Raw genomic sequence first — 144,179 nt, 5'->3', positions numbered from 1 at the left:
TTTATTCATATTATAATATAATACATATTATAATTGATCCGCAGATATACATTTAGAATTCATAATTATTTAAATCACATCTTGAGATGACCATTTATTGCATTTAAAAATGTCGCAGGTTACCCGAAATAGATGTCACTTTGACATAAACTTCCCGACTTTCTAAATCTTGCTTCCATAACGCTTGAGGCGAAAAATTTCATCTAAATATTATTGAATTCCAGCACGACATTAGCATGCAGAGATATTTACAATAACAGAGCCATTACAACTCAATCAAAAGCTGATTTCAGCCAGAATTATGCAGAATTAAATCTTGCAGGATTCGAATTATTAAAAATCAGAGACTCAATAAAGTGTGGTCTGGAAGTCCCATTTATCAAGGGAGCCGGAGTGCCTCAACAGCTACAGTGACTTTTTCATATCTCGTCTGCAGGAATTTGCATGCATTTTAAAAGATCAGAGTTTCATTCTTATGGAATTCAAGTAACGCTGCTATATTTACGAGGCGATGGAAGCCAGCCCGGAAACCTTTCTCTGCGTTTGCCTTCCACGTCTCACATGCGAAAGCCATTGGTTTTTATTCCTGATTCCCACTCACTAGAAAGACCCACAGTGAGACCACAGCAGAGAGAGTAGCTGGCTCCCATAAAGGCCAGATCTGGGCAGCAACAGAGATAGAGAGGGGAAGTCCAAAGCCATTAGAAAGCTCCTTGTGCAACTAATGTGCTAGAAACGCCCCTCCTTGGTTCATTTGATCATCCCAATATTTTTTTAAATTATTCTTTATTGTTGAAAGTATTACATATGTCCCCTTTTTTCCCCCATTGACTCCCTCCAGCCTGCCCCCACCCCCTACCCCAGGCCTTCACCACACCACTGTCTGTGTCCATGGGCCATGCATATGTGCATACAAGGTCTTTGGTTGATTACCTCCCACCAACCCTCCCCCATTTTTTCTCTCTGAGATTCCACACTCCGTTCCATGCGTCCATGTCTCTGGATTCACTCCGTTTCTCAGTTTAATTTGTTACTTAGATTCCACCTATGAGTGCGATCATGTGATATTTGTCTTTCTCTGACTGACTTATTTCACTTAGCATGATGCTCTCCAGGCCCCTCCATGCTGTTTCAAAGGGTAAGAGATTCTTCTCTCTTTTTTACTGCTGCATAGTATTCCATTGTGTAAATGTCCCACAGCTTTTTTATCCACTCATCTACTGATGGGCACTTGGGCTGTTTCCAGATCTTAGCTATTGTAAATAACACTGCTATGAACATAGGGGTGCACACATCCTTTCTGATTGGTGCTTCGGGTTTCTTAGATATATTCCTAGAAGTGGGACCACTGGGTCAAATGGCAGCTCCATATTTAATTTTTTGAGGAGACTTCATATTGTTTTCCATAATGGCTGCACCAGCCTGCACCCCCACCAGCAGTGAACTAGGGTTCCCTTTTTCCCACATCCTGCCATTTGTTGATTTGTTGATGGTAGCCATTCCAACAGGTGTGAGGTGATAATTTGCTTTTGTTTTAATTTGCATCTCTCTGATGATCAGTGACTTGGAGCATTTTTTTTCATAAGTCTCCTGACGATATTTTTAAAATGTACATTCCCTACCAGGACCCTTTCCAGAACACTTTAGCTAAAAAGAAAACTAACTGATTTCAAGAAGAGAGAGGTAGAGAGAGACACAGAATAGAAGTGGGAGATAAAGGGAAAGAAAAAGAGAGAGAGAAACCACAATGTAGAAATATGGAACTTTTCCACAAGTGTGAGTTTTGCTGTCCAGGAGTCCAGTCCTCTTGACAAATGGCATTTACTTAACATCTATTCTATACCAAAGTAAAAAATGATGGGTGCATATCTATTGCCCTCCAGGCCCCTCCCAACCTGGTTGGGGTGACTGAGGAATCAATAGACCTTGGCAACTCTGCGATTAAGAGTGACCATAAAGATATGGATAAACATTCACATAAGTCAGGAATGCAATTCACTGCAGTATAAACGCACGTGAACATAGGCTGTCTCAGGCTGTGCAGGACGAAGCTAGGGACTCAGTACTGCCATCAAGAACCCAGCTGCCTTCCCTCCATCTACTAAGCCATGCTTAGCGTGTGGATTTCTATTCTCATGCATATTGTCTCTTGGCTACAAGAGGGCTGCCACTTTCCAGAACATGCCCTGGGTCACTGGTCCAAGGAGGCTGATGGACCTGTGGCTCAGACCTGAACACTGGAAGCCTGCAGCCAGACCCAGCCACCCCACGGCCCCCCAACCTTGAAATCTACAGACAGATGATTAACAAAACAAATGCTTGAAGCTGTCAGCATCGGCTTTGTGGGGTGGTTTGTGATGGAGCCGTACAGTGGCAACAGGTAATACAATTATTGCCCTTGCCTTTATTATTGAACCCCCCCCCCCCAGCCCCAATCAGAGCTCTCTAAAGAATCCCTTTTCTTTCATTTATTTGTTCATTCCTCCACTAATTCAACAAACACTACACTGGGCGCTGTCCTGGGTGCTGAAGAGACGATGGGAGGAAGAAGATAAGCAGGGCCCGCTGTCTCCCCACGTTCCCTCCAGTGGGTTTGCATGTGCCTGACACTGATCATCACAAATGCCTTCACCTCCCCATCTCAGAGAACCTACTTAATGGAAAAACAAACAAACGAACAAGCAAGGAGGCTGGTGCTCCAAACAGCCGTGGAAGAGACTCGGCAACTCACAAAGAATAACCATGAAAACCTCCTTCATTTCACAAAGTAACAGACACTGAGCTCTGGCCGGCTTCTCTAAACCCCGCAGCACAGCCATGGCTATATTTTAGGCTCAAAATAATTCCAAGCTGCTTCGTGTGAATGGAGGACTCACAGAGCTCCACGAAGAAAAGACGGTGCGGGCTTCTTTCACGTTATAAAGCCTGACATCCACATGAGGATTTCACTTGCTGTTGGTTCAAACACAGAGTGATTAAACACGGTTCACTGTGCATCTAAACCCACACCGTCGCGGCTCCAGACTCTGGGCTGCCCATGCTACCCACCTTGTAACCTGAACTTCCTAAGTGCAGGTACTCGGAGGATGCACGGTAAGCAACTCAAAGAAAAATGGCTGACAATTTGTAAACCACCTGGTTGGAAGTCAGCACACCTGATACCCTTGGGCCAGCAACCTGAGGTGTGCTTGCCAGAAGCCTTGCTCTGCAAGGTGATAAAACAGGTTCCTTGAGAGACAGTGAGTAGAAGGAAGCTAAATGGGAGTCTTTGCTGCAGGACTTATCAGAGCCTTTACTACACTAACATGCACAGGAGCCTTAACAGGGAGGTTCTGTGAAGAGGTGTCCAAACTCCCCTGGCCTGGCTTGGCCAGTCCACGGCTCCTGGGGAAGCTCGCAGGAACAGCAGCCCAGAAACGCCTGCGGGAACTCCCGACAGAGCACCCATGCCAAGGCACACATCTCAGACCGCTCGGCACCACCAGAGGCCTTCCAAATGCCTAGAGTTCCAGGAAATGACAGCTGGCAGCCCATCAATTAGCATTTCTATAAGTGCACCTGCAATTCCCTCTTTCTTTAAAAAAAAAAAAAGCAGCACTGAGGAGACCAAGATGGCGGCGTAGGCAAACGCCTATACTCACCACCTCCCACAACCACACCAAAATTACAACTAAAATACAGAACATTCATCATCCAGAACCTCGGAAAGCTGGCTGAATGGAAGTCCCACAACTAGAGAAGAAGAAAGCACACAGAGACTGGAAGGAGGTGCGGAGGCACGGAACGGGCTGGCCCAGCAACCACGTGGGCTGCTTATTTAATCGGGAGGGAGATCGTCTTGGCAGAGGCCACTTGGAAGAGCAAGGGGTCCCAGCCCCACACCAGGCCCCCAGCCCAGGGTCCCAGAGCTGGGAAAGGAAGTCCCTACGGGCAGTAAGAATTAAAGGCTATAAAAGCCAGTGCGGATTGGGGCTCAGCGGCACAGAGGCTGCTGGAGACCCAGCTGCTCCTCTTAAAAGGCCGGCACACAAACTGAACTCACCAGGTCCCACTTCCTTTGAGCTCCAGTGCCAGGGTGAGGCTCTTGGAGATCCAGGCATGTACGAGGAGGAACTGGATTGTCTGGCATCGGAGCAGGAACTTGGGGGCAGCTTTCTCCCAGACGGAGGTGCTCGCAGGGGTCATTGTTCCTGTCCTGGGACCTCCCGGGTCACAGGGATGACTGGCAGCCATTTCTGTTTGCTCCTTTCTGGTGATTCCCTGAGACCCCACCTCATCCAATTTATAACCCCGCCCAAGCTGCCTGCAGCAGCTTTTGCATATGAATGGCCTTTCTCAGGGTAAAACCTTTCAAACAACCTGCAGCTGGGTGAGGGAACTGAAAACCTATCAATAAAAGGCCCAAGACCAGGCCCCAGCACCAGCCTGCCTTGCTTCACAGCTGGGCTTCATCTGGGCACTTCCAAACCCGACACAAAGAGGAGGATCTGGCAGATCTCTCTGTAGCTCCTGCCAGGTGGCCCCAGGCAGTGCCTAACTTTGCACCTCCCTGGAAATCCAAGAGCCAGTGTACCTAGTGGTCAGTGTCAGACCATATCAGATTACAACTCTCCATATCCATAAGCCAGAAGAAGAGAGCAAGATATTAAAAATCTATTTGAAGAAATCATAACAGAAAACTTTGACAAAGCACTCATGCCAAGGCACACATCTCAGACCACTCGGCACCACCAGAGGCTTTCCAAATGCCCAGAGTCTTAGAAATAGACTTAAAAGTTTAAACAACCCCCTAAGTTGGTTTAGGGCAGTGATGGCGAACCTTTTGAGCTCGGCATGTCAGCATTTTGAAAAACCCTAACTTAACTCTGGTGCCATGTCACATATAGAAATTTTTTAATATTTGCAACCATAGTAAAACAAAGACTTATATTTTTGATATTTATTTTATATATTTAAATGCCATTTAACAAAGAAAAATCAACCAAAAGAATGAGTTCGAGTGTCACCTCTGACACGCGTGTCATAGGTTCGCCATCACTGGCCTAAACCAACACAAAAAGGCCTTGGTTATTTGAAAATCACACTAAGATCTTGAGACTATTCGTGCTTGCGACTCAAGGCATGTTGTTTATGTCTTGATAGAGCAGATCTGGTTAAGGTGCACCTATGTTTGCTTTGAGAGGGTCTGAGCTTTCTATTTTCAAAACCAGCAGCTCGGTGGGAGCAAGAACTGTTAATTTTGCCCTGACTCGCCTTCTGCGGGTGTGACAGTCCCAAGTTGATGGGTCTTAAATACAGCCCTTCGGGTGACTTCTGTCACAGCGAAGCCGATTAAATTATGAGCTGTGCCGTGCCGGTGTATTTTGCTGTGTTATAATTCTTTGAAAACCGTTAATTCGTGCGTGGCATATATGAGAACTCTCCATTAACCAGAGTCTCTGATTAATGAGCCCAGCGTGGGCCTCTCCCACCTGGATGCATGCAATGCCCTGGCTCTCCCATGTTCTTGTTTGTTTTAAAGGATTATAACAGCATCGCACCAAACAGTAATAGCACAGGAACTGGAGTCAGAAAACATGGGTCTGAGCCCCGACTCTGTGCCTGTGTTGCTAGGAGAATGCCCCGTGTCCAGCAGGTGTTTAGTGAGTGATTATTGGATGAATGAGTGGGCCAGCGGGTAAGTAAACAAGTGAACACATGAAGGACTGGGTGGAAGAAGGCTTCCTGACTCCTGTTCTGTCTGAGTCCGAGGCCTCTCTGGGCTCCTTCCCCCGCCTCCTGTGCAGACCTCTGACACCACCCATGACAGCGCATTGTAGATGTCCTTCCTGGGGTCTTTCCATTCACTGGGGCTGTTTGAGGGCTGTGGCTGTGTCTTCCTCCTCCTATTGCCAGGACTCAGCTGCCCCTGGCCTTTCGGTGAGCACTCAGTAAGTGCTTAAAGTCTCTGTTACTCAGTGAACACACATGGCTTTACTTCTACAGAGGAAATGGGTTAAAGTGTGTATAACAGTCACAAGAAAGAAGCCATGATGGTGGGGCTATGGGCGGGGGGGCAGGGCGGGGGAGAGGCTGGTCTCATCACAGGGTGTCCAGGAAAGGGCAGGTAAGTCCAGGTGGTGGAAAGGAAGGACAGGGGGCACGGAGGAAGGGGGAAGAACCAGCTCCCATGAGGGCTTCTCAAAGAGGGACCAGGTGCATGGAGGCTGGAGGTGGGCTGGGAGGCAGCCCTTTCACTGCCTGGGTGCATGGTTCTTTGCTAAGAAGTGGAGATTAGATCAGAAAATCGCCTCCTTGCCCACAGGAAAGAACAGACAGAGGAGAAGCAGGAGGACCCAGCGATGCCAGGAATCTGTTCAGAAGCCACACCTTTGGGACCAAAGACTAGAGGGTACATCTCTCAAACATTAGCGAAGTCAGACGCAGTGGAAATCGCTGGAACCTCGCAGTCTCAGCCCAAGTCCCAGGCTGTTCAGTGAGGACGGCCGGACACAGCGAGGGCAGCAGCCTCGAGGCCTGCCTCTTGACACTTACCCATTTTGGTTTTTTATTTTAATTTTTGTTTTTTGTTAATCCTTAACCAAGGATATTTTTCCATTGATTTTTTTTAGAGAGAGTAGAAGGGAGGGGGAGAGACAGAGAGCGAGAAACATCAGTGTGAGAGAGACACATCAATTGGTTGCCTCCTGCACAAGTCCCGACCGGGGCCTGGAATCAAGCCTGCAACCGAGGTACATGCCCTTGACGGGAATCGAACCTGGGAAACTTCAATCCTTAGGCCGACACTCTAGCCACTGAGCCAAACAGGCGAGGGCTCTTGCCATGTTCCCATTTTAACTCTCCTGGCCACTGGAGGAAGTGGGAATTTGTGCCTAGAACAATGACAGGATGATGGGGGGAGCTCAGCCCATCTGTGTTTGATGAAACAAAGTCTTGGTCCTTCTACACAAAGAGACAAAGGAGGGGTAGAAAGACCAGGTGACAGAAGAGCAAAGGGATTGTTGGGAAGAACATCCGATAGGAAGCAACTAGACTTCGAGTGGGACCGTGGGCAAGTCACTTTCTCACAGATGGGCCTAGGAGACCTGGGAGATTTCTTTCAGACCCAGGGTTCTATGAGCTCATGTTTCCGGATAGTCTAACTATGGCACATTGGTAAAAAGATGCATCTACGCAATTCATAATTGCATGCTTTGGAATCCTTCCCAAGGAAATGATCCTTTACACAGACAATGATACACAGATACAGACGGGGTCTTCCCAGCATTGTTACTAATTAGTGACAAAATGGGCATAACCCAGATATCCACCAACAAGGATTGGCCCAGAAATGAGGGTGCACACTGATGGTAGACTACCGGGCTGACCTTAAGATTAATGTGTAAGCCCAGCCGGCGTGGCTCAGTGGTTGGGCATTGACCCAGGCACCAACCAGGAGGTCCGACAGTTCAATTCCAGGTCAGGGCACATGCCTGGGGTTGTGCGCTGGATCCCCAGCAGGGGACGTGCAGGAGGCAGCCGATGGATGATGTTTCTTTCTCACTGATGTTTCTATCTCTCTTTCCCTCTCCCTTCCTCTCTCTTCTAAAAAAAACAAATCAATAAAAACATATACACTTTTTAAAAAAAATTATGTTTAAAAGAAGAAATGCCAGGTGCAGTGTTGGGGGATTAATAAAGGCTAGTACTCGGCGGGCGGATTCAGAAGTGCCTGCCTTGGCTTCCTGACTCTTGCCATTTACCTGCTGTGTGAACCCAAGCCAGGTCCTTGCCCTCTCTGTGCCTATGTGTCCTTATTAGAAAAGGAGCCCAATAATAGAATCAACCTCACGGAGTAATTGCGAGAAACATGTGAAATCATGCTCATAGAGCCCATGGACTAGTATTGGGCAGAGAGTACATCGTTCGTGCTGGCAACGACTCCGTGCAATACGGTTGCAAGAACAGCTGGCCTGGAAGAACTACTTACTGTAGGATTCCAAGGTTACGTGCACTGGACCAGAAAAAGGAAGGTGATATCAGTGACTAACCTTAGGTGGTGGGATATCTATCATAGCTCATTTAATTTGTGTTCTTCATACTGTTGCATATTTTTCAAAACTTCTGCAATGAGCATGTGACAATTACAACCAGAAAAACAAAAACAAAACACAGCAGGACACTTTTCAAAAGCCAGTCTGGCCATAGCCACGCGCTGCGCGGGCATTTGGGGGATGGTGTGCGCTCGGATGCGGACCAGCCTGGGGTAGGATGCTACTTTGCCACTTGGGAGAGGTGTGACTTTGGCCAAACAGAAATCTCTAGAAGCCTCAGTTTTCTTAACTGGATATTGGGGGCACATATATCACATATATACCAGCTGTGTCTCTCACCACAGAAACATTCCTGGCCCCTCAGCATTCCTGGGCGCCATGGGTGATACAAGACATTGTCAGAGAGGACTTCTGTCCTTGAAGGGCTTGAAACTTCACTGCGGCCTCACAATGAGGAGCTTAAGGGATGAGAAAGAGGACAGTGATGGACTGAATCCTGGTGTTTAAGAATTCAGCGGTGGAGGACACAGGGGCGACTGGAGTTACCTGGGAGGACTTCCTGGAGAGGGAAGGACTGCAAATGAGTTTGTAAACATGTGTAGAAATTTGCATATGTAGTGAATACTGATTAGGGACATACTCAGCTACTAGACACAAATTCCTGACTGTAGTGACTTAAGCAGGTAGAGGCACATTCTCTCATGTAAAAGAAGCCGGGCTGTAATAAAGCCACTACATCTTCAGGGAAGCTGTCTTCTGTCTATATTTCCGTCTGCAACAGAATGTCACTTCGTGGCCCACAGTGGCTGCTGGAACTCCAGTCATCGCAGCAAAGTTCCAGTCCGGCCAAGAGGAAAACCAGAGGAGTGCATCCCCTCTGAGCCGAGTCAGCGGCTTCTCCGTAGCTGTTCTTGGGGTCCCCCACACATCACGGGCCAAATGCATTGTAAGGAAAGCCAGGAGAGGCTGCTGTGCATTCTGGGGCGAGAGGGGGGGGGGGGGGCATCCAGCTAACAGTGGAGATGGTGCTACTAAAGACGGAAAGGCAACCTGGGGAAATGCCAGTGCAGGAGGGAGCAAGCATTTGGAGGACAATTAGATGCCAGGCCCGTGCCCTTAGGGACTGTTGGGAAAGTATAGCAAACACTGCGGGCTCAATCCCTGCCCGTCTCATTCACGCTGACCCTGCCCAGCACAGGTTCTCTCTACATATGCCCTCTCTCCACAGTCCTTCCAGAGGGCTACTACGTCCACTTTGAGGATGAGGAAAGGGAAACTGAGGTTCAGGCAGGCTTCAGCTATGGCCAGGGCTCTGGCGGGTTCGAGCCTGCTGCCTCCTGTGCTGAGGGGCTTGTCCCCAGGGTTGCTCCCTTCTCCTCTGCCAGTGACACCTCTGAATCTCCAGCCTCCTCGGCACACAGCCAACAGCTCAAACACGACGGGCAAAGAGGGACCATAACACTCCTCTGGATTTGCACGTGAGGGAGGCCTATTTGCTGGAGGGTCCCCGGGATCCGAGATGCATTCAGATCCCAGCGCCGACACCTTGATTCATCTTCCCGTAATCGGACCACCTGCAGGGCCCAAACCACCAGCAGGCACTTGCGATTACTTACCCAGACATCAAATTGAAAGAGGGGGGAAATGAATTGAGGCCGCGAGTCCCCAGGCATCCGGGGTCTTTGCATGGATGCAAATGGACTCATGATTGAGTTATCACAGCAAATTCCAGCCACCTCCCTGTTCCTTCCCCATGCGGGGGTTTCCAGCACGCCTTCCAAGGATGAAATTATTCATTTCCCCACTCGGCGTGCGTGTGCGTGTGTGTGCGCGTGTGCATATGTGTGTGTGTGTGTGTGTGTGTGTGTGTGTGTAAGGAAACAAGCACCTGGGAGATAATTTTGCAAAAAAATAAAAACAAAATGGATATAACATCCACTTGCTTTTTCTTAAAGATGAACGGTGCAAAGGAGGGATCAATTGCACTTGCTGCGGAAAGAAACCTGAGTTTCCAGAAGTACATCATGTTCTCTATGAAAAGAAAATGATTTCTTTCTGGGGAGCGCGCTCTCATGGCCTCTTAACCTGGACTGCATTTCTGATGTGGGATGACGAGGCCTCGCCACTGAAGAGGACACGTGTGCGTGTCCTTGTAAATTACTCTGCCGGCCAGGGGGTGGGGGGAGGGGGGGAACGTCTCCGAATGTGGGGGGCGGGGGGGTTCCTGGCAAGAAAAGTTTCCTTCCCCGTTTCTGGAAGGCGGTTGCTGATGAAGATGTGTATCCGGGGAATGCATTGCACCCGATCACTAATCCCCTGAGCATAAGCTAAAAGGGGTACCCGTCTTTCCTACGGACGGAAACCATCCCTCCTTCTAAAAAAAAAAAAAATGAACAAAGACACATTCTACCAGGTGCAATTAAATATAATTGTAAGGCTCTATTGAGAACCACGTCGGATCTCGCCCTGGCGTGACAAGCCCCAAGACACCCGGGCGCCCAAATGGATCGTTTAAACCTTTGGAGGAAATTCGGGTTCCGTCTTCCCTGAGCATGAAACAATGCCGGGCGAGGGAAACGCGAAGCAAGGATGTTTATTTAGAATTAGAATCGATTTTCATTTTACATAACACCTTTCATTTCCAAGGCTCCCAGAGTACTTTACAAAGCAATAAGCGAGACAGTAATATTGCTACAGACAAGTGTAGCCGTCATTATGCTTCTGTAATAGCTCGCAGGCTTGGAAATTAGAAATCGAGGGAGAGAGATGGAGAGACAGATGAAGAGGGAGTACGGGAGAAGGGGGCTGGGGGCGGGGGGGGTGGGGAGGCGAGGGACTGAGATGAGAGACCTGGAGGAACCACGGGAGGCAGAGAAGGAGACGAAGCCGGCACAGAGCCCAGGGCGGCTTCTTCTGGTGCCTGGCTGTTTTGAAACGTTTCCCAGAAATGCTTTCTTCCCATCTCTGATGACAGGCAGCGACGTCCTCAGCCTCCCAGGACAGAGGGGTTCGGAGTCAGAGAGCCCCAGACTCACGCTCTTATCGGCTGCGTGGCCCCGGGAGACTCACTCAGCCTCTCTGAGCCTCATCTCCCTCATCTGTACAATGGGGTCATGCGGCCTCCGCCACAGAGCAGGGGAAAGGGGCCCATGCCCGTGGGGATGGGAGGCAGGGACGTTCATTAACGCTCTCCACACCCCTCCTCCTAGCCTGCATCTGCGAGTGGGAGGTGAGCAGGTCCTATTGGATTTCCAGGGCACGGGAATTTAATAAGCGGCATGATGCCTGTGGTCGCTAAGCCCATGATGTCACTGATGACAGGAAGCCCACCGGCCGGAGCAAGGGTTTCACAAAGCACCGCTGACCTTGAGAGTCTAGTGTCTTCCTCACCATTTCGCAGAAAAAGAGACCGAGGGTCCGAGAAGCTGAAGGCCCCCAGGACCAGCAGAGCCAGGGCTCAGCCAGCCGGGCTCTCTGAGCTGAAGCCCAGCATTCTTTCCACCAGGCCAGGCACCGCCTCCAGGAGGGACGGGGTCCAGGGGACCCCCCCACTTCTCTGCGATGCCCAGCCAGACCCCAACACAGTGGAGAGCCATTGCAGGTATCCATTAACCCTTTGAAAACTGATTTTGCTCATTCTTTCTTTGTAAAAAAAATATATTTTCATTGATTTCAGAGAGGAAGGGAGAGGGAGAGGGGGAGAGGGATAGAAACATCAATGATGAGAGAAACATCACCTAGCAGCTGCCTCCTGCACGCCCCTCACTGGGGACCAAGCCCACAACCCGGACATGTGCCCTGCCCGGGAATAGACCCGTGACATCCTGGTTCATAGGTCGATGTTCAACCACTGAGCCACGCCGGCCGGGCATGATTTTGCTCATTCTTTAGCTGCCACCCCAACGGGCTGCTTCTACACAGAGAAAATGTTTTGACTTTGCATCTTGGTGTCAGCGTAAAGGGGCACAGACTCTCATTACCACGGACCCTACAGCACAAGGATGGGCAGTAAACACGTGCGGTGAGTCTTGCATTGATGCGGCCGCTTACTCACAGAGACATGCGAGCCGAGAGCCGCCGTGTGGGCACGGAGCTGGGCGCGAGGCCCCGAGGATGACACAGAGACCAGGCTGACCGTTACTAGGTCTGACAGGCTGGAGGAAGACGGGGCCCTGGGACCCGGAGCCGGAGCCGGAGCCGTCTGGGGCACACGTCCTACCTATCCCGGGAGCGGGCAGGGCAGTTAGGTGAGGCACCCCAGTCTGGGCCAGGAGCACTAGGAGGCACTGCGGGATATTCTATAACAAATGATGGTCAGGACCAGGGGAGGTGAGAAGAGGAGGAATGTGAGAGCTGTTGGCCACTCCTGGAGGGAGGAGAACAGTCCCTTTTCTTACAAAGGCCTTGCTCTTCCTATCAACTGAGAATGAAAGAAAGTGCGGGTGACTCGCATCCCGTGGCAGCCCCACCTCTCACCTCCCTCCCTCGCTGACCTCTGGCTCCCTCTCGCCAGGGGAACCCAGGCCAGGGCCCCTGGCTGCTGGGGGAGGGACTTTCTCGGTGTGATCTATTCCTTATTTTAATCAAGTGCCATTTTTTGCCTAATTGTCACGGTGCCGGCAGCCTCGAGGGGGCTGGTCTGACTTGTGTTCGCCGTGACAGGGGAGCGGTCCCAGCAGCTGCTGCGCGCCAGCCCGCCGTGCGCGGCACCTCGCACATCTTGTCACTCACATCTCCCCTAATTACGGAACATCTGCTCGCTGCGGCCATTAACACCGCGCTACCAGCTTGTCTCGTTTAATACCAGTGACTCCTGACCTCCCCCACGGAAGGCGCTTTCTGTCAAAATGTTCCCCCAAAGAAGCCAGTTCTCCACGCAGAACTGCCACTTCCTTCCTTCCTCTTCTTTCTTCTCCTTTTGGCTTAAACGCTGCCTCACCGCAGACTTCTGAGCGGGAGTGGGTGGCAGGAGGCACGGTGGGGAGAGTGGGGAGGGGGCAGTCGGAGCTGCGGGAAATCCTCTCCCTGCGCGGGTTTGTTTGGTTTGGGATTTTAGAAAAATAGGACTGGAATCCTTGTCAGGGCGAGAAAAGCAGATGCCTTTCCGGTCCCCTGCATCCCTGCCCACAGGCCCCCAAGGCCAGCTTCTCTCTGTAAGGACCTAAAGGTGGACCTTGAGGACAATTCCAACCGCCCTTATTCTTCTTCTAATAATAATAATAGGTTTGGTAGTGGCGCTGTGCACCCGGGCACACTCAGCACCCTGAAAGCTGGGCAGTGACAGCCCCCTCTCTCCAGGGGTGACCCGGAGGCAGCATCTTGCCCTGTGGACATCAGGCGGTATTTACAATAGTTCACAGCTTCCCTCTCTTTCCCATGATGAAAGTATAATAGAAATGCGAGGAGGAAAGTGCAGAAACAGTATTCTGTTCAAAGCATGATGGATCGCGTCACCAACAGCTCCCAGCCAGGGCTGAGGCTCCTTAAACCTGCTGTCAGCCTGGCCGTCCACCTATGAACCAGGAGGTCAAGGAGTCAGGGCACATGCACCAGTTGGGGCTCTGTCTCCCGTGGGGGGCGTGCAGGGGGCAGCCGATGGGTGATTTCTCTCATCACTGATGTTTCTGTCTCCCTCTACCTCTCCCTCTCCCTCTCCCTTCCTCTCTGAAATCAATAAAATATATACATACTTTTTTTTTTCCAAAAAAAATGCCATCAGAGGGCATATGACAGCTTAGCATGGTCTCGGGCATAGCATGGAAGGGAAGGAGCTGCAAGCTTACTCCCATGAAAGCAGGGCAAGGGAAGGAGCTCCGTGTAAAAGCATCCCATTGTGGGGTGTGAATCATGTATTGTTTAAACTGTTTGGGGCGTTCGATTCTTGCTTGTGCTCCCTGTTCTGACACACGGCAGACCCTCTCCCTCGCAGGAAGGCGAGAGCGCGGATGGCTTCCAGGGCCCTGCGAGCCAGCAGGGGTTGGTGGCCCGGATCTTATCCTGCAGGTGGACTTTGCTCCCCTAATGGAAAAGCCTGTCTCCAGGGACAGCCTGCAAGCCGGCCCAGTGCCCGGGGGAGGGAGGGCGGCTGGAGCTGATTTTAATTTTATTTTTCTTTCAAAGAGTCCGAAGCTATCACTGACCCACGCACACGTAAATTCCGACCAGAGTGATGTCGTTAGGAGAGAATAAGCCGAGTGCCGCTCTGTCGCCCGCTCGCTGGCGGCATCTAAACCCACTCCCAGTCCTTGGCTGCAGGGAATTTTCTGCCGCAGTCACCCCGCTGCCTGCGAAGGCTTCCCTGGGGACAGGGACTGCCGAGGAGGCATAAAAGAGGGAGAAAGGTGGAGGGTAAGAGGGTTAAAAGATGCTGTGGGGGCAGCGGGTGGGTGTACCTGTAACTACATTTCTTAACCGTGCGCTCCCAGCACACAGCCCCGTCTTAATTGCCGACCTCTCTGGAGCGCCTCTCCGCAAACGTTTTAACAAGGGGGTGGCGGGCGGGGGGGGGGGGGGGGGGGGGGGGGGGGGAGATCTTGTAATCGCAACAATAAAAGCGCCTCCCTCCTTTGTATATGCTGACTTAAAAAAAAAAGTGCTTTCCTCCCACAAAAGAGGGAGCGGTAATTACATAAATCTCTCCATTCTTGATGAAGACACAGCGGAGTATGAGCAAATCAATACTGTGGCTGCAGTAATGCTTGTTTTTATTATGAGCCGCGCACAAACTTGTTAAAATGGAATTCTGCTCCTTGGGTGTATATAAAAGAAAAATTCGAATTTGCACAAATCCGGAGGAAACGAACACATGTTCTGGAAGGGTTTGATTTTTTTTTTTTTTTTTTTTTTTTTTTTTTTGGTCTGTGCTACTTAGGAGATTTATGATGAAGAAGAATCAGATTCAGACACGAATGTGACACCAATAATATAACGTCGCCGCCTGTGTCCCCGAAAACGGGACCTGCCACCCACCTCCCAACATCTCAGTTTAGCTGTCGTACTATATACCTGCTCAGGAGGCCCAGAAGTTACCTCCTCAATTTTTAACCCCACTATTAAATAAACTAAATGCACCCTAAAGTCGAATATCTCCGGCTGACTGCCAATAAACTGGCTGTAATGATTTTTCCCACAACCTACATTTGTAACATTTCCCATCGAAGACTAAGTAATAGTGTTGATTTTCCAAAGAAAAGGTGAAAATCATTGCATTTAAAAATAATTAATAGATGGGCCTGCCTAGCTTTGAATTAAACTAAAGGAAAAATATTTTCTTTTTTTTTTTTTTGTGGAGATGATTGCATTCATATCCTGTTTGGTGTGAAAAGTAGATTCCAAAAAGCTTTTAACTAATTTGTTCAATTTGTTTCAAAGCCAACATGAATAGGCTTGGTGCAAATTCAGATTCATTAAAACTTAATTAATATGCATCATTATGCAAATGAGGTTGCAGTTAATGAGTTCTTAAAAGAAGCTTTCTTTAATTAGTTCAGTTTTAATGGCATCATCATTTATCTGACTTGTTTTTAAAGCCACATGACATGCAAAAAGTGACCATCCCCGACAATGGGCTGCCTCCTCGCTGCGTTTCATCCTAATCGTTTAATGTTGAAAACTTTGAAAAAGTTACAATGTTTTGAAATTCGGTTCTATTAAATGGCTTTCACAAACTTTTCCATTCTGGTGGCGGAGACACACTTCCAGTCCTTGGCTTTTTTTTGCTTCTGTTGCTTCTGATTTTTTTTTTCTTTCAACCTAGCCATTTTGATCACCTACTAGCACTTTTGACCATCAGACTGTTCTTCCCGTGCGTGTGTATCTGCACCCTGATGGTTCCTCCAGGGGCACAGGTGAAGCTGACTAGCCCTGCTCCGCCGCACGCCGCACTGCGCCGCACACACATCCGTGCGGGTGATTATACTTAGGCACTTGAAAAATTAAAGCGCGCTTTCTGCAGGCCATCTGCTCACTTGGGGAAGCTCGGTAACATGTTTTTAACGCAAGCCTGTAAAATGTAGTAATTCATAAGAATTACAGCCCCTGCTATCGGCAGCGTCTGCATCAGAGATGCCAGCCTGGGAGATAAGAACGCTTAATAATTATTGGGGAATATGGAAATTAGAAAGGGAAAAAGGAAAAAAAAAAAAAAAAAAAAAAAGACAGGCTTCTTGGAGAAAAAAAAAAAATGCTAACCCAGGAAATGACTTTGGAAGCTTCGAAATACAATGGGTTTTTAAAAACATTTCCAGATTTACGAAATAGGGTGCTACACAATTACAATCGTGTTTTGACCTGTGGTGCCGAATGTAATCCTTTGGGGGAAAGAAAAGGGAGTTTTTTTTGTTTGTTGGTTGGTTTTTTTCCCCGGGTCCTAGAGAGGGGTGCAGCATGCCGGGTTACAGGCTTCTCACCACGGGCAGTTTTAAAACCGAGACAAACTGCTTGCACTGGGAGCTGACGATGACTGCGGGGCTTTGCGCTGGGTGACGTGAAGTTCAATGTTTTGTTCCAGCCAGGATCGAGCCGTGCGCGCTCTCCCCTAATTAACAAAAACGGCAAAAATTGCCACGTAAGCCTTGCATTTATGCAGACACGGGCCAACGCCACAGACATTGTCACGTAGAAAAGAAAAAGGAAAGAAAGAAATATTCCAACCTTTTTGTGTTTTTTTTTTTTTTTTTTTTTGACACTTCGTCTTTTGAGTAGTGCCCAGAATATCCTGATTAAATAATTGGGAAAAAGAAGCCTCCGGGAGAAGGGGCCCCAGACACCGTGATCTAGGGGAGCTTTCTAATGAGGGTGCCGTCCCGGCTGAGAGAGGGCCTCCTTTCTCCCGACTCGGCTGGCTGCAGACTGTCACCGGCACCACCGCCATATGGTGGTGGAGATCATATTAATAGAACGACACGAAGAACTACGGGGGGCATTCTGCTCGCAAACAGGACGCCGTGCACCAGCGTGGCGCGGAGCCATGGCCCGATGGGTGTCCGGAGCACGGAGGCGGCAACGGACGCTGCCGTTCGCAGACATTGCAAGGACGTGGCCCTGGCGGTCAGCTCCACATAATAAAAACAGGAAGCAGCGCCATCGAATGTGCAGGAACTGGAACCAAGCAACAGAGATGTTTAAAACATTTTTATTTGGCTTTGTTTTTAAATACATCTTGATTGATTTCAGAGAGAAAGGGAGAGGGAAAGAGAGATAGAAATATCAATGACGAGAGAGAATCATCGATTGGCTGCCTCCTACACGTCCCCTACTGGGGATGTGCCCGCAACCAAGGTACATGCCCTTGACCGGAATCAAACCTGGGACCCTTCAGTCCGCAGGCTGACACTCTATCTACTGAGCCAAACCAGTTAATGCAGCGGTTCTCAACCTGTGGGTCGAGACCTCTTTGGCGGTCGAACGACCCTTTCACAGGGGTCGCCTAAGACCATCCTGCATATCAAATATTTACATTATGATTCATAACAGTAGCAACATTACAGTTATGAAGTAGCAACGAAAATAATTTTATGGTTGGGTCACAACATGAGGAACTGTATTTAAAGGGCCAGAAGGTTGAGAACCACTGAGTAAGGGCTTTATTTGGCTTTTTGTAACGTCACAGTGTCTTCTTACAGGCGGGGGGTGGGGGGGGGGTGGGGGGTGGGACTTGTCTTACGTGTCTGTCCCAGCAGCACTGCGCGTGGCACCTGGAACAGCTCGCTGCTCCCTCCGTGTTTGCTCAGTACATGGCTGAGTTCATGAAACCAGGTACGCCGTGGCTAATAAACCCGCTCTCTAACGTGTCCCCACTAAGACGGTGCCCTCGCAGGACCCTCGTGTGGGAGAGGGGTAAACACACCTCGTCTCCCACCGGCTGCAAGAAAATACAGTATTTGCCTCTGTGTGGAGTGGAAGCACGCTTCTGTTGGCTCAGTGCTTTCAGTTTACAGAGCCATTTCCTGTACTGATCTCCTTGTCGTTTCCATATATCCCTTTGAAATTGGCAATGGTATCTTTTTTATTTTTTTGAACAGGAGTAAATATCCCATCCCAGAGACCGGCTGCGGCTCACTGAAGGTCACAGGACTAGACTCCTGGGTGCGGAGCCAGGAGGCCCATACACGACCCAGGGCCCCTCTCCCCGACGCCCACCCCTGCCCCCAGCGGCCTTCCCACGGCCTGCTTAGGACCCCTAGGGGGAACCTGGGGACTCCGAACCCCTCACCGGGAAGACAGAGGGGCAGCAGCCCTGCCTCTGCCCCGCCAGGAGCTTTAATAGAAAGGATAAATGATCCGGGTCCTCCGTGCCAAGAAGTGTTGGAGTTTAGGGCTTTCGGAGACAATATGCAGAGCGGTAACGCCGGTGGCCATCAATCACAATTATTTTAAAACTCAATAAACATTTAGCGAGCGCTCTCTCTGTGTCGGGGCACCGTGCCAGGTGCGGAAAAGCCTTCCTCCATTGAACCCTCTCAAGGCGGCTGTGCGTTGGCGGGGGAGGCAGGCGGGGGCGCGTTTGGGGGGAAACGGGTGTGAGGAGAGGGTGAACGATGCGGGCTGGGCCCCCGGGGTCAGGGTGGGGGAGCAGCCCCACGGGGTGTGGGAAGGCTGTGCTGCTCTTTCTTTCGTCACCTGGTCTGGAATGCCGAGTGCAGTCGCTAAACATTGATTAAGGGGGGGAGGGGGCAGACCACACGGTGGCATAACAGTGGCATTTAAAGCGTGAGGTCAGGTCCTCCTGCAGAAAGGGCTCTGAGTGAGTGTGCTCGGAGCAGGCTTGGTGGACAAAGGGGAAGTGCCTGGGCTGAGGGTAACGTAGACCATGCTATGGTAAGGAGCACAGCAAGAAGCTGTGTTTGTGGGTCCGTGAAACACACGGGGGAGCTTTGAGTCTCTTACAGGTGCCGACGCATTTCGTCGTCACGACACTTAGGAGGCGAGGCAGCCCTGGAGTCCCATTCTATCGGCCAGAAAACTGAGTCCCAGAATGGCTAAGCCAGCGGTGCCCCAGCGGAGATGGCTTTCTTCCTAGAGCTGGATTGATCCTCTCTCTCTCTCTCTCTCTCTCTCTTTCTTTTTAATTTTAGAGAGAGAGGAGGAGACAGGAAGAGAGAGATAGAAACATCAATGAGAGAGGAAGTCACTGATTGGCTGCCTCCTGCACGGCCCCCACTGGCGACTGAGCCTGAGGCCTGAGCATGTGCCCTGACCGGGACCTGACCCAGCGACCTCTTCATTCCTGGGTTGATGCTCAACTGGGAGCCACACCAGCCGGGCTGATCCTCTCCCTTCAAACATGAGCACTTTCTCCATTTCCATCACGGAGTGAAACGTGTTGCATTGTTCGCAAAAGCCTCCAGCTGAAAAGAAAGTGGTTTTTTGTCTCTTTTCCAAATGCACAAACCCCACATCCCAACAACGTGAGTCATACCCGCGGTTGGACAAACACGCAGAGCATGGGCAGAGCTCTCACAGCCACCGAGAGCTCGTAACAGATTTGCAGACTTGGTAGCCACGGGGACATTTCTGGAAGATTCCGCAATGGCCATCTCGGAAAGCTAAACTGGAACTGGAAATTGAGGATCAACATAGGTTTTATCTCCGTGGTCACAGGGGAAGGTGGTCCATACCAAAGAGAGGCCTGGAGATGCCATCTGAGCCCAGGGCGGCTTCCTCCTGGGCCCCTCGTTCACCCTGCGGGAGCCCCTGGAGCATCCTGGCTCGGCTCTGATTCCCTCATGTGATGACCTCCGGTAGACACCATCTGTCAATGCCACCTGCAGGGCCTCTGCTCTCTCTCCCATCACGACACCAAGACCTTCCTCTCCTTGTCTGGTCTCCTTGCCTCCTGTCCTCTTGTCTCCAAACTGAGGGCATTCTCAGTGCTGTCACCAGAGAACATTTGACTGCTAAGCTTGTCACTACCTTTCTCACCAACAGTCAATGGCTCCCCATCGTCTCCTCACTGCCTTCTGGATCTGGCTCCCTGGGCCTCCCGTGGCTTCCCCCAAACCCTGTCTTCAATCTTATTTCTCACTTCCTCTTATGGGATCCCTCAAATCAAACCAAATAACTCTCCCCTTCCCTTTCACCTAATCAATATCGAAATATTATACTTATTATGTATACACTAGAGGCCCGGTGCATGAAATTCGTGCACTCGCAGGGGTCCCTCAGCCCAGCCTGTGCCCTTTTGCAGTCCAGGAGCCCTGTGGGGAGCAGGCCTAAGCCAGCGGTCAGACATTCTTAGCGCTGCTGTGGAGGCGGGAGAGGCTCCCGCCACTGTTGTTGTACTTGCCAGCCATGAGCCCAGCTCAGGGCTTCTGGCTGAGTGGCACTCCCCCTGTGGGAGCACACTGACCACCAGGGGGCAGCTCTTGCATTGAGCATCTGCCCCCTGGTGGTCAGTGTGCATCATAGTGACTGGTTGTTTCACCGTTTGGTCGATTTGCATATTAGCCTTTTATTATATAGGATTGTCATGGTAGACAATTTATAGCACAGGGAAGAATAGATAAAAAATAAAATGCCCTGCAATCTAAGCGCCCAGATATAACCCCTCCACTATAGTAACTATGTGGGTTTAGTTTTCTATATATATAATATGTAATAGATGGAATCATGATATATGTCAAACCTGAGATCGCTGTGTGAAAACCATTCTGTATTCTACCTTTTCCCCCACTGAGCAGTACAGTGTGAGCATCTTGTGACATCCTAAATAGTCTTAAAACTCCTAAATGGAAGGAGTTATTTTAGAGCCGGGCCTGAGACATAGCGAGGATGCAATGAATGTTAGGATGGCAGCTCTCGTCGCTCATATTAGCTGTTATCCTCCTCTGAAAATGTGATGAATGAATAACTGCCTATTTGACTGTATAGATATTCAGCAATTGATTTGAAATAGCCATTGACGTCAAACATTTAGCTGGTTCCTAATGTCACACTCTCATAGCCAACCCTGCAATGACCATCCACATGCATGCGTGGATGTCTTCGTATGTGTGTGTGGGTTTGTATGTGTGTATGTGTGTGTGTGTGTGTGTGTGTGTGTGTGTACATATTAGCATGTACCTCTGTCTGTGGTCTGTCTGTCTCATGTCAGCTGACCACTTTGGAATCGCTTCCAATGGCCAATAAAGGTTCTCTTTCTTCCTTCTTGAGCTGCTGAGTTTACTTTCTGTCACTTGCAACTTGTTGTGAAGGGCAGAGCTGTTCTTACGAAGGCTCTCCTGGCGCATGGGTACCAGCCCCTTAGAAGCCAGGGTCCCGGAGCTGTGGCCTGGGGCTGGGTCCCACGTGATGAGGCTGACTGAAGTGAGGGGGGGGCACAGGAGAGGGCAGGGTGCCTCTCAGCTGCTCTTGTATGCACTTGAACATACACTGGCATTAACCGGGTTGCCTGTGATTCAATAAAGGAAGAGAAGGTTCAAACATCTCTGATACCCCCTCTCAACATAAAATGAGGAAGAAATAAAGAGTGAAATGTCATATCACCCTCTTTTAATTGATATCTCGTCCTTCGCTTAAATTACATGTCAGAAACAACTGCCTATTTAAGGAGAACATTGATATTTTATTCCCATCCCCTTTTTACCCCTGTGGAAAGAATATAACATCAAGAGGGTGATTATATAGGAATCACATTTTATACAGTGGAGGTACAGTGTAATTACAAAAATAAAGTTTACCACTCAGAACACAGGCCTATGAAACAGATCCCTTCTTACTCCGGAAGCTGTGCTTGAGCCAATGACTCGGCGAGAGTGCCCATGGCAGAGATGCAGAAAGAAATCACCTCCGTGCACCTCGTCTCCTGTGCTCCCTGCAAGGCAGGCACCACCTCGAACCCGTGCCTGTCTCCATCTCCATGCACGCTCACCAAGAAGGGAAAGCATTCACTGGGCAGTTGGAATGAGATGCCCACAAGCCACTGACATGGAGGCAAGGGCTGAAAAGAATGGAACAAAGAGAGGCTCAACCGAGCTGCAGATTGGGAAGTTGTTAGGACGTGGACACGTGGGAGGAAAAGGAAGCCTGAGAAAGAAAAACAGCTCTGGCTCCTCACCCCGTGGGCGATGCGTCTCACTCCCATCCATCCACCCCCATCCACCCACCCATCCACCCATCCACCCATCCATCCATCCACCCATCCACCCATCCATCCATCCATCCATCCATCCATCCATCCATGCATCCATCCATCCTCCCATCCACCCACCCATCCATCCATCCACCCACCCATCCATCCATCCATCCATCCACCCATCCACCCAGCCACCCACCCATCCATCCACCCATCCACCCACCCATCCATCCACCCACCCATCTATCCACCCATCCATCCACCCATCCATTCACCCATCCATCTATCCACCCATCCATCCAACCATCCACCCCTCATTCCCACAGGCAGCACCTCATAGCCGTCCATTTCTTTTCCATATCCTTGACGTTTTCCAATGCGTAGTCTTCATTCTTACAGAAATAACAAGCTATTTTTGTCCCTTAGTGACAGTAGAGAGAGATTAGCAATAAAATGACACTGAACAAAGGCCAATGGGAACTATGGCCTCTGGTGAGAAGAGGGCGTGAACTGATTGGGAGGAGGAGAGGAAACAGCGAATCCTGGCCCTGGGCACCCCACTCCCAGCCACGCCCTGTGCCCTCTCATCACTGCTGCACCCACAAGGCCCGACGCAGATGCTCATTCCAGAGGTGACGGGCCCAGCAGCGTGAGTAGAGCCCAGGTGGGCCCTGTGACAGTCTATCTTGCACTATGATTAGCAATGCCAACTGTACCCCATCCCCCACCTCCCTCTTGCTCCCAGCAAGTTCCCTGACCTCCGTGGAGGCCAGGTCTCAGAGTCTGAGCAATCAAGTTTGAGTCCACACTTCTCTTTCGAGGGGTGTCTTTGGCCAACTCCTGCCCTGACCTCCCTGAGCTCCATCCCTGCCCCCTCCCTCCCCCCCCCCACCCCGTGCACGTGGGATCACAGTTACCTGTAACCTGCCCTGGAGGGTCATTGCGTGTAAAACGCAGCGTGGCAGCAGGCGCATCATCGCGTGTTTACTGTGCGTCTACTTCCGCCCTCCGTTTCCAAATCCCCCATACCCAGCACGATACCCCCAGCAGTGAAGGTTAAACAACACGTTTGTTGAATTTACTTGACTAGAGAGTGGATTCCACTGCAGAATCCTTGAAAAAATGATGCCCATCTTTTTTAAAATTCAGACTTTATACCGTCTGTCAAAAGACAGGCTTCCTACATTTACCCATTAAACACATATTGAGCTCCTACTATGTGTCCCATGGGGTGCTGGGGACACAGACAAAGGAGTCCTCAGTCTGATTCCCCTGAGGGTCACAACTGAGTGGGGAAAGCAGACGTCCAAATAAATAGATGGCCTCGTGTCTTGGAAGTTTCGAGAAGAGGTTTGAAGAGGGCAGGCAGGGCATAAAGAAGGCCGGGGTCAAGTCTTTCTGGAATCGAAAATCCTTCCCACGGCTCCAAGGACTTGACCTTCCCCTCCCCCACCACCTCTTAGACCTCATCTCCCACCACCCTGCGTTTTGAGGGTGATGCTCCCCCACCGGCCTCCCTACGGGCCCTCAAGCACACCTGCCTCAAGGCCTCGGCACCTGCTGTGTTCTCCGCCCTCAGCGCTCTCTCCCTCAGACCTGCGTGCCTCCCCCCTGCAATGGTGAATTTTATGTCAACTTGACCGGGTGTCCAGATATTTGGTCAGACATTATCCCGAGTGTGCCTGTGTGTGTCCAGGTGAAGTTAACGTGTGAACCTGTAAACTGAGAATAGCAGACCGCCCTTCCTCATGGGGTGGGCCTCCTCCAATCAGTCGCAGGCCTGCACGGAACAAAAGGCTGCATGAGAGGAAACGCCTTCTGCCCGTCCCGACGCCTGAGCTGGGACACGGGCCTCTCTCCTTCCTTCAGACTTGACCCTGAGCATCAGCTCTCCCCGAGTGTCCAGCTGCTGGTGTTTGGACTGGAACTGCCACCTAGTTCTCAGGCCTTCAGACTCCAACAGGGACCACGCCTGTGGCGCCTCTGACTCTCCAGCTTGCCAACTGCAAGTTGAGACTTCTCCGTCTCCACAATTCTGGGAGCCAATCCCTGACAATATATATCTGTCCACACACGTCGTGTTGGTCCTGTTTCTCTGTGATACACCCACCGTCTTCATCCAGGTCCTGTCTGGTCTCCCCTGCTAAATCCATCTGAAATAGCAACCCCACCCCATTCCCCTCCTCACCCTGCTCTTTCCCTTTAAACTAGACACAACTTAACATCATATAACACATGTATTTGCTCATCTGCGATGATCTGGTGCCCTGCTTGCAATGTCAGCTCTGTGGGAGCAAGGGCTCTGCCTGTTAGGTTTGTTGATATGACCCAAGTGCACACTGTAGACATTCTTAAATGTGTGACGAATGAAAAATGAATGAATGAATGAATGAATGGTGTCGGGGGAGCTGGGCTCTGATACGTCCGTCCTCCCGGTGCTTCCAAAGGGGATCCAGAGAGAAAGGCATGCGGTGGTTTTCATCCTGGTCCCACGTCTCAGGAAGAAACGGAAGTTTGCCAAACAGAACAGATTCCTCAGCCATGAAACGGGGGCTGTGGAGTTTGAGGCTATTTCTCCTTCTTCTTTCAGAAGCTATAAGGAGAGCGCTGCCTTGCTCCCCAGCGCTGCGAGGGGTAGGCTGTAAACAGGGAAGAGGACATAAAGTTGATGAGTGCCCACCCTCCCTTCCCCGCCGAGGCTTCTGCTCAGGACTACTTAGCATTTCAATCTATATAAACCCAATGGGCCATGGCACCCTCTTTTATATTCACTCGGCAATTAACATGATTCTTTAATAGGAAGAAGTTTAGGGGATTGTTTTTAAAAGGTGGATTCAAGGGAACACGCTTACACGAAAGCCTGATGCTAATGAGTGCAGCGGGATCGGAGGCGGTTCGGGAAGTCGCATTCAGCACTTTTATGTTGGCTGTTCAGCAACCTTTCAGAGGCCTGTAACAGAGCCTCCTTTGACGGCATGCAAGGCCTTCTGCGATCTGACGCTGCACCATCGCTTCCACCTTCCCCTGCTCCATCTCTCTGGGCTTCCTGGGCATAAATCCTACAGAAATCCTCAGGCCCTTCAACGTCAGGTCTCTGTCATTCCTTCTGTCAGTGGGCACTTCCTCCCTCTCTCGGCCGCCCACACCAGGTTTACTCCTTCAAGATCCATGCTCCATGCAGGTGTCAGATGCCACAGTCGGTCCTGCTAGCTGCCCCAGACCGACTCCTGGCCTTTATTACACCTCTCCCTTTTCACAGTAATTCTTTATTCCCTGGCCTGCCTCCTGGATACAGTGGAGATGTACCCTTCTGGGAACTGCTTTCAGCCAACAAGAGCCCTCACCCTCCCAGCCTTCAGTTCAAGTGGTCTGGGTGGGCTGCCCAGGCATAAACCAATCAGTGCTCAGCAGTACCCCGGTCTCCGTGATTGGCTCAGGGGTGGACATGTGACCTAGGCTGGTCCAATCATAGAGAGCCTCCGAACTGCTGCAGAAGCCACCAGAACAGGTTGGTATCTTTACTTGAAACTGAAACTGGGGATGGGGAGAGCTGCTGGAGCCGTTGTGTCGCCCCTGGGGCCAAAGAAGGACCCGAAGAAAAGCCGCAGAGCCCGGAAACTAAGCAAACATCCAGGCCCTGCCTGCCACAGTCAGAGCCCGAACCCAGCCATGCCTGATGCCAGACCTGCCCCTGAACTTCGCAGCTAAGTCCCAATATGTGTTGCCCTTTGCCACAGGAAGCATACCACTGAGATGCCCACCGCCTCAGCCATAAGATCGGAAGCGTCTAGAAGGCAGGCTCCACATCCAGGCGACTGCTGCATCTTCCCAGCCATTTAGCACAGCACCTGGCACAGAGTAAGTGCTCACTTAACGCTTGCTGAATGTGCTCCATGAAATGAAAATATTACTTTTTAATCACTTGGCTGTGCTCACCGGACTAAATTGCCCACGTTTTTATTTGATGCAATTATGAAACAGCACCTTCAACCCATTTAGTGCATAAAAAAATTCCGGGCCAGGCATTTGTCTTCATTTACCTATTTCTTGATATTACTGGTCCTGCTTGTGGGAGGAAAACATTCAACTGCATTAACATGTTTGTGTTGAATATGAGATAAAACTCCTAAAGACTAATTTTCCAGATTACTTATTTTATGTTTAGTGCCATTAATTCCACACGTGTGAAAAACACATAATTATACCCACACTATTAGGGCTGAATAAAATTCTGTATTATTCAAGTGTAGTAATAGATAAATTGGCACCAGACTCGTGTACACAAATGAGGCTTTTGAACTCTGGTGTAATTTCCGTTCTCTCACTGCAACATCAAAAGTGTGGAGCAAAACGCCCAGCTTCTGGCTTTGCTAAATAGTTCTCCCCCTCTACCCTGACTCCAGGGGAACACCCCGCACGACACACTTCTGTGGACACAGGGCTCCCGAAAGGTGTGCGTTCTTCCCAGGAAAAGGGTGGCCGTGGAAGCGTGGTTCCCAAACACTGTTCCAGGGAACCCCAGTCCGTTGAGATGCTTCTGGAAAAAAAAGAACTGCAGGATCAAATGGGTTTTGGTGGGGGTATATCTGACACGCCTCCTGGAGCCCTCACGAGGCACGTTAGTACGTGAAAGGCTCTGAGAAGTCCTGCAGCAAGGGATCCCCTAGAATGTTGCTCTAGGCAGCATTTGGCATGTGTTGCCGAGCACGGGGTTCCTTTTTGCCTCGCAGGCCAAGGAATGTCTCCCCACTAAGCGTTAGCTGGACATCGCCTGCACCGCTGCAGCTCCGAGGAGCCGAGCTGCGCTTATCCTTTCTGCTCTGATTCCTCAGGTGAACAGGAGCATGAGTTGGTTTGTTTTTTTCCTCTTTAAGGAGCAAAGGAGGAATCTGTCCAGCCCGCTCCATTGAATAAAGTTTCTCATTTATTTTCTTTTTTTTAGAAAAACCATTTCTAGGTCACTCCCAGTGCACCAGCGAATGCACTGGCCCCCATGTCAGCGGGCCGTCCCAGCCCCCACAGCTCAGGTCCATGCGTCTGAGCCCCTCACTGTGACGTCCGCAAACCCCCGCAGTCCCCCCATCCTTGTCCTGTGTCCATGCGCTGTGTCTTTTTCACTCTGATGCCAATCTCAGCTCTTTCACTGCTTTCCATTTGAAAAAGCCTGCCCACAGCAGGCACCCGGGAGGGCGGGGCCGGGCTGGGCTGGCGTGGGCCTGGGGCGCGTGTCCTTCGTCAGTGTGAGCACTCGCAGGCAGCACACCACGCAGGACGGCTGTGAGCATCATGGGACACACAGGGTTCTGGGGACTCTGGGAGGGGAGCCCCCTCTTACCTGAGGGGCAGCCAGGGGGCTCTGCTCAGACCATGACCTTCTCTCCATCGGAGCCTCCGTGGACATGCAGGAGTTCGTGCTCCTTCCGGAAGGGGTAGGAAGAGCCTAGATGGAAGGGCAGGCCCAGGCCAGGGGGTGAATGGCTTCCCCTCGCTGCATCGTGGCTTCCTGCCCTGTCAAATGCCCAGGCCTGTGAGAGAATCCAGTGGGATCAAACCCGCAAAATGCCTAACACCGCGCTGGGCACGAGGGAAGGCTCCAGCAGATGCCACTGCTACTGCGCCATCGTCGCTCTCGTCTGTGCCATTGCGGTGTGGCTTCCTTCGGCGAGAATGTACGTCGAGTTTCCGAAGCGGAAGGGAAGGAACAAGTCGGAAACACGAATGTCGCTCGGGAAGAGGACACCTTGAGAAGCTCTGCGGGATTGGAAAGGGTGTCCCAAAATTCACGCAAGAAGTAATTTTGATAGAAAACACAGGTTTATAATTTAAAATTGTAAATTTTTTGTTGCTTCATAGATTATACAGTATAGGGTTATATATGGAATAGCATATTGGGTAAATGGCCTCCACGGCTTTGCTGGCACATATGCACTCTTTTGTTATTGCCTGAGCAGCTGCATTTTCGAAGAAGAATCGTCCGATGATGCCTCCAGCCCCAAATCCGCACCAAACAGTGACACGTTGTGGATGCATTTGTTTCTCAACAATCACTCGTGGATTTTCTGAACCCCAAATGCGACAATTTTGTCGATTAACCAAACCATCAAGATGAAAACGAGCCTCATCAAAATTCAGCCACATTTATGCAAAACGGTCATGGAAAATTTCAACAGAAGAGTGCGCATGTGCCAGCAAAGCCGTGGAGGCCATTTACCTGATATGCTATTCCATACATAACCCTATACTGTATACTTTATGAATCGATAAAAAATTTACAATTTTAAATTATAAACCTGTGTTTTTTATCAAAATTACTTCTTTCGTGAATTTTGGGACACCCTTTAAGTACACGGGAGCCTCCTGCGATGGGAGGGAGAGTCTGTCTCCTGGGTCCTGGGAGGGCTCAGTCTCTCTGGAATGAATGGATGAGCTCCCGTGGGCTCATCGGCACCCACCCTCGGAGTCAGGAAGCGATGTCCCGGCACAGACACTGGCGTTAGGTGTGATTCACAGCCCAACCAGGAGGATCAGGGAAGAGAAGAGGGTGAACATTGGGCAGGTGGTTCTAGCTGGAAGGGGTCAGGAGACCGGGTTCCTTGGGAAGCTCGTTCCTGGCATGTGTCTGGGGTGGGGAGATATTCTCTCCTTGAGCCTGAAGACTATGCCCTCACCTGCTGGGTTTTCCTCCCGAGAGAAACCCCACTGATGTTTGGGCAGACTATGAGTCAGCACCTTTTCCAGCTCAGAGGCCTGAGGGCGAATCCTTCGCTTGCCACCTGCCCCTTTTCTGGCTTCCTCTGCCCGCCCGCCCCCCTGCAGGTGCCACCTCACGCTCACCGGGCACTCTCGGAGGAAATTCCCGGAGGAGATTCCCAGAGCTCGCTGTGGATGGGGCCTCTATGACAGAACCAGGTCAACACCCCATCCCATCCCTCTCACAGCTCCCAAACCTCTGCCCTGCGCTGCCTGTGTGTTTGGCTCTGAGCAATTTCATGGTGTTCTGGATGAAAAAAAACAAAACAGCAACAAAAAACAGGACTCATCTCAAACTAAGAATTTGAAGCCACAGGGCGTCAGAGGTCAAGAGGTGGCGTGACAATGGCAAGCTTCGCATTGACCTGGTCGAAAGCCTGGACAGTAGAATTGGCCTCTCTAGACTTTCACCCAAGCCCAGCTGCGCCTATAACGCCGGGCAGGGCGGCTCCTCTTCGCAATAATGGGAAATGAAATATAGCAGTGCTGCTCCATCTCCCATTGGCAGAACATTTACATGCATAAAAGCTCAACTGGGATATAAAAGTTTATGAAAATCATTCAAAAGCTTTTCATGCATTCACTTACTTACGACGCCTGTACACCATGCCAAATATTTGTTCCAAGCACCGCCACCCCCTGGATGCTCGTAGGCATCATTGTGTCGCTCTGGATAAGGGAGGGGTGGGAGGACTGCAGGAGAAGGTGGCTCACACAGCAATCACCAGGGAGGAATCCCCACCTCAAATGTGACGTCTGTGGAACTGGCTCTCCTCTGGACACAGCTCTATGGAAGGATGCGCTATTGCTCCTTTAACACAAATCTCAACATCGAGGACAACGGTGGTGGGTCAAGAGGCCCCATGTATTGTGCGTCTCCTTTTCTTCCTTCGATGGTGTTATTGCTCTAAGCCATCCCTGCCACCCCGGTGACCCCACAGCACACTAACACATCAGTGTCTATTTCTTTCTTTTTTAAAATATATTTCTATTGATTTCAGAGAGGAAGGGAGAGGGGGAGAGAGATAGAAACATCAATGATGAAAGAGAATCATTGATCCTGCACGCCCCCTGCTGGGGATCGAGTCTGCAACCCGGGCATATGCCCTGACCGGGAATCAAACCATGACCTCCTGGTTCATAGGCCGACACTCAACCACTGAGCCTCGCCGGGCAGGCCTCGGTGTCTACTTCCACTATCGAGTCTCCTGCTCTCACCCTGAGCCTCCGCTTCCCTCTCCAAGGACCTTTGTGATCACATTGGGCCTCCTGCATAACTAGGGATGATGTGATTACCATCCTTAGCTTAATCACATCTGCAAAGTCCCTTTTGTCATGTGATGTAACATAACCACAGGTTTAGGGAATTGGGACAGACACTTTTGGGTAGGGGGTGGCATTTTTCTACGGACCACATTGAACAAAATAAACAAGGAGAATCCATGTTTTATGGACGGAATGTGTCCCTCCTCCCCAGCCCCACATTCTTAGTTAAAACCCTACCCTCCACTGTGAAGGTATTCAGAAGTGGGGGTCTTTGGGATGTGATTAGAATTAGATGAGATCATGAGGGTGGGGCCCCCATAAGGAGATTAGTGCCCTTCTAGGAGTCGTCATGGAGCTTGCCTCTCTGCTCTGCTCTCCACTCTTGAGAAGTTGGCAATATGGAACTGGAAGGAAGGTTCTCCCTAGAATTCAGCCAGGCTGGCACCCTGATCTCAAATGTCCAGCCTCCAGAACTATGAGAAATAAATGTCTGTTGTTTATAATAAACAAACAAACAAACAAACATCTGTTGTTCATGGTACTTTTCATAGCAGCCTGAACAGATGACACACCGTTTGTGTGACTGGAGGGCCCTCTCCTTCCTCCCTGCTCTCAGCCAGGAGGTGGGCCTTGCCTTGAATGAGCTTCTCCCCTTCCCAGCACATCTCAGGACTGCACTTCTTGACCCCTTGACCTTGAGTGGAATCATGTGACTAGTGCTGGCCTATGAGTTGCAAGTGAAATAACAGGCATCACTTCTTGGCTGGAGCATTAAGGTACCAGCACAAGACCTTCCACACGTCTCCTCTCCCTCCTGCTTGGTGCCCCATTGAGTAGGGGCCCCTGCAGAACACGGGGAGGATGCAGCGGGAGCCGCCCTGCTGGTGAAATGCAGGACGCCCAGTTACATTTGTGTTTCACATAGACAGGTCTTCGTAAATGTTACAAGCGTATTCTCATACTAAAAAGGTATTTGCATATTCAACTGAGCGCCCTGTGCTCTTCCTGGGTAAGTCCGTACTCCCAGGCGGGAGTGAGGAACCAGCCTTTGTTTAGGCACCGAGATTTGGCGGTTATTCATCCCCACCGTGGACGGCGACTATCAGGACTGTGATGACCCAAGCAAGTCACATCCCCTTCGGAGAGCATCTTACCAGTGGCGTACAGGCCAAGAGAGCATCTTACTCCTCAGCACCATGGCGGCCCTGAGTAGCAACACAGGAGGCAGGTGGGACGCCTCCGGAGCACTTGCCTGCATTTCTGTCCACCCACGAAGGCCACATGGCGATGCTCTTTCCTCGATTTGCAGAAAAAGGAGGCTTTCTCTACGTGCAACCTCCTCCCGTGATTCTTACCTAAACCCTCGGGGTCCACTTCTGCTTGGCAATGCTACGGCCACTTAGCAGGTGAAACGGGAGTTAGCACAACAAGATAGATTTTGTCGGCTTCCATTTAACCCATCCCGCATCTTGCGATGTGAGTGAAGGAGCCCGGGTACAGTGCTTGGCATCAGAAAGCCCTTTTACAGTCACCCTCTCCCCTTTCCATGAGCCCTCTCGGTGACACTGATGATGGCCAGACTGGATGCTTTTGAAAGACCCTAGAATTGCATGTGACAGTCAACCCACTTAAGTGGATTTGCAGCGACTGTGGTCAAAACAACGGCGGCCAAGGCATGGGTTCCCCCAGTGAACCCTGAAGACAGGCTGCGGGCTGTCTGGACGCTCATTTCCCTGGAACCCAGAGAGGCTGGCGGAGGAGGATGGGTATAGAAAAGGCCAGTGCCTTCCTGCCCGCACTGTGGTCCAGCTGCCTTAGCCTCCCCGGGGCCTTATTGGAAATGCAAAGTGTTCCTGGCCCACCCACCCTCTCCCCTCTTCCCACCCGCTCCCCACCCCGCTCCCCACCCAGACCTCCTGATACAGAATCTTTGGTTTAAGACTATTCCCGGGAGGTGTTTACACACATTATAGACCGCGAAGCACTGAACTGGAGCCGCAGTTTGCAGACTTGGCTGCACTTTAGCTTTAACGGGGGAATTTCCAAAAACGTCCCTGGCCCCGCCCCTCTCCCTAGACGATGCGATGTAACCTATCTGGAGTGGAGCCCAGGAGCGAGCACTTTCTAAAAGTGCTCACAGTGAGTCTACTGTGCCACCAGGTGGAGACTCACCAGGCTAGAGCTCCCCATTCCCCTGGGCTGGGCCCTGCACCCCAGGACCACGCTGGGCCTGCAGTGGGAAGGCAAAGGGCCGCAGCTGTGGCTAGAGGAGAGCCCCAGGAACGAGGGACCCTGAGCGGCTTGATAAATACATCCTCGCAAGCAGGCGGAAGTGTACACAGTCTTATTACAGTGCAGTCGCATGCTGTGTGTATAACGACAGAGTTGCCAAAAAAGGGGCGTCAGTAAAACAAACCGGATTGTCACTGCGGTTATTATTATTGTAAGGAAACTTTAACATTCCGTCCCCCTCTCCAGCGCAATCACAATGCATAATGCATTCGCGGTGGCTTCCAGCTGTCTCCCACTCCATGAATGGGGACACTTCCGTGCGCACAGCCTGCAGACACTGCGCGCATTTGCATGAGGCGCAGCCATCTCCTCATTCATGAAGAGACGCTCGTCGCTGGGGATGGCCCTTCAGCGGCCGCACGATGGCTTAGACTTGGACGGAGGCCCTCTTCCTGAGCCTGGCCGGTCTGCGCTCGGTGGTAGATAAATCTGAAGGCCTCATTTCAAGTTCCCGCTGTGCCACCCAGGTTCTGGTAAGCACAGTACACGGCATGTTCTTATGGAAAAGCGCAGGTGGATGGACCTGTCTTGCCTACCTGAAGTGCTATTGTCAGGCTCAAATAAAATAGTGCTTAGACATGAGCTGTGTGACAGAGGAAGACTATGCTAACCAAGGGAGTGGCTCCCGAGTGCTGGGTTAGCAGCAGGAGGAGCAGGAGGAGTGACAACAGCAGTGACACCACCACAAAGGGAGACTGGGTCTCTCTGAAAAACCTGCAGAGTTTCCTGTTTTGTTTTGGTTTTGTTTTTTAAGAGAGAACGGATGGATGAATAGATGGAAAAAATAGATGAATAAATGATGGATGAATGGGTGAATGGATGAGTGGATGATGGGTGGGTGGACGGATGATGGATGAATGAGTGGATGGATGGATGGGTGGATGGATGGATAAGTAGGTGGGTGGGTGGGTGGGTAGATGGATGGATGAGTAGGTGGATGAATGGATAGGCGATGAGTAGAGATATGGATGGATGCAATGCACACTCGACATGCAGCCCACTTCCCATTCTTACTACCCTGCCTCTCATAGCTCCAGGTCAAATGTCTGGATGCCTTCTGGGTCAAGTTCTATCACATTGGTGAAGCCTGAAAGGCCTTTGTTATCTGTCCAAAAAATGTCCTTTTCACTCACTTCGTTCTATTCTCTATTTTCTCCCACCACCCTATAGCCTATGCTCTCTCATCTCCAGTCCTTGGCCCTCACTGACTCTACATACAAAGCTAGGTGCCAGCCCCAGCTCCTGTGACTTCTCTGCGGAAGCCTTCCCTAGCTCAGTCAGTCCCACGGAGCCGCTCTCTTCTCCCCCGTCATAGCGATAGCCTTATTTCTTTCTATCGTATAGACTGCATACCTTTCAACACACCTGAATTACCTCCCCTACTAAAGGGAAAGGGACAGAACTAGCATTTGCTGAGCATCGACCTCATGCAGTCCTAATAACAACGCTGCACGGAGCTTATCATTGTTCTCATCTCACCAAAGCAGTGGCACAGGCTCTACGAGATCGGCAGACTTGCCTGAGCTGTATCAGTGGTGAAACTGGAATTTGAACCCAGGTCTTCGGACTCTGTACGTCTACCATTCTCTCCAGGGCAGTCCTCCAGAGTGGCCTGCACCCCTGGCGGACACTGTCTGCATCATAGCTGAGTCATCTGTCAGGGGGAGGTGATGGCAGCAGGGGGGCTGCAAACCATGAGAAGAGTCATTGGTCGGTAAACGTTGCTTATCATATTAGCACCGCTCTTCCTCACCGGGGACTCCCACCTGCCGATGCCTGCACAGGGCAAGCCGCCAGTGGACGCCCACCCAACACGGTCATTTCTGAAACTGAAGTCGAAGCCCTGTGATCTGGCTCTATGGGGACCACTAGCTGGTCGTGTTGGCGGCAAAACAGCACCAGGTGTTGGACAGGTGGAGTCAGACAGGACCTGGGTTCAGCAGCCTGGATACTTGAGTTCTGGCTGAGAAAGAATTCGGGGCTGTGACCCAAACTATAAGAGTGAGTTTACTTATAAAGTCACAGAGGAAAGGTCAGGGGTCTAAACCGCATGGCCAGCTGTGTGCCAGGGGAGGAAAAGTCACCCTGAGAGTGAGGCCCTCGTTTTCCCAGCTTTGCCCCTTGCTGGACACGCGGGACTTTGCCCCCTGGTGACCTCCTATGCTGGCCTACTGTCCCGCTCCGCACAGGGCTGCCTGGCTGCCTACCATTGCCAGTTATCAGAGAAGTCCATTAAAGAAGAAAATCATATTAAAATCTTCATTTTCACTTTAAACACTTAACGCGCTTGAATTTACCGAACACGTGCTTTAGACCCGGGCCTTGTCCGTGAGGTTGGATCGCCTGTGACCTGGTTTCCAGAAGCCGCATCCTTAATGCGATGCCTCCCATTCCGTTTGGGTTTCTTTCCAGCGTAGCCAGAACATGGACACACCCCAAGCCACCAGCGCTAGTATCCTTCCAAATTGTGATCCTTTCCCCCGCAAACCTCTGGCCTTACCTGACGGCAGTTTCCGCAGTGACCTCCCTTTATAACATCTTTCAAAGCTTTCATCTCGCGTTTCATAGCCACAGGAACTCTCTTTTCACATTATTTCACGGGCTCCCATGAAATATGTGGTATTTCACTCAATGAGCTCATTATAAGAACAGGAACCTAAGGCAAGGCGGACTGGGAACTAACCAAGTGGGTCTCGGGAAGCAAGCAGAGGGCCCGGTGTGGATAGCGCAGTGGGCCAGAGTGGCCAGTAGGCTGTGGCAACCTCTGGGGGTGAGGGGGGCGGGGGAGGGGGGAGGGAAGGGGGAGGGTACCCAGAACTGAGAAGCGCAGTAGATTCAAAAGAGAGCATCACCTGTCATTTCCTGGGATGCAGTAGAAATCGCAGGGGCTACAGATTTCTTCAATTCCCTGGGGGCGAGCTGCCAGTGGGCATGCCAGGCTTAGAAAGAGCCCTGGCCTGCGTCTGTTAACTCCACCTCATCTCTCCTTAGCTGGGTGACCTTGAACATGCCACACCCTCCTCCCCCTGATTAAAATGGGGAGGTTGTCAGTCTCCCTGGGAATCCAGTGAGATGTTCCAGAGAAAGCACATAGTAGGTGCTCCCCAAACAAGCTGACACTTCGATGTTAATCCTTGGGGGTTCTGAGCTCTCCGCTGTCATTAAGTAGGTTGAAAGGAATGCCTTAGCTCTCTCCCTCCCCAGGGAGCACAGGGAACCCTTTCCAAATGAGCATTTACAAACCCCTCCGACCCTCCCTCCCCAACGACACTGAGACTCACCACTTACCCTGTTTGCACTTGCAAATTGTTTTCCTTTGCATTGGAAACAAATCACACCCACACACGAAGGTCAAACCCCACCGCCCGCCCGCCCCCTCTCTGGTTTCAGGCAACCTGCCATTTTAATTGCAAATCCACAAGCCTTTTCTGTGAATTGCATTTGGCTTTTAAAGGAAGAGGGGTGCATAAGTCACAGGATCCTCTGCAGAAGCCAGGCCGAAGCCGGCACACGTCCTAATGCACATAACCGGATAGCGCGGTAATGCGGCCAAATTGGTGGCTTTGGAACCCTAAGCAAGATCGAAATCACAATTTTTCTAACATTCATAGCTGATAGACTCCGGTAGCCTACGCTGCACTGAAATGTATTCTCTTTGTTTTTCGTGTTGGCAGAGACAGGGAGGGACTTGCCAGCAATCTTTTAAAAGATGTCCTATTGGAGCAGGTTGTAATAAAATATGGGTAAATACGGACTTAATAAAATGCAACGCCTCTGCGATCAATTGCTTCGTTGAGATACAGAAATTTATTGTAACCCATAAAACGCACACAAGAAATGGCATGAAGCCGAAGTTGCCTTTATTGTCAGTTATTTCTGAACGGGACTAAAATGGAAGACAATGATTACTCATGGAAAAGAAGAAAAAAAACCTTCATCAGATGCGATGTCAACATTGTTGGCGGCATTTTCCAAGGCATGGGTGGGATTCGTGGTCCTGGAGAGGTGCCTACGCATTGTAATTCACAAGAATTATAATTAACAAGGATAAATTACTCATTTATTTACATTCCCACTTGAACACTAAATAATTTGCTAAAAGTCCCTTAATGATCCCAAAGTACATCATTATCTAGTACACTGGTCCGTTTTTTCAAAAGATAAAAACTATAGAAAAAAACTTTTCCCCTCCAAAACTATTTCTTGACAACTCCTGCTAGACATTTCTTTTATGGTTTTTAAAAGTTATATTGGTTTTTTTAAAATATCAAAATATTTTATGCAAAATATTTCATTTTTAAAAAATTCCCTCTCGCTCTCGGGAGAATGTATGTGCAATTGTTAAAGATATACTGCAGATTGCAATAAATCCTGAAATTAACACTGAATATATTTTCATATTCTGTTTACATATGGGTAGGTTTTTTTTAGACTCCCTATCTTTTTTAGATTTATGAGAGTCTCTACAATAAGATTTTGTGTGAGTATATTTAAATTTCATATGTGTATATATTTATACACACACCAGAGCAAGATTACATACTTGCTTTAATTTCTCCCAATCTGAAAAACCCATAAAATATTTAAGCCGTTTCAGGACCAGAATAGAAATGCCTCAAACTGTTGTTTAAAATTACATCCAACCTTCACCTCCCCATGCTAATGAAGGGGCAGTGTGGCCAGGAGGACTATCCATCAAAGGGATCCACGCACCACGGCTCAGTGGTTAGCCCTGTCCTCAGCCCACTCCTGCCCTCCTTCAACCTTAACCACGGCTGCTCCGAAAACGACTCATTGGTCTCTTTCCTGCTCGCCTGTCATCCAGTTGATGAAACTTCCAGTCGGGAATACGATGATCGAAGGGTGAGTAGAATGAATCATGTGGACACTCTGGCAAACAGCCAGGGGTCAGTTGATTTAAGGCTTCCGTGGCTTCATTCATCCACTCAACAAATACGTATTGAGAACTTAGTATGTGTGACGCCTTGGCTAGCGGTTGGGGCCACGAGGAGGAATGCGTGGAACAGTTTCCCTGCTTTGGTGGTGTCTGCAGTAGAGGAGAGGGGGCGGCTCTGAACATAAAGCTACAGAATGAATCACAGTTTGGAAAAGCAGAATAAGAAAACACACACTATGCAGTGAAAGCATAGACCGGGGGTCCTAACCTAGACCATTGTGGAAGTGGTCAGGGAATATCATCCCATGAGAAGTGACCCTCCTGCTGATTAGAACAAGTAGAGGGCAGGAGCAGAGGGAGTCCAGGCAAGAGACACAGCATGTGCAAAGGCCCTGTGGGAAGAAGAGGTTCGTGGCATCACAGGAGGGACAGTGTGTTATGAGATGGCACATATTCACTATGATTGACCATGACGGGGACTGGTCAGTGTTAACTGGATGATTTAATGTGGATTTGAAGAGAGAGGTGGGAAGAGAAAGAGAAAACACAGAGCCAGCCAGGCCAGCCACTCCATCCGCCCTGAAGGAGAGATGAAATCGTACAGGAATCGCCACGGTTGGAGTGAGCAATCATGTGACATGGGACCGTAGGCTGGGCGTGGACCAGAAATCAGGGCCAGCTTTTCAGACTCCGGAGAGCATCCGGATGCTTGAACAACGGGAATTCAAAGCTGCCATCACCAAGCTGGACTTTGGTGCAGATCTTAAACCCCGGTTTTGTGCAGAGCCGAGATGTCACAGTAATCAAGTGCAACTCGCCCTCGCAGTGGGCCTCTCTGCTCCTCCCGTGGCCTGTCTGTTCCGTTCGGTGCCTTTATGGGGTCCCCTGCAAGCCTTGCTTTGAATTTTTATGCATTAGTCTCGGCTTAGCCCCTGGGAACCTGTGGTTGTTAGTACATCACCACGGAAACTCCTCTCCTAGAGTGGGAGCCACCTCTGTCGGCTATAAATACCAGGCAATTAGCCTACCTCGCGCCTTATTATGAAACAGAAGAGCGACACCTACTTGGACCCGCAGATTAGCAGATGGAGCGTCTGTAGACAGGCCTTTTCTTTCAGGTTGACTTTTTATAGAATGCAGCGGGCGGAAAAGAACAAGCCTATAAATAAGAAAACCAGTTTTTTTTATGTTTTTTTTATTGATTTCAGAGAAAAAAAGGAGAGGGAGAGATGAAACATCAATGATGATGAGAGAGAATCATTGATTGGCTGCCTCCTGCACACCCCCTACTGAAGATCGAGCCCACAACCCAGTCATGTTCCCTGACCGGGAATCAAACCTGGACCTCCTGGCTCATAGGTTCGAAGCTCACACGCTGAGCCACACCAGCCGGGCAATGAAACTCATTTTAATCAGCAAATTTGGGCATCACTTGTGTTATCTGATTCTCCGTTCTCCAGATCCCGGCTTTACCACACATTCCTTTCGAGAGCCGGGCCTGCAGGAGTTACCCAAATCCGAGTACAGAGGTGTTTTGGTAAAGAGAGATTTGTTGAAACAGGTGGTTCAAGGGAGCCCCGATACTGCAGCCTTTGGGGAAAGTAATCTGGGGACATTGGTTACATTTTAAAATACACGGACTTTCTGGTCCAGAAATCCCACCTTTGGGAATCCATCCTACAAAAACGAAAGAAGGAATTTACAAGGATACAGGTGCCTATGTGACTGGTTAATGCAGAACTGAGTGTTGTGGCAAAAACAAACAAAAAACAAACAAACAAAATAAAAAAACTCAGTAAGCTCTCGAATATCCACCATTAGTGAGGTGGGTGCATGTCCTCAGGTAGGTCCACAAGGGAAACAGTGTGCTGCTGTTTTAAAAAGGAGTTAAACTGTGTGAATTAGAGTTGCTTGTACTGACTTCAGAGGCAGGGTCATCAAAAGGCCATTCGGCATCTTCTCTGTTCACTGGAATGGTCACTTTTCGAGCCACAGGCTGCTCTGTAAGAAGTCTGACTAGTCTGCAGCCGCCATGCTGTGAGGAAGCCCAAGCTGCATTAAGAGGCCAAGCATCCGTTGCTTAGGCCTGACAACCCCAACCCAGGCCCCAGACATGGGAGGGAACAACCTCCAGGTGTTTTGACCTCCCTGCTGGCCGATTCTTCCCGGCTGAGCCCCAACGCTGTGTGGCAGAGAGAGAGGTGTCTTCTCCAGTAAGTTCTGCTGACATTGCAGACTCGTGAGCAATGAATGACTGGTTTGGAGCACGGCGTATCTATTTATGATCAGAGCCAGCACTGCTTGCACCCTGGGCTCAGCAGGGTGTAACCCGAATACTAGGTGGCTTTGGGCAAGCCCTGAAATGTAGAGGCTCTCAGTAACTTTTCTATCGAGTAAACACATAAGAAATAGAAATTTTGGTCCTGTCTGTCCATAATGCGGAGATTTCTGGATAATGAGGAGAATGTGCCTCGGAAACTCCCTTCTGCCGTCTCTCGGGATCCCTGAGTGGAGACGAGCGCCTGGAAGAGAAGGCCCTTTAAGAGCACAGGGCCGTGGAGATCCCGGCCAAGTCTACCCCCACTGCACACAGTCAGCTGGTGTCTGGCAAAGGGAGGGCTCCTTGTAGAGCAAATGCACAGATTCATTCCGCTGGGTAACCAGAATCATAACTAGAAGTTGATAAGCGTTCACCCTGCTGGGCAAACCTGTGCTCTGTGGACTGACTGGCACAGGTCAGCTGGACAGGGCCCACGGTATCCACCACGCTCCCTGGGCAGCCAAGAAGCCCAGGACGAGACCCGAGGGGCCTCTGTCACCCAGCGGCTCGGGACACCCGCTGCTTGACTCTAGCACGCCGTGCTGATGAGAACCATTTATGGAGGGTCGGCTGTGCCGGGCCCCGCGCTGGTGTGTCACAAACAGGTGTCATCACCCCCTTTAGAAGAATGAGGCCCACGGGGAATGTTCTCGGCAGCAGCAGGGCCAGCATGGGAGCCCACCTCGCCTGCGGGCCCTTCGCCGGGACATCGCCCCTCTGCTTGCTCTCGAGGAGGGTGGCGGTACGTTTCCACACAGACACCGGTCGAGCCCAGGGTATAAGCAGCATCACTCCGGGCTGGCTCTGATCATAAAGAGGCTGTTTGGGGACAAAACGGACACTTAGCCCCTCCTCTCAGTGTCTCCTTCTGGACCTGGCGACCAGCAAGGGTGGCCGTACAGATAGGAGACCAGAGGAAGCCAGACGCAGCAGGTGGCCGGGAGTGGGAAGGACAGAATGTCAACGACTCTTTCTCGGGCTGTGGCCAGAAAAGGACGAGAAGCGTCTGCTGTAGCTGCAGGGCACGTGGAGCCAAGAGGGAGAGCCTGGGGTTAATTTCCCCGAGAACGTGGGAGGGCAGGAAACACCAACTTTGGACCGAGCTGGGCAGCTCAGGGGTAAGATATGGCCATTTCACGGGACAGAAACATGTTCATGGAGAACCGTGGGCTGATCCAGTCCCACTGCTTCCTTCCCTTTGGGCATCTCAGGTCCACTGGATTCTTACATTTAAAAATGTAAGTGTCGAGGTTGGAGAATACATTGAGTATGACCGCATTTGACCTGTAAATAACTTCCTTTTTATTCCCCGGGAAGCCATTCTTAGAGTCCCATGACCTATCAGTGTAAGTTCTCAAAATAGCCTTGAGATCTATCCAGGCTGCCGTGAAAGGCTGTTTTCCTTGTAAACAGGCATTTTTTCATGGACACCGCGTGCGGGTAGTGCAGCCAGACAGGTGAGCTGCCACACCCAGCTGCCAGGCCCTCACATCGCACCGTCATCATTTACCAGGGAGACGGCCCATCCCACCCCCAGTGCAGAACCTGGGGGAATGGCAAATGGGAGGTTCTGTCCCACCACTGCTCTCTGCTGATCAAAGCTCTGGAAGGATCCAGAACTCTTCCCGGTATGTCAGACCCTGATCTGAAGGCAACTCCAGCGGCAGAAAGCGCACAAAGGAAGGAGACCTTGACTCTAGACCCACCTTGGCCACTGAGAGCATTTCCTCGAGCTGTCACTTCCTCCTCCGAGTCTCCATTGTACCAGCTGCAAAGTGGGGGGAGACAACAGCAATGCCCTCCTCCCCAGCTGGCCTTACAGATCAAACGAGAGAACAACATCAGAGCCGGCAGCCCAGTGCCAGGGGCGGAGTGAACACTCACAAAGGATAATGGTAGTGACTTCAGTTCACCTTGACCCAACACCCACCCTACCCTCGGTACGAGTTCCATAAGGAGTCTCAGGGAATGAATGAGTGAACAAAGGCATTGGAAGCTACACTTCAACCTGCTGCTCCCACTGGCCACAGCAAGCAGACCTGGCAGAAGGCTGAGTCACGTGGGCGCTTAGTGGCGGCGAAACACGTCATGGAAGAAATGTTCCTTCCCAGTGCCATCTTCTGGAATTCCAGAATATTCTCCAGTGTCCTTGCACCCCTCCACTTTCCCTGTTCCTAATACTCTCCGAAATGGGCATCATCATTTCAAATTAGATTACCCGACAGGTGGGGTGTGTGTGTGTGTGTGTGTGTGTGTGTGTGTGTGTGGTAACCAAATAAAATAATAGTTGTGAATCTATGTTATAAATGTATTAAAAAGCTGAGGGTGAAATCTGCTAAGCTAAACAGGAATTAATGCTTAAAGGTAGGGTAATGCATCACTGTTACCTTTTATGGGTTTTGGTGTGCGTGTGTGTGTTTTACAAATTTACCATCAAGGGTACATATTACTTTTATAATGAAAAGCAAAGATTCACTTAAAAACACCTGCCAACAGTAACATCCTACAAATATATAAACCCGATGTTTACACAGAAAAGAAGGTAGTGTTGGTCCTACCGCCTCACAGATGCTAAACTCCCCTTTGCGTTGGGCACCACTGTGCACAGGTGACCAGGTGAGCCCTGTGAAGCCTGTGGGACCAGTGGGGCAGGGGCCCCCGGGTGCTCTGCGTGTGACTGAGACCCCAGCCTGCGCCGGGTCTGCCTGAAGGACCCCTGTCTCCACAGAGGTCCCAGCTGCCCGTGACTCCCATCCAGGTCAGCACACCCCTTGTCCATTCTCCACTCAGGGCACAGGGACACCGCTACCTGGGTGGGTGAAGGTATTGGCACCCAATGTCAGAAAAAGGACAGGAAACGCATTATCAGACGAACATCATGGCCCAGACTGATCTTCCCCTGTGAGCAGGCTGCTGCCAGGAGGGGAAGCAGGTGACAGAACCCCCAGTGCATGTACAAAGCAAGGCAGGCCAGGGGCAGCAGGACAGCGAGGCCAAGCCATGCCGGGGGAGCTGCCGGTCAGTCGCCGGGCTAGCCAGAGCGGGGCCATGAGGCGCTATGAGCAGGAGGCTGGAAGCGAGAGCTGGGGCCAGGCCGGGGATTTGGGGGGGGGTGCAATAACATGACTCAAACTTTGGGGACCAGGACAGGGGGAAGGCGAGGAGAGGGGTGAGTCGCTTTCCTGCAGGAAGGACAGAGGGAGGAGGTTGTCCAGCTGGCCAGCATCTTGCCTGCACACAGACAGAGCAGGGGAAGGGTTTAACTATGGCTGATGGGATGGAGATACCATTAAAAACATAATAGATCATAAGTCATAAAAACTGTAAGACACAGCAAAAGAATGTCACGGCGTCCCCCTATTGGACACATTGTTTAGTCTGTGTACTAGCCGTCAGGGTTTAGACAGAGGGATGATGCCGCCCTGAGTCTTGTCAGAGAGCCGAGACATAACCTGGGGACACTATCTCACCAGCAACGGACCGGAGGACCGAGGTGGGGACCAAGCCGTTTTCTGCAGCCCCCACCCCTTCCGCCCAGGTCGCTGTCCCTGCAGCCTCTGTGCACGGGTTCTGCCTCGTGGTGGGTGGGCACACAGTTTTTTCTATGCAGACGCCCGGTTCCAAGGGGAGGCAGGTGGAGAGGGTCACAGCAAAGGGGTCAGCAGGAGACGTTGCCCAGCCCTGTGCCCTCTAACTCGGACCCCAGGAAAATGTGTTGGAGGCAACTCCTCGGGGCACGTCTGTTAGGGTTCTTTGGTGACGGGCACCAAAGGGCCCCAGGTGTACCCCACAGAGGAGGCGTGGGGACCTGAGGGGCTGTCACCGGGGAAGGGTCAGACTCAGAGGAGAAAGGAAGCAGGGTGTGTGCGAGGACCAGGTGGCAGGGGCCAGGAACCTGGTCATTAGGATGAATCCCCGTCAGCCACGCTGTCCCTGCCTCAGTTCACCAAGAAAAGATTCAAAGGAGAGAGAGAGAGAGAGAGAGAGAGAGAGAGAGAGAGAGAGAGAGAGAATCTGACTGGCTGACTGGCTTGGTTCACACATTCACACATTGGGGGGCGGGGAGGGACGTGAAGGTGTGGCCAGACCTCCTGTGGGCAGGGGGGAGCAGTTCTCCAAAAGGAAACAGGGGTGCTGCTCCCCGAGAAGCAGAAGGCAGCTCCCTGCCCTCACACTGAAGGATGACGCCCGGGTGCACCGGCCTCAAAGGCTTTGGAGCCTGCGTCTCAAAGACGGGTTTCCGTGACATCCGTTTCCCCACGCAGCGCTAGATCTCACTGTCAATCCCCTGCCAACATGCGTGGAGCAGCAACTCCATTCCTCGCACAAAACCCCAAGGTCAGAGAAGGTACCAGAATCCTGGGCCCCAGAGATTCTCCAGAGGGAGAAGCCATGAAAGTCGGGAAATCCCCCAGGAGCGAAGGGCAGGGCACGGGCTCCCTGGAGCCGGGGAGCCGGGCGCACTTTCTGAAAGGCGGCTGTCAGCGTATCCAGGGCACTCGCGCCCCTCAGGGCAAGACATCAACCCCGATTTCCTCTGCATCTCTGTGACTCTGTGCCTCTCTACCTTCATGCTGCAAAATCTATATTTGGATGTTAAAAAAAAAACTAGGTTGGATGGGGGAAATAGGCACGCTATAAAATAGTTCCTAATTTTAACACATTTTTTATAATGAAGGCGCTGCTTTGAAAGTCTGCTGCTTCCACATATGCGGATGATTTCACTTGACTTATTAACTTCAGTGGAACCGAAGGATGTTTGTACTTCTGGCAGCTCCCGTGCTCCCGCCGCACCACAGCGTGGCCCACAGCTGCGACTGCGTGGCCACGGGACGGGCCACCTTGAACCAATTTACTTCTGAACCCCAGGAGGTGTGTGAGGGCTCCCCGATCCTCTCCCGGGGGCGGGCTGCTTGCCGGTCCCCTGGCGACAGACCAGGCCCTGGGACCCACAGCCTCTGACACCCGAATATGAAAAGGAAAAGCAGAGCCTGGCAGCGCCCGGTTGTGTCGCAGATTTCCGAAAGGATCCGCAGGGGCCTCGCAAACCTCCTGGGGTCTGGCCTCGCCTGCGGGGCTGCAACCGAGGTACGGGGGCTCCGTGGCAGGAGTGAGAGAGAGGAGAAGAATCCGTTCCTAAAAATGAACTTTGCGCCATCATTTGGATTTCTGTCCCCGAAAACTCCCTGGGAAGAGGGACCAAAGGAAACACTGCCATCACCTGTCTCGCCGAAAGTCCACGAAAGTCCACGGACACGGCACCACGCGTGTCTCCCCATCACAAGAGTTCTCACAGGTTGGGAAGGACATGTTTGAGTGACACCCATGTCCTCAGGAGCGAGACCCTGGCTCCTGGGACGTCCTTCTGCCGGAGCCCAGAGGTTCCGCCCTGACTCCCTGACCATGAGGCAGCCTGCGTGATCCTAACGCCAAGCAGTGGCCTCGCTGTCCTTCAGCTAGACCCCCCAGATCAGCACGAGCACCCCTGTTTCTGCTTGCTGGGAGGCAGGCTACCCAGACCCTGGGGGACCACAGCAGGGTCCTGCTCAGCAGGCTTCCTGCCAAGGACCCCCCACAGGTCCTGGAAATTAGAGAGGGACACGCCCTGCCAGGGACCCACCGACAGTCCACAGTCCTCAAGCCCAGGGGATGGCAATGCTTGCACGACCAGAGGGGCAACTTGGGGTACCCGGGGCGGGAACTCTCTCTCTTCAGGCCCAGCAACCTCTCTGGTCCAGATGGATGAGTTCCAGAGCGAGGGAGTGAACAGGAAAGTGAAGGAAGGGCAAGGCCTCGGATTCTCTCCGGACAGTGCCTCTGACTCCTGCGGACACAGAGTTCCCCGGCGCCCCTCTCTGGTGCTTCGTTCCAGCCCCGAGCCTGCCGCCCAGGCCACACTGCTCCCCTGGGAAGCCCGCCCGCCCTCTGCACCCTCAGGCTTCAAAGGCATCTCCTGTTGTCAGGGGAGAATTTAGGATCTCGAGATCAAACGCGAGAATCCAAAGCAGTTTGCAAAATTGCACACACTTGGCTACGTCCCTAGAGTTACTATTTCCGTCCCCCCACCCCCTCCCCGAGATGATTACCCATGAATCCCAGGGAAAGGGAAGGGGTGTGCGGGCCTGGTGCCTCTGCGGCGAGGAAGAAAGAGCCAGCCGAGGGAGGTCTGGGGATGTCACACGGGGGAAGAGAGGGCTGGGGATACACTGACCTGCTCTCAGTGAGTGAAGATGGGTCGGAGATCCCGGGCCACCGTCTCAGACGCACGCGCCTTCGTGATGGGGTGCTGGGGTTCACCCCTCCAAACCGGCTTGCAGTATCCATCGTAGTCCCTGCAAGAGTTTGGATAAAATAAAATTACTGGTTCCTGGAATATTTGACAGGAACCCCCCCCACCCCCTGCCCCCAATCATCTGGTTCTCCCGCCTTCTTTATGAAAAGATTTTTAACCACGGATTCAATTTCTTTAATGGTTATAGAACTATTTCCTCTCAAGTCAGTTATGATATTATATTTTTTCCTCGTATTTTATTCATTTAATTGAGGACTTCAAATTTATTGGCATGCATGTTTTATTCATAATATCCTCATCAATTTAATCTCCGCATCATCCTTTTATTCCTTAAATCATTCATTTGTATGTCCTTTCTCCATTTTTCTCAATTAACTTTGAAAAACGTTTGTCTGTTTTATTCATCTTCTCAGAGAACCGGCTCTCGGCTCTGTCTGTTCTCTCGTGTCGTATCGTTATTTTCTGTCCCGAGCATTTCTTCTCTGACTTGTGGTCTCCCTGCCAGTTTCCCTGGGGTTTAATCTGCTCTCCTTTTTCTCTGCTCTTAAATCAACTTCTCGTTCATGCTCAGTCCTTCTCTTTTCTATTTAGATTCCCTCTTTGGTCTTTTTTTTTTTTTTCTTGGTTAATCCTCACCCAGGATATTTTCCCATTGATTTTCAGGGAGAGTGGGAGAGGGAAAGATAAAGAGAAACATTGATGTGGGAGAAATACATCTACTGATTGCCTCCTGTACATGGGCCCCGGCCTGGGACGAGCCTGCAACCAAAGTACCTCCCCTTGACCGGAATCGAACTCAGGACTCATTGGTCCACAGGCCGACACTCTATCCACTGAGCCAAACCGGCTAGGGCTAGATGGCCCTCTTTTTACTATTTCCACTTCCTCCCACACACTTTGATATACACGTTTGCTGTCAAACAGTTGTACAAAGTGTATTATTTTCTTTTTATTTAGTTTGTGTCTCAAACACTGCTTAGAGGGGTTATGTTAACATCCTATATAATAAAAGCCCAGAAACCATAACGGCGTAACAACTGGAACAACCGCTCAACCAGTCGCTATGAGGTGCATTGACCACCTCTCAGTCCCTCCCCCCGCCCCCCCCTCCCCCAGCCTGCAGGTTCCGATCGCAGCATGGCGAATGGGGAGCCACGGGTAACTGGGGTGGGTGTCGGAGAGGCGGGACTGGGGACTGATGAGTGGGCAAAAGATGGCCCTGATCGCAGGCTAGGCCTAGGGACCCTACGCATGCACGATTTCGTGCGCTGGGCCTCTAGTTTTAAATAAATGACTTTTTCAGGTTATATTTTTGTAATTGCTTCCTCAAGGAATCACAGCCTGGCCAGCACCCCTCTGGTGCTCCCCTGGGAATCTGTTGAGGGAACTTTTGGCTGGAACAGGTCAATCTCACCCTATATGACAGCCACGGTGGCACACGGGGACAGCCTGGGGCCCCAGTACCCATTCCAATCACATCACCATGCCCGACATTCCTTGCTTTACCATATCCCAGGTGGTTCCACCGGTCGCTGCACTCGAGAATCAGAGACGCACACGTGGTAGGTTTGAGAACTCGTTTATATGCTTCAAAGCAATGTGTCCTTCTGTGTGGGTACAGAGTGGTACCCAGCTCTGCATCTGTCCCTTAGATCCACGTGGGACTTGCTCACATCCTCTCTTTTATTCTTAGTCAATTGTTAGGGGTGAGAAGTGTCTATGGGTTTGTCCACTGCGCCTTGCAGTGCCATCAAGTTCTTCACATGCCCTCGTCTGTATCTCGGAAGACACCTACAAATATTCTGTCCTGCACGAGGCTTTTCTTTGGTCACTGGAATGACCTTCTTTGACCTCTGCCCAGCCCTCTGTTACAGTATCCCAGCTCCATAAAATGAGCTCTTGCACGAAATAGCTGATTTTAGCCCTTTTGTCCATGTTGTCTGACATTAATACAGCATATCGACTTGTTTTGGGGGTGAGTTAATTTTTTTTTTTTTTTTACATTTCTAATCTGTGTCCTTATGTCTATTTTAAACCTATAACTGTCTAACCTTTCCCACGCCTGTACTAAGCCGGAATGTCAGTTTGGTATGTTTCTATCTGGTCACTAGAATAATAGCACTAATCTGCCTTTTAAAAACCATCCTGGACGTCAGATTCTTCCCTAATTTGAGCTAAATTATTCCAAATAGTCAAAATAAGGAAGAGATATTCAGGTTAAGACCTCCAGAACACATGGTTGCAGCAAGCCATGTCCCCCAGGGAGAGAACGTGCAAATAATCACTCCGTTATGAAATAATACAAGTTTGGCTGTCTGTCTCCAATCTGGACCATCGCTCGGTCCTTCCCCAACTGCAGACAGACAGATTTTAGTAAACAGTGCAAACACGACTGTGCCTCTAACCCTCAGAGACAAAGCATAGGATGGACCTTTGTCGGGGTCCCCTCTCTGCATCAGGGTTGGCCACCTCTGGGGGTCCCAGTCCTGGTCGGTCCACCTGCCCAGCCCGCAGGCTCCGAGGGGTGTGCCTGAGCTTCCCACCAGCTGCCCAGCCAGTCCCCGAGGGCCTTATCTTCAAGGATCCCATTCGTGGACAGGACCGTGTTCACAAAGTCAGAGTTCAGACAACCCCCAACTTGAAAATGCTTTTACATGCCGCCATTCAAATGCCTTTTTTTTTTTTTTACGATTAATAAATTGTTTGCAAGGCACCTGTTGCCAACACCTAATTTTCATTGAGCAGTTTTGCAGAGAACGCGGCCGAGTGTCAGCGTATAGTTCCTGCTTGATGTTGCGTATAATTTTTAGGATATTCTGAATGGCATGTGCTAATTATTTAGTACAATAGCTAATTTTATGGAGCTGAAAGACTGTAACAGAAGGGCTGTAATTACATAGAACAGGAATGTCTCGTTTCTTGTGAACACCCAAGTGTGGGAGGCAAGGAAGAAAATGAGGGGTAATTTTGCACTATCCTCAGAAGAATGAAATAGTTAATGTTTCCAGGACTTTGTGACTAGTAACACTGGAAGACTAACCATATGTCCTAGACTTCTAAGGAAAACACTGTAGCTTAGCAAAACTTAGAGCAGTTTCTAAGATACGTGTTTAGATCTTATTTTCCAAAGGCAGATGAAAATTCTTTCAAATTGTGGCTTATATCACAGTCTCCAGCAGGCTGTAGGTCTCCTTAAGAAAGGGGGAAGCTCGCCCGGCCAGTGTGGCTCAGTGGTTGAGTGTTGACCTCTGAACCAGGAGGTCACGGTTCCATTCCAGGTCAGGGCATATGCCTGGGTTGCATGCGGGCTGGATCCCCAGTGGGGGGTGTGCAGGAGGCAGCCGATCAATGATTCCCTCTCATCGTTGATGCTTCTCTCTCTCTCTCCCTCTCCCTTCCTCTCTGAAATCAATAAATATATATTTTAAAAATGAAAAGGGGAGGAAAGTATTCCAGATTTTCGTGAGCTAATGGTGATGATGTCCCCTCTGAAGGTTGCCCAGCGCAGCAATGTTGACAGGATGGAGAACTCCCGTGTAGGGTCTCCTTCAACCCTGGTGGGAAGGGCAGAGAGGGAAACTGAGGTTCCGAACCCTTTGACAGTAGCACCGAGAGCTTTAGATGATCCCCACCTTTTGACCGGGAAGTCCACAGAACCTACACCTGGAAATGAACCACAGACGCGGTGTATGCTTCGTGTATCACCCAAGAGCGTTTCCCTCCACATCCGTGTAATCATGAAAAATGGGAAACCGTCTAAAGACTGAGGGATGGTTTATTAAATGATGACCTGCCCAACCCGTGGATCTCACGCTAATCATTAAAATTCCATTTGAACAAACATGTACTGAGCCAGAAGAGGGGCATATCCATACATGAGGATTATATCATCTGTGAACACAGCAAAGAAAACTACTTGGAAGGAACACATCAGCAGGTGCACCATGATGTCTGGGTGGTGAGTTGACAAAAATATTGACTTTTTCTCTATATTTTATTGCATGTTTTTTATTCTACAATAAACCTCTTCTAGTTTATAATAAGAAAAAATGGAAAGTGTTTTAAAATATAAGCACTAACGGGTCATCTTGGAGTTAAAGGCAAAGAACTGAGCCCGACTCCAGAACCTCCCAGCAGCCTTTTCTTCCAGAGGCACGAGGGCCCATTCCTACTGAGCGCACCCTGAGGGCGCCCTTTCTGTTTCTCGCCATTTCTCTCTCTCTCCTGGCTCCTTCCTCACTCCCTGCACTGCTTCCCCTGAATCCAGCTCTTTCCTTCTGTATCTGCTGCTCCTTTCCTTGTTCACTCTCCTCTCTCCACTCCGGTCTGTTCCCAGGCCTCCGCCTCCCCCACTGCCCTCCGGCATCTAGAGTTCCTTTTCCGTATCTTCCCCACAAATCGCAATCCGTTTGCTTACAAAAATGACTCTGAAAACTTCCATTTTTCTCCCTTGTTGATTCCTCCCCGGGCCCCACAGTTGCATGACTGTTTGTTAATAAAATTGGTTAAACCATTCTGTTCACTGTTTTATCATCCACTGCTATTCACTGCGAGCAAGCCTCCGTTATTACAGTATCTGCAGAGCATTCGGTAATGCGCTTCTGAACAGCGGCTCCACAGAATAGTTTATTAGTGGATTAATTATATGACTTTTGAACCCCACACAAACGCGACGATCCGATGAAATATGTCAGCCGGCTTTGCCAAATGCAGGAGACTGTGTTGCTGCCTGGTCCGACGTGCCAATAATATAAATAAGTTTGTTTTGTTAGGCGGGCCTCTGCACCAGCATCCTCACTTCCAAATAGCCTTAATATTTATCGTAATGCCAAAGTAATGTCAGCATTATTTACAGATTATGAGAAATAATTTAAGGCTTGAGCAAACTTGCTGTTGGACTGTAACAAGTTTCCTAATCACAGAAATATTTATTGCGCGGCAGTCGGCACACACACCCCGCCTTCCAATAACGAGCAAATACCAGGAAGTTTTAACTGTTTTACGTCTTGTCAAAATATTTTCCGGCAGGACTGGAATCTTCCCGATGCGCTGAGTAACACTATTGATTATATTGTATAGTCGGTATAACCTCACCTTTTGTATCCAAAAATCTTACGGTAAATTGTTAGCTTTCCGGAGCGGCAAATAAATCATTATCCTAAATATAGGCTGTCAGGTGAGTTCAGTACGCAGCACAACCTTAGCAATTAGCCGTCTTATCTGTGCTTTTTGTGGAACCACTACTTTATTTAGCAGCGCATTAAAATAAAGACTGTTTGATGGGCTCAGTAGGAAACAAAGAGAGTGAAGCCCAGAGAGAAGAGGCATTAAAATCTTTTTTTTTTTTTTAATTACACAGTTCCGTGTGTTCAAAATGAGTCCTAGCCAGTTTGGCTCAGTGGATGGAGCGTCAGCCTGCAGACTGAAGGGTCCCAGGTTCGATTCCAGTCAAGGGCACATCTCCAGATTGCAGGCTCCATCCCCAGTAAGGGACAGGCAGGAGGCAGCCGATCAATGATTCTCTCTCGTCATTGATGTTTCTATCTCTCTCTCCCGCTCCTTTCCTCTCTGAAATCAATAAAAAAATATATTTTTAAAAATGAGCTCTGTTTAAATACTGTGGTCTTTCATGTCCTGGAGCAAGTGAGAGGAATGTGTTCCCTAAACAAAACCTACGATAACCTGTCAAAGAAACGAGCTGACTTCCAAGGTGGTCCCCATGGCATCTCTGCCCCAACAACTAAACCAGCTGGCGCAGGTCAGGGCCCTGCTAGCATCTGCCCTTTCCGGGGGGTGAGTCTGACTTGCTCAGGGCCATGGAGCCGGCCCTTTGGCTTTCCCATCATGCCCTGCATGTGTGTTTGTTTTGCTTCTTCCAACCTCCAGAGTCACATTCCTCGGCATCTCGTTTTCATTTGGTTCGGTTCTTCTTTAAGAGCGTCCAACCTGCTGCATTTTAAAGATGTCTTGCCCTAACTGGTTTGGCTCAGTGGATAGAGCGTCGGCCTGTGGACTGAAGGGTCCCAGGTTCGATTCCTGTCAAGGGCATGTACCTTGGTTGCAGGCACATCCCCAGTAGGGAGTGTGCAGGAGGCAGCTGATGGATGTTTCTCTCTCATCGATGTTTCTAACTCTCTATCCCTTTCCCTTCCTCTCTGTAAAAAAATCAATAACATATATTTTTAAAAAATAAAAATAAAGATGTCTTAATTAGTCTAATCCTGACTGGGCTCTCTCCAGCTCCTGTTGGCAGAGGCAGATTTCAATTAGCATCCCACTCCCCCGCTGCAAATGCCCTTGCTCGGGCTCTCTCTCCCGATGTGTGATGGTGGGTGCCACCTCTCCTCAGCTTGCTTTCGCCTCCGAAATGAAACGGCTCCTGAAACGTGTCAAGGCAGCAGGCACACGGGAGAGTGCTGGCAACGAGTCGGCAAGGAGCATTTCAAGGAACGCGATTCTGTTCGGCAGCCTCTGCTCCCAGGACTGGAAGCTCCAAGAGGAGGAGGTGCGCACATCCTCCCGTCCTTTGATTCAGGCCTCGGGCCTTCTCCTCCATGGACAAGGGAGAGTTTAAACCAAGGACGTGGTGATGCAATCCAGGCTTAGATTTACCAGCAGCCAGCGAGTAGGTGTTAAAGGCTTTCAGATACACGAACGCACTCAGCCTCCCCATGAGCCCTGTGAAGTGGGCATCGCTGATGCCCATTTTATAGATGGCATCAGAATAGTTCAATAGGGAGGCCCACCTGGCATGGCGTAATGGTTGAGCATCAACCTATGAACCAGGAGGTCACGGTTCGATTCCCAGTCAGGGCACATGCCCGGGTTGTGGGCTCGATCCCCCATGTGGGGTGTGCAGGAGGCAGCCCATCCATGATACTCTCTCCTCATTGATGCTTCTATCTCTCTCTCCCTCTTTCTTCCTCTCTGAAATCAATTTTTAAAAATTTAAAATATTTTAATAGGTAAAATATTTTACTTAGTCCTTTAACTTAGTAACCAGGCTGCTAGAGATCCAAAAATCACACATGCGGCTTGCATGAGGCTCTGTGGGACCCGCTGTGCTAAACGCTCCCATCTCACCTCCAGGAATGATTCCAGATGGCTGTCTCAGCCGGGACCCTTGTCTCTGCTTGGCCACCGGGCACCTCCACTTGTCTGTCAGCCTACTGTCAGAGTGACCAGGCTCACCCCCAAACTCTCAGTCATTGCTCTGTCCCACCCCAGTCCGTGGAGCATCCTCGTCCTCCCAGGTAACCTTCCCCTCCCCTCCCCCCTGTCCTCTCGCCCCAGGCTCTTTCCCAGGCTGCTCCGGAGTTTCTAAATGTGAACAGGGATCATCAAAGCAACGGACACAGAGACAAACTGGAAACAGCCTAACGGCCAACAACAGGGGCCAGGTTCCTCTCCGTGACGCAGCGCCACGGTGACGGTGACGGGTAAGGAAGAGAACCCCCTCCTGGGCTGAGAGGCGGAGTGGGGGCCGCCCGGACGGGCGGGAGGCCACACCATCTGCGGAGCCTGCCCTGCTGGACTGACGCGCCGCGTGCCTGCAGTTCTGAATGTGATGTGTCTGGCGCCCTTCACAGGCACTACATTAACCGGAGTTCATTTGAAATTCATCATTTCCACAGAGATCCCAGACACGGGGTTCGCATCCAGGATGCCAAGTGTCAGGCATCCAAAATGCGCCGTGGAGACGCAGCCTCTGGAAGTCGACGCTTTTGAAATTTATCTACAAACAGGAGCAGCTCCCCACCCGGGCTTCCTCCAGAAAAAGCAAGCATCCCTCCCAACACGCCTGGCCAGCGCCTCGACGGGCCTCCCCCCTGGACCAGCAGGACAGTTAGCACTAACACTGAAGTATTCGCCCGGCCCGCGTGGCTCAGTGGTTGAGCATCGACCTATGAGCCAGGATCACGGTTCGATTCCCAGTCAGAGCACATGCCCGGATTGCAGGCTCGATCCCCCGTGTGGGCGGTGCAGGAGGCAGCCGATCCATGATTCTCTCTCCTCATTGATGTTTCCGTCTCTCTCTCTCCCTCGTTCTTTGTGTGCATACATGTACTAGTATGTATGTAGATTTGCACGTATATATGCATGTGTATATAACATCCATGTATACACACATCACCATGTATTATATATAGCTAACATGTACCATGTTTATATATAATATATATATATTTAACTTTCAAAAGGTTTTGAAGCTCTTAATAAGAAAAACATACACATGGAATAGGACAAAATACGTTCAATGAGAATGTACACAGATTCTTTTAGGATGTGCCAGGAAGTTGCCTTCTTGAGGGACAGCATGCGCTTCTGAGCTTCCCACTGGCCACGGCGGTCAAGGAGACCACTGCCTTACTAATTCTCACTGCCCCCCCCCCCCCCACGAGCCTACGAGTTAATCTAGAGCAGTGATGGCGAACCTATGACACGCGTGTCAGAGGTGACACGCGAACTCATTTTTTTGGTTGATTTTTCTTTGTTAAATGGCATTTAAATATATAAAATAAATATCAAAAATCTAAGTCTTTGTTTTACTATGGTTGCAAAGATCAAAAATTTTCTATATGTGACACGGCACCAGAGTGAAGTTAGGGTTTTTCAAAGTGCTGACGCGCCGAGCTCAAGAGGTTCGCCATCACTGTCCTAGAAGAACAAACGCTACCCTGAGAACATCTAGGGACGCAGAACCCCAGCTCTTCACAAGAGGCCTCTTAGGGCAAAATGAGCAACAGCTTCAAAAAATAGGAGACATCCTGTAAATGGATTTCTTAGATATCAGAATCTTCGATAAAACTCAAGAGCATGACATGAAATGAAAGCTCAGCATAGACACCTTCCCCCCGCCCCACCCCCTTGCCCGATCATAACAGTTTTGAAAATCATTCACCGGCTGCACTTTTTCCTGCCAGTGGTGTGATGGAGCTTCCGCTCAGGCCAACGTTGCCTGGATGCCCACCGACAACACCACTGGAGAAGAATGTAGGAGCCTCCATTTTTCATTTGCCTGGACTCAACTCTTCATTCCTAGAGTTAGCACTTCTCATTGTGCAAACAGGCGGTTCAGCACACAGCAGCGTGTCCGTGTGTCCGGCTGCGGAAGTGAACAGATAAGATCCCCCTCCGACCTTCTGTGACTGTGGATTCTCCCTTGTTCTGCCAGCGGATGAACCGCTGATGCCTGGTGAGATGGGGCTGGTGCTCGGGGGACCTCCCTGCCCTCAGCTCGCTCCCAGTCTAGACCGGGCTGAGCAGAATGTACGGGAATAATGGTCACAGCCCAGGGGCAGCCAGTCCCCGAGGGCGCTTGGAAGAGCAGCCCGATGCCCTCCCACGTGAGCCACCCATCACCTGGGGATGTGATCCACCATAAAAGGCACTGCCCCCAGCCAGCTCACCTCCCCCACCCCCCACAGAGACAGCATCTCAGGGGAGGAAACTCCACTTTGTGGAGTACAGTGAAAAGAAACAACTAAACAGGCCTGCCCTGCCCCCTGAAAATCAGAAATCAGACAGCATCAATAACGACAGGAGTGTCTCTCAGGCCCGTGACAGACGAGGAGGGAAGGTGCGCTCCCCACAAAGGCGGCACACAAAGGCGGGCGCTCGCATGAATAGGCCCGCGTCTGCCTCGCTCCGCGCAGCGTGCCACACACGCCAAGTACCTGTGGGCGCTTAATACGTGCCTTTGACGGGTGATGAATACCGTCATTATTACATCTGCCATTATGTGTTTTAGTGAATGAACCTTCCTTATCAATCTTTATACCCTCGACTTCAACGGTATTAATTCAACCATCTCTGGGCCCAAGTGCTTTGCTAAATACCGGTCCTCAACTCTTGTCAAAAAACAATGCGTTTGATTTTTTTTGCAATGTCACATGCCAGTAGCAAAGAAAACTTAAGCTCGCACGCCATCTTCTCACACGGTTCCGGCGGAAGGTGGCTCCTCGGGAAAAGAAAAGAACCCTTTCCCAGTTCCCGATCCGCGCACCGCGGCGCTTTAATTTCCGCGTGATAATTGAAGACTGCTTTCAAAATGCCACTTGGTATTAGCAATCTGTGATTTCTGAAAACAAAGAGCCTTTGTTTCTGGAAGTAGTTGCTTAAAAAGTAAATACTTGGGTATGGCTGCGGCGCCACAAGCATTTCCATCTTATTTATTTCATGGGAACAATCGCTGCTTAAAGCAGGGTGGGCACAAGCCCGATCAACACGCGATGCCTTTTCATAAAAACAAGACGGCGACTTCCCCGGCTCCACTGGCCGTTTCTAACGGGCTCAGCCTCTCTCCCCCTCAGCACCCTCTCTGCCCGGCCCCAGTCTCGCCTTCCTCTAAGACTGTCCTCTCTATCATTTTATCACGCACTGGACAAACTATGAATACTCCTCTCTCTCCCTCCCATCACCCCCCCCTCCCTCCTTTCCTCTCCAAATCAGCAGGCTTCCCTGCTGTGTAAACAGGCATCAGGCTAAGGGTTCAGCCATGTGACCAGGAGTAAGACTGAGTCCTATGGGCAAAGGGCTCACAGTCAAGGCGGACAGAGCATCAGCTACAAAGTAAAACCCATCCGGTGACAGGCATTGCAGCTGCTGAGCACAGTGCAAGGGGACTTGAAAGGGGGGGTCACTAGTTCAGCGGGGAGGGAGGGGCTGGGAATACACTCCCCACTACACGTCAAGAAAACAGGAATAAATACAAAAGCCTTTCTCGCTGCCCTTGACAATGTCTTGGCAACCCTGACTAGGCACCCACTGCCTCCTGCCAGCGAAGGCTTCTCGAGTAGCAGATCTCACTCAGCCTGCCACTTCAGGAGTCCCGGCGATAGCCTTACACACACGAGGTCACGCGGCTCAGGGAGTGTCGGAAACGGAGCCCAGGGAGTCCGGCTGCAGATGCCATACTTACAACCACACCCCCCAGGCGACCAGCATGAAGCAGCCTACAAACAGGTGGCAGCGCGAGGGGGCAGGGGCTGTGGGTGCCAGGACAGAGAGAAAACGAGGGGACGCACAGGTGGGGGCAGCCAATTCCGGGGTCAGGGATGGCTGCAAAGAGCAAGGCTTGAACCGAGTCTTAAAGATTCAACAGGAGTTCAGGAGCCCATGAAGAGGAGGACAAGCATCCTTGGCAGAGGGAAGGTCAGATGCAAGCAGAGAGCGCAGCAGACCCCACACGCCCTCACTCCCTCCCTCACCTGTGCAGGAAGGAAGGCTCGCAGCAGGGGGGACGGGGAGGGTAGGGGGGCTGGGGGGATGGCGGCTTTCTGCAGCAAACCCTCCAGGCTGCAATCCATGGCCCCAACAGGTAACTGTGGCAAGAAGTGAAAGGGCTGGGCGCTTCCCTTAAGTTGAATCCCCGAATCCCTGGGGAGCCCAAATGAGGCTAACAAAAGAGAAATTAAACACAACGCGGGTCACGCCCTTTGACATAAGTGTCGACTCAGACTTTCAAATAGAATTAGAAGCCTCTTCTAATAATGATATAGATTGGCAAACAAGGTCCAGGGGCAGGCGCCTGCGGCAAGAAGTGACTAATCGTATTTCGCAAAAAAGCAGCGGGGCTGACCCTCCCCGGGATAATGGTGCAGGGAAAGCAGGCAGGGGGAAAGGTGGCAGCCGTTAATGTTAAGTGGCGATCCATCCGCCCCGCACCCCCACCCGCTCCTCCATATTCATAGGAAGCGACCGCCCATCCATATTCATGCCGTCCGGAGAGTTTTAAAGTAGCAAGCGCTTGCCTGGAAGATTTCAGCCCCGATAAAGTGCCTCTGGTGACGGACGCCATCGGCTTGGCCCACCGACCTCAGGATTTCAGTGAAGTCATAGAGGAAAACGCCAGTGAGGGGCTGGGACACGCCTGGTCTTCCTTCAAACGGAAAATGCACCTCTGATGGGCATTGGCTGGGTGCCAGGCACGGCGCCAAACAGGGGCCAGGTGCAGGCTCTGGCTCTTGTGGCCTGAGTGGGATCCCAGCTACAGCACTGCTCTCTGCCTCAGTTTCTCCTCTGTCAATGGGCCAGAATAACAGCGCCCACCTGTGTGTCCCGCCGGCATGACCAAGGGTGACCCTGAGTGGGGGCGGCTGAAAGGCTTAGAAAAGACAGACAAGAGAAGAAAGCTGGGTCTCGGTGGGATACTGCTCCCTGATGGACAGCAACAGCGACCACCAGCCATGTCTTTAGTTTATAGCAGATTCCTCGAGGCACAGTAAGGGCGTGGTCAAGATGTTTACAACATACTCGTGGGTTTCAATCCTACTCAACTACATGCACCTGAACTCTATCAAGCCCACATCACTCAGGCACGTGGGGCCATGTGTTCAGACCATAGGTTCAAGCTCACAACTACAGCTGTTGGCTATAATTGTGTTGGGAGGGCCCTGCCCTCCAAGCTGGGACTTGCACGTGGCAATGAGAGGACTGTGCCCTCCCCTCTGTCCAAAACACTGTAGTGGCTCCCCACACACCTCCAATGGCAGCTCCAGAAGCATTCCCTGCGACTCTCAGGTGTGATGCTTCCAACACAGGATAGAGGTGCCATCAAGCCCAGAAGAGGGGCGGGCCCCCGGGCAAGGCGGCTCAGCTGGCCAATGGCTGCAGGTGAGCCTGCCACACACACCGCTCCAGGGCGCTCAGCTTGGGGAACCGAGGTCTTGGGGTGCACCCTGCTCCACTAACGGGCTCAGCAGAGCTCCCCAGGCCTCGGATTTCCTCGAAGAAAGTAGCTTCTGCAAAGAGCGGAGCGGAGAAGTAACAGCCGCCACCCCTCTGCCAGGCACCGCAGGCTCAGCTTTTCATGTTCCATCTGATTTAGACGCATCAGGGAGATGCCTCATCCTTGCACGGCTATTGGGCCCCGTCCGCAGAGCAGCAGGCCCTCTATCACCAAACACAGGTGCCTGCAGTCTTTTTAAAGTGTTTACCGACGCAGGACAGCCTTCCACCCTCCCGACCACAACCCCATTCGCCAGGGCAAATGTCACATATTACTGGTGGGTTGTTGTTTTTTTTTAATTTCGTAGAAAAGGAAGGTGAAACAAGGAAAGCTAACATGGCTCAGGGCAGTGAGACACTGTCAAGCCAGGAGTTCTGACAGGGAGGGTCATCTTCTGCCCAGTGCAGGGGCGGGGACGGTGTGTGTGTGTGTGTGTATGAATGTGTGTGTATGTGTGTGTGTGTGTGTGTGTATGTGTGTGTGTAAGAACCTAGGGAGAGATTATTCGTGGTGGTAGTGGAAGCTGCCTGCCCTACAGTCAAAACCTTTAAAACTCTGCCTACCCCACATTCCATTAAGATCCCAAGGGCCTTGTTGGCTTGGCTGTGATGCCTGGTCTAGTCCTTGGACCCACAGGAAGCAGCCGGGGCCCTGAGGTGCCTCAGACACATAGGGCTGGGTATCTGTGTCTCTATATGTCCCATGTGCAGATGACACAAGCCAAACATCCAACACATGTCAATGTGTGTGTGGGGGGGGGGGTGTGTCTTGGGGACCCAAGTCACTGACGTTCCTCTCCAGGAGAGGTTTTCCAGGCAAGGTAGGCCCGGGGCAAGAATTGGCCCCATCCCCACCCACACCCCCCAGATTTAGAGGAAGGAAGGAAGGAAGGAAGGAAGGAAGGAAGGGAAGAAGGAAGGAAGGAAGGAAGGAAGGAAGGAAGGAAGGAAGGAAGGAAGGAAGGAAGGAAGGAAAGGAGGGAGGGAGGGAAGGAGGGAAGGAAGGAAAAGGAGCTTAAATCACTTCACCCTGAGGTGAAACCCACCAGTGCGCAGAGACTGCGTGGACAGGTAGGAAGCGGAGACCACCCACAGCTCCTGAGATCAGCAGAGGCAGTGGCCCTGCCGACCTTGATCTGGAGTCCTGGCACCTGTGGGTCCCTAAGGGCGCCCAGACCAACCACCCTCTCCCCAAACCCCTCCCCGTGCCTGGCCCGGCACCCCAGGTTCTGGGAAGATTAGGGGCAAGCAAGGCAGAAGGGCAGATTCAGAAAGGAAGCGCAAGGAGAGTGTGTGTGTGGGGGGGGGGGGGGGGGGAAGAGATAGATTGAATTCAGCTAAACAAACGGGAGCACAAAAAACTGCTCAGGCCTGGACCCTGGCGCAGACCCGCGCCTCTGGCAACCCTGGGCCTGGAGGCGAGGGTCTGTCTGGGGAAAGGGAGCCAGATCTTCTCAAATTAGAGGCTCTTCAGAAAGAGCGAAATGGATGAAATGGATGGCAGTTGGGGTTACACGATCTGGGTGGATTTCGGAAGGAGCGCAGAGGCGCTTCCCAGGCAGGGCCCCCCCACCCTCCACCCCCACGCCCCCTGGACGCCGCCCCACCCGCAGTGCACCTTGGTGCCTGTTCTCGGTTGCACCCCTGGGGAGGGATGAGGGGGACTCCCGTCCGTCTCGGGGTCGAGGTCTCTCTGGGGGTCACGAGACAGAGCCTCATAAAGGCTCCCCTAAACCGAGACAGTTCAGGGTGGCTGTGGCGCTGGGACACAGGCCATTGTAGCTTTTTAGCTCCGGGGAGGGCGCGCCACCCCAGGCCAAAGGCAGGCAGGCAATGCGAACAATGCAGGGTTGCCCCATCTGGCCTGGCCTCCTGGCTTTTCAAAAAAAAATACTGTAGTTGTTATTCTGGGGGTTCAGTGCTGCACCGCCACGAAGTGAGACTAAAACTCTGAGCCAGATGTTTCACCGGGACCCTTGTCGCCGCGCCAGTCTTCAGCCACCTGCTTTGGAGACCAAGAAACCGGGCGGCCTCTGTCCCCCGTCCCTCCGCTCCCCCAGGCTTCCTTCCTGCCTGGCTTCCGAGTTGCCAGGGTGGGGACTTCCTCAGCAGGCACAGCCACAGGCGGCTACTGAAGCGGGTCCCCAGGGTCCCCTCTGCCTTTTGGGGGGGCGGCGAGGGCACAGGGGCGCTGGTGCATCCTCCCTGCTGGCTCCTGCAAGGGGCGGGGCTGCCTGGGCTCTGGGCTCTGCAGACCTGGGCAGCCGCTGTCCCTGGGCGTTCTAATTCACAGCAGGAGTGACACCAAGCTGACATGAAACTCCACTTTGATTCGCAGATACATCCCTAACTCGGTAAGTGCTTGAAGTTTTTGGAGGGTTTAGTATTTATGTTTTTTCAGGAGGGAATGCCAAACTGGTAAATCAAGTGAGACAGTGCAATGGGACAGTCTCTTCCCGCTGACGACGCAATGAAAAGATTTACACCAAGTAAATGGTCACGGTGTGTTCCAGGCGGACAACTGCATGTGGAGCACCATGCACCTGCGACGGCAGGGCCTTCTCGCCATGGCAGTGACGGTAGGGCCGCATCTGGAGAGATGACCAAAAGTCTAAGTCAGTGGTTCTCAACCTTGGCTGCACATTAGAATCACCTGGGAATCTTTTTAAAATTCCGGAGGATGAGGCCCAGAAATCAGGATTTTAAAAAGATTCCCAGGTGATTCTAATGTGCAGCCAAGGTTGAGAACCACTGGACTAAATGCAGACCTTCGGTGAATATGAGGCCCGGCCAGCTGGCCCTCCTCATCCCCCAGGTTCCCCTCCTCCGGCCCTGGGAAAAAACATTAGAGGCCAGAATTCAACCCCTTCACTTATAAAATGGGTAAACCGAGGCACCGACAGGTGAACAGTGCTGCCCAGGCAGTTGAGGTGGTGACTAACCCAGGCTTGACCCACTTCTGCAGACTGTTATGCTAAAGGGCACAGCGCATAAAGCACAACAAGCCCTTTCCGTGAGGACCTTATTCTCGGTTCCATTCTACAGATGAGAAAACCGAGGCCAAGAGCAAGTGGCCACATCTAGCACTCCTGCTGGGAAGGGGCAGAACTGGGACCCCCCCGCCCCCCACAGTGCTGCACTCCTTTCCCCCTCATTTTAGGTCCGAGAAACTTCCTCTTTGTCTCCTCATTAGACCTGGGTTCCATCCAGTTTGCTGTGCCTCCGCCCAGACAGCTAACCTCCACCCCTTGTGGAATTGAAAAGTGAATTTTCTGAACTACTTGCCCCAGAACTCTTCTATTCTTATGGCTCCAGAGCAGGGCTCCAGCTAGGGGCAACTTAGACTGATGGGGGTTAAGCAGGGAGGTGTGTTGGTCCTGGCGCCCAAAGCAAAGGGATGCATTGTTTTAAGAGGTTCAAGTTCACAGCTTCCTGTATGGAAGCCTCTTCATTTTCCTGGAGCCAAGCTGAAACGCCTCTAAAAACTTGGCCTGCCATTATCCTGTAGCTGTTAATTACGCTTCCCAACTTTACATGATGTTTACAGTGCGCCCCGTGAATTGCAAAATAAATTAGAACCCGCAGCAAAGAAACTGAGGTTTTCCATACAATACGTGATGCAAAACTAGGGACCGTCTCCTCTTCGGGAATGCCCTCGCCCTGACATTTCTTTCTAAGGGGGAACAGGGGCTTTGGGGGAAAAGCCAACTTTTACTTTTTGAAAACAAAACGGGATGCCCAGGGTTCATCATTCTCCCCGGGAACTGCAGTCTGGGCTGGTACTTCTGCAAAGACCAGGCAGCGAAAGAGAAACAAGAAGAAAATAAGTGGAATGTGTGAGCCAGGCGTTCCTTTGTCCTGTCAGAAACCGAAACAGAAAGGATTCAGGCCGTGAACAGCAAGGACAGAAAACAGAATGAGATGACTTACTGCGCGTTCAAAAGCAGAGTCCAGGTAAAATGTACAATTGCTTTTTTATTCTTTAAGCAACCTGCACAAAATCCGGAAACAAAAAAATATATATTTAAGAGAAGAGCATTAAAAAAAAAAAAAAAAAGAAAGAAAAAGGAAGAAACCCGCACACGGAGAAACAGCTGATATGTTTCAAAACGCCAGCCTACAGGGTGTTCTTCAGATAAAGTCTTTAGAACATTATTTCTCAATTTTAACATTTACATATGTGCCTTCTTCCCTCCGTAAATGTCAGGCCTGGGAAGAAAGGGTTGAGGGTGCCTGGAAACCTGAGCCCCAAATTGCTGTTGTAAAAGGCGGCAGATCTGCAAGCTTTGATGAACAGAGGAAGGAAACCTGGTGCTTCGCTCAGATAAATCCCTTACAAGGAAAGAAATCCTGCCCGCTACTCACAGCAACTCGGTGCTTAAAATGTTGGGAGAAGAAAGAGCCCAAGCTATTGAATGATTTGATCATTTGTCTTACAATTAGGGTTTTGCCGTCTGCCTCTCAAACAAATGCAAACATGAAACGCGTTCCAATCATCCCGGCTCTTTATAGTTTTATCCTACGTTTTAATGTCCTGTTATAAAAAGCTTGGCGTGAAGAAGACACTGAAGATGTCCTTGCTGGTGAGTGGGAGGAGGTACACCTCTCCGTCCCGGGCGCTCAGCCGCACCCTCACCCACCTGCGCGTCCCTGGGTCCCCTTGCGGTCTGGGCATCGCGGCCCCTGGGTGTCTGTGTCCCGTGCTAGCTGCGAGCTGCCTGCAGTTCTCTTGTGTTCACGGTACTGTCCCGCAGCGCAAATGATCACGGACCAACTCCAGTGGCTCTTTGTCTAGTTTTGTTTCCCACACTGGCCACAAAATTGTGCGTGAATGACCTTGTGACTTGGGGCTTTTGATGTTTGGCATAGGCAGCCTTGAACTTTTAGAGAGATCAAGAAATATTCCTCACCCTAGCCGGTTTGCTCAGTGGATAGGGTGTCAGCCTGCAGACTGAAGGGTCCCAGGTTCAATCTCGGTTGCAGGCTCCTCCCCGGCCCGGGCCCTGGTTGGGGTGCCTGCAGGCAGGTGTGTTGCAGGCAACCAATCAATGTGTTTCTCTTATATCTATATTTCTCTTTGTCTTTCCCTCTCTCTTCCACACTCTGTAAGAAAATCAATGAAAAAATATCCTCAGATGAGGATTAAAATAAATATATATATATATATATATATTCCTAATTCTCCATGAACAGGAAGCGGCCAAGTGAAAATGAAATGCTGTTATTATCACCGGCTTTCTTTCTTCCCACACTCCAGACTGTTCGGACACCCCGCCATTGACGCTCAAGGTCAATGTTTGTTTCAGGGAAAGAGTGAGCTTTGGATTCGACGTGAAGAAACGAGATCGAGCCCAGCCCCTCGCTCTGAGTCCCTGCGAGTAGGACACTGACCCCCCTCTCCTCGCCTGTGAAGCCGGCTGTGAGAATCTGCCTCTACTCACAGAGGGGTGACGATGGTGGAGACGGAGCCGATGCCTGGCATCCACTGGGCACTTAAGTTGCGTCAATTCCGTCTTTACACATTTGCATCTAATTCTCACCATGACCCTCAGAGCTGGAGTGTTTGAGAATCCCCAGCTCATCGAGGAGGAAACGAAGGCACAGAGAGGTCGGGCGACTGACCCATGTCACAGAGCAAAAGGCAAAGCCCTTGGGGTCAGTTTCACTCTGAGCCTTTGTAGGTCGATTTCGAAAGTGCGTCCAAAAAATGCTTTGACGCGGGTTTAAAAAAAAAAATGCGTCCAGCTAGAGGTTATACGCACATTGCACACTTTTGTGGTCGCGTTGATTTATGATGCTTTCGTGGGGGTCCTGAGAGCTGAGCCCGGTTTTGCCTCAAGTGCCGGCCCTGGCTTGTGAACTAGAAATCTTTGCGATTCTTTCCACTTCCGGAATTCTGAGCTTTCTTTACATAATCAAACCCTGCTCTTGGTCCCATCCGGGGATCAGGCAGGATGCAGGTTTGGGGGAAACTGAAATTCCTCTGACCATAAATGAACCACATAGGGAACCGACGCTCACGTTTGCTGAGAGACTGAGCGCTGTCATCGCAGCTTCCAAAAATGCCTGGAGAGCTTGCAGGGCGGCAAATGCCAACTCGGAAACAGCGCAGCTCCTCGCTGCCCCGACTGTGACCTTGGGCAAGGTCACCTGTCTCCCCTTAGCCCTGGCCCCCCCATCTCTAAGTTGGGAATCTAAAACTGCCCATCGTGCCCTAGCTGGTTTGGCTCAATGGATAGAGCATCAGCCTGCGGACTGCCGGGTCCCAGGTTCGATTCCGGTCAAGGGCACATGCCTGAGTTGTAGGCTCAATCCCCAGTAGGGGGCATGCAGGAGGCAGCCGATCCATGATTCTCTCTCATCATTGATGTTTCTATCTCTCTCTCCCTCTCCTTCCTCTCTGAAATCAATGAAAATATATTTTAAAAAATAAAAACATATAAATAAAACTGCCCATCGTGCCAACCTCACCGGATTGGCTTAAGGACCCAGTGAAATGGTAGATGGATGGGACTTGCCAAACCAGAGAGCACCCGAAACACGTGGGAGGCTCCTGAGTTCAGTGTTCGTGCCCGGCCTGTGCCTGGTTTTCCTCGCATTCCCACTGCCGGCCTTTCTCTGGTTCTCTCTCTGGATTTGTTTTAGACCAGGGGTGGGCAAACTTTTTGACTCGAGGGCCACAATGGGTTCTTAAACTGGACCGGAGGGCCGGAACAAAAGCATGGATGGGGTGTTTGTGTGAACTGCCGGAAGCCGGTCCATCCTTGCTGCTTGACAAAGTCGCTGCAGGAAAGAAACATCTGCACAACATATGTTTCAAGGGACCTGGCATATATAGCATATTGTTCTTAATATGTTTGCTCTCCTTAGCGCCATGTGTTTTAACCAAGGTCACCTCTCCGAGAAAGGTTGTTTCCCCAGGTGGGGATTTTTCCCTGAGGTTAGGGAGGGGATACAACCCCTTAACTAAGTGCCAGGCAGGTAGTTAATCACTTTAACTACAAACAATCACGCTTAAACTACATAATCTTTACTCCCTGGAATGGAGATAAGAAATGCCCTAACCTTGGCAATAGAAATTGACAGGATTAAAATCAACTGGTATAAATACAGATGTAACAAGACAATAAACACCAGAACTTGGCCAGAACTTCGCTGGAGATCCTGACCAGAACTTGGCTGGAGTTCCTGGCTAGAGATCCTGGCTAGGCTGCTGATCAACTGAACTCTATCTCTGTGTCATTCCTTCTTCGCCGACTCTGTCCACACCTTTGGGGACCCCTGGACCTGCTGGGGTTGGATCCCCGCAGTGAACTAATATAAATTCAAAGTAAACATCATTACATAAAAGGGTACGGTCTCTTTTTTTTTTTAGTTTTATTCATTTCAAACGGGCCGGATCCGGCCCGCGGGCCGTAGTTTGCCCACGGCTGTTTTAGACTCTATTTACCAAAAAGGCAGGGGCGCATCTGGACTGTGGGTGGTATCTTTAGTGCCCCCTTGGTCCTCTCGCTCTGTTGATGAGGGTGGTTCTACCCCTTCCTTCCAGCTCACTGTTCCCCAACCCCCACTCTCCCCACTCCCTCCGAGGCCCGCACCTTTCAGAACAGACCTAGAACTAGAAAGTTCCTGAAGAGAAGGGCACAGTCTCGCTTTCAGCAGCTAGTTTGTTTCCCTGGTTACATTGCTCCTGAGTTTCAGTGAGAAACAGCATCGTCAGCCATCTGCACGTGGGAAAAACAAGCCCACCTGAGCCGTCTATCACCTTTGGTTTCAGGGAAATTGTGGCTTTCACCTGCTTTGACTCATTACCTTGGCAAAAGTGTGGGCCTCTGGTGTTGACACCAACTTCTACCATGTGCATGTTCATAAGAGTCGTGTTCACAGCATCAGTGATGTGTGATTTTATAACTCAGCTATTTTCCTTAAGTGCCCGAGCAGAGTGGCCTAGAAAATAGCACCAATATGCCCTTGCTGGTTGGCCCAGTGGATAGAGCAGCAGCCTGCAGACTGAAAGGCCCCGGGTTCCATTCCAGTCAAGAGCACATGCCCAGGTTGAGGGCTGAATCCCCAGTAGGGGGCGTGCAGGAGGCAGCCAATCAGTGATTCTCTCTCATCATTGATGTTTCTATCTCTCTCCCTTTCCAAAATCAATAAAAATCTATACTAATAAAAGGATAATATGCTAATTCGACCGGATAGACCAGACGTCTGCAGGACTTCCTAGTGGATGTCCTTCTGGACAAAGTCACGGTGGCGGGGCTGAGGCAGAGGCAGTTAGGGGATAACAGGCCGGCAGGGGAGAGCTGTTAGGGGCATCAGGCAGGCAGAGGGGTTAGGGGAGATCAGGAAGGCAGGCAGAGGAAGTTAGGAGCAATCAGGCAGGCAAGCAGGTGAGTGGTTAGGAGCCAGCAGTCCCGGATTGCAAGAGGGGTCCCAGATTGGAGAGGGTGCAGGCTGGGATGAGAGATCCCCCACCCCTACACAAATTGCGTGCACCAGGCCTCTAGTGTATTATAAAAAAAGAAAAAGAAAGAAAGAAAGTAACATCAATACAATTACAAAGGCTTTTTTCTTGGTGATGCATTTCAGAGCTTCCCGAACATTGTTTCTGGGTAGAAAGGGAGCTTGTCTTTGCTAAATGCACAGCCCCACCTGCTAATAACATAGGCCGCACTCCCTTCCCTGGCAGATGTGATGAACCCAAAAATGACTGTGTAGGTGGGAACCCCTCCTTCTCCAAAAGTCGCCAGCCGCGTCCTAACTAAAGTCACGTGCTAGGAAATGTACTTATTTCATTTTAGTTAAAATATGTATAGATGCCTGTGGTGTGCCCAGCGCTGGGGTAAGATTTAACGACGCAATCTTAGCCTGCGTCTGGTGTGCTGTGGCATGAAGTCACTCAGAGCACCTCTCTATTAACATGTGTTTTCCAATATGTGCCAGGGTCTTTTTCTCGGGGCAACAGAACAATGTTTCATTAACGACGGAGACACACGAGTGTGTGCGATCCCAGTTCTTTTCACTTTAAACATGAGGCCTCCTCCTGCTGAACATTTTCACCATTTGACATGCATACAATTTAGGAAGATTGACTCATTATGCAATTTTTAAAAATTCTCGAATTGTGATTGTCAAATAATGATTGTTCGGCCGAGCAGTTTTGATGTTCTGAGAGTAGCCTTCTAACTCCACCCCACTGAATACACTTGCAAGGATTTCAAAATAAAATAAAAGGATGGAGAATTCACGGAAACTCAGCATGAAAGAGTTACATCAAACACTGACCCTACTCACCATGAACACTAATAACATGAGTCCATGTGTCTTTTTTGGATGAAGGGGTCAGAGTGAACAAAATCAACATTTTGGAATGTCTGCTGTGTGCCAAAAATTGGGCAAGGTATTTTCCCATGTATCAGCCACCTAACAAGCAAGTAATCACTTCCCTGCATAGGAATCTAGAGGGAGAAAATATTAACTCGGAGAGATTAAGCGACTTGTTTGATGCCACACGGCATTCAGTGGCTAAGTTTCTCATCACCCAGCAATCACTCTGATCCCACAGCCCATGTGAATTCTCCCCTGCCTGCCCTGGGCTGCGGCTTAATCACAAATCAACTACATTTTGTTTTATTCTTCTGGTTCTAAAAATAAATCCATGAGCATCATTACAAATGGAAAAAAGCAGGACAGTCTAAAGGTAAAAGTTCATCCAGGACCGATACCCGTAAAACAGTCACTTCTCTTTGCAGTCTTTTCTTCCGCCTCCTGTTCTCATCAGGATCCTACTGAACTGGAGAAGGACTGAGTCCGAGCACAAAGCCTCCAGACCACCACAGTCGTCCATTGTCTGTGCCTTTTCAGGAAAGCATCCCACACGTCCGTGTGTAGATCTTCAGGCTAAACAGGACAGCGAGTCCACTGCTCACCTGACATCCTGCCCCAGGTGGCTCCGAGGGCCGCAGGCGCACGGTGCTGGCCGGGGTCATGTGGTCGGGCTCTCTCTGCCTCATCCGCGTCTATTTTTCACTGAGTCCCACCCACACCCCTACCACGGCGCTGACAATCCCCTGCCTGTTCTCCCCCAAACACAATGGAAAGTTAATTGAATGTTTTATGCCCTCGCGATATCAAAGAAATGAAAAGCACATAGGTTTCAACCATATTTCAATAATCAGCGCATTCATTTTCACCTTTTAACTGACACTTGTACTAATTTCCTTAAATGCTCTCCCCGGCTCTTTTCTGATCTGTCTTGCTTTGTCGGTTGACGAGGAGGGCTGACTTCAGATGCGGACAGATTAGCTCTGGTTTCCTTAATAGCACAATTACGGGTCCTGTGATGTCTCCATCACAAAAGAGCGGGGACAGACTTTTAAAGTGTCACGAGTTTATTACAAGAGTGGCAGGAATCATCTTCATTACTTGACTCTACAAAAGATATCAAGATCGCCCTAGTCGTCGGGTGCCATTTAGAAATTGCTGTGGGTAAAATGGGAGAACAGCATTTAGTAAGCCCCCCGCCCCCCCCCCCCCGCCCCGAACACCCCCGCTTTAATCTGACTTGGATCATTGTTAGACATTTTAACCTTGAGCCCACATTTTTACGGACCGAAGGCATAGGATGGTCTTGGGTAATGCAGAATAGGTTTGTTTCTCTGCACAGCCTTCAAGATGAGCTGGAAACGATTATTCTAAGTACTATTTGTGGCTTCCTATTCAAAGCCCAGGAGAAACAAAGAATAAACTCCTGTAATTTTGTCAAGCGCGTACAAGGTTTAAATTCATCAGTGACTTCAGTTCAAAAGACCAGATGTTCTTGTGTATTTATATAATTATTTTGCACAATAGTTTACCACCGGCAAAAAAATAAAATAAAATAAAAGCAAATTGTTGTATTTGGCATTTCTATGCTTGACACACACAAAAAAAAAATCTAGAGATTGCATTATATTAAATTAATTCTAATTTCATTAAACCCAAAAAAAGAGGGACTGGGGGAGGAATAAGTGGAGAGGCAGGCATCTGAGTCTCAGACTAAATTAAGTCCGAGAATAAGCAGCAACATTGATCGGAGAAGAAAGAGCCAGGCGCTAATGGCAGGGAGGGGCCGGGCGGGATGACGCATTGTCAGTCTATTTTAGGATGAACATTTGTTAAATTCTAATGAAAAATGTTGCACTTAAATGCTGGCAAAGAGACAATTAGTACTTTCCCCAGCCCTGCCAAGACTCAAAGGAAAAAGAAAAAAAGAAAGAGGAGAAGAAAGAGTTTTAAAAGTAAAACAATAGCTACGAGACAGAAGCACTTTTAGAACAACCTGGCCCCGGGCTGGGTTGAGATGAAATCAGATGCTTCCAACAAAAAGACCTAAAATTAAAGGGATCGTGAGTTCCAGGACCTACGGATACTCGGGTGGGAAACGGCACAGGTTCCCGTAAGGAAGGGCTGTTCTGATGATACATTTATTAAGTTAAAAAGTAGGTCCTCGCAAGCAAGGGTACGCACCTAAGAGGGAGGATTCTGGGAAATAATGGAATGAGTATCCTATATGGCAATTAAAACACGATTTCGATTCTTAAATTTGTATCTTTCTCACTCTTTGTTCACATAGATGATCAGTGTGGAAAAATACTATGGGAGGCAGAGACTTGATATAAATAAGTAGCACATCATAAAAGAAGAAAATCTTTTCTCATTTAATATTGTTCAGATTTAGTCACTATTTTTTTCTCATAGACAAAAAAAAAATGCTTTTAGCCCTAGCCGGTTTGGCTCAGTGGATAGAGCATCGGTCTGCAGACTGAAGGGTCCCGAGTTCGATTCCTGTTAAGGACACTTACCTCCGTTGCGGGCTCCTCCCGGGCCCTGGTCAGGGCTTGTGCAGGAGGCAACCAATCGATGTGTTCCTCTCATTTCGGTATTTCTCTCTGTCTTTCCCTCTCTCTTCCACTCTCTCTAAAATCAATGGAAAATATCCTGGGGTGAGGATAAAAAGAATTGCTTTTACTTAAGAGAAATGAGAAGTAGAGGCCCAGAGAGGGGTTCGGCTGAGAGCACAGGACAAGCCTCCTCTGTGCATCCACCTGAGTACAGCACGAGGGAGGGACAGGTGAGGCGCTGGGGCGGACCTCGGAGAAAGTTCCCTCCGGATTAAGTTGGCGTTTTGGCCTCAGACTGTGAACCGGACCAACCGCCTTCGTCAACTATAAACAGCCGCCCTTTCGCTTGGCCCTCTCAGCGCCTGGTGCTGATTTCACTGAGGTCAGGTTCCCATGGGGATGGATGATGTCACAGTCGGGTTCCCACGGAGATGGATGACGTCACAGTGCTGTGCAGGGGGGGGATGGGTTCCAGGAATGTCACCCCTGAGGACTGGGTTTTGTTGTCCACCCTCATTGCTGCATCCTACATGCCGGGCACACAGGAGGCCCAGGAGATAATTATCCATCAGCTAAATATGTACACTGCAGACAAGTGATGACACAGACGTCATCCTCACTCACGGGGAAGATCACTCTCTCAACACGCTCTGCCTCCCGGGTGAGTGACAGAAAGTTCCCCTCCAAGGCCACTCGGCATCTCTGTACAATTAGGAACAAACTGGCCCCCTTCCCTGGCCTCGGTGAGCCTCGCGAAGATGCCCCAGAGACCGCGTCACCCCGAAAGCATTGTGGTGAACCTGGGTACCCCTGGCTCCCCCTCCCCTGAGTTAATAGCGCTGCTGCGACGCGCCCGTTCACAGGAGCGCACTGTTCCGTCAGCACTTCGCACGCAGTGGCAAGAGCTGGCGAGGCAGGCAGCAGCGTCCCTGCCAAAATCTCGAGAGTGTGACACCGCAAGAAAGACCGTCAGGAACAGGAGCAGTTGCTAATGTATGTTAAGGGCCCCCTGAGTTCTTCAGGGAACTAGAAAAATAAATAGATACATCCTAGGCGCTCCCGCCAACGCAGCGCAGCACCGGGTCTGCAGCGGTTTGTGGGTCACAGCGACTGCCACCCACGGGGTGCGGGGAGGGGGTGGAGGGGGGTCAGGGTGCTCAGCCAGCAAGGCTGGGCGGCGCCCACTCTGCCCACTCGCATGAGATTGGACCCTCACGATTGCATGGGGCGACCATTCCTGCTCCTAAGTTGGCTGCCGACGCACTTGCTAAGTTTCTGGGGGTTTTCCTTCCTCGGCAGATATTCTGCAGTCGCAACCCGCAACCGGCAACCCGCAACCCGCAACCCGCAACCCGCAACCCGCAACCCGCAAACCGCAAACTGCAAACCGCAGGCTTCTCCATGTCCTGATTCAGTGGCCAGTTTGGGACGTGATCCGTCCTGTTGAGAACTTCATCATCAGACAGTGAGGGGCGGGCAAAGATTACCGTCTCATAGATACGCAGATGTTGTTTAGGTAAACAACTGTTCATCACACTTGGTGTTTTCCTAACCTGGGTCATCGCTTTCCTACCGTTGGAATCGGATGTGTGTCCTGTTTCCTGAAAAGCCATTGGGTTCCTTGTCGACCTTCCGAAACCAAACTATTAGCGGGAATATCAGGCCTGGCTCCTCTTCGAACCAACTCACAACTTGGGGTGGTTGGATCCAGAAAGCCCAACGCCGTTTGGGGAGGACTCCCTGCTCCCCACCCTGATTCATGGTTTCTGAGCCGGACAGCTAAGCTGGGACTCACACCGGGAAGGTCTACGCGGAACAAGAAAGCAGCATTGGGCTGGTGGAGCAGACGGAGTCTGCCGGGCACCACCGTGGACGGAGGGCAGGCGGCAGTGCCATGTGGGTAAGAGCACATGCAGCCAATGGTCATGAGCCCCAGGACAGCACTCGGGCGCTCAAGAATCCCCTGCTCCGTCCCTCATGGGAGGAGCATCTAGTAGGACTGGAGGTGTGTGTGATGGACCCGAGGCCAGAAACCCCAGGTGTGAGAACAGAGCGTGGTGGGTCAGGTATCTATTGCCACATAACCAAGTATCCAAAACGCCGTGACTGAAAACAGCACACATTTCGCTGCCAGCGTTTCTCAGGGCCGGGACTGCAGACATGGCTCAGCCAGGTCCCCACCCCAGCCCCGGGGTCTCTGCAGGCACCTCAGGGCTCAGACTGCACCGGATCTGCCCCCAGGCTCTCGGGTCCTCGCAGACTGTTGGTCTGAGTCTCCCTCCCTCCTGACCACATGGGCCCTTCCACGGGGCAGCTCAACATATAGCCGCTGGCTTCACCCCGAGAGCAAGAGAAGGCCAAGAGACAGGCCTGCACGGCGCAAGGCACTGCCCTTTGCAACTGATCTCAGACATAAGGTTCCATCCCCTTCACTGTATTCTACTGAGCAAGTCACCAGGTCCAGGCCACCCTGGATGGGAGGGGTCACACAAGGCCTGCGTCCTGCGGGGTGGGGTGGGGGCAGCCACAGGCAGCCCATCTGCCCATGTGTACATCAGCGCCGCAGGTCAGGTTGAAATGACAGATCCAACTAGATCGCGGGGCCTATATGAAAGTAAGACATTGAAGTGAAACAAAACCTGCTCCTTCATCTAAAAAATAGTCGGACCCCCTACGAAACGCTCACTAATTCATACATTTAGGGGCACGGTGAAGAGTAGGCCAACATTTCTTCTGAAGCCCGTCAGTAAGAACTCCCTAAAACGTTGCAGTTCTACTTTGTGCGTGGCCTCTCTGACCAACCAACGTGCAGCAAACTCACCCCAGCGCAGAGCGAGTCCGGGTCAGCTGACTGCCACCTGCCAGTCCTCAGTCACCGGTCTGCGGTCAGCAGCTACTCCCTCTCGCCCCGCCCTGTTGGAGTTCCAACTTTGTCTCTTCCAGGTTCATGCCCGTGAGCCTCCACAATGCTTAAAATGGAGATTTCAATGTTTACCTTATAGGACCGTTTTGGTCCAAAGTTGGAACATAGTTATGAAGTTTCTAACAAAGCGCCAGCCTGGAGCGAGCCTGTGGAGGGTCCTGCTATGGGTCTCTCTCTCTCTCACCAGATGCTTGCGAGGACGAAATAAAAATATCGACTCCTATTCAAGGGGTCTTACTATTGAAGGAGAACCTCCGAGATATTTCTTGCAAGTTCCCGGGATCTGATAAGGTATTTGTGATTCAATCATTCATGTATTCTTCAAAACAAGCGTGTTTTCCTTGAAAGATGTTAATCAAGTGTCTCAACATGTTCATAGCACCTGGGTTAGGAGGATCACTCCTCGAGGTCTGGCCCACCGCACATTTTACAAGCAGGAGCACCTCAACTACAGTCACGGAGCGTTGTTGATGGTGGTCAAGAATGGAAAACAAGCAAAATGGCAACAGGTTAAGTATGAAATGAGAAGTTTGCACAATGAAACACTAGCTCACCTGGCGGGAACTTCATGGAGAGAAAGTTCTTAAGGAAAGGACAAATAAGATGCAATAAAACAGAGAAAAAAATGCAGAATGTATACTGCAGATGGACGGAGAGATAGATAAACACATTCTCACACACACACACATACACACACACACATGCATTGACATCCATTGCGCTGGTTAGAGAGCCGTAACACCCCATTGCCTGCTCACCGCAGGACTGGGAATGGTAACGGATATCACAGTGACCATTTGACAGGTGAGAAAATAGAATCTTAACCAGGTGGCCTCAGGGCTCATGACTGACAGGCAGTAGAGTCAGGATTGGAACTCAGACCTGCCTGACCCTCTCCACTGACCACGGGCTCTCTATTTGTCACCCCCGCTTCTTACTGGGTGGTCACCTGGTTGCTAGGCTGGTGGGCTAGGGAGGCGATTTCACGTTTCCTGCAGATCAGATCAGCTTCCACACAGCAGCTTGCACATCATCGTGAAAGCAAGAAGCGTCTCTTCCCTGAAATTAAGCAAAAATCAAGCTGTTTCCCTTCCTGGTCGTCCTTGCTTCTGCCCCAGACGCTCTGCCCAGTGGCGTTTCTGGGGTCCTCTGTGTCCTGTGCGGTGTTAGACCAACAGAGAGAGGAAGCGGGGCGGAAAGGGTTACACGTTTTATTATTCGGGCCGAGTCCGCAGTAAATTGTGTAATAGTTTTCATGTCTTAATTACTTAAACGTTGTATTGAGCGACAGTGATATTATCTCTCTTTTCGTCCCTGCACAATTGTACTTTAAAATAGCTTCTATTAGAAGCGACACGAGCGGAATGTATAACGCACGCCTCACGCGGTCACCTGCGCGTGTGGAAAAGAGGCCGCTCCTCCGGTGTTTGGCACGGAAGTACTTTCCTTTGTGTTGGGGACACACCGCGGTTGCAGCAGGTGGGGACACATTCCGAACAGAATGGGAACTCGGGGAGGCTATAGGGCCTCCTTGTCCTGCTTTTCGGAACGCCCTCGGCGAAGAAGGGGGTGGGGTAGTCAGTACACGAAGAACAACTCCTCTGCAAAAGTTATCTCATTATAGTCAAATGCCAATGAGATAAGAATATATATTTTTTAAACTGAGGTTTTCTTTTGGAACAATGGGGCCTGGTCTACATACTACAGAATTGTAGGAAAACTGAGTGTTAGATTATAATACCGTATGTCATGTGTTCATGGAGCAGCAACCTTTAATTCTCAAATCCAAGAGCTAATAGCATGTGTGGAGCATGGCACAAACGTGTCTCACTCCGGCTCTTTTATTTATTTAAACATATTTTTATTGATTTCAGAGAGGAAGGGAGAGGGAGAGAGAGATAGAAGCATCCACGAGGAGAGAGAATCCTTGATCGGCTGCCTCCTGCATGCTCCACACTGGGGATCGAGCCTGCAACCCGGGCATGTGCCCTCACCGGGAACCGAACCGTGACCTCCTGGTTGGCACTCAACCCCTGAGCCACGCCGGCCGGGCCCACTCTGGCTCCTTTAGAAAAGCCGTGAGCACTCACGGGAACGCAGCAAGGCTCTAGTACAGAGCCCAAATGGGTTCGCTTTGTTTTTTCCCATCTCCCTCGGTTGTTTTTTTAAAGCAACTATAGAGGAATCTGTAAATCAAAAAGTCTTTTGCATATAGAAGCTCAAATAGAAAGGGGGCGAATCTCAACAAAGGATGCGTTGGATACTTGAGAGAGATGGCTATAGAAATAAATGCGAAGAAATATTATAGGTGCATATTTAATATTGTTGTGTTTATTGCTTCATTTATAAAAGTCAACCATCTAGAAACGGTGAATGAATAAACTCCTCACAGGATATAAGTTAGCTTCAGGGTAAGGTGTACTTTAACCCTTACCACTCCCAAAGCGCTTCATTTGGGAAAGCATTGCCTCCTGGTAATGATTGCGGTTCTTCTGGCTGGAAGGTACATGCAGAAGCCCTCGGCATTTGTTCCGGGCCAGTGTCTGATCCCGCCTTTCTGGTTACTGCAACTCCCCCAAATAAGTCTTCCAGCGCAGCTCACATCACCTCTTCCGTGAAGTCCCTCGGGCTTTTTGGAAAGATTGCTCTCTCCCTGTGTTGGCTCTCTCTGACCCTAAATCCCAAGACAGGCTAGCTCTAGAGCAGTGGTTCTCAACCTTCCTAATGCCGTGACCCTTTAATACAGTTCCTCATGTTGTGGTGACCCCCAACCATAAAATTATTTTCGTTGCTACTTCATAACTGTAATTTTGCTATTGTTATGAATGGTAATGTAAATATCTGATATGCAGGATATATTTTCATTGTTACAAATTGAACATGATTAAAGCATAGTGATTAATCACAAAACCAATATGTAATTATGTATGTGTTTTCCGATGGTCTTAGGCAACCCCTGTGAAAGGGTCATTCGACCCCCAAAGGGGTCGTGACCCACAGGTTGGCGACCCACAGGTTGAGAACCACTGCTCTAGAGCATCATAGACAGCCCTGCCCTCCGCTACGCAGGGAGTCCTTTCCAGTCCTTTCCATGACCTTTCAGGTCACGTGTATAGTCACTCTCACGCTGGAGACTTAAAAAACAACGCAGGCAGCATGCGATGGAATTATGCCAAAGCAATGTCCCTACCAGGAGAGGGCTGCAAAGCACAGCCCCACCCCAAAGAGATCAACATACTGTCTGCCCTCAAGAAAGTTTAAACTCTATTGACTCAATAAGTCATAAGACAACTAGAGCAACGTAAGATGATCAAGTGCAGAGGGGGGTGGCGGAATGGACCTCTTATACTCATCTGAGGAGGGGCTCAGGGGACTGGGCTCCGAGGGGCAGCAGAACAAGGGGAGACCGTTGCTCTGTAGGGCCTGGCCCAGCATGTATTGCTTTTTAAAAAAATATATATATATATTATTGATTTTTTACAGAGAGGAAGGGAGAGGGATAGAGAGTTAGAAACATCGATGAGAGAGAAACATCAATCAGCTGCCTCCTGCACACTCCCTACTGGGGATGTGCCCACAACTCAGGTACATGCCCTTGACCAGAATTGAACCTGGGACCCTTCAGTCCGCAGGCTGACACTCTATCCACTGAGCCAAACCGGTTAGGGCAATGATGGCGAACCTATGACACGCGTGTCAGAGATGACATGTGAACTCATTTTTTTAATTGATTTTTCTTTGTTAAATGGCATTTAAGTATATAAAATAAATATCAATAAGATAGGTCTTTGTTTTACTATGGTTGCAAATATCAAAAAATTTCTATATGTGACACAGCACCAGAGTTAAGTTAGAGTTTTTCAAAATGCTGACATGCCAAGCTCAAAAGATTCGCCATCACTGGGTTAGGGCATGTATTGCTTTTTTAAAAATATATTTTAATTGATTTCAGAGAGGAAGGAAAGGGAGAGCGAGCTAGAAACATCAAGGATGAGAGAGAATCATTAATTGGCTGCCTCCTTCATGCCCCCTCCTAGAGATCAAGCCCACAATCTGGGCATGTGCCCTTGACCTGAATCGAACCCGGGACCCTTCAGTTCACAGGCCGACGCTCTATCCACTGAACTAAACCAGCGAGGGCCCAACACGTATTTCTGAAGACAGATGTACTTTCTCATACAACAGTCACATAAACACCTTATTTCACAAAGAAGGAAGGAAGGAGAAGGAAAGGAAGGAAGGAAGGAAGGAAGGAAGGAAGGAAGGAAGGAAGGAAGGAAGGAGAAGGAAGGAAGGAAGGAAGGAAGGAAGGAAGGAAGGAAGGAAGGGATCAGAGACTGATTCCTTATCACCTGCAGGCAGCACCCCTCCCTTTCCTGGGATCATCCCTCTTGCCAAGTCCCTGCCAGCCCAGATGGCAGCAGGTCTGCCTGCATCTGCCCCGCCCTCCTTCCCTGCTCCCCATAAATCCCACATCCACGAGCTTCTCCAGAAAGGCTGTGGCAGCATTTCTGGTCTCATGCAGATCCTGCCTGGATGGCAATAACTTGTGGCTGGCACCACCAACGAAGATGGCGCTGGTAATAATAATGCCAGCTCTGTGACTGGGGCCCGGCTCCGCTCCCCGCATCAGCCTCTTGGCCTCCAGTCTGCCCAGGCGTGATTCTTGGCCCACAAACCAAGTCCCCTCTTTCTGTTGCCCGAGAGAACCACACCCTCGTGCATCTACTTGAGCCCACACAGTGAAGCCGGTCAGGTGTAGAGGCCATTAGAGGTGCGAAGCCGGTCAGGTGTAGAGGCCATTAGAGGTGAGAAGTGGGTCAGGTGTAGAGGTCATTAGAGGTGAGAAGTGGGTCAGGTGTAGAGGCCATTAGAGGTGAGAAGCGGGTCAGGTGTAGAGGTCATTAGAGGTGAGAAGCGGGTCAGGTGTAGAGGTCATTAGAGGTGAGAAGCGGGTCAGGTGTAGAGGTCATTAGAGGTGAGAAGTGGGTCAGGTGTAGAGGTCATTAGAGGTGAGAAGTGGGTCAGGTGTAGAGGTCATTAGAGGTGAGAAGTGGGTCAGGTGTAGAGGCCATTAGAGGTGAGAAGTGGGTCAGGTGTAGAGGCCATTAGAGGTGAGAAGTGGGTCAGGTGTAGAGGCCATTAGAGGTGAGAAGTGGGTCAGGTGTAGAGGCCATTAGAGGTGAGAAGTGGGTCAGGTGTAGAGGTCATTAGAGGTGAGAAGTGGGTCAGGTGTAGAGGCCATTAGAGGTGAGAAGTGGGTCAGGTGTAGAGGCCATTAGAGGTGAGAAGTGGGTCAGGTGTAGAGGCCATTAGAGGTGAGAAGTGGGTCAGGTGTAGAGGCCATTAGAGGTGAGAAGTGGGTCAGGTGTAGAGGCCATTAGAGGTGAGAAGTGGGTCAGGTGTAGAGGCCATTAGAGGTGAGAAGTGGGTCAGGTGTAGAGGTCATTAGAGGTGAGAAGTGGGTCAGGTGTAGAGGCCATTAGAGGTGAGAAGCGGGTCAGGTGTAGAGGCCATTAGAGGTGAGAAGCGGGTCAGGTGTAGAGGTCATTAGAGGTGAGAAGCGGGTCAGGTGTAGAGGTCATTAGAGGTGAGAAGTGGGTCAGGTGTAGAGGTCATTAGAGGTGAGAAGTGGGTCAGGTGTAGAGGTCATTAGAGGTGAGAAGTGGGTCAGGTGTAGAGGCCATTAGAGGTGAGAAGTGGGTCAGGTGTAGAGGCCATTAGAGGTGAGAAGTGGGTCAGGTGTAGAGGCCATTAGAGGTGAGAAGTGGGTCAGGTGTAGAGGCCATTAGAGGTGAGAAGTGGGTCAGGTGTAGAGGCCATTAGGGGTGAGAAGTGGGTCAGGTGTAGAGGTCATTAGAGGTGAGAAGTGGGTCAGGTGTAGAGGCCATTAGAGGTGAGAAGTGGGTCAGGTATAGAGGTCATTAGAGGTGAGAAGTGGGTCAGGTGTAGAGGCCATTAGAGGTGAGAAGTGGGTCAGGTGTAGAGGCCATTAGAGGTGAGAAGTGGGTCAGGTGTAGAGGTCATTAGAGGTGAGAAGTGGGTCAGGTGTAGAGGCCATTAGAGGTGAGAAGTGGGTCAGGTGTAGAGATCGTTTGAGGTGAGAAGCTGGTCAGGTGTAGAGGCCATTAGAGGTGAGAAGTGGGTCAGGTGTAGAGGTCATTAGAGGTGAGAAGTGGGTCAGGTGTAGAGGTCATTAGAGGTGAGAAGTCGGTCAGGTGTAGAGGTCATTGGAGGTGATAATGCAGAAAAACAGATTTTCCCCCAAGAGAAGTGTCAGTAGGTTCATTTTCAAAGGGCTCAGATATTTTTAATGTTGGTCTTTGAAAGCATCATCAACCACGACAACAGCTTGCCCTGTGTAGGGTGATGCTTAGAGGGACCCAAGCATACCCTGAGCTTGCCTCAGGGCACCCGCATGTGGTGGAGCCTCGTGGTGATGATGGGGATAGTGCATGCGGCCCTGAGTACCTGCCAGCGGTGTTTGAGGCCCTGACAAGCACTTACAGGTTATGTTCCCCTAATAGACATGATCACCCTCACGGTCAAGATGAGGGACAGGCTCAGACGAACCAGCCAGCTTTCCCAAGGTCTCAGCCAGCGGTGGCGTCGCTGGTTCAAATCCTGGTGGCTGAGCACAGGTGTGCTGATGGCTGCTCAAGACATTGAAACTCACTGGGGATGCTCCACTCAGCTCCGGATGCTGGGACCAGACCCAAGAGGGGAAGAGTGCTCCAGGGGCTGAGGGTCCCCGGACCGGGGCCTGAGCACCCCCCAGTGCGTCTCCAAGGCAGCAAGGACAGACCACGCCCCTATCGACTTTGCTGAATGCTCCACCCATGAGTTTTATTCAGAGCCCTGGATGTGTTTGGAAATATTCCTCTTCATTATTCATATTGTGCCACAAGAATGATATATTTGAAGAAATCATCATGAATAAAGTGGCCAATTTAGCAAGGGGATTTACTGGGAAAATGCTCAGTTAAAAAATAGCCACCACATTTTCTGGGAGAGGAAAACAAAAACAAAAAAATGCGTTTGGGCCTTAATAGTTACAGAACAATGCTCATGGCTGCAGGATTCTATTCAATAACGTTTCCTATCACAGTTCGTGGACAAAGAAAGAAAAATTTGTTCTTAATAATGATAAAAGAGGAAATAAAACAGCTTCGGTTCTAATTAAGCCTCCTTGCAGAAAAAGGAGCCGCTCTCTTTTCCCCCTCGTTTCTGGAAGTGTTCGGGGAGGGTGAACATGTGTGCACATTAAAAATAGAACTGCTAATAATTCTGCAAGGGAACGTTCCGGGTTTGGGAGGCCAGATGGCAGGTGCGAGAGCTTCTTGACTGTTCTCACTCGCTGTGAAACCCGGGGAAAGTTCGCCAGCACGCCAAACCTCCACGTCCTCATCCTTAAAATGGGGTTGTTATACCCAGCAAAGATAGCCAGCTGCCCTCCCAAATTCATGCTGTGCCTTCCATCATGGACCATTGTCCCCAGAAGGGGCCAGCAGTGGGCTGATTCTCTCTCTCTCACCCGCTGAAAACAAATCTAAGCATTTGCCAACCACATGGTGCGAATACTGTCACTGTGGCCCATTTCAAGCTATCACCACGATGTCACTCACCGAACCTGGATTTGGGAAGAGACTACAGAGTCCATTCTTTTTAAAAATATATATATTTTTTATTGATTTCAGAGAGGAAGGGAGAGGGAGAGAGAGATAGAAACATCCATGATGAGAGAGAATCATTGATTGGCTGCCTCCTGCACCCCTCCCCCCGACTGGGAATCGAGCCTGCAACCTGGGCATGTGCCCTGAGCTGGAATCGAACTGTGACCTCCTGGTTCAGAGGTCAATGCTCAACCACTGAGTCATGCTGGCCAGGCCAGAGTGGGTCCTTGATCGCACCAGCACAGCAGTGGCCCCACGCGTCCCAGCCCAGCCCAGCCCGTTCCAGCCCAGGTATGGCCTTGTGATAATTTCTCAGTGTCCCACTCACAGCCAGTGCAAGTCCTTCCCTTTCCGCCCACCGCAGGAGGGCTGGGAGGCGACGGCGGAGTCCCAGGAGGCAAGAAGCCGGGTGCCCAAGTCACTGCTGAAGGAAGCTGTTTCTGGAGAGAAACGTCCTCCTTGAACTGCTAGGAAATACCCTGTGGGAGCCACTGTGGTCCAGCAGCTGGTATTTCTCCAACCAACGGACCTGCATTTGGGGAGGAGGATCACAGGCCTTACCTGGGAGAACTCCGTGGGAATCACGGGGCTCAGGGCCAGGCACATGCAGACACGGAGGGTTCTTCCTGTTAGCAGTCCTGCCCCAGAGAGAGATGAATTAGAGTCAGACATCATGAGGCAGAGAGATCCCATGCACTTAGCTCAGATGCAAACATGCGACTGTTAGCAAACATCTATGTATTCAGTAAGCACATTTATTGAGCATCTACTCCTTGTAAACATGAGGTAAGTTCTCTTTTCCTTCCACAAGGGACCTGAGCTCCAGTGTGGAGAGAGCCCATGGACACCCATGGCCATGTGAGATGAGGTGGCCGAGAGCTCAGTGACAACAGAAATTGAGCCCGGCCAGCGTGGCTCAGTGGTTGAGCATCGACCTATGAACCAGGAGGCCAGGGTTCCTGGTCAGGGCACATGTCTGGGTTGTGGGCTCCATCCCCAGTGTGGGGCATGCAGGAGGCAGCCAATCAATGACTCTCTCTCATCAATGATGTTTCTATTTCTCTCTCCCTCTCCCTTTCTCTCTGAAATCAATAAAAATATATATTTTTAAAAATAGTAATTTATAGTGACCACTCAGGAGCCTTAGCGCAGAGAAGGCACTGGTACCTAAGGGTGGGTTTTATTATTATTTCCATTTTACAAACAAAGAAACCAACTCTGGGTAAATGTCAGAGTCAGGAATTGAACCCAGGCGGTCTGAGTCCAGAGCCCACGCTGGGAGGCTCTGGGCGGTCACTCCCCGGCAGGGGTCCGGTGGAAGCACACGGTGGCCAGGGGGTAGGGTTCCCCGAGGGAGCGGTGGACCAGGCCACGTGAACCTGAGGGCAGACAGGGCCAAGGCCATGGGAATTTGGGAAGGAAGTGGGTGGCCCCGCTTGTCTGGTTTGAGGGTTTGGAATTGACTTCCAAAATCAAAGAAAGTGAAATAAAATTTTTAAAAATAAAAACAGACAGAACTTGGATTATTCAGCTTCTTCCCTGCAAACCACCACGCGGCTGCAGCTCCGAGTGGCAGCGCGTTCGCCGATGAGTGCGGGTTCCAGAGACGGAGCCGCCTCTCTCCAGGGCTCTGATTTGTGTAAGTTCCCGCTAATGTGCGCACCGGAATCTGCTCTCACGTCTCCATAGCAATGAGCGGCCTCAAAGCCAGTGCCAGTGCTAATGATTCTGTTATCTCTATTTTATTTCTGGTTCTTGCATCTCAACATTTCCCCGCTCTTGATGAGACTTTGACTGATTCCATTGCACTTTGCCAGCCCCACTGAGGTCGGTTCCAGCTGTAAAATATAGAGTGAGACATCTCGAAACACCGTCATGTCAGCAGGCTCGTGGGGCGTCTTAAAACCCTGACACCCAGTTCAGTACGTGCTGGGTGGGAGTAGCTCCTCCTCATACGCCTGGTTCTTGAGGGTTCCGGGTTCAGCGACACTCCAGCCAGGATCACTGGGGAGGGGGTGGTGGTGGGAGCCCACCAGTGTCTCTTGCTTCTAACCCCCTCCCCCATCATGTTCATGCCCCCTTTTGTCCCCCCTACAGTCCTGGAGGGAGTCACTGCTTTGCCCCTCGTGGGGCTCCGCGCCACTGGAGGTCTGTGCACTTGCCAGCTTGAAGGTCATGTCCCTTGAAACTGATGGTCAGTTAGATCTGGCAGGAGGCCTGCACCGCCACGGTTCCCAAGGCAGGGAGGGAGGACGCTGGAGGGGGAAGATGTCCACCCAAAGGCCCGTAGCTCCTTCCGCTCCGAGTCAGTCTCTCCTGGGCCTGGGGTGGGATGCCAGGGGTGTTTTTCTATTGAAAGGAGAGGGTGAGAATCTTTCCCTAAAATGAACAGAATTCCCTGGAAGAAGAAATAGCACTTCACATGATCAAACTCTCAGTTATGCACCCCACAATCATTTACTAAAACTTCCCTAGGCATCCTCTGGAAACGGCACAAGAATCTAGGTAAATGTAATGGACAGCCCATCCCAGAGTCAAGGGAAAGACCAGAGAGTAAAAATAGAGCAGACCTTGACCCAGACCTTGTCATGTGCCAGGCGCAGTCCCAGCACGTGGCTTTGTTTACTGTGCCATCTTCCTATGTGGGTCTACTTTTGCTATCACACTTCTCAGATGAGGAAACGAAGGCACAGAGCCATTACGTGCCTTGCCCAAAGGCACAGCTACTAAGTGGCAACTCTGGAATTCAAGTCCAGAAAGCCAGGCTCTCAACCACTCCTTCCAGTAAAAACTGTCACCCGTCACAGGACAATGGGCTAACTGCTCCAATAGAAGTATATGTAGACATTGAATCTGCAGGTGCACAAAAAGAGGGAACAAAATACGATAACGCTTTCTCAGAAAGAGAAGTCCTTTTGTGGGAGTTTTGAAGGATGAGTAGGAGTTGGACAGGGCAAGAAGTGGAAGACCAGAGAAAAGTTGTATAGGATTGATGTGGGCTGAGGGGATGGAAGAAGACAGACTAAAAAGTTAATTTGTGGTCAGGCGGAAAAAAACCTTGTATAAAAATGTAAAAAATAAAAACCTACTTATTCTACCAAACTTAACAAGAGCTGATAGCAATCGGTGTTTGAGGTTCTTACCTTGTTTCCTTTCCTTTCCTACCTGCCTCTTATAAGAATTGAAGAAACAGCTGAAGAGCTGTAGAGGGTGGGCAGGTCCATTCGAACAGTCTCCACTATGGAACATAGGGCCCGGCAGGCAAGGTGGCTGGACAGACCTGCACGGGTTTGGGCTCCTGCCACATGGTGGGGCAGAGATGGGCGTGAAATGGTTTCTGGTGTAGACTCAGTCTCCCCACTGTGGGTAATCAGGAAACCCCAGAAGCTCATAAGATCTGTAACCCAGATCACGAATCCTGAAATAGCCCAGCATTATTCCTCCATGAGGTTATTTTTAAAATGTACTCGTTAGACGTATTTATACTTGTATCTTTCCGTTTAAAAAAAAAAATGAGGCATCTTAAACAGCCAACATGAAATTATATTAATCAAATAGGAATAGAAATAAGAACATGTGACTTTAAACAAACCAGGGTCAGCATAGTTGCTCTGACTGGGCTTAGAAGCAGGCTCTGAGTTTCCCAGTGGCCAAAGCAAAGAGGGAAACTCAGTATAACTTAGATCAGCGGTTCTCAACCTGTGGGTCGCGACCCCTTGGCTGTCGAACGACCCTTTCACAGGGGTCGCCTGAGACCATCCTGCATATCAGATATTTACACGACGATTCATAACAGTCGCAACATTACACTTATAAAGTAGCAACGAAAATAATTTTATGTTTGGGTCACAACATGAGGAACTGTATTTAAAGGGCCAGAAGGTTGAGAACCACTGACTTAGATTGTCCGAAAGCAGTGAGTAACGCCAGCACCCCACGGCAGGCAGACTTTCTCCTGGTTCTAAACTCTGAATGAAATATCTCGAGTTCGGTGTTTCCCGGGAAATGCAGGGAGAGCATCATACGGCTCAGAGGAGCCTGGCATGAAAGGTACACATGTGACATTTAGAGCAAAGTGCAGGAGAAAGGGATGTGGTCCCCATCCAGGAGCTTCCTGAGATCCCAGTTTTTTCCCCCGAATTTTCCCCCCTCCACTCACAGTTACTAATGGCTGTGAAAGCCAGCTTGTCGTCTCTGCCCTGGGAAGGGAGGCCTCAGCCACAGGAGGACAAAGAGGCTTCAGAGAAGCGTCATGTGACCACAGAGCCACCAAAGCGAGTGAGGACTTACCATGCTCGGGAGCGGGTCTAGGGCAGAGTTGGCCCATTCTGGTGCCCAGCCGTGACCGTGGATGTGGGCAGCTCCTGGGTTTCTCACATGGAAGTCCCGCAGGACCCCAGCCTATATGTGAAGTGCGTGAGGCCTTCACCTGTCTGAACTGACTTTTCTTCACCTACAAAAACAGGGTCGACCTGGAACACCCACCTCTGCCTCTTCCAGCAAGAAAATTCTGGGTCCAGCCCAGCCAGCAGGCCTCAGTGGTTGAGCGTTGACCTATGAACCAGAAGGTCAGGGTTTGATTCCCGGTCAGGGCACATGCCCGGGGTTGTGGGCTCGATTCCCAGTGTGGGGCGTGCAGGAGGCAGCCGATCAATGATTCCCTCTCATCAATGATGTTTCTCTCTCTCCTTTCCTCTCTGAAATCAAAAAAAAATGTATTTGTTTTTTAAAAAGAAAATTCTGGTTCCAGGTAGTGTCCTCCAACCGAGGGTGGAGTTTCTGTGCCAGCGACAGACGAATGAATCCTGGGTGTTTAAACAGAACAAAGGTATTGAGCTTGGAGGTCTGGAAGGGGCAGGGGTGGGGGGGTTGGGGGGGGGAGAGGATGACAGGGAGAGAGGGTCCCTCCGCCCAGCCCTTCTCAACCTCACAACCCTCTTGATGGGGTGCTTTCCCCCCATATTAGATGCCAATACCCAATAACCAAAGCCTTAGATAAATAGTCCAGAAACCAAACTGTAAGTTTTGCAAACTCACGGTGTGGCTTACGAGTGACTCTCACCCGCACGTAACGACATCATTTCATGCTGGTGCTGCCTTCCCCACTGTCCTCGGAGCCATCTATCTTCCTAACAAGATGATGTGATCGGTTACCAATTAGTAGCTCTCCGGCTGTCCGCATAGGCGCTGAGTGACCCGGAGTGCAGCTAGTGAGCACAGCCCGCTCCCTGCTCCTGGCTGCTTAGCCCAGAGACGTTCCACTCTGGCTGTACACAGCTGGGAGGCATCCATATCTTTTCTGGGTAAAGGAGTCATTGTTTTGGTGAAATGGGGATCAAGATGCTCATTCTGTCCTTAGGTTAGACGGGACAATGTGTAGGAGGGTCCTGGCACATAGTAGGCGCTCAATAAACGCTACTCCCTTCTTATGGCTGTTACGATTATGACTCATGGTCTCAGGCGTGTTTTCTGATCTAAGCTCCTTGTGTTTTAATTTTTTTAAACAATGGCCATGAGAGATGTTCAAGGTCACACCGCCCCTGAAAATCCATGCCTCCCGTGCCCTTGCCTAGGGTCTCCCCCATCTTCCCGAAGCTCCCATTTGCAGACACCAGCGGGGTGCTGGCCTACTGCACGTCCCTGGTCCCGCGGTCAGCCGTGCGCTCAGGGTGGCCTCTGGGCCTTGGTTCTGAGGTTCCAGAGCCTTTGACACTTGGAAGAGATAAGAAATGGGAGACTGTGGGGCTGGAGGTGAAAGCTGTGCTGCCGGCCGACCACACCCTGTCTGTCCAGTCTAGTCGAGCTCTCTCCGAGGGGCAAGTTAAGTGTCTTCCCGGGGGCAGGCGGCAATCGGGGTTAAATGCTCTAAAACAGACAAGCTGTGAGGGACAGGGACCAACTCCTCTCCCGCCTTGCACGGCCACACCTTGCAGGGGTCCAACTCATAGTAGGTGCTCAGTAAACCCTCGCTCCGTCTGAGCCTGAACGAGGAGGCACTGGGCTCCGTGGTCTGTGCGGTTCTGATGATAGGGATAAAGAAAATGGGCTTTTCTGCAGCAGCGGGCACCACTCCCTACGAAATTCACGTTCAGCACCGGGAGAAACAGCCCTCCGCCCCCGAGATGGCCACGGAGGAAGGAGATAAGGCTCCGCGAAGAATGAACTCCGGCTTCTATTTATGTAGAGGAGCGATCAGACCATCTCCGCAGAATAAGAAAGCGAACGGGTGTGAAGACAAATGGATGTAAAGGCACACAATGCCGCTCCCCGAGTTGCTCCTCGGGCGATGGACTATTGCAGATTAAAAATGGTTACGTCACACGCCCAGAATCCGCATTGTCACAAAGATTTGTAACTCAATGTTTTCCTGCCCAGGTACCCAATGAAAGGCTTTCATCTCGGTTTTGATCACGGCAATTTTTTTTCAAAGATATAAACTATATTGAAATATTTAAATTGCTTGTCAAATATAAACTCGCCCCTGTCCTGACACGTTTAAAATATAACGGTGGCTTCAAACATCTCTTCTCCCGATAGGATTTTTTTTTAAAGCCGTTTTATAATGCATGTGTCGTGAGGATCAGACCGGAAGGCTGCTGCATTTGTAATATTCACTTCTTTTCCCCTCGTCCCCGGTAACTTCCAGAATGTAATTCTGCCCCCAGCTGGTGAAAGCGCCTCTGACATCAGAGAGGAATGGGAAACGCCTAGCCGGCTCCCCGCGCCTGGACGCGCCTGGGGACGAGGGCGAGGCATTTGGTTGCAGAAATAACAGTTCATTCCAGAATGAGCTGCCCCGGCCCCCAGGGGTCTGTCTGTTTGTTCGAGGCACGCACCCGGCCTTTCTCTTTGCACAGGAGGACCCGGGAAGAGGGGAGTGCGTGCCGGCGAGGCCCAGAGCTCCCCACTAATGAGGTATCGACCGGCTGGCCTGGATCATTGTCACCGGAGATCAAGCCGACGAAAAGTTAATAAAGATGACTATCCACGCAGCGGCCGCGGCCAAAGGCACGCGAGGAACTCGGCGTTTTCCTCTTTTCCAGGACGTTTTCTAAAATGTGTCCTGCCTTGGTCATGCCGTTGCAGGAGCCGAGGGACAGGTGTGCCCAGTGTGGCACAGAGCCATCCCCTACCCCCAGCAGCCAGTGGGCAAGGTGCCACCCCCAGACCAGGGCAGCAGCAGGACGAGGCCGGACGTGGGCATAGTCAAGACTATGTATGGTCTCTCTTTTTTTTAAATACTAGAGGCCCGATGCACGGAATTCATGCAAGAGTAGGCCTTCCTTTCCCCGGCTGCCGGCACCGGCTTCCCTCAGGCACCCACCCGGGACCCGGGCTTCCCTCGCAGCCCAGCTTCATCCGGAAGGATATCCTGTCTAATTAGCATATTACCCTTTTATTAGTGTAGATTTTTCTATTGATTTCAGAGAGGAAGGGAGAGGGAGAGAGAGAAACATCAATGATGAGAGAGAATCATTGGTAGGCTCCCCACCAGGGATCGAGCCCGCAACCCAGGCATGTGCCCTTGACTGGGAATGGAACCATGACCTCCTGGTTCATAGGTCGATGCTCAGCCACTGAGCCACACTGGCCGGGAAAGATCACCTATGGAATCAATGACTGGCACAGTGTTTATAAATGCCTCTAGGGCCATCGGGCCATCAGCTGCACATTCGTGGTGGGAGGAGAGAGGGAGGAAAATTTACGCCTATCCTGACGGGGTCTGTGAAAGGACCGGGGACATGGCCTGCGTGGGCAGCACCCCAGCCGGTAGTGAGAGGCGGGAACAGCGGAGGGTTTCAGGCGGAAAGCCGGCTTCAAAGCTGTAACAGCAGGACCCGTGGATACTTGCAAGGATCCTGGCTTTCCTTGTCTGTGTCTTCAGAACAACCTGGCTGGCAGATACCCTGAACGGTGGAGAGGTCACAGGGGGAAGGGGGCGCGGGGGGGGGGGGCTCCAGGGTCACTCTGGAGGCCATGTGACTTATCATACCGCTACTCACCTTTTATGAAACTTGCAAAGTCGTGGTCAAGGTAACAGCATGTCTGAAATCCTGGCACAGGATTCTATTCTCTAGGCACGCGGCAGGCTCTCAGAGAATAAAAGGTGTTTTCTCTTCCCGGAGTTTAAGGCTGGGGTCCGAGGGGTTTTCTGTAAGAGGGCAGAGGGTAAATGTGTTAGGTTTCCAGGCCAAGAGGCAAACTCAAAGACATTCTGCAGGTACTCACATCACAAGAAAAGAAGAGATTTTTCTTCATGTTTTGGTGGATGGAATTAAAAATACAATACAGTGTAGTTTTTGGTAATGCAGGTCTACCTACATGTGACAAGAACGGAATTCTTTGGAGGGATAACATGTTATTTAATGGACCTTCAAAGTCAGCGCTTCCCATCCTCAAGTCAAAAGTTCCCTGTAAAAATCACTCGTCGCTCACAAACTGAGGTGGGGGCTGACCCCTGGCTGCCAGCCCTGCTTTAGAATGAGTGGCGAGCCCAGCAGCCCCCTCCCGCTCATCTCTGCCGTGAGGGTCCCGAATCAAACTGTCTGTCTCCTTTCCCCCCACCCCCCTCCCCCACCCCGGCCCTGCGGTTTGGGCCTGGCCACTTCAGCTCTCTGAGACTCAGCTTCCTTCTGGGTGAGAGAGCCAATGGGGGCTGCCTCAGGGCCTCCTGAGTCCATGTTCAAACCAGGGGCTGTCTTGGTGGTCTGGCTTCATCTCCCATCATCCTGCCCTGAGCCTCCTCCGTGCCCTCCCTGGGCATCCCTCACCCACCCCAAAGGGGTCTGGGGGCTGCCCCCGCTGGTGTGGGATGCAGGGTGGACCAGGCACAGTCTCCACCTGCAGCAGGCATGTCCCACACCCTCCAATGGGTCTAATTTGGGGAGAGAGTGACCGGCAACACGGAGGTTGGCATATACTGCAGTGGGGGGTTCAGAGGGCGAGGTCTCTTTAAACTGGAGGAAGGTAGGGGGCATGAAGGCAGGCTCCCTGGAGGGGGTGGCATCTGAACCAGGCCTTGAAGGAGGAGTCGAGTATACTTTGCGATGTGGCTGAGGAAGGGAGGACATTGCGAGCCAAAAGGGAATAACCATAAGCAAAGTAAACTGGAAAAAACCCATTTCACAGATGGGCAAACTGACCCCCGCCATTTGCCTCCCCTCTTGCCAGCATCTCCAGAGGGGCATCCACATGTGAACGCCCTGGGGTGGGTTGCTGCATGCCTGGGTCTCCAGAGCTCAGCCTCGGCCTCTTGCTTTGTTCTTCCTGATCTTCATGGTTTACTTAAGGTCCATTTGCGGAGGCCGGGACACCGTGAGGAAGGGGCCACCTGCATGAGGCTGCATAGGACGGATTCTGATGCTCCTGTCATCAGACCCCAGCTGTGGGCTTTGACCAGTCCCCTCCCCTCCAGCCCCATTTTCCTCATCAGGAAAACCAGTAACATCGCCTGTCCGAGGGGCGCCACGGCTGGTGGCCAAGGACCAAAGGAGCAGACATACGAAGAGCCTTTGAGAATATACATCATTAGATAAAATTGAGACATTATTATTATTATGAACTAGAGGCCCAGTGCACAAAATTCATGCACGAGTATGGTCTCTAGGCCTGGCCAGCAACAAGGGCTGATCTGTGGGGTGACCAGCGGGGCAATCGGGGGGAGGGGGGCTGCTGGCACCTGCCTTGTCTAGCCTGGGGCCTGTGGACGCTCTCCACTTGGCTCACTGAGAGTAAGGGGCCCTCTGTCCTCACCAGGAGCAAGGGGCCCGCTGAGGGCTGGAAGCAAGTGTACTCACTCCCTGCCCAATTTGCGTTTGTGGCCAGCGGTCAGACCCAGCGAGGGAAATGCGGTGTGGGGAGCCAGGGCACCAGGATCACAAAGGTGCTATGGAAGGCACCCAGGCCACCCTCCAGAACGGGAGGGTCACCGCCCCTGCCTTCAACCCCCCGGGGCTCCAGGCTAAAATTCTGATGCCTCTCCTTTGTTATCCGACCCCCACCCCTTCCAGCCAGGAGCCATGGGCCCTCCTCTCTCATGGAACCCAAACCTTCCCATGCACCCAGGCGTGTGCTTGTGGGGGCCCCACTGGCTGGACTGGCTCCTCCCTCCCCTCCCTTGCAGCAAAGTCTCCTTCTTCCTGCCAGGCCCAGCTCTCCAGCAGCCAGCGCTCTCGGTGAGGGCCTGCGCATCATTCCGCCCCGTCCGTCTCCATCGCACCCTGAGCTGCTCCCTCGCACACCGAGGGCTTGTCTTTTTCACAACAATATGTGCTGCACGGAACGTGTTCACTCGGGTGCCTGAGTGAAAGACTGTGGAAATAAGGGAGAGAAAAGAAAGAGAGATGAAAGCAGAAAGGAGGGGAGGAGGGAGAAGGAAGGGAGAGAGGAGAGAGTAACCAACAGGGAGGGAGGGGAGAGGGAGGGTGAGGGAGGGAGAGGAACAGGTGATTCTAAGCTCTGGAAGGTTCTTTGTTTGCAGCTTCTCAGGAATGTTGCCGCTGACTTCAGAGACCCGTTACCTTTCCCTGGCACGGTGCTCTCTGTAATACTTTCTCTTTGTTCTGAGTGTTTTTTCAGATTCGCACAAACTTTCAATGTCCCTCACTTTGCATCAGACAAAGCCCCCTCCACTGCAAAAACTTCCCTCGCAAGCTTGTCTCAAACTTCCCAAGTTGTGTAATCACCCGGCGTCTTTGTTCTGGAGGCGAGTGCACATAAAGAATCAAAGAAGCGGGCGGCCCAGGAACGTTCCAGGCTATTACTGTAACAATCCAATTACAATGCCTATCAAACTTAACTTCACAGGTTATAGCTCCTAATTGCCTGACAAAAATTGACACTTCAGTCGCAACAGCATAATATCATCACAGTCCAAATTAAATTTGATCGTGGGCAGAAAACGATGCTATCAGGCGAAGGCACGGAGACGGATCAACTCGCGCGATACCGGGGATCAGAAATGCGAATTATTCATTAATGGCAATGCGTTTCCAATAATGGAAATGACACAGCTCAGGCGGCTTCGTAAAAACACTATTAATTACACAGATGATAGACCCAACAAGCCGTGGAAGCCAGAGGGCTGGCGGTGTGCGTGTGCAGGTGAGGGCTGGTGGTGTGCTTGTGCAGGTGAGGGCTGGCGGTGTGCGTGTGTAGGTGAGGGCTGGCGGTGTGCGTGTGTAGGTGAGGGCTGGCGGTGTGCGTGTGCACAGATGAGGGCTGGCGGTGTGCGTGTGCACAGATGAGGGCTGGCGGTGTGCGTGTGCAGGTGAGGCCTGGCGGTGTGCGTGTGCAGGTGAGTGTTGGTGGTGTGCGTGTGTAGGTGAGGCCTGGTGGTGTGCGTGTGCTCTGATGAGGGCTGGTGGTGTGTATGTGCAGGTGAGGGCTGGTGGTGTGCGTGTGCACAGATGAGGGCTGGCGGTGTGGCTAGCGATGAGTAGCAGCAGGAGCTGGCGCACCTCCCTGAGGACCGTGCTGACGCATGAGCCCAGTTTACAGGCCATTGCTCTGGGAAGCATCTTTCTCCAGAGCCCATGTCCCAGGACAATTAAGAAAAGAATCCGCCCGGTCAGTGTGGCGCAGTGGTTGAGCTTTGACCTATGAACCAGGAGGTCACGGTTCGATTCCCCGTCAGGGCACATGCCGGGTTGCAGGCTTGAGCCCCAGTGAGCAGTGGGCGTGCCGGAGGCAGCCGATCAATGATTCTCTCTCATCATTGATGTTTCTATTGATCTCTCCCTTCCTCTCTAAAATCAATAAAAATATTTTTTTAAATAAATCTTCATTTAAAAAAAAGGAAAAGAGGAGGTGCAGGTCCTCTAGCGCCGTAGAATGTGCTAACGTGGCCCATCCCATGTTGGCCCCTAGCAGGCTGAGCTCTATCGGCATCTGCATAGCACAGAGTGGCCTCGGCCAGAAGCCCCATCCGTCCCCTCTCCGAACCTCAGGCACCTTAGCTGGAGCTCAGCCTGTCAGCGTCCGCCAGGGGTGTACACAGCTTGCGGGTCCCCTTGTGAGGACACAGAGGGAGGCCTCAGCCAGGGTGACCAGGTCATTCCGCCCCCCCGCCCCACCCCCCGTGCAAGGTTTTCCCGATCTATAAATTGAGAGGGTTAAACCAGCACAGAGCACAGCATACAGAAGGCATTTAATTGTTGTGGTGTTTGCTGGTTTTCATGAATAAGGCCTAAGACTCTCAGAATTCCTATGGAAGGCCCCTGAGAGGGGCTGGCAGAGCTGATGGTCATGAGCGTGATTGTTTAGGTTTTTGGCAGAATGATCTTAATCCCAATTTTCGAGGGATGGAAACTAGGCAGATATGGAGTTCTAAGTGGAAGGCAGGGGGGAATGAATGAAACAGCCTCAGTACATTTTAATAAAACAGCATGATGTAATATAGGTAGTCATTAAAAATAATGGTGGATCGCCCTAACTGGTTTGGCTCAGTGGATAGAGCGTCAGCCTGCAGACTGAAAGGTCCCAGGTTTGATTCCGGTCAAGGGCATGGACCTTGGTTGCGGGCACATCCCCAGTAGGAGGTGTGCAGGAGGCAGCTGATCAATGTTTCTCTCTCATCAATGTTTCTAACTCTCTATCCCTCTACCATCCTCTCTGTAAAAAATCAATAAAATATATTTAAAAAAAAATAATAATGGTAGGTCCATCAACAGATGCATAGATAATGGGTGGTCTCTCCGTACAATGGAATGTTATTCAGCCTTAAAAAGGAAGGACATCCTGTCATGTGGTACAACGTGGATGAAGCTCGATGATATTATGCTGAGTGAAGTAAGCCAGTCACAAAAGGACAAATATTGAATGATTCCGCTAATACATGGTACCTAGAAACAAAAAGTAGGATGGAGGTTCCCAGGGGCTGGGGGAGGAGGGATGGGGAGTTAGGGTTCATGGGGACAGAGTTTCGGTTTTGCAGGATGATGAGGTTCTGGAGATGGGTGGTGGTGATGGTGTGCAACAGTGTGCACTTAAAGATGGGAAGGTGGTAAACTTATGTTATGTGTATTTTAGCACACTAAAGACAAACATTGCAGGATTTTTAGAAACAGGAAAAATGCAGTGTTCTATGCAAATAGCAGAATGGCATCAACCATGAAAACACACTTGCAAGGGGAGGAAGACGCCAGCATGAGAGCCATTGCATGGTGGGGATGGGATTATAATCATTTTATGATTTTATTTTTTTTTTAAATATATTTTTTTATTGATTTCTTACAGAGAGGAAGGGAGAGGGATAGAGAGTTAGAAACATCGATGAGAGAGAAACATCGATCAGCTGCCTCCTGCACACTCCCTACTGGGTATGTGCCTGCAACCAAGGTATATGCCCTTGACTGGAATCGAACCTGGGACCTTTACAGTCCGCAGGCCGACGCTCTATCCATTGAGCCAAACTGGTTAGGGCATCATTTTATGATTTTAAAATTATTTAATGTTTTCTCATTTTCTTCTAAAGTTCTAAACAACAAAATAAAAATGCCAAAGGAATATCTAGCAGGGGAAAGAAGCAAAAATACAAATAGATCTGAATGAGATGGACAAAGTAGAGTCAGGGCTGTCTAAGGTTTCTGATACAGAAGGATGCAGAGCTCAGTCAGTGCCAATAGCCTCTTAATAGGTTCCTCAGGATGATGATGATGGTGATGATGGTTATGATGGTGATGGTGATGATGATGATGATGGTGATGGTGATGATGATGATGATGATGATGGTGATGATGGTTATGATGGTGGTGATGGTGATGGTGATGATGATGGTGATGATGGTGATGATGATGATGATGATGATGGTGATGATGGTGATGGTGATGGTGATGGTGATGGTGATGGTGATGGTGGTGGTGATGATGGTGGTAATGTGATGGTGATGGTGATGATGATGGTGATAGTGGTGGTGATGGTGATGGTGATGGTGATGTTGGTGGTGATGGTGGTGATGACAGTGGTGATGGTGATGGTGGTAGTGATGGTGATGGTGATGGTAGTAATGATGGTAATGATGATGATGGTGGTGATGATGGTAATGTAATATAAGTGGGCTGTGCATCAATGGATTAACTAGATTAGAAATAATTCCAGAACATTAATTTAATGCTGAAACATGAGGAAGATGGAATATCTAGACCAGCCGTGGGCAAACTACGGCCCGCGGGCCGGATCCGGCCCGTTTGAAATGAATAAAACTAAAAAAAAAAAAAAGACCGTACCCTTTTATGTAATGATGTTTACTTTGAATTTATATTAGTTCACACAAACACTCCATCCATGCTTTTGTTCCGGCCCTCCGGTCCAGTTTAAGAACCCATTGTGGCCTTCGAGTCAAAAAGTTTGCCCACCCCTGATCTAGACAGAGACTCAAAGAGACACAAGACTAATATGGTGATTCCATGTACATGAGGTACCCAGAGGTTGGCCATGAAAGTTGGGGGGGGTGCACATGTGTGTATCTAGGTTGAGCTGGAAATTCAACTTGATTCCCAGCACACCATAAGCGAATCGGCTGTCTTCTGGTGGCCTCACTATCCCTGTCTATGGAATGAAAAGTCTGCACCAGGAATCTCCAAGCAACTTTTTGGCTCTAACAGATGTTTCCAAATGGATGAAGTTTATCAGTTCTTTAGAAGTTAGGAAAAAAGGTAGAAATAATCCAACATTGACACTCTAACAGCCTCCTGTTGCAAAAGGATTTCCATGAATGTTATTTTTAAATTAATCGGATGCATATTGCAGTGCTCACAATAAATATATGAATACAAACAAGAGGAAAGCATGTAAATATATAATTACATTATGCACATTATATAAATGTCATATAAACTCAGAGAGGGTAGAAACAAACCATGACTACAGATAATCATGAATAAATAACTTGTTATGCTGAGCTGTTTCTTGAAGCACAAGCTTGCATTATGGAAAATGACTTTCCTCACCCCCCTCTTCTTGGTTGATTTTCATGTAGGTCTTATCCGCCACAGAAGCCTAACGGTGGTCCAGCAGCAGTCGATGCAATTGAGAATTTCAGAAGACGCAAAAGCCCAGTTCTTTTGAATTCACACAAGTATCTGAGTAGAATGCCACTGTCACGGGATTGAACCAAGGAGCCAGTGACGAGGGCAGAGGGGCCTTGGAAGACACTGAGGGTACAGCGGAGAAAGGGGGGCGTGCAGTGAAGCAAGATGTTGACCATTCACAATACATAACCGAGGTCAGCTTCCTCTGGTGCCATGACAGCCTTGAGCGCAGCGAGCTTCCCTGATAAGCAGGAAGTTGGAGTGATCAGAGGCTGTGTGAGGAGGTGGGCACCTGGGCTGACTGAGAGGAGGGGTCCGAGGGAATTCCCCCACTTTGCTCATCAACTGATGCCAAGAACATGTTGGGAGCTGGGGAAGCTGGACCACGCAGGGGCATCTCTAGATCTTGCAAGACTCGTTGGGGGGAAAACGCCAATGGTTGCAAATGAGGGGATGGGATGGTATTGCAAGCAGAAGGCGCCCACGGGTTCTCACACGTGGTGCTGGCTGTCTGAAAGTGTTGGAGCATCCACTGGCCATTCCCCATCTCAATGTGATGTTGAGGACAAGCAATGGTTCTGTGCTTCAGGGGTGCTCACAAAAGTTGGGGAAGGCCAGATGCCAGCAAAAGAGGGGTGGTGCCTTGCTGTGGCTTTGTGTCAGGTTTATCGGTTGAAAATTGATCAACTAAGGTGAACCATTACCTGGCTTTCTGGACACTCCAAGGCTAATAATTGATCTTACCGCACTGGCGTGACTGGTCCTCCAGGAAGGAGAAGGGAAATCTTTGGAAGAGGTTGTTAGGAACTGAATGCCTGTCCTCCTGTGGTGTGATAGTTAGAAGGGGGGCCTTTAGGAGGTAATTAGGGTTAGATGACATCCTGAGGGTGAGCCCTATGATGGGATTAGTGTCCTTATAAAGAAGAGGGAGAGGAGAGGTCCATCAGGCCAGGACACGGGGAGAAGGCAGACATCTGTGAGCTAAGAACAGGCCCTCGCTGTGCACAGAATCAGCCAGCTCCCTGGTCTTGAACTTCCCAGCCTCCAGAACCATGAGAAGTAAATGTCCGTTGTTTAAGCCCCCCAGCCTGGGGCATTTTGTTATAGCAGCCCGAGTGGACTAAGACAGATGCAACGACTCACCAGATTTACTTACCAACTGGACAGCGATGATGATAACTGGTTGAACTGTGTCCCTCCCTCCAAAAAAAGCTGTATTGAGCCCTAACCCCCGTGCGGCACCTCAGAATGTGACCTTATTTGGAAATAAGGTTCTTGCGGATTCTCGAGGTAAGATGAAACCATCAGGGTGGACCTTAATAAGAGGGGGACATTGGGACTCAGAGCCAGAGGGAGACCTTTGTGTGAAGACGAAGCAGATAACAAGGTGATACATCCCCAAGGAACCTCCGCCAACCCCAGCAGCTCGGGGAGGGGCAGGGAACAGATTGTCCCTCAGCCACAGAAGGAACCAGCCCTGATGACACCTTGACCTCAGATTTCCAGCCTCCAGACCGGCGAGTCATTAAATTCCTGTGGTTTAAGCCCCCTCGTTGGTGGTGCTTTGTCATGGCAACCCCAGGAGCTAAGTCAGTGGTGATGGTAAGGATGGCAACACCAAAGCCAAGGCCAAGGCCAACACAGACCATGACGGTTGTACTTGAAGGTCATCAAGAGCACTACCACCACCCTCCAAGCCACCTGGAGCCAGTGGCGCCGTGTCTCTGCTCTTCATTTTCACCTCGGGCACAAGGAAGACGTGACACCTGAGCAGGTCGCCACCTGCCACAAAAATTACGGGAAATAACATGAGCACCTGCCCAGGCCATGCCCTTAGTACATATCTACTAACTATTATGTTTTCTAAAAAATATTTTTTATTGAATTCAGAGAGGAAGGGAGAGGGAGTGACAGATAGAAACATCAATGAAGAGGGAGAATCATTGATCGGCTGCCTCCTGCACGCCCCACACTGGGGATGGAGCCCCCAACCCAGGCATGTGCCCTGACCGGGAATCGAACCGTGATCTCCTGGTTCATAGGTCTACGCTCATCCACTAAGCCATGCTGTCCGGGCTACATTTTTATTCCAGAGTTCCCACTTTATAAACCCTTAGCAGAGACATTTCCTAATCCTCCATCCATCGTGTGCCCAGCGAACTGCTATTCTTACTACCCTCCCTTCTGCAAGAACAGGGCAACAGCATGTGGGAGAGGCCTGGCTGGGTGCCCCATAAATTGTTGCTCCCTAACCCAACCTGGAATGAGGACCCCCTCACCTCAACTCTTTCTTTAGCCCCTTGAGTCTCGCCTAGCCTGGAGAAAAATGTGTGTACCACCTAAGCCATTGAACGTGTAGGTTTTATACCCTAAACAAAGATAACACTAATGAATTCACCGTCAACCTTTTCAGCCCGGTGATAGCAAAAGATTTTCAGTCACTTTAGCCTGAGTTACATCTGCACCCGGGGTCATCTGGAGAAAAGGACAACACATTAATCTTTGTCCCCCTGGTGTTGAGCCACCTCGCAAATAATCCATCGCACGGCACGCAGCGAAACTCAAAACCTTAAAATGCCATCTATCTGGTCCCCAATTAAAACATAATCTTTTTAAGCTGCCAATACCCACTGACCGGATCAATAGAGGGGACGATTATGAATGGCATTTGCTAGTGATCTGGTCAGACAGGGAATGGATCACTGTTGTCATATCCGGGGTGGGGAGGTGGGGGGCGAACAGTGGATGCCCTGGTAATGGCCAGAGAGAGGGAAGGTTGCCGATAACCTGCCCCCCCTCTGGTTTAAGTGATGTGGAATCCTGTCCTCTGGTTACGGCCATGGAGGTGGTGTTTGTAAAATTCCTGTCAAGCCACAGTCGAGTTCACAGGACAGGAATGAAGCATCCATCCGGCATTCAGGGCGGACTTGGGACGTGCGTCTTCTGAGCCTGGTGCTGGGCAAAGTGGGGACAATTGTGAGGTTGTCACTCGGGGGTGGGGTGTGTGATGATTCAGAAACCCTCGCTCTTCCTTCAGTCCCACCTTCGACACATGAGAAAATGAGGCTCGGAGATGGTGTGGGCTTTCCCACTGGCGGGAGGGGTCTGCACTGGCCCTCGGGGCTCTCACAGCTAAAGGTGTTGTCCTTTCAGGTATGTCATCCTTTCAGGTATGCCTAGCAGCATCCACACCCACAGCAGCCCTGGGCCTAGCAGCATCCACACCCACAGCTGCCCCTGGGCCTAGCAGCGTCTGCACCCACAGCAGCCCTGGGCCTAGCAGCATCCGCACCCACAGCAGCCCTGGGCCTAGCAGCATCCGCACCCACAGCAGCCCTGGGCCTAGCAGCATCCGCACCCACAGCTGCCCCTGGGCCTAGCAGCGTCCGCACCCACAGCAGCCCTGGGCCTAGCAGCGTCTGCACTCACAGCAGCCCAGGACTTCTCTCCAAATGCGGGCCCTGCAGAATGAGGAGAAGAGATGTGGCCAAAGTGTAACTCCCACGAGCCAGTGAGAATGAACTACAATGCCCTTGAAATGAATGAAACCACTGTCCTCTGGTCCCAGGAGGCTGGATTGATTGGCTGCTGCCAATCTAAACATCAGCAGTCTCTTATAAACTGGCCCCTCCCCTGCCATCTCTTTGAGATCTCCGCTCCTCCCATTTTGGATGCCACCCTGGTGCGGGAGGGGCTGCGGGAGGGAGACGAACAGCCAGTGGGCGTCCACACTTAGCAGTGACTGTGCAGGGGGCGGTGATCCGTGCGCGAGCTTCCCCGGTCCCCCACCCCAGAGCCCGTGAGGAGCGGAGCCCATTTCTGGAAGAAGGTTCCAGACCCCAGTGGGGCTGAGAAAATGGACGTGAGAGCCACTGGGGGTCACGCAAAGTGGATCATTTTCATTGTTTTTCAAGAGATGCGATTCCAGATGAGCATGATTTACTCAGTGGTTTAAGTTGCTAAGGTCTGTGACTGTGATTGTTTTCATGGGGATTCAGATGTCAAACAGGTTCTGTCTGGGGGGCTTCTGGGTGGCCCCTTGGACTTGAGGGCGGCCCTCAGGACAGAGACGGGCAGCCACGTGGTTGGGCGGGGGACTGTGTCCCAGGTAAAGGGGGATGGTTTCCCTAAGGAGGTGCCCATAGATATGGGTGAGTGACTCTCCCAGGGTCACACCAGCCAGCCGTGGCTGGGCTGGAATCCAGCCCCGAGTTCTGCTCCCTCTGGGACCTCCGCTCTTTGCCAGGGGCGACTGCCTGCCCCCTCTGGCCACCCCGCTTTGTGAAAACACCCAGGGGAGTGGACAGACCCATCTCACGAGAGCCTTTAAAACATAAGGCCCTGCACCCTCAGAGGCACATTTCCAGCCCATGAGGACAAAGGAGGGCCTAGCTTTCGATTCTCCATCCTAAGAATGAGATTTATGTCCCAAAAGGCCCAGGCGTGTCCCTCTGGTCTCACTGACCCAAACTGACGGGAGCCCACCCATTCCGAGCTGCGAGGGTCAGGCAGCTGGGGCGGGTGGGCCCGGGGCAGCCACCGCCGCGTCTGCTGCAGACACGCTGCTGGGAGGTGTCGGAGAGGCCTCGGTGCTGATGAGTCACCAGAAATTAATGATAAAATATGGAACATATGCGGCCATTGCTCTGCGTGCTGCTGAAGTGTCTGAAAGCACCCAGCTATTTCATTAATAGGAGTTTAAATACTGTTGTTTCTGCTTCACAAACGGGTTAGACATGAAAGAGAGTCTTGGGCCTTAAAGGAAACGCCACACACACACACTCACTCACACACACTCAGTCACACACACACTCATTCACACACTCACACACTCACATATGCACACACATTCACTCACACACACTCATTCACACACACTCACACACTCTCACATATGCACACACACATTCACACTCACACACACTCATTCACACACACTCACACACTCTCACATATGCACACACACATTCACACTCACAGTCACACACAGTCACACACACTCACACTCACATACACTCACACGCACTTACACACACTCAGTCACACACTCACTCGCACACACAGTCACACACACTCTCACATACACTCACACGCATTTACACACACTCTGTCACACACACTCACTCACACAGTCACACACTCACACACTCTCACTCACACGCATTCACACACTCATTCACACACACACCAATTAATGCTCAGAAATACAGCAAATAAAAACCACTGTGTATACCATGGAATTTTTTAATGTAAACAAAAATCTTTTAAATCACATCCAATCTAATTTATTTTTTAAATACCAAATGGTGACACAAACGTATAACTACTGAAACGCTAATGTGCAAAATAGAAACAGTCCAAAGACACAATCATGAAGAAATGATGTTGCACAGCTGCGTTGTCTCACTAATTTTTAAGGGGGCGGGTATGGTTTGCATAGGTGTCTAATATATTCCTTAATGACATTGATTGGGAGCTCGTGAAGGAAAGACCAAGCCAGTACGCCTCCGCATCATCTCATTAATCCGACCTGCCTGGGAAGGAGGTGCTAGTGCCACTTAGGAATTAAAAACTATCCCCATTTATGAGTGTGCTTAACAGCTGGGCCGTAGGGGAGTTCCTGTGATTTCCTAAGACATCCGGGTAATGCATGTCAGCTCCAGGGTCGGCTGGTCTAACCCCCAGGCCGCCACGATGGAATTCTCCAAAGCTCATCCAGCTAGACTGGATCCTGGGTTCATTCATTTGCTCAAGGGCTTAAATAAGTGAGTGAGTTCTGTGTTCCCACCAGGCACTGTGTCAGGCTCACTGAGAGCCACTGGGGGAAAGTGAGGCAGGAAGACTTTGTTCTGACATTTCATTCTTCCAAAGCACCACAACTCAATACAAGGGGCAATTCAATAAGGTCATTCGGGATCCTGATTTCATCAATACATTTTTTTGAAAATACCATTTTATCACACAAAAAAATGTTACTAGCCACTAATATATGGGTATACGATCATTTGCCATATTTGGCTGTTACTGGAAATGTATCTTGTTTTCACAAATTTCATATTGTAAATACTATTGCATTAAATAATCCTATATAATAAAAGCCTAATATGAAATCAACCGAACAGTGGGACAGGTGGAACGACCGGTCACTATAACACGCACTGACCACCATGGAGCAGACACTCAATGCAGGAGCTGCCCCCAGCCCACAGACCACAGGCCGGCCAAGGTGGGTGCCAGAGGGTCCCCCCCAATTGTCTCACCAGTTGCCCCACAGATTGGCCCTGATCACGGCCAGGCCTAGGGACCCTGCCCATGCATGAATTTTGTGCACCGGGCCTGTAGTTTGTAAATAACTGCCACCTAACCATAGCTCCCTAGGTAGGAAAGATAACTAGACATTTAATCAGTCAAAGGATGGGAACAGCTCCCAGGCTCTTAAAGATTTGAGTCCCGCAGTCACAGGGGAGGGTGTCCATTTCTGCCCACGGAGTCCGCATGGAGCGGAGCCCTGGCTTTAAGTCTTTGGGGTTTGATGTAATGTACCTTCATGAGGTTTTACTCTAGGGTTTAGTTCTAAGCACAAGTTCTCTTGAATGATGATCATTACTGGCAGAAGGACTAGCACTGTTTTTTAAGAAAGTCACTGACACATGCCCACCTCCATGAATGACATTGCCAGGTCAACCGAGTTATTTGTCAGGATGGAGTTCAAAGGCCTTAGAAGTGACCTTCACCGGGTGCAGTGGGACTGGCCAGGTCTGTGCCCGGGGCCAACACTGATGAGGGGCCTGTCTACTTCCCCTTCCAGAGGCCAGAATACAGAAGGTGACAGATAGATAAATTAACACCAAAAAAGACTCTCCTATCATGTCAACATCGGCTACTCAATGCCTGCAGAGTGACACAAGTTATCTCGCAGGCCCCTCCCTGCCTGTGGCGGGCCATGCGCAGCACCTGGGGCCTCCCAAGGACAGACCAGCACCAAGCAGGGGCTCGATACCCGGGGACGGAGGGGTCAGCTCCCCTCTGGGCCAGAACAGCCACCTAATGTGCCGTCTTTGCTGGCGAAGACCCTCCTCTATTTCTCTATGGAGACAGGTGTCTTCAGAGCTCCACCCGAACCCTAATTCCCTTAAGAAGGCAGACCCTTCCGCTACTGCATAAAGCAGGGAGGGGCAGCTGTGGCCCAAGGTCAAATCTCCCTGCCCAGGGCCTACTTCCGTGGCGGCCGCGAGCCAAGAATGACCTTCACGTTTTTAAACATAGAATCAAAAGAATGACAATATTTTTTGACACTGAAAAATGACATGAAATTTAGATTTCAGTGTTCATCAAATAAAGTTTGATTGGCGCACAGCCATACCCACTCATTTACATCCCGTTCAGGGCTGCTTTCTGGGGAACAAGGCAAGGCTGAGTCAGGGCCACCAAGACCAGGAGGCCCTCACAGCATAACACCTGCACTGGCTGGCCTTCTATGGAAAACGTTTGGCAAGACTCCTCAATAAAAGATAGAAAAGAAGGGAGGGAGAGAGGGAAGGAGGGAAGAAGGGAGGGAGGGAGGAAAGGAGGGAGGGAGGGAGGGGCCCCTGTATCATTAAGAAGCCCTCGGGCATCCTTTTTCTTGATTTTTTTTTACTCTACACTTCACTTTTAAAAAATATACACATTCCAGACATTGCAAACAGAGCATTTTAGAAAGAGGAAGTTGTAGAAAAAAAAGAAAATGCAACAAATGTTATGTTTTTAACATGCAAAACAAAACACAAACACACGCTCTAAAATAGCCAAAATGATCGCAGGAAGCCTTTGGTGGGTCAGTTATGACACAGGCTCACCTGGCCGGCTCTGCTGGGACTAATCCTCTAATGGCAGAGGTGGGATGACCTTCAGGAGAGATGCAAATGGCCTTAAAATCCCATCCGCAGGCCTTGCGCGCTAAATGCTCCAGAGAGGGCCCCTCCCGCCTCCCTCCCGCTGTAAAGGTTGCCCCTCAAAGTCAGCGAGGAACGTACAGTAATGGGTTTCAAAGTCAAGGATCTAATGCAAATCTAAGCATTTGCTTAGACACTCTCCGCAGTCTCGGCAGATTAGGTTTGGAAGTATTTTCATAGATCGTATCTACATAATCTAATGGAGGTGATTTCAGGAGCGCGGGGCTCGCCAAAGTGCAGCTCCTGGCCGGCGGCGTCCATCAGGAGGCGGTTGTGTCTGAATTTTTTTATTTCATCCAATTTGTAGAGCCCGGTGGAGAGGCTTTCAATAACGCTCTGCTGCAGTGAGGTCTGTGCCTCGGCCCAAGTACTGGGGGGAATGGGGGAGTGGGGGGTGAGGGGCCCTCGCCGCCGCTAAGCTCATGTAATGGAACTGACTTTGTTAAAGGGCACTTAGGGGTCGTGTGGTTTACATCTCCGCAGAGCTGATACATCAGCCGCACACACGGCCTTCCCCTCGTTTAGATGTTTCCGTTGAAAAGGTGCGGCAGGCTCGCAATGTCATCGGCACCCACCCTCGGGCTCAAACAGGTGCAGCACCCCCCTCCGGGCTGACGCGGATTCGGAAGCCCAGGGGTCACACCCAGGACTAGAAGCAATGATTCTCTTCACCTGTTCTCTTGACCAAGGAACCTGTGCTGTCACCTCACCTGTTTCCATCAAGTGGCCCGGGAGAGACTGTCCCCAGCTAGTGTCGTTGGGAGAATCAGAAAAGATGAGACTCTTACAGCTTCCATTTTCCTAGTGTGCGTCATATTTTTCCGATGTGAAGTGTGTCCCTACCTGCAGGGCCCGCGGGGAGGAGCAGGGCCAGCTGTAGCTCACGTCCAGTTCTCTGCTTGCCTGTGTGCTCTTGGATATGTCGCTTGCCCTCTCTGAGCTTCCCTCTCCTCCGGGGTAAACCTAGGCCAGTCACACCAGAGCCCTGCCCGGGCTGCTGCCAGAGGCGCTGGCGCATGTCCTCAGGACGCTGCCGGGATGCACAGCCTCCCCGGGGCCCACACAGGCACCTGAACCAGTCAGATAGGCCAGGGTGCTGTGAAGAGAGCCCAACCGGAAGGCCCAGCCGTGATGGGGACAGGGAGTCGCTTCTGCAGAGAGGGTGAGAGGACCCCTGAGGGAGAGAGGGGTCCTCCAGGCACAGCCCTGGGGCCTGGCCTCCAGGTGCCCGGGCTCTAGGCGGGCTGAGCAGGCAGCGGGCTCATGCAGGCGGGCCAGAGGGACAGGCCAGGAGGAGACGAAGCGCAGACAGGGTTCAGACGATGCTGAGTCAAGGACTGTCGGACTCCAAAGCCCATTTCACTGGCTTTCTTATCCCAGGAAGTGGGAAAACCCTTTTAAAAATAAAAAAATAGTAAGTAAATGGGTATGGAACGACAAGACAGAAAAACAAATGGTTGCAAGCGGCCAGGAGAGGCCCAGGTTACCCCTGGCTGGGCCGGGAGATGTTTGACCAGCAGGGGAGGAAGCGCAGGGACAGGGAGGGCAGAAGCAGGCAGCTCCCAGGCGGTGGGGACCCCCCCCACAGGCCATCACTCGGACTGTTCAGGGTGTTCACCGTGCAAGGCTCCGTGGCAACAGGTTGCTCTTCCCATCACAGGCAATGACAACGTCTCCCTCGACCATCCTCAGGCAGACGGACGCCCTGTGTTTGTGGGAAAGGGCCCTTTCCCTAATTCACACCCAGTACTCCCGTGGCTGGAGGTAACCCTGGCCCCAACTCAGATTTCATGGCCTAAAACATGTTTGCAATCAGTGTTTGGCTCAAGAGTCTATCCACCGCTGTCTGTTTTTCAGCCAGGAGAGTCACACTTAACATTTTTTTAAAAATATATTTTATTGATTTTTTTTTATACAGAGGAAGGGAGAGGGAGAGAGAGACACATTGATGAGAGAGAAACATCAATCAGCTGCCTCCTGCACACTCCCCACTGGGGATGTGCCTGCAACCAAGGTTCATGCCCTTGACCGGAATCGAACCTGGGACCTTTGAGTCCGTAGGCCGATGCTCTATCCGCTGAGCCAAACCGGTTAGAGCAACACACTTAACATTTTTAATGGCTGCATAGTATTCCACCCAATCCCACTCCATACCGTCTAAGGCAGCCGTAGGCAAACTACGGCCCGCGGGCCAGATCTGGCCCGTTTGAAATGAATAAAACTAAAAAAAAAAATGTAATGATGTTTACTTTGAATTTATATTAGTTCACACAAACACTCCATCCATGCTTTTGTTCCAGCCCTCCGGTCCAGTTTAAGAACCCATTGTGGCCCTCGTGTCAAAAAGTTTGCCCAACCCTGGTCTATGGAGTGTCTGCCATATGCAGCCCTGTGCCAGGCACAGGAGGCTGGGGTGGGGGGGGGATCTGAACGGACATGTGGCTGCATCCTGCTGTCTTGCACGGAGGCCCACACAGCAGCATTCACAGCGTCAGAGGCTCGTAAGCTGTCAGGGGCACATACACTAACCGGCCCCTTTGCCAGATGAGAAAACAGAGGCAAAGAAACAAGTCACTAGGGGAGCCGTCGGGTCCCAGAATCCAGGCCCACGCCCAGGCCTCTCGCCGGCACACGCCCCTCTCGGAGAAACAACAAAAGAATGCGCTTCTCTCCTAGCTACACTTCCGCCAAGTTCTAAATCAAACCGCGCATTCAAAAGTGTGAAGTTTGATCAGCTGAGAAATAAGGTTATTAAATACGATTAAATATGATTGCATCGCAGGGTGCACACAGTTCCTCCATTACCTGCTTTGATTAAAAAAAAGCTCTCTGGGCCGCGGGGTAGAACAGGTAAATGCGACATGAGCGGGGGAAGCCCTGGAGTTCGCTGGCAATACTACCTGTGAGAAGAGTGCTGCTTAGGACAAGTTCGTCACCACGTCTACGCCTGATGTGCTCCCTCCCTCCTTACCTGCGAAAACTGAGAGCCCCTAGAAGAAGAGGGAGTCACTCCTGTTTCTTTAGGGAATGGAAGAAAGGCAGCCTTTTGTGATGGTGTTTCCTGTCTCCGGGGTGTGAAGGGGGATTTATTCAGAACACTGGGGGGATCACGTCCTAGCTGCTGCCCTGGTCTGTCTTTCTCTGAGAGGGTGATGGTGATCACTGCCCTGTCTGTTTTCCGCGCTGCACCCCTTCGTCTCTGAGCTCTGGGAATGATGGGGAACCTGAGGGGGCTGAGTTCAGAATGGCTGGGCCGTTACCCAGGTCAAAATGGATCTGGACATGGGAACGCTATGGTGGGGGGCGAGGAGGCTCCTTCCAGCAATGCTAAATGACATAAGAGAGAGAGAGAGAGAGAGAGAGAGAGAGAGAGAGAGAGAGAGAGAAGAGCGTGCCTGGGTAACAGCTCACTTATCTCCACCTTTAATTGAAGACTTGGCTGAGACTCAAAAGGTGGAGCCGACCCATCTCAGCCTCAGGATGCCACCTCCCAGGCGAGGGGAAGGTGATCAGACACAAATCAACTGCTCGTCCGTGAGAGCTGATGAAGGGGGGGGGGGGGGGGGGGGGGGCCTATAAAAACGGTTTTTATCAAAATCATTCAAAGACGTAGCGGTGACTGTCTTCTCATATGTGACTACGACAACGAGAGACCAGGTGTTTACAAAACATGAAACCTGGGCCCGGCCTCCTGGCGTGCGCACCTGAGAAGCGTCAGGGTAGGAGACGGCCGGTCAGCAAGTAGAAGTACGAGACGCCTTTGAAATTGAGGTTGTTTTAGTGTAAGTACGTCCCATGCAGTATTTGAGACGTATTGATACGAAAACATTAGTCGTTGTTCATCTGAAATTCAGATTTTGCGGGGCGCCCTGTATCTTATTTGGCAGCCCTGGGCAGGATTCGAGCTGCGTGCCAGCCCTCACCGTGTCGTCCCTGCATTTGCTCCCAAGGTCCCCATAGCTTAGCCCCAGAGAAGCCTCGGGCTGGCCGGGGTCTCGGGCAGGAGGGGGCTGCCGACAGGAGCAGGAGGGACCAGGCGAGACCTCTTCCAGGAGCACAGTCTGCAGCCCTAAGGCAGAGCCCTCAGAGAGCCCTCTGGTGCGAATGCAGAAGAGGAGCAGAGGGTCGAGGGTCCCGGTTTGGAGTCACATGACGGGTGTTGTGTCCTACGTTCAGGGCTCTGAGGCAGCGCCAAAGAGACTGAGCCTGTGCATCCCTCTCACAGTATCAGGCACCTGCGGCCAGGTGAGTAACAGTGATGCAGAGGGTCCAGCTAAGAGATTATCAAACCTGTATGTACATGAGCGTCACCAGGGAGCACTGCTGATCATCCAGAGACCTGGACCCCCATCCATCAGAGTCACTGATTCAATAGTCTCAGGTGCACCCTGTAATCTGCATTTTAATGAACACCCCTCTTACACACACACACACACACACACACACACACCAGGTGAACTGGACAGAGGTACGTTCTCTGAAACACACTGACTGCGGTTTAGGCTTTTCCCAAACACAGACAGAGAAAGGCATTATTTTTAAAATACAATGTGATTCTAATCACTTTCTCAAAGTTAGCGTCAGTCATTAACTGGGCATTTCGCAGTTTGATTATGGCTAATTTCTATTTTAATAGCATAACGTAAACATCAAATAAAGAGTAATACTTCCACAAGTGCATGGTTCTTAGAGAAATTCATTTTCTCTCCTCAGCCTATATGTTCGTTTCTTAACACTTTAATATTAAGGAAACGCCACATCACATACAGCCCATCACAATGACTGGACAATAAAAAATGTAGTGTTTTTAATGTATGAATCCTGTAAACTGAAAGTACAAATGAGCATCCTGGGATGCTTGAACCTAGGGGTGCTTGTCCACGTTAGCTAAGCATGGACATTTTGAATAGGACCAAGTATCCAGGACTTTTTGCATGGACCAAATGGCTCCCTGGGCCTGTGGACAGCACCAAGTGTCCTGTGGGATTTCAAATAGTTTCTTTAAAAAAATAAAATAAAAAATATATATAAATTAGAGGCCCAGTGCACGAAATTTGTGCACGGGTGGGGGGGTGGGGGAGATGTCCCTCAGCCCAGCCTGTACCCTCTCCAATCTGGGACCCCTCAGAGGATGTCTAACTGCCTAAACCAGCAATCAGACATCCCTCTCACAATCCAGGACCACTGGCTCCTAACCGCTCGCCTGCCTGCCTGCCTGATCGCCCCCTAACCACTCCCCTGCCAGCCTGATTGCCCACAACTGCCCTCCCCGGCCGTGACCTGCCATCTCTGCCAGGACCGGCCTCCTCCACACCGCATGGAGCCGCGGGACCCTCAGGCCTCACCATGCGGAGCAGCTGCCAGGCCCCGCCTCCACTATGCACATTGCCAACTTGTGGTGGCCATCTTGTGATGACGTCACATGCGAGGGTGCAAGGACCACCTAGGCTTTTATAAGTATACATTTTTTTTATTGATTTCAGAGAGGAAAGGAGAGGGAGAGAGAAATAGAAACATCAATGATGAGAGAGAATCATTGATCACTGCCTCCTGCACGCCCCCCACTGTGGATTGAGCCTGCAGCCCTGGCATGTGCCCTGGCCTGGAATCGAACCATGACCTCCTGGTTCAGAGGTCAATACTCAACCACTGATCCACGCCTGCTGGGCCCAAATAGTTTAATTACCCACATGTACATGAGTGTCATGCTCACAAGATGAACATAATTATAGAATGATAGCATTACAATGGAAACTTAGAAGATGAAATTAATTACAGAACTTTAGAATTATGGTGGAAAAAAGAAAGCTGGTGACTTATAAAAATGTACATTTTCCTTGAAAGGGTATTTTCCTAAACTTTCTTCAAGATAAGTAGGTAAGAAAGAGTATTCTCGCCCTGACCGGGGTTCTCAGTTGGTTGAGAGTCATCCCATGCACCAAAAGGTCATTGTTTGATTCCCCGTCAGGGCACATGCCTGGGTTTCAGGCTTGATCCCCAGTGGGGTGGTGTGCGGGAGGCAGCCAATCAATGTTTCTCTCTCCCTCACCCTTCCTCTCACTCTCCTTAAAAATCAATAAAAACATATTAAAGAAAGCAACAGTATTCTTATACATCATATATAATACTACAAATGCATTATTAAATTCATCTATAATATTATTAGACAAACCGATATTGATTGCAAATAAAATGAGATATTCTCATCCATGAATCTATGTCAAAACACAGAAAGGGTTTTTGCCCTCAAGATTTGGAAAGTTCCATAGGACCAAGGCTTTTGTGTCAGAAAAACACAGCACTTCCCCCACGCTTTTAAAAACAGCCTACAGAGGAAAGCATCCCATGTTCGAGGTTTACAAAAAATAACTTAAGGGGACACAGGACGTTCTTTGCTATTTTAAGTACAACACATAGACAATAATATAAACCTCCCCCTAAAGAAAATGCATCGAAAATTATAACGTGAGGTCTTATGGGTCGAATTGTGTCCACCACCACCAAAGGTAAGTCAAGGTCCTGACCCCTGCTACCTGCAAATGCGGCCTTATTTGGAGATTAGGGTCTTTGGGGTTTGAATGAAGTTCAAAGGTCATTAGGGTGGGCCCTGCTGCAGTTATGACGACGTCTATGTAAGAAGTGAGAAATCTGGAGACAGCCACTCCCAGAGAGGAGAAAGCATGAAGACAGCATGGAGACGAAAGAGAGAGAGAGAGAGAGGGAGAGAGGGAGAGAGAGAGAGAACTGGAGATGATGCCTGTCTAGTGGCTATTTCAAAGGTTACAATTACTATTCAATTAAAGGAACTCTTCCATAAACACACAAATGGCCTTTGGACAATGAAACGGATGGGATTCCAGAGTCACATCCCGGCCCTGGCGGGGCTCCCCAGAAGACGCTGAGCTAGGATGTGGACCTACGGCCTCCGGCCCGTTGTGTTCCCCTCCCGCTCGCCTCTCTCCTTAATCAGGCTTCACATCCCGTCATGGCACCGAGAAGCCGTGGCTCACGCGCATCCTGTGTGACCACAGCCTTCGTTGTCTTTCTTTAAAGCGCGGCATGGCCGGTTGGTCTCCAGAGAGGAGCTCACGCATCGCGGGCTCCTGGTGGGCCGGGTACCGTTGGGAGTGTGTTCATGCCAATGTCCCCGCCACTGACCGAGGCTGAAAGCCTGTTCTCACACCTGAGGAGCCAGAAAAGCCTACCGTGGGAGCATCCTGTGGAGATCGCTGCTGAAGCAACAGCCAGGGCTCTTTCAAACAAGCCATCCATGGGCTTCTAGAGCCACGGGTCCACTGGCCTCCTCGCCCGGGGGCGGGGTGTGGGCAGAGGAGAAGCCTGCGTCTCCCTCTCTTCAGTGCGTCCAGCCATGATGAGGCGGGGCCGGTGGTATCCCAGTGCCCCCAGGTTCCATTGCTTAAATAATGCATATAGTCACACACACACACACACGCACACACACGCACGCACACACGCACACACACGCACACACATGCACACACACACAGGCGCACACACACACACAAAAAAACTCAAAACACAAAAAAAGCAACAAGGACTTACTTTGGGTGATTTGATCTCTAAGTTCCCTCAGCAAATACGCATGGCCAATAAGCGATGTGCCAGGAACTAGGTCGGCCCCAGAGGTAGGAAAGGATGAAGATGACGCTCCACTCCTCGGCCTTCCCCGTGCGATGGAGAATAAGCAAGCAGCTCTAACATACACTGAGCTAAAATAAAACCAGCGGGACCGCCCTGGCCAGTTTGGCTCAGTGGATAGAGCGTCGGCCTGCAGACCAAAGGGTCCCAGGTTCGATTCTGGTCAAGAGTATGTCCCTGGTCAGGGCTCCTGCAGGAGGCAACCAATAAATGTGTTTCTCTCACATCAATGTTTCTCTCTGTCTTTCTCTCTCTCTCCCACTCTCCCTAAAAATCAATGGGAAAATATCCTCAGGCCAGGATTTAAAAAAAAAAAAAAAACTAGTGGGTGAGCAGATGCTCATAAAGATGGACAGCGCTGAGGGGCTGCAGGATGGCCACCTGGCAGAGGTACTATTTGGGTTGACTTTTGAGGCTTAAATATTTGTTTGCAGAGCGAAGGAGAAGGCGAGGAAGAGGAGGACTTTCTCTGGAAGGAAAAGAGCCGATCGTGCACATCCTGGGAATGAAGAATAGTGTGGAATGGGGTTAGGACACAGGGATGGACTGGGGAAGGTATCCTGGAGGTAAGGTGGGGAGAGCTCCACAGCCAGGCTAAGGGAGCGGGACTTCACCTTGTGAACCGGGGTTCACCGTTTCCTAAGGCGTCTGGAGATATTACAAAACTAAGCGTGGGAAATGCTGCAGGACTTCTCAGAGCCTTTAACACACATTAGAACTTCCAAGAATACTAGAGGGAATACAAAAGATACGCCGTAACGCAAATATCTCCATTGTGACATCTTTATTTTGAGACCTGCCTCCTGGGATGGGTGTTCCACAGGGTAAAGGCTGGGAACGCCTCAGGAAGCAGCACAGAGCGTGGAGTGTTTCTGAGTAGAGACATGACGGACGTCGATTTTAGGACAGAAGTCTAACTCTGGCGGCAAGAGAAATATCGAGATGGGGGTGGGAGAGGGTACGAGTTCGCGACCCACCCAAGGCATAAGGACCCGGTGACGATGCACCATTCTAGCTTTGCCGCTGAGAAGAGGCTGCAAACTGTGACCCGGGACCCAGGGGGAGAAGGTGGGACGGCAGCGGGGGGCAAGCAATCAGATCCAACATTACACAGCAGACAAGCTGCGGCATTATTTTAAACTCGTTTTCTGCTGAAAAGTCGAGGGGCGGGCTCCGTTATTAATGGAATGCTATGAGATGCATTTTAATTATTGCCAAGACTTGAGTCTTTTAGTGAAATACATATTTATAAAGCTCTGTGGAGCATAGATCATTTACCTAATAGAGCGAGACTGCTCCAAAGTCACCATCCTAATCTATCAGGTAAATACCCACTTATAATTGGTTATTTAATCCTTGCTCTTTTCCCAATAGGTCGGAATGGCCCGTAAGCCGGCTTCATTCCTTCGCGGAAGTCTGTTATCATCCATCATAATGTCAATAGATATATATACATTAAAGGAATTAGGAGTTATTGCCTGGGACAAGAGCGAACATTTAGACGGAGAGAAATGCAAAACATAATGAAACAGCTGTTGTGGGCGAGGAGGAGAGAATTTTTCATTTTAATAACCAAGCCCGCTGCCCTGCAGGAGGGGGACAGGGAAGGTGGCAGCCGTGAGCTGGGCCAATCGCCCCGAAGAGGCCCCTGGCGATGGTCTCCTCCCTTAAAAAAAGGAGGAACATATTCTGCACCCCTGGACCCCTCACTTTGTACCACCCAACACACACACACACACACACACACACACACGTGTGCGCATACACACACACTTCCCTTTGTATGTATGTTAGGAATCTCAGAAGCAGACCACTGACTTTAACTCAGCATCTATTATAGGTATTCTGGGTGCCTCTGCTTACTAGATCTCATTTATTTTTAATTTATTGTTTTTTTGTGTTTTTTTTTTGTTCAACTACAGTTTACTTTCATTATTATGTTGTCTTGGTTTCAGGTGGACAGTACCGCACAGTGGTTAGACAGGCGTACCTGACAGGGTGGCCCCTCGATATCTCCGGTGCCCACCTGGCCCCACACGTAGTTACTACACTACGATTGGCCGTCTTCCCCGTGTGGAGTGTCCATCCCCACGACTAGTTTGTAACCAAATGGTACTTCTTAGTCCCTTCCCCTTCCTCCCAGGCCCCAGCCCCTTCCCTCTGGATCTCGTTTAGAAGTCCAGCAACCTGATCCTCCCAATGATTTCAGGGCTGTTTCGCTGAAGGGGAGGTGGAAGCTTCGAGAGCTGAAGGGTCTGCCTCCGGCCCACAGGGGCCGAGCTGGGGTTGGAGCCCGGGGCCGACTCTTTCCCCTGAAGCCTAAGGCGGTGGTTTGGAGGGGAGCCTGGCACCAAAGAGACCCAGCCACCCGTCCCGTGGCATCGGCCCAGGCAGGCCCCGTGGGACTCATCCGTTTCCTCCTGCCAACCTAACGGTCTTCACGTCGGCTTTGCAGGAGTGGCTGTGTGCTTCTGTGTGTGAGTCTGTGCTTCTGTGTGTGAGTCTGTGTTTCTGTGTGTGTGTCTGTGTTTCTATGTCTGTGCCCATATGTGTCTGTGTGTGTGTCCATATGTGTCTGTGTGTGTTTCTGTGAATGTATCTGTGAGTTTCTGTGTGTGAGTCTGTGTTTCTGTGTGTGTGTCTATGTGTCTCTGTGTGTTTCTCTGTGGGTATTTCTGTTTGTGTGTCTGTGTGTGTTTATCTGTTGTGTTCCGATGTGTTCGTGTTTTTGCAGGATGCATATTGTCAAATTCCTGTGTGCAATCCCAACAGAGAAGCACACCAGGCAGGGTTGCAACAGATGAAGTCGGGGCCTGGGTCTCTGGAGCCCCCCTGGCATTCCACAGGGCCCCTCCTCCAGGCCCCTGGTGGCCCCTGAGACACTCAGGGAAGCCTGGCAGAGACCAGGGGTGGCTGCAGCTGGAAACCACTCACGATGTCGATGTGCACGTGGTATCAGCATGCACATGGGGTTAGCATGCACATAGGGCCAGCATGCAGTGGGGTCCGCATTCACGTGGATCAGCATGCAACGTGGGGCCCACATGCATATGGGTCCACATGCACATGGGGTCCAGCTGCAGTGAGGTCTGCATGCACATGGGGTCTGCATGCACGTGGGGCCTGCGTGCAGTGGTCCGCGCTGCCTCTCCACTAGGGGTCTTAGCTCTCATCAGGAAAGCCATCTGCACTGGTCATGGAGGGAGTCCCAAACCTCTGTAAGTCCCGTCTATGGTCATTACCTTTTGGAACAAATGTTTCCAAGACGAACTCCTGAGTTGTATGTGGTGTGAGATGCTCAGGCGCCACAGAAAAGAATGCTCTGGAGCAGAAGGCCAGCCGGGTGGAGGAAGAGATGGCATGGGGCACTGGGAGCTTAGCTGTCCACGCTGTCAGTCAGACCGGAGGGGAGGAACCCGCTCCCGGTGCTGTGTGGGGAACGGGCACAGAGGTCAGAGGCAGGAGATGAGGTTGATGGAACGGCAGTAGATCTCAGTGTCATTCCCCCATGGAAGATGGGGAAACTGAGGCACGAGTCCTGCACCCAAGGCCACAGAGGAGGCCCGGGACCCCGTCTACCTGCCAACAGGACAGGGCACATTCTCTTCACGTCGCACCACGTAGAGGAAATATAGTCACATCTTCTTTCTCTGGGATCCTGAGAAAAATGGACTGTTTCACACGCCGGTTTTCTAGGTAACTAAGACATGGACCTTTGAGCCCCACATGCTTCAGGATTTTAATTATTTTAATGGAAATGTCGTCGCTGTTCTTGAAACAGACTCTTCTGTGGGATTAACTTTGTCTCGCTGGCTCAGGGCGTCAGCACCGACTGGGGCTGTACTGCGTGGAACCCAGGAACAGCTCATCCCAGAACCTTCCAGGGCTGGTCACCTGCCACCTTCCATTGCCTGTCTGCTGAAGGGGGGGCCACAGGCACCCCGACCACCCGCCCACCACGTCAGGGGCCCCTCCTGCCACGCAGGTCTTTCCCGTGGGCGCTGGCCCCGCAGCGCTGTGTGTGATGGATTCCCACGCCTCTGTGGCCTGCCCAGTAGCCCGAGCTCAGGCTGCCCTCTGCCTCCAGTGGGGCTCTCAAAGTGCAGGCGGAGGGCGCCTGGGACCCACTGAGCCGCTCACGGTGTCCCTGGGCCCCGCCTTTTCCCGCTGCCTGTGTGTGTGAGGCCCAATCTTATCCACTTACATCGGCCAAAGCCACACATCCCAACAGAGCAAGCGCAAGCCGGGAGGAAGGCCCTGCTGTCCCCCAGGGCAGTGACGTACACACATGTAAAACAAGGCCACTTATTGTGCCCTCTGCTGTTTTGGAATGACTTGTGTTTTACCAAAAGAAATATTCTCTATGCCCACATGTAATAGGTTTATTATTGCTACTTTCAATTAACTGGTAATTTACAGTTTCTCAGTTTTAATATCCAATGCCGTAACTATCGGTATAACCCGCGTAACAAAAGCTCTTCGGGGCCTTCAGTAACTTATAAGTGTGTAAAGGGGGCCTAGGACCAAAGAGTTTGAGAACCACTGGCCAGACCACCCATGCCTCCTTCTCCACCTGCCCAGCTCTCAATCTCCTTCAAAACCAGTTTCAGAAACCACCTCTCTAGGCTAAACCCCCAGACGGGGACAGACCCCGCTAATGCACACAGGCACCTCCCCCCACCTCCTGTGTGCTCCCCTGCAGGAGCTGGGCTGTTTCTAGATCCGTCTGTACCGCTAAATGGTTGACTCCTGACGGGAGGGGACTGGCTGTGCTTTCTCACCTTGGTGTCCTGCAGTGCCAGGTTGTGAAGGAAGGCAGGTCCGGGCACACTGTGCCACGGCGTAGCTATTCTGGGTTCACATGCTGCCTCCTCTAATGGACCTGCCTGGGGTAAAGCTCTTAAGCTTTTTAATCCTCCGTGTCGTGGGGAATAATAACAATACCCCTACCCACGGGACTCAATGTGGCCTGGGGCCTGAAAGCTTGTCTGTCAACTGGGAAGCACACCACCGTGAGTTCCTGTCCCCGCATCACGAGTCCTCCCGGAACCCCAGTCTGCAGACCGTCTCAGGGCAGCCACGCCCATGTTTTACAGAGGTGATTTGAACCAGCCTGGCGGTTAAACTGGATGCTGGCATTCTTCCTGGAGATTGGAGTGCCCGCCTCCTCCAGCTGCAAGCCCCGCCCTGAGCATGCAAGCCCCGCCTCCAGCTGCAAGCCAAGCTGCCAAGCTCCCAATATGCAAGCCCCTGTTGCTGCTGCTCAGACTCACCTGGGAAAGCAGAGAACCAGGGTTTCTAGAACCCGGATGTATGCGTTTCCTAGAGCATCCTTAACACATTACAGTGGAAACGTACTCTCTCACCACCTGGAAGCCAGGTACAGGCACAGCCAGGCTCCCTCCGAAGACCCTAGGGAAGAAACTTCATTGCCCCTTCCCGGCTTCCAGTGGCCCTGGCAGTCCTGTGTTCCCATCTCTGCAGCCTCTGCCTCCATCCTCACGTGGCCCTCTCCCCAGAGGTCTGTGCCCTCCCCTTTTCTTTTTCTTTTTTTTTTACTAGAAATTAAGCATACACTGACTGACCCTCCCCTTTTCTTTCAGGGACACCAGTGGTTGGATTCGAGGCCCACCCTCTCTCCGAGGGTTCTTCCTGCTCTTTGCTTTCCTTTACAGTTCTATCGGTAAACCTCATTTATTCAGCATGATGAGAGACAACAGTTCATCCGGGAGGTCATACAGCAATACCACGTAATAGATTTCAGGGACTTTAAGGGCCATTCAAGGAATGCAAAACCCATTCGCTAGTGACCGTTATCCAACTGCCTAATTGATTTGGAAAACTAAGGACCCTTGCGGAGACAGGGCCCATATAAAAAGGCCAAACAAAATTAAATGTCCATGACTGACTCTCCCAAAATTAGAGATTATCATTTCAGGCGTATCTTTCCAGGATTCTCTCTCTCTCTCTCTCTCTCTATATATATTTTTTGATCAAGTGAAATTTTCCTGTTCATAACAAGTTCTGTTTTGTGGCTTATTTTCCACTTCATAAACCACAGACCTTTCCCTGCACCATCATCTAGTCTTCAACCACTTCATTCTATAACTCTCTGCAGACATAACGCAATTTATTAAAACCTCCCATTGTTGGACATTTAGACTTTATTGTTGCTGTTTTTCACGTGGTAACTTTGCAATAAATTCCTGGCAGCTAGAACTGCACATACAATTGAGAGCTTCCACCGAATCCACTTCTAGACATAAGATGGGCCGCGCCAAGCGCGCGGACACTGTTAGGGTCCGTGGTAGGCCTCACAGGAGGCCTCCAGAGAGGAGGCACCCGCACCCCCGGGGCTGTGTGTGAGCGCCCACAGTAATGCTGAATCTTACTGTGTTTTATTTAAATCTTTTCTTCCTTGGCTTATCTTTTTTTTGGGTGGGGGGGGTGTTTTTTTGTTTAAATATGTTTTTATGGATTTAAGAGGGAGGAAGGAAGCGGGGAGAGAGCTAGAAACATCGGTATGACAGTGAAACATCGATTGGCTGCCTCCTGCACGCCCCCTGCTGGGGATCGAGCCCGCAACCCGAGCCTGTGCCCTGACCAGTTCTTGGGACAATGCTCAACTGCTGAGCACACCAGCAGGGCTGGGCTTATTGTTTCAATCAGGCCCCATTTCACATGTCATCCATCGAAGAGCAGCTGCGTTGCAGTGGTTCTCTTCTCCTGCGATTTAATTCAAGGGTCGGCCAACTTCTGCTGCAAGGACCGGATAGTAAATATTTCAGGCTCTGCCGCCCATTGGATCTCTGTTCTAACGGTTGTAGCTCAAAAGCACCCATTGACAATATGCAGACAAATGAGCACGAAGGTGTGCCAATAAAACTTTATTGATGGAGACTGACATTTGAATTTCATGTCACTTTCACGTATCGTGAAATATTATTCTTCCTTTCGGTCTCTTTCCTGCCATTGAAAAACGTTAAAAACTGGGCACTCTTCTTAGCTCGCACACCGTACACAGACAGGGGCAAGCACAGGGCGTGTTTGGCCCGAGAGCTTCGTTTTCTGACCCTCTGATTTAACTGAAGGTCCGGTCCACACGGGACCCTCGTCCTTTGAAACTTCTCTCTGAGAGAGGTTTTTTTCCTAACCTGGTAGTTTTCAACCCTGGCTGCACATTATAATAACCTGGCGGGGGGATATCCTTTAAGAGCCAGTGCTGGGCCCCGCCCCAGATGAAGTCACTCAATCAGGGATTCTTGCAGGGTCACAGCGCCGACAATCTCTGCAGGGACCCGGAAGCTCAGCTCACACTGCACTTCAGCCAGACCAGCTCCATCCTGCTGGGCCACCTGAGCCCGGGCCAGGGGCTGCCAGGCAGCCAGGAGCCCTGGTAGCAGGAGGTGCAATGCACTGGGTGACAGGTGAGGGTGTCCCGGTTCCTTCAGACCCGCTGACTAAGGGCTTCGGGTCTGGCTTCATTCAGAACTCACTGCCAACCTCCCTAAGGGACAGATGGGAGAGGTTTTAAGACAATTTCTTCTGGCCCGGCCTGTGTGGCTCAGTTGGCTGAGCGTTGACCCACACACCAGGAGGTCACCAGTTCGATTCCTGGTCAGGATATATCCCCGGGTTGTGGGCTCGATCCCCAGTGTGGAGGGGAGGGAGTGCGTGCAGGAGGCAGCCCATCGATGTTTCTCTCTCATCAATGTTTCTATCTCTCTCTCTCTCTCTCCCTTCTTCTCTTGCTCTAAAAAAAAAATCAATAAAAATATCTCTTAAAAATTGTTTAAAAAGTCTTCTGGCTACAGGACCTCTCTGCCCCGGCTCTGTGGTTAGATCTGACCCCAGGAGCAGCCTAAGCCTGCAGGAGCCCAGGTCTCCCGGGCTCTCCCTCCCAGCAGACCAAGCCTCCGTCTCTCTCGGGACCAGGTGGAAGGAGACCCTGAGCTGGGGCGTCCACGCTGGCTGGGCCCTGCCTTCTGCTTCAGGCCACCTCCCCACCGCCAGCCCTGAGCGCATGCCAAGAAGCCGGCCTCTCTCCCTGGGTCCTTCCTGCTCTTTGCTTTTCTTTGCAGATTTCAAGGTGATGACAAAAGAGAGAACAGTCTTAGCATTTGTTAATACCCACTTGACCCACAAAAGAAAATTCGCCAGCATCGCGCGGCTTCTAATTTAAAAACCATTAGACCGTTCCGCTTGGTGGACCAGAGCTAAATATTCTTAAAGGGGCGGTTTAATTTAATGATTACCTTAACAAGCCCCCTTTTAAAACGATGATCCGCCAAATTCCGGGGATTTGTTTTGGCATCTGATCCAATAAGTGGCTTTGTACAAAGAGGAGCAGAACGGAATCTGATTTGGTTCAGAACCCGGTGAAAATCGTGGAAATTACTTTGCATATTTAATCACTGTGGAAACATGAGTACAAACTACTTTCTAGAGATTACCTTAGGAAAAAAAAAAAAAGCTTCAGGCTTCGCAGCCCGGGTGCCGAGCACTTTGATTTACGGGGATTGTTTGGATTTTGTTGAACACTCAGTATTTCCAAGACTTCAACCTTTGTGGGGTGTCGGGAGTGGCATGATATGGGGGAACCATGGTTCAGGCTGGTAGGGACGGCGGTCACTTCCTCACTTCATGCAGCCAGAGGTGACCAGTGGCTGACCAAGACCAGCTCGGAAGGAAAGATGAGGGTATGTCCCCGAAAAAAGCCCTCTGGGCCTGACGCCAGGAACTGCAGGCACAGGGCCCACCTTAGGGAAGATGCCGCAGTTCTGTCTGCCCCCAGCACAGGCAAGCAGAGGGCTCCTTCAGCTCTGTGTGTGGATGCCGGGAGGGGGTGGCGCAGTGGGAGTTGGGGTCTTGATCTGAGCCAGCCCCCCACTGCTGGGAGGCCCCATGACCTGGGCTGTAGCCTCCTCCTTTTCTCATTTGCTCACCCCTCCCTCTGGGTTTCTGCTCAGCTACCACCTCCTCAGCGAGGCTTTTTCAGACCCCCCCCCCCCCCCATCTAATGGAAACCCCGCACACTTTCCTCCCTCTTAGTGGCCTTTGCTCTTCATTCCGCCAAGCCAATGCTCACCTGCAGGTTCCCTGTTAACGTGTTTAAGCTCCGCCCTCTCCTAAAAGAATCAGGACAGTATTTAGTTTGCTCTCTTCATTGGCTGTTTCCCCCAAAACAGTGCCGGGCTCAGTAAACATCTGAAGAAAAGAATGAATGAGGCCGCCTCCCCGTTCCTGGTGTGAGGGGGAAATGTGATCATGGATGTGAGTGCTGAACAAAGCAAAGAGGCGTTGTACACAGAAAACCAGGGGGTGGTTCAGATGGATTGTAGGGTGGGAGAGGTCTGTGTTGGACCCTCGCTACTTTCTCCTTCTGGGACCCTGGCCAAGCCACAGGGCTGCCTGTCAGAGCCTCGCTTTCCCATCTGTAAAATGGGACAACACGTATTTCACAGAGTCGCTGTGAGCCAAGGGCAAGCCCAGTATGTAGTCGGGAATGGGGAGGTGGTCATGTGATTTCATGGTTGTGATGGTTAATTAGATGCATCACCTCGCCTAGACCACAATGCCCAGCTCGCTGGTTACACATTCTCTCTAGGTGTGTTTGTGAGGGGGGTTAAGTATTTGAATTGATGAGCAGGCGGAGTGGAGCAGATGACCCCTCCCTAGGTGGGTGGGCACCACCCAGTCCACTGAGGGCCGAATAGAATGAAAGGGGGAGGAAAGTTGAATTTGCTCTCCTGCCTCCGTGAGCCGGGATTTCTGTCTCCTGTGCTTGCTGCTCCCGGCCCTAAGGTCTTTGACCTTCACCACTGTCCTTCCTGGGTGGCCTGCAGAGGGCAGATGCTGGGACTTCTCAGCCCCATGGTCACCTGAACCAATACCTTATAACAAATTTCTTTCCAGAGAGCGAGACATGCATACCCTCATGGCTCCGTTCCTTGGAAACCCAGGCTAAGACTTGGTCAGGCTTCCTTCCCGACCAAGGCCTCTCTCGGGAAGTCGGGGCTGTATCTGGGGAACTGGGAAGTAGATGGGTACTTTGCAAAGCTCTCCAAAAAGCACAGTGTTTTCACTCGGGCCCCCAGCCCCAGCAGCTGGCAGGCAGCTCCCATTGTAAAACAGGGATGCGCAAGCATCTGTCTCTATGCGTACACCCTCGGGGGAGGCAACCTTATGCAGTAGCTGCACACTTTGCTAGCTCTCCATGCTCTTGTGAGTGTGTGTGTGTGTGTGTGTGAGTGTGTGTGTGTGTGTGAGTGTGTGTGTGTGTGTGTGTGTGTGTGTTTGGTTTGTATGTTTCAGGAGTGGATTGTGGAGACCAGATGTGTGTGCCGCGCGTGTGTGTAAACACAGAGAGTGACATGTACACAGCAGCACGCACATACCTGCTCCCGGCTTCCCCCTCACGGATTTGCTTTTCAGAGCTCAGCAGGCGGGAGGCTCTCAAATGTGCTGTCTCTCCCACGTGCACCGAACAGATAATCTCCTTGTGTTCTTTATGATACGTCGAAAGGCATTTGAGGGACAGGACAATTGATCAACTACGTGTAGAAGGGAAATCTCTTCTGCCTATGTTTACACCCAGAATCAAAAGTGACCCCCGACTGTGCGCTGATCTGGGGCCCCAAAGGGGCCGGATGAGTTCAGGGTTGCTGTGTCCAGCCCCCAGGGCCTCCTCCTTCAATTCACCCCCTGCACGTGCTAAACAGCATTTGCCAAAAGGCGGCCAAGTCCTGTAAACCCTTCCGCGCCGCCCCTGCTCCGAGCCAGGCGGGGACGGCTCTCTCTCACCTGGACCTGTCCCATCTCCATCACTCCTTCCGCCCTGTGCCTCTCCCCAATCAGACATGGCTCCTGGCTGTAGCCTATGGGATGGTGGCCGCCCCTCCCCCACCGCCCACCAACCTGCAAAACCCTCACCGCTCAAGGTTGGGCTCAAGGGCCTACCCTCTACCTACCCCCAGGGGGCACCTGCTTTCTTCCCACCTTTGTGAAGAATCTTCCAGTAAAGAATTGTCATTGTCACACCTGCATCACCGTCTTGCACACATTCACCATCCGTCTCCTTTGCCCTTTTTTAAAAATATATTTGTATTGATTTCAGAGAAGAAGGGAGAGAGAGATAGAAACATCAATGATGAGAGAGAATCATTGATCAGCTGCCTCCTGCACACCCCCGACTGGGGATGGAGCCCACAACCTGGGCACGTGCCCTGACCTGGAATCAAACTGTGACCTCCTGGTTCATTGGTTGACGCTCAACCACATCACCACATCGGCTGGGCTTCGTTTGTTCTTTAGAGTAAGTCCCTATAGTCCCTACTCACCTTCAGACCCCGGCCCCTTGCACAGAGCACAGAGCACATTCTGAACATATTCGCACTAAATGATCCGGTCAACCAATGGGTGGGAGACTGGAAGGAGGGGCGGCGGGGCTGCATTCAACATGCCAGTGAGGCAGAGAAGAGGCAGGAGGCTGAGATGACCCCTGTATTAAAGGCCTGCGTGATGGATAAATGCTCACGTGGTCGAGCTGCCATCTTGACCTTTTTTGTTCTAGTGTTTATAAATATCGTTTCAGATTGTCCTATCAGCTTTACGGAGGAAGGATTTCCACGATCCCTGAGGGTCCGAGAGGTTATGCAACTCCCCCAGGGTCACACAGCCGGTCAGAGGCAGAGCTGGGGTTAGAGCTCCGGGTGGTCTGAACCCACAGCCGCTGCTCTGCCCCCACCCGCACTCCCAGGCCTCAGCGTCTGTTTGAGCTCTCGGGCCCCTCGGGTCTCCGTCTGGGGCTGGGCTGGCTGCTCCCGGGGCCAGAGAAGGAGGTCCCCCTCGGAGAGCCCGCTCTCCAGCCGGGCCTGACAGTTCAGGCGATGGCTTTGCTCAAACCTGAGTTATGGAAATCGGTTGCCAGTTACCCCGGGTGGCTGTGTAAGAGAATTATTGCAACAGGCGCAGTGAAAAGAAAACTTTATTTTCACCACTTTTCAGCAAAAGCTAATTCAGAATAACTCCATTTAACAGTTATTTTATGCTGAAACGCTGAATACCTCGGGGAGTCTTTTAGGGATTTTAAAGTCTCTTTATTTATAAATGATTCATGCTGCATTTTCAGAAAAACCTACAATTAGTGTGGGTAGCACAGAGCTCCTTAGGGAAAGGTAAAAAAAAAAAGAAAGCACGCCCGCGCTCCCAGCCTCGCCCCATTGTTGGCCGGCAGTGGACTGTGAAAGGGGTCTTGGCAAGCAAGGCAGCGGGACTTTGACCTTTTAAACGCCTGCCCCGGTGGCAGTGTTTGTACAGGAGTTGTTCCCGTGATCTCGGCGACCCACAACGTTCTTTTTATTTTATTCTCTGTTTTTTTATTGATTTCAGAGAGGAAGGGAGAAGGAGAGTTAGATAGAAACGTCGATGAGAGAGAAACATCGATCGGCTGCCTCCTGCATGCCCCGCACTGGGGATCCAGCCCGCAACAAGGGCCTGTGCCCTGACTGGGAATTGAACCGTGACCTCTTGGTTCACAGGTTGACGCTCAACCACTGAGCCACGCCCGGCCACAAAATTCTTTCCGTGCATGTTTCGGCCTGGCTCATGCTCTCGGTGCCTGCAGAAGCCCAAAGGAGTCCGAGGTGCTCTGGGAAGAACCCATCTGGGCAGCATGGGAAATGACCGAGAGCCGTGGCCTTGGGGGTCCGCCCAGTGGCCCCAGGAGAGAGCAAAGAAGAGACTCAGCTCTTATCTAGCACCGTCCAGGGGATGCCGGGACAGCATGTCTCCACTGTCCTTCCGGGCCTCCCTTTCTTCACCCTTCTGGGGGTGGGGTGTGTCCTGCTTCTCTCGGGGTTTGGCCACGCGGTCATTCACTCCAGGCTCTTTTTAACCCCTGCTCTGCGCCACATGCAAGACAATCTCTGGGTCCAGGAGCCCACAGCCTAGTGGAGAAGTGGGCAGAGAACAGTGTTGATGGTGGGACCCAGACGTAGCAGTCAGGGAAGGCTTCATGGAGGAAGTGGCGCTTGAGTCAATCTGTGAAGGATGACTAGACACAAAGGGGAAGGAGCGTTCGGGGCTGAAGGCAACAACATGCACTCCATCTGGGGACCCGAGGGAAGGAAGCCCGAGCCGGATCTTGCAGGCAGTTCGGCCCTGCTGGAGGGATTCAGCTTCAGAAATGGGAAGGTGATCAGGGTGAGCTTTAGGGGCTCCAGGAGATGGTTATTTCAATAAGAGGGTTTTGTAAACTCTGGGGCTTCGGGGGCCCTGCACAGTGCTGGTTACTGTCCGACATTATTAGCACTCTGGGTAGATGGGGCTGGGGGAGCAGTGATTGGACTAGGAGATGGAACTGGAGTTTTTCGACATCACTGGCTAAGGATGCCAATGTTTTTCTCCCCACATGGTCTTGCCCAGTTCATTTACTCCGCATGCTGGACTGCGGGGCCGCCTCCTTCCTCCAGCAGGCACGTGCACGAGAAATCCTATGTGTTGGTTTTTGTGACGCGTGTTTGGGGTTATCGGAAGCAAACGTGGTGAGCTCGGAGCCGTTAGAGCCGCGAGAAGGAAAAGAAGAGACCACTCCATCCCAGAAACCTGCAGCACCGACGCCCAGACCCCGTCCCCACCTGCGGGTGTCGCTCCCCGTCACGTCTTCCTCCAACCACACAGGCCGGCGCCGGGAAAGAGAGTTCAGATGTTGAATGGCAATATCTTCAATCAAGCGAGTATTTTTCAAATCTCTACTGTGTGCCAGGCCGTGAGGAAAATGCAGCATGAAGACAGCAAGGGACGCGAGCCAGTTTCTGGCGCCGAGAGCTCAGTTTTGTGCAAGGAGATGTCACAGGAGGCCGGGACGGAGGCGGGGGGCGCTGTCCGCGGGGTGCAGGGTAGGTCAGGGGGTCCAGATCAAGCAGGGGTGTTCCCTCAGAGGGAGGGGCATTCTGCAGCTGGGCCGGAGTCCGCCACGGCCTGAGCCTTCCTCGCACGGGGGCTCCCCCTTGCATAAAAGGGCATCTAGCAATTCGATGAAGATATTAGAATTAATTTCATTTTTAATATTAGAATCAATATTGTGGAAAAACAATAATTTGCACTGAAACAAAAAATACACCCAGATGATGTGGAATCCTAACTGTTTATCGGAAAGAGAGGGCCAGCTCTTCCACGGGCACCCTCTGCCCTCACCCTGCTGCACGCGGGTGCCTGGGTTAGTTAATTGGGCAGGAGTGCAAATGAGGCCGTCACTCAAACTTCTTCCCCTTGTTTTCCAAGTTTGGTTCCCGAAATTTCTTGTCGGAGAGCCGTGCAAAGCAGACGCACCTCTTCCCTCCCCCAAAGTCAGTCAATCAAATGGCCTACACCACAGCCCACTGCAAGCCGACTGGTACTATTCCCCCTAAATTGACAGAATCGAATGGTTACTTATTTATTTACTCACTAATAATTTATAGCCTGTCTCCTTCCAAAAAGGATCTGAGTGCCTCGCGGATGTCTTGGCACCACCTCCCCAAAGTGTAAGCAACTCGCGGCAGAAAACAACCTCCGGAGAAGTGGTCTTTGGTTCCATTCCAGGACCCACGGCGTCGCGGGGCGATGCGTAATGAGCCCGTTACTGCAGACGGTGGATAATGGGGAGTCCACGGCTGCAGCGCGGGCAGCGCGCATCTCAGACACCAAACCACCTCCGCACGCCCATGCGCAGGCGAGGGAAGGAGATCCGATTAATTGGGGCCCAAAGGCTGGACGCGTTGAGGAAGCTGACGCGTTCTTCCCTGCGCTAGGTGATGACGCTGAAAAGTAGTTTCCGGCCCGCCATTCAGTGTCCCCTCTAGATCTGCACTTGGCATGCAGAATTGCCGCAACGCAGCCAGGGGGGCACTGGCACTGTGCGGGGAAACAGAGGTTCAGAGAGGGTGGGTAACTTCCCCGGGGTCAGAGAGCTGGTGAGCCGTAGGCTGGGATCTTGAATCCAGGTCTTTCTCGTCTGGAGCCCATACTTGCCCATCTTCCAGGGGTGTGTGAGCTCACCTACCTGTCTGGCTCGGGCTGTCTGTACCCACCTGTACTAATAAAAGAGTAATATGCTAATAAGACTGGGAGACCTTCCGGGAGACCTTCCGGACAAAGCCATGGTGGCGGGGTGGAGGCAGAGGCAGTTAGGGACAATCAGGCCAGGAGGGAAGGGCAGTTGGAGGCAAGCAGGCTGGCGGTGGGGTCAGTTGGGGGCAAGCAGGCTGGCGGGGAGGGGCAGTTGGGGGCAAGCAGGCTGGCAGGGGGACAGTTGGGGGCAAGCAGGCTGGGGGAGGGGGCAGTTGGGGGTGAGCAGGCTGGATCAGGCCTAAATCGGCAGTTGGACATCCCCCGAGGGGTCCCAGATTGCAGAGGGTGCAGGCCAGGCTGAGGGACACCCCCCCCTCCGTGGACGAATTTCATGCACCGGGCCACTAGTCAGCTTATGAACAAACTCTGCTCTCTTTTGGGCGTGGCACCAAAGACTTTTCACTGCAGCTGTTATCGGTTAGCATGATCTCAGCCACAAGCAACAGCAGGCCGAATTCAGACCAGCTTCAGCCACAAGGTGGTGGGTCACCCCTCAGCCCAAGAGGTCCAGGCTGTTAGGGGACCCCCTTTGCTCTCCAAGGTCCCCTCTGCTTGGCTCTTTTCCATGTGTGTGCTTCCTTGGTGGGCAGGTAGGAGCCAGGTTACAGGAGGTCTAGAAATGTCTCCAAAGGAAGGAAAGGGCCCATCCATCCCCTTAGCCCAGATGTTATCACCTCTAGACACCCTGGCTGGAGCTGGGGACATCCCCTCCTTAAGCCCCCCACTGGCCAGGGGGAGGCGATGACCATGGACGCTGTGGATAAACCTGGTGGTATCTTCTAACCCATGTTCTCCTCCCGAACACCCAGGAAGCCTGCATTTCTCAGCCACTCCTACATAAGATGGGCCATTGGACTGACTTCTACTAATGTCACATGAGAAGTGACGTCACCCTCAGGCCTGCCTGTCAAATGCCCCGTGGTCCTCCACGCCCTCTCAGCCCGGGCCCTAGAAGAGGAGGCCGCCATAGGACGCAAAGGTCTGGGTTCCAGAGTCCCTCTCCGAAAGGCCGCCAGCCGTCCTAGCACCGCTGACGTTGCACTGCGTGGGGCCACGGAGGTTTTAGGGCTCTTGGTCACTGCAGCCAGCACTGGTTACCCTGACTAATCCCACTGGTTCCAAGTGACTCTCTGGGGTGGAAGAGAAGTGGGGGAGTCGACCATAATAGCCCCTGTGTGGCTCGAGTTACGTACTTTACACATGGTCGAGAGGGGTGATGTCCAGGGTCCCCCACAGCCAGGGGCACGGAGAGAAGATATTAGTAAGTGGCTCTGAAAGCCAACGTTTCACAGTCCTCGGCCAGCTTTGTAGAGTCCCACTAGCCTCTGTGACCTCGGCAAGTCACTCCCCAATCAATCAATTCTGACCCTGGATTTCTCCAGGAGAACATGATGTCCAAGGCCTCTCCCTGCGCCCAGTGGGTCCGGGTAGCTCACGGGCGTGTCTGCATTCCTCATGGGTTTGGGGCTGTTGAGGCAGCACAGAGAGTGACCTGGGAAGAGGGTCACATTCAGAATCCGGCGCCCATTCCTGAGATTCTACACCAAGAAGCCCAGACCACCCCCCAGATTGGGGACAGTGTCATCCACAGGGGGTGACCCCCAGCGTGGGGGCTACTCTTATTAAAACATTTATTCTCCTGTATATCGTATGATACCCACAAAACATGATTGCCATGCCTCTAGTCGGGGAGCCAACTCATCAGACTGTTGTGTATTGTGACTGCCTCGGTACAAAACCCCCCACATCACACCAGCTCCGCAGGCCCGCTTGGAAGCCCACGTGGATGAGGCACATCCATTGCCCTGCTTTGTAGTGACTTTTGTTCTTTTTATTATTAATGCTGTTGATGTAATATTTATCCACCGTCACACGGCTCCCACTTCGGAGGGAAACGCCTTTATCTGGAAGCGCGCCTGACCATCCCTCCCTACACGCATGCTGGCTGCTGCGTTCATGGCCGGGACACACGCTCTCTGAGTAAAAATAACTGCCAGTTACTGAAGACCTACTGAGTGCAAGGCTCTGCCTTACATCCCTTATCCATGTGACCCTTTTTACAGTCCTGTCCCTTCCAACCTTGTTTTACAGGAGAAGATACGGAGGCTCGGGAGGGAGAGATAACGTGCTAAGTATTCCACCAGCAGTCGCAGCAGAACGAGGTCTTTTGCCCACGACTCCACTTTGACGCACGGCCAAGTGCCTCCCGGTTCTGAGAAAAAGACGAAAGCGTTCACATCTGATGCGGAGAGAAGCATCTCTCAGCCCCCATGGTTTCCAGGCCCCTCCTCTCCACCCAGAAACTGCCCACATGCCCTGCACCTCCTGGTGAGCTCACGTGACTCTGGCCTCAAGGACACGGTGAACAAGCTCACACGGGCTGTGTGTCGCCCAGTGACAGGCACCCATGACCTCAGGCCACAGCAGGTGACACCTGCTTCGGGCCCTGGGAAGGTGTCCTTCCCCCACTGGGGAGCAGCGGGCAGGCTGTGCCATGTTGCCGTGTCATTTCCCACGAACCGGTCCCACCTGAACAGGAAAGTTCTCGGTGTCTTTCTCTCTCGCCGTCTCTTACCCTTCACACCTCAGCCCTGCCCACAGCCCACCTCCCAGTGGGCGGCTCAGCTCGTGTGGGCAGAGCCAGGGGCGAGCAGGAGAGATGGAAGCCATGTGGCAGGCCTGCCTTGCTCTTCCCAGAGCATCTCCCCCAGGGTTCCCGCCTCCAGGACCACCGCCTGGGGGTGGGGCTGCCCCATGGGAACTTGTGGGGTCAGGGGCACAGCACAGCTCCTAGGACCCAGTTAGGTTTTCACGTCACATAAGCACCAGATACGTGCTTAGTGTGACTATGCCCCCGATACTAGTAAGTGCATCGGAAAGGCACGTTTTTCCCGGCAGCCGGCGTGTCTATCTGCTAGACCTGGCCACCCCCCCAACAATGTGAGTGAGAACATGGCTGGTGTTCCCATGCCCCTCCGCCTCCCACCCCTCCCTGGAGCATCTCTGGGCCTCAGACAAAAAGAAGCCGGTTACTCTGGGAGTCAGGCCCCGAGGCGCCTGGGGTCCATGCTGGGCCTGTGGGCAAGGTCCCTGTCGTAATGGCCCACACTCACGCCCACGCTGCCTTCTGGCCCTGCGGCGGCCGGTGGTAAGCAGACCTGAGGGGGGCTGCCTCCTTTCCCCGGTCGCTCCTCCCTGACCTACAGCTGGTGGGGGACCGGCAGACCCCCTCTGCGGACAGGGCTACCTTAGACTCGGGAAAGAAAGTGGGGACAGCGGGTGTGCCCCTCACTAACTGCTTCACTGAGGCCCACACCGGGGGTGTAGCAGGCCTGTCTCCTTGGTTACGGCTGGGTGTGCATCGCTGCCTCCCCCAGAACCCCCTGGAGGGGGAGGGGCGGGGAAGGACGCGGGCTGTGAGCGCCATGAGTCCCCGCTCCAGGGTCACTCAGAGGGGCGGCTCCCCACCCAGGAACCTCCTGGCTGCCAGGGCCAGAGGCGTCAGCCGCATAACCTCAGACAGACCTATGCGGAGCAACATCACGGTCTCTGGTCTCCGCAGGGACGTGGGACTGTTTGAGCAAGACTCGGAGTCAGTGCTCGCCTGGCTGGTGTGGCTCAGTGGTCGAAGCGTCAGCCGGCGCACCCAGGGGTTGCAAGTTTGCCCCAACTGGGGCTGGGAATCAAACCACGAGCCCGGCTCCCTGGCCTCGGACCTGGACCTGGGCCGGCCACTGGGCTTGCAGCCTGCACCCCAAGGCACCTCTGCCCTGAGCCTCCTCACAGCACCCTGCCCCCCACTGAATGCTGCAGGCCAAAGATCTCCGTCCGGGTGTTTTGTCCTTTAAAAACAACAGTGCAGCCACGATGGAAAGAAGTGTGGAGGTTCCTAAAAAGTCAAACATGGGGCCGTCATGTCATCCCACATGTGGCATTTATCCAAAAGAACGGAAGGCGGGACCTCTGAGAGATGCTGCATTCCCGCCTTCAGTGCAGCATTCTTCCCCATCGCCAAGAAGCAGGAACCCCTCCATGTCTGTCGGGGATGAATGGCGACAGGAAATGAGGTGTGTACATTATTATTCCGCCTCAGAAAAGAGTGGGTCCCTGCCGTGTGCAGCAGCAGGAAGGAGCCCGGGAGCCTCTGAAGTGAGCCAGGCACAGAGGACAAACACCGTGTGATACCGAGATGTGAGCTTCCTAAAACAGTCCAGCTCCGTCCAGCCCGCGTGGCTCAGTGATTGAGCACCGACCTCTGAACCAGGAGGTCGAGGTTCGATTCCCCGTCAGGGCACAGGCCCGGGTTGCAGGCTCGATCCCCAGTGCGGGGCATGCAGAAGGCAGACGATCCATGATTCTCTCTCATCATTGATGTTTCCATCTCCCTCTCCTTCTCCTCTCCTCTCTGAAATCAATAAAAATATATTTTTTTACAAAAAAATAAAATCGTCCAACTCCAAGGAGCAAACAGCTGCATGGTGGGCTCCAGGGCTGGGGAGGGGGGGGCAGGCGGTGCTAGCCAATGGGTGTGGAGCTGCCATGATGCCGGGTGGCGCGTCCTGGAGGCCTGCTGGCCGGCACTGGCCTGTAGGTCACGGTGCACAAGGTGCACCCGGACGTCTGCTGAGAGGGCAGGTCTCCTGGTAAGTGTTCCCACCACAATCTAAAGAAATTTAAGACTGACCGGTTTGGCTCAGTGGATAGAGCATCGGCCTGCGAACTGAAGGGTCCCGGGTTCGATTCCAGTCAAGGGCATGTGCCTTGGTTGTGGGCACATCCCCAGTAGGGGGTATGCAGAAGGCAGCTGATCGATGTTTCTTTCTCATCGATGTTTCTGACTCTCTATCCCTCTCCCTTCCTCTCTGTAAAAAATCAATAAAATATATTTTTTTAAAAAAAGAAATTTAAGAAAACGGGCCAGCATCTCAGCCAGAACAGAAGAAAGTCAGAATCCCGCATGTGTCTGGGGGCCCCCAAAACATGGGAAACCCAAACCCCAAATATCCAACCCCGGTGTGAACAGGGGAGACGAAATGGGCCTCGTGCGTTATTTTCAGGTGCGTTTGTCCTGCCCGTAAGGCAGCGCTCACGGGCGGCTGTTTCCTCGAGTGAAGAGCGTCCCCGACACCCGCGCCCACGCTGCATCTATATCTCAGGACACCTGCTCCTCGCAGATAACCGGCGCCTAATTAATACCAGGGTCGCGGGGAGCTCCTCACCGCAGCCCTGTGCACGCGGGGACAGATAAGGAGGCGTGCTGGGGGCGTGGGGTGGTGTCGCTTTCTTTCTAATTCCCGCATCCCTGCAGGGGTCCTCCTGTGGCTTCTGAATTCTGGAATAACGACGGGTGACAGGAGACAGCCAGTGCGAGGTGTCCACACGACATAAGCAGGTGCTGGAGTTTCGTCACCGCAGAGCTGTCAGAAACTCGCATCGAGCCTTCCTCTGGGTCACAGAGTTTGGAAACTGGACCCGACTGATGATGACGATGGTGACGAAGATGACGAGGGCGGGAAGTAAGAAGAACCGGCTGCCTCTCATGGGCACATTCCTTTTCAAAAGAGGACAGGACAGCCACACCCTGAGCGCGGGGTCATTTTCCCTGCAGGGGACACAGGGCCTCTGTACCCGCCAGCTGTCACCACCTGAGCCCCAGGATCAGGTTTGCCTCTTGAGCTAACATTACAACACGCGGAATTTCTCCAAGAAAATCGTGTATTGAAGGCTGCAGGCACCGCCCCGCAGCGCGGGCATTCTGACATGAACGGGTAAGAGGTAGTCGGGGACGCACACTCGCACCTGCCACGGCTCCAGAGCTGTGCAGTCTGTATTTTCCTTGGAAATGGTCCCTTCGGATCCTGACAAATTCCCTATGGCAGGAGGTTGGGCCCATCTTGTAGATGAGGAAACTGAGGCCAGGAGTGGGATGTGGCCTGGCGAGGTCTCGGGCCGTGTGAGCAGCAGGGCCTGGGACAGAGGGACATCCATCCTCTCACTGGTCCAGGGCTCGGTCCGCGGCTCCCAACTCCCCCTCCGAGTTGGCTGTCATTCATGTTGACGGCCCAGCCCTCCTCCCCCCATTGGGCCGTCAATCAGGCTTCTGAAATGTCACCGTCCTTCTCCTCTTGTTTTCAGGATGTCATCCAGGGTCACGGGAAACAGCCACTGGGGGGACGAATGGGAGAGACTCCCTGCAGCGCCCAGTCCCCACCACAGAGGACCGGGGTGCTCGCTCCAGTGGGCCCCGGGCTGCTGTTTGCATCTGTCGGTGGTGTTAGGGGACCCACGGGCTTTGCTCTCGCGGTCCCTGGACGCAGGCCGCACTGGCCTGTCAGTCATTCTGATGCCACCAGAAGCCATCAGTGGAAGAGAGGGCTCAAGACTGCTGACTTTCGTTTCTATGGAGAAGCTGTTGGGAGATGCTGGCAGTGGGCAAAGGGCTTTGAAATCAATACGTGTCTGTTAGTTGTCAAAGGAGGTTTCCCAAGACCCAGCCTCAAAGGACTCGGTGGGTGCCTTCTCTCCAGTCGGACTCAGCGGGTGCTTTGGTCCAGAAAGGGAGCAGCTCTCCAAACCCCCGGGACAGCAGGAGCCTGTGCCCCAAAGAGAAAGAGGGAAGGGAAGGAGGGAGAGAGAGAAGGAGGAAGGGAGGGAGGGAGAGAGGGAGGGAGGGAGGGAGGGAGGGAGGGAGGGAGGGAGGGAGGGGAAATTACATTTAAGGGTAAAATAGTTTATTTAAAGCTTATAGTTATATGAGTTATCTCACTTAAATCTTTCTCCCCATTAACCTGTGTGCTCATTAGAGTTTTTACCCACATCTTTCACATGACAAAAGGCTCAGGACAGGGAGATCTGCCCCCCAAATGCCCCCGCCCTGTGCTATCATGTGGCCCCTAACGGGCGCTTCCGTCTCTCTGACTCCCAGGCCCCAGCTCTTTCCGACTGAGGAGGCTGCCGCCATCCCCGTACTTTATCGCCAAGTACAATCCGTGCATTTAAAGGGGCTGGTCTGGAAGGAAACGGATCCTGAGCAGAGGGGGGGGACGGGTGGCTGTGGTCAGGCCGGGCCAGGGATGTTTGTCCCGGTCGCTCCTCCCGCCTCACACGGTGCCGTGGAGGGAGCTGCCGCCACTGCGGGGCGGCGGGGCCGAGCTTCCGCCACCTCTGTGGGCACGGAGGTCCTGGGTGGGTTTGTGCTCGACTTCCTGCCACGGCTGCACCGCAGGCCTGTGTCCTCCCTCCTGGAGCTCCAGCACTAACACAGGTGTGCGTGTGTGTGTGTGTGTGTGTGTGTGCATGTGTGTAGGTGTATGTGTGTGTATGTGTATGTGTGTGCGTGTGTGTGTGTGTGTGCGTGTGAACCGCCCACAGGTGAGGCACCACAGTTCACAGGCGAGATCAGCACGTTTCCAGCCGGAGACGGGGACGTGTGAGTGACAGCTGGGTTTTCTGGAGGGGCCTCCGCCAGATGTTGCCCGCCTGACCTGAATCGGTGGCCTGGGGCCGCTGTAAGGAAGAGCGCCAACCAGGGGGCTGAACACAGAGGGAGCTCCCTCTCTCAGTTCTGGGGGCCGGAAGTCCAAACTCAAGGGTCAGCGGGGCCACGGCCCCCGAGGGCTCTAGGGGCCTCCTCCAGCTTCGGGGGGTCCGGGTGTGCCTGGGCTCATGGTCACGTCACTCCAGTCCTTGCCCCGTCTTCACACGGCCGTCTTTCCTCCATCTGTCTGTGCGCCCCTCCTGGTCCTATCAGGACACCTGTCTTTCCACCTGGGCCACCCCCATCCAGGAGAGCCTGTCTCCGCCCACAGCTGCGGAGCCCTATTTCCAACGAGCTCGCCCTCTGAGCTCTGGGCGCCACGAATGTGCAGGGGGCACCATTTACCGCGCTGCTCCCCCAACCCCCATGCTTTGTGAGAGATGTAAGTGGGTGAGTGTCGTTTTATGGCTCGGGGGGCCCTGACTAAGGCCTAGGAAACCCCACCAGCTAGGCCATGGCATTTGCAGCCGAAACAGATGGCAGGTCCTCGCACTAGCCATTTGCGACCAAGGCCCCGAGAGGCCCAGGAGCGCCGGCCGGTGGGGAGTCAGACGCCAGCCCATTTCTATGCAAATAGCGCGTGGAGCCAGCCCGCGGGTTCCCTGAGAGGAATCTGTGCTGGCCGGGCGCCACCCGGGATTTTTCCACTGGACAGACTGCGAGATATCAAACAAGATCTGACAATGCATTCACCTTCCATCCTCGCGGCACCCTCCCTCTGCAAGGCCTTTGCTTTGCACGGCCTGATGTTATTTCCGATAAATTCTCAAAATCTGCATTCTCCATGTAGATGGAGGGAAAACACTGCAGGCAGAGAGGGGCGTTGGGGGCTGAAGGCGGCCGATTAGCTGGGGTCCCCGGAACCCCAAAGCCACCAACGTGAGCCTGAGTCGCTCCTCCACTCCCCAGAAAGGGGGCCACAGGTCTCCGCACGGGTCTCCGGCCCCGGCTTCTAAAAGGCATGTGGTGGGGGGACGGGAGGCGCACAGCTCCCTCACTCCCTGTGACTGGAATTAATTCCCTGAAATAGAAACCAGCCCCAGAACCGCCCGCCTGAGTCCGCGCTCACACATGAGCATTTTGTATGGAAAGATGTCACCCCGGCTGAAACCAGGGTAGAGCGCTCCTGGGCAGAGTTTAAACAAAACGCCTGCCTACTATTGTTATTAATTTCTTACGGGGCTGATGCAGCTTATCCATCCAACATCCCAGCCCCCAAATAAGCTGCGGGAAGGAGAGCATCGTTCCGGGACATTCCCGTGCACCGGACAAGAACTTTGCAGAAGTACGTGTGCGTATACATACATACACCCACATAGACGCACACGTGTGCGTGCGTGTGGACAGACATATACACACACCCCGGGAGGGAGGGGTTCTAAATCCGCCACTCCGCACACCAATGTCACATTTTAATGTGATGCCGCGCCCGATGCATATTCATGAGGCAGAATCTTGGCAGGGACGCAGGGAAGTGGGATGGAGTGTGTTTGGCGGAGTGCGTCACGTTTCCAGGCCAGTGGATTTTTTGATTAAAGTCCCTTATCCGTCTTATCATGCATATCCACTCTCTGATTAAAGTGATCTGGGGCTGACACTCGCAATGTCAGTCTGCGCCGAGACCCTTCACACAAAACATGGTTGGAATTTATATCCTTAAAAAAAAAAAAAAACAGACCCCGTACACCCGACAGTAAAACTAACACAGGGCCGAGAGCCTTTAAAGGCGTGTCCGCGCAGGATGGCGTGAGGGCCACCGAGTCCCTCGCCCGGAAAGATGTCAACCCGGAATATTAATCAGCGTCCACCTTCAGAGGCTAAATTTTCCTTTTTTAAAAAAAAAATCAAAGTTAAGTTTCTTCTATCTGATTTCTTGGGCCTTTTTCTCGAATGTTTCCACTTGAGGAAAACATAACCTGAGACGCCCCAGGGAATGTAAGAATGAGTCCCCCCTCCCCCATCCCCACCCCACTCCACCCGGACACCGGCCTTTCGAACACCTGTCATTCAGCACTGAGGCTCTTTTTAAAATCACTTCCAGGAGGCGCCCCCCACATGCTGGGGAGGGGGAGGCCCCAGGACCGCTGCCCACTGAGCGCTGGGCCTGCGTCCGACCCGAGGGACACTGGGTCCCTGGCCGGCCTTCCAGAGCCTGTCGATGCCTCAGAGAGAAAGCAGAAAGGGCGGCCGTGCACTGGCCAAGGTCTAGTCCAGAGGGTCTGGAAGGAAAGGGTTGTTTACAGGGAGCTGGCGGGGAGACCCGCGTCCCGGGCATGTGCAGCTGACCAGCCGGGTGGTCTGAGCAAGGTCCCCTCACTGCCCAGGGCCCCAGGTCCTCTTACGTAATGGACACAATATCCGCCTGGTGGGCCCGCTGTGCGGGTCAGAAGAAATCAAGTCTGAGAAAGAGCTCCTTAAGCAGGGACAGACTTCCAGACGCGGCCTGTGACTGTGACCCCCAAGGCGATGAGCTCTCGGGTCAGCGCTATGACCCCCGAGGAGGTGAGCTCTCAGGTCAGCACTGTGACCTGTGACCCCTGAGGAGGTGAGCTCTCAGGTCAGCACTGTGACCTGTGACCCCTGAGGAGGTGAGCTCTCAGGTCAGCACTGTGACCCCCCAAAGAGGTGAGCTCTCGGGTCAGGAGGCTGGGATCGAGGTGTTGGTGGGGCTGGTCTCTTCTGAGGCCTCCCTCCTTGGCTTGCAGCGGGCCGCCTTCTCTCTGTCTTCCCTCTCCGTGTCTGTGTCCTACTCTCCTCGTCTTATAAGGACACCAGTCCTATTGGATTAGACCCACCCTGTTGACCTTGCTTAACCTTATCACCCCTGCAAACATCCCTTATCCACCTACGGTCACATTCAGAGTCGCTGGGGGCAAATTACTCAGCCCAAGGGATTTGGAACATGGGTGTCTTCCCCTTTTATTGGCCATTTCACGTTAGTCTGTGTGAACATGAACGTTTCCCCTTAAAGAGCCAAGTGGTGGCCCGACCGGCATGGCTCAGTGGTTGAGCATTGACATATGAACCAGGAGGTCACGGCTCAAATCCCAGTCAGGTCACATGCCCGGGATGCAGGCTCAATCCCCAGTAGGGGGCATGCAGGAGGCAGCCGATCCATGATTCTCTCTCATCATTGATGTTTCTGTCTCTCCCTCTCTGAAATCAATAAAAGTATATTTTAAAAAATAATAAAATCTATCTTTCTTCCCTCTCAGAGAGGTAGGTAGGTAGATGGTAGATGGGTAGGTAGATAGGCACAGCCTGATGGTTCTGCTTCTCTGGAGAGCCCATGTGATGAGTAGCACCTGGGACCTGGAGGCGACTCTAGCGGCCGAGCCACAGGCAGAATGAGGCTTTCCCGCCTCCTGGTCCAAAGCCCCTCTCGCCCAGGACTGGTTCCTAAGCGGGTCTGGCAGCGTCTGAGTCCCGCCATCTGCAAAGCACAAGGCCGGTGGTAAAAGCAGCGCCGCCAGGATGCGATGAGATGGTAGGGAGAGAGCACTGAGAACAGAGGCTGCCCACCGGGAGCCCTCAGTACCGGTCAGCTGGCAGGGCCGCCAACATCACTCACTCTGGGCCTGGACTCCCCTGGCCACACCCACTGGGGGCTGCTCCCGACGGCATCTCACTCCATCATGTCCTAGGGTCCGAAGTCCCAGGGTCCGAGTCAGCCGACTCTCACCTGCGCATGTCCTAGCCTGGAACACGCACACCTTACTGGCTGTTTGAAGACCCACGTTCTGTGTGCAAATGTGCAAAACACAGTTTGCTGCTTCCTGTTGTTGTATCGGTGGGTGAACCAGATCAGAGACTGCGACTCGATTCAATCAAAATGAGTGACCAGAGAGAAATGTCCCCGCTGTTCCGCACCGAGAGCTTTCGTTCTGCTTTGTTTTCACCGGAGGGGATTCCCGGTGTCTTTCCCAGAGGGAAGCCGAGCAGCGCCTGGCAGCTTCAGGCTCCTTTTGTCTGGGTAAGTGTTATCCGGTAAAAGGAACACAATGAGACTATGTTTACCTTAATGCTGTTTAAAAATCACATCACAGTAAGAGATCAATAGCTCTCCACAACAATTTACCAAAGACCCAACCGGGGAAGAGAAATTCAAATTGCATTGATTTCTGTTTCCCTGAGTGTGTGCGTGCAACAATGGCGGTGGGTGAGCAAGAGTGCGGACAGCAGGGGACGTGGGCACCGCGTGTCAAACACGGGCACAGGGAGCCCGAGGAGGATGCCATGCCGCCGTGGCGGCGGCCCATCGCCCCGAGAACTGGCCGAAAGTCACTGAACGCAGGAGAGCAGGGTGATTTGGTCACACACTTGCCATTTTGCCACAGGTCACCATCTTGAAGAACCAAGGTCTGGAGAGAACCTTAGAGCGGACCTAGGCCCACCTTCCTCAGGCAGGTGAACAGGTAGGGAAGCGGAGACCTACAGCCGCCACGGGCTCCTGGGTCCTGTGCACAGAAAAAAAGGTGCATCTCTGAAGGCGAGGCTGCCTGTCACTCATCGTGGACTCGGGCACACAACAGACCGAGCCCAGCCGGCGTGGCTCAGTGGTTGAGCGTTGACCTATGAACCAGGAGGTCCCAGGAGGTCACGGCTCGATTCCTGATCAGGGCACATACCCGAGTTGCAGGCTCCATTCCCTGTGTGGGGGTGTGCAGGAGGCAGCCGATCCATGATTCTCTCTCATCATTAATGTGTTTTTTTTAAATATATTTTATTGATTTTTTACAGAGAGGAAAGGAGAGGGATAGAGAGTTAGAAACATAGATGAGAGAGAAACATCGATCAGCTGCCTCCTGCGCACTCCCCACTGGGGATGTGCCCGAAACCAAGGTACATGCCCTTGACTGGAGTCGAACCTGGGACCCTTGAGTCCGCAGGCCGATGCTCTATCCACTGAGCCAAACCAGTAAGGGTCATCATTAATGTTTCTATCGCTCTCTCCCTTTCCTTTCCTCTCTGAAATCAATGAAAATATATTTTTTAAAAAACACAACAACAAAAAAACCACACTAGACTGAGCCAAAACAAGAAAGAAGGGAGGGAGGGAAAAGGAGGGAGAAGAAGGGAGATCGAGAAGGAGGGAGGGAGACAAGGAAAAGGAAGAGAGGGGAAGGGAAACAACTAAGACATCAAATAGACCTGAGTTGAGCTCTGATCCACATTCACCCTTGACCTTGGGCATGTGCCTCAGCTGTGGGCCCCACATCAGCACCAGAGCTGTGGAATCCACAGAGTCGTCCCACAGACACTTTCTGGTGCACAGACGGTGGCCCGGTGACGACAGAACAGAGCCGGGACTAGGTCATGCTCTTTCGGCCACCAGCATCGGAGTCTAAATCCCTCCGAAGGAAAGGTCACCTTGACCTTGGCGGGTCACTCTGCTTTCCTGCTGCGGCCACTTTAGAATAAGCTTTGGAAGAAGAAGTGGAATTTTAAAAAAAATAGCAAGAAAAGAGGGAGGGGGTGGAGAAGGAATGTACGTGGAGAAATGATTGGAGACGGAGAGGGGTTTTAATGGCAACGTTGGCATCCTGCAATCTCGCACATTAAAACATATTTTTAAAGGGACGACTACGGCGCTGATTGTTGAAGGGCAGGGCTCTGCCCTCTTCAGACTATTCATAAGGACTTCCCATCGAGAGGACAAATACATGCTTGGTGCATTTTTAATCCTTTGCCAATACATTTGACGAGAGCTGTTTGCTGTTTCATTGACAGGCTTCAGCTGGCCCTTCTGCGCCCAGCCTTCCCCGTCGCTAATGGCATTTAGGACACACAAGCGGTAGCGTTCCCTTCTGGTTGAATCGCAGCCTCCCCTCCTCTTCCCAAGGAGCCCACTCAGAACTCGGGGCCAAAGGGGGACCAGGGGGCTCCCGGACTCTGCACCACCTCCCCCTTCTCCCCCCCCGCCCCGCCCCCCAGCCCTTCAGCAGGAGCCGGTCACGGTCAGCACCGAGCCGCCTGCCCCGTGGTGCCAGCTCCCCCGGCTGCTTTTCCCTGTGCTGTGGCCTTACCTGACAGGGGTCCTGCTGTGGGGGGATGCGGTCTGGGGGTTATTCAACCAGATTCACAGAGGATCGTGCACGTCTCAGCCCCCCACCCTCCACCCCTGCCTCATTCAAATGCCAAGGATGAAATCTTCCAGGAACAGGAGGCAGCCAGGGACCGGAGTAACTTTGAAATGGGACGGAGGGACCAAGAGAAAGCTTCGGTGTCAGCAGACGGGAGCCGAAGGGAAGTCCTCACCTGAGCATAGCTGATGTTTGCGCGCTTTCTTCTTTCTTCTGTCCAGAGATAGATTAGTGCGCGGGTTACCGGGATGTTACATGCGCGATGCCTCCGGCCACCTCCTTCACGTGGCTGGGTGCTGGTATATCCATAGAAGCATTAACCCAGCGACCACGTGAGGCCGTGGTCAGAGCTGGTGCCATTGCAAAGGCCCGGGGGCGGGGGGGGGGGGGGGCACTTGACTTTGGTGTTTAACTCTTCCTATCCCGGGGGGATAGGGTGGGGGGACTCAGGGGCACAGGGAAAGCAGACAGACATACAAGCAACAAGGAAAGAGAACGGGAAACAGAGATCAGGGGTTACAGGCAGCATCAGAAGGGCCCCCCCCTTTCCCTCCGCCACACAAGGCCCTTCAGCTCCCATATTACACGGGCAGCCCTGGCCCCTGTTGTCGTGAAAAGCAGACCCCCCCAGTGAACCACAGAACATCAATCCCGCCTTTTACTAAGTCTGCGCTAATTTTACACTGAATTTCAGCCCCCAAGTGGGGGTTATTGCCAAAGACAAGAGAACGCCTCTTTGTCCCCTATCATCCCCGCCCCCCCCCCCACCCACTTCCATCGTCTGGGTTTCAGATTCAGAAACCTTATCACTATTTAAAACGGAAAAGGGGGGGGGAAAGACAACAGTGAAGAAGCAGCAGGGGTGTGGAGGGGGTGCCGTTGAGAGATTTTAATAGCTAATAATAGGGAGAGCGCATAAAAGCCCAGATCCAATTTAAGCGCAAGAGCCCCTGTGTAAGCACGGCTTGTCAGTCTCGGGGTGCACTGTATAGGGGCCAGCCCTGAGCATGGCAGCCCAGAAATATAAAGTCCAGATTTAATTCCGATACAGAGAAATACAATTTCAAAACCGGACGGCTTATCATCGGCGTGTCCCACGGGCACGCTCATTTCCCTAGCAAAAGCCTGTCAGTGCCATTATGTTGTACATGGAAGCAATTTCCCACTCCAGCTCAACAGGGCTGCCCGGACCAGGGAGCCTAGGCATTTGAAGTTATCGCTCGGACAAAGAAAAAAAAAAATAGCATTTCAAATGTCAGTGAAATGGGAAGGAATAATTGAAAAGTATCAATCAGAGAAGCGAAGGGTTGAGAAGGCTGAGGCCGCGGCCCGAAGGCCGGCCTCGCTCTGCTGCCTTCCTTTGCTGCCCCTTCCCCTACCCGCTCGCCTGGCAGACCAACCCCTCCCCATGCTCTTCCCCCTAAACCCACGTCCTCCCCGTGAAAGTTCAAGTTCAACTCGGGAAAAGGAGAGGCGGTTCCCTGTTCTGTGTCCTGCGTGAAGGACAGCCTGAAGCCTGCCGCGGCTGAGACTGATCTCACGGTGAATGCGCTCCCCCCCAACCCCCGCCCCTCCCAGGTCCTGGGAAGTCACCAGTGTTCCCAAAGCACCCACATGGTGGCCCCGGGTCCACTTGCTCCTGATGGCGACTGAGAACGTTTCTATAAAGTTTGGGTATGAAGACCACAGGATTTCATTCCTGCCTGGGCCACCACAGATGTGTCCTGATTCGCCTGACAGCCAGATTCCCCTGACAGCCAGATTCCCCCTCGATGCCTCCCTCCATAGCCTTGTCGATAAAGTGAGGACAGCGGCTTCTCCTTGCACGTGTGATGGGAGGATGAGGTGTAATCCAGAGAGCAGCGGGGCTCCTGCCCATCACAAGGCTAACCGTCCATTGCAGGCTATCCCACGGCAGGTCCCATGGCAGGTGTCTCACCATCTTAGAGGGCCTGTGATCCGCTCACCTCTGGAGCTCACTGTTCGGTTAAGTTAGGGTTAAGGCTATGGTTAGGGCTAGGGCTAGGGTTAGGGCTAGGGCTAGGGTTAGGGCTATGGTTAGGTTAGGGCTAGGTTTAGAGTTAGGGTTAGGGCTAAGGTTAGGGCTAGGGTTAGAGCAATGATAGCGAACCTTTTGAGCTCAGCGTGTCAGCATTTTGAAAAACCCTAACTTAACTCTGGTGCCATGTCACATATAGAAATTTTTTGATATTTGCAACCATAGTAAAACAAAGACTTATATTTTTGATATTTATTTTATATATTTAAATGCCATTTAACAAAGAAATATCAACCAAAAAAAAATGAGTTTCTGTGTCACCTCTGACATGCGTGTCATAGGTTTGCCATCACTGGGTTAGGGTTAGAGTGAGGGTGAGGGTGAGGGTGAGGGTGAGGATGAGGGTGAGTGTGAGGGTGAGGGTTAGTGTTAGGGTTAGGGTAAGGGTGAGGATTAAGGTTGGGTTAGGGTTAATGTTAGGACTAGGGTCAGGGTTAGGGCTAGGGTTATGGTTTGGGTTAGCATTAGGGTTAGGGCTAGGGTTAGGGTTAAGGTTAGGGTTATGGTTTGGGTTAGCATTAGGCTTAGGGTTAGGGCTAGGGCTAGAGTTAGGGTTAGTGTTAGGACTAGGTGAGGGTTAGGGCTAGGGCTAGGGCTAGGGTTAGGGTTAGGGTTAGGGTTAGGGCTAGGGTTAAGGTTGGGTTAGGGTTAGGGTTAGGGTTAGGGCTAGGGTTAAGGTTGGGTTAAGGTTAGGGTTAGGGTTAGGGCTAGGGTCAGGGTTAGGGTTAGGGTTAGGGCTAGGGTTAAGGTTAGGGTTAGGGTTAGGGTTAGGGTTAGGCCTAGGGCTAGGGCTAGGCCTAGGGCTAGGGTTAGGGTTAGGGTTAGGGTTAGGGTTATGGCTTCTGCAGAACTCCAATCCCGTGCTTACCAGAAGTGTTTGCTCTTGTTCTTGTCTCCTCCCGGAATGCTGTTCCCACCTGTCTTCACAGATATGGCTCCCCCTTCAGTTCTCAGCTCACATGTTCCCTCCTTCAGTGACTTTCCCCAAAGCCCTTCTTGAGGCTGTACCAGGGACCAGCGATTGTTTCTGTTGCTCTGGGCTTCAGTTTCTTTAAGGCACCTTGAATCGCTGTCTGTGTCCACCTCCAGAACACAGGGTCCTTGTCTGTCTTCTCACCTGAACATCTTTCTTTCTCACCAGGCACCTGGCACAAGGCATGTATTCGGTAAATACCACCATTTGTTGAATGAATGAATGAATGAATGAATGAATAAGAAAAGGGAAGACCATCCCAGTTGTACGTAATCTGAACCTGCCTGACCCAGAGCCTGGGAAACAGTGGTCACTCTGGAATTGTGAGCTGGCCCCGCAGCTGAGTAGGTGGGCCTGGACAAGCCACCCCTACGGATGGAGCAGGCAGCCGGCTCCCAGCAGCTACTGGGCACAGAGTCTCAGATGTCGGGTAGAAACTTCCGGGTGGGCTCGTGTCACGCTGAACGTGCTTGGTGCTCCCTTGATTTGCCTTTTTCTCTGAACTGGCAACCTGGTACCCTGATGAATCAGGTGACCTGGGCGTTTCCCCAGCGGCCTGTGAACTGGAGCTCAGGGACTTCGCCTCCTGACTGTGTGCCCTTTACCAGGCCCGGTGACCTAATCATGATGTAAAAAGACTGTGAGTGACTCCCTCAGCCA

The sequence above is a fragment of the Myotis yumanensis genome, unplaced genomic scaffold, assembly GCF_028538775.1.
Source record: "Myotis yumanensis isolate MYYU_CA2020_CCGP unplaced genomic scaffold, mMyoYum1.0.hap1 SCAF_1, whole genome shotgun sequence".
In the NCBI taxonomy this organism is placed as follows: domain Eukaryota; kingdom Metazoa; phylum Chordata; class Mammalia; order Chiroptera; family Vespertilionidae; genus Myotis; species Myotis yumanensis.
Note: the sequence above shows the minus strand (reverse complement) of the source record.